Consider the following 134,179-nt stretch of genomic DNA (forward strand, 5'->3'; position numbering starts at 1 on the left):
CCTTTCACCCCCGGAGTGACCAGAGTTCCACAATCAATCCACAGCAACAACAGCTGTCAGCCTCCAGACACAGACACCTTTTCCACTATAAACAGGATAACTCAGCACACATAGATGTTAGGGACAAATACACGCATGTTTGGTCTCGTTTGAATAGGCATGAGACGAGGAGTATTATACTCTCAGATTTAAGGCAGTATAGCTTTTCCTAAGAGAAATACAGAAACTTCGGCTCAACCCACCAAACTGAGAGAGATTCTCTCATGGTAGAACAAGGGAATTACAACCACCCCCTAAAGTGATCTGATTGGCTGGGGACTTGAGAACCAAGGTCAGCAATGCCCCTAAAATTAACCATTGACCGAAATTAGTCAGTCTTCAGAAACATGCCATCACCTGGTCTGGATACTTAAGGAAGGGCTTCAGAAGTAGTCGGGGAGTCACTCTGTAATCAGAGCTCCCGCAGAGAACTGGGTGAAAGTCTATCTGTAGTCAGATACTTTCCACAGAACTTTGTTCACTCTCAGCTGAGGAATGTGAATACATGATATGAAGACAACTGGATCACAACTGGATCACGGGGGAATCATAAGCAGGGAAGAACACACAGGCAAACAGCAGCAGCAACATTAAAGGCAGGACTGAGAAGCACATTTATACAAGGCTAAGCAGGGAGCAAACTAGAGGCACCTGAAATGAGTAACACAAGGGCAGGAAGGAGAGGTAAAACAAACGCGGAACAGGCATGGCACGTTATACCACACTAGGGAGGAAACGGGAGGTTCAGGAGGGCAGGGTGTGGCAGGGATCCGTTTCAAAATTTAATTTTGGCTTGTACAAACCTTGGTAAAAGCTGCAAAAGATCGATCAACCACTTTCTGAGCTATTGTCTTAACAAACAAAGCATCTGTTGGGGTGGCGGTGTCTGGGGAATACCATGTGTAATACACCTTGTGAAGATTTATATGTAAAACAAAATATTTTTTGATTCTATCACACATATAGAAATTATCCATCCATCCATTTTCCAAACCGCTTATCCTATTGGGTCGCGGGGGGTCCGGAGCCTATCCCAGAATCAATGGGCACGAGGCAGGGAACAACCCAGGATGGGGGGCCAGCCCATCGCAGGGCACACTCACACACCATCCACTCACACACACACACCTACGGGCAATTCAGCAACTCCAATTAGCCCCAGCATGTTTTTGGACTGTGGGGGGAAACCGGAGTACCCAGAGGAAACCCCACAACGACATGGGGAGAACATGCAAACTCCACACACATGTGACCCAGGCGGAGACACGAACCCGGGTCCCAGAGGTGTGAGGCGACAGTGCTAACCACTGCACCACCATGCCGCCCCTTATAGAAATTATTCTAGGTTTAAATAGTAATTTAGCTGAGTAACTAGGCTGAAATTCTAGATAGTTGCAATTTTAAGAATTATTACTATTATTCACAGCTTTTAAGCATGCAGTTGGATGACGGATGGATGGATATTCAGCCACCAGAAATGCCAATTGTTGTTAAGAGGATCAAAGTCTGCAAAGTAGTATGCAGGGTTTAAGGCCAAAACACAGCATACTCTCCGACAGAAAGCATAAAGTTCACTGGGGGAATTTCTGTGGCCACTGCCTGAACAGCATGTGTGGAGAATGTTTATGAGGGTCGAGCCATGCAGAGCTGCTGGCCCTGGCATGTAATGATGAATCACAAATCAGTTAAAAATCGGTGCAAATGCATGAAGATTTAAACCGGCTGATGTGGAAAATGAATCACTATTGTAGGAGTACTTCACAGTACTTTAACAGAAAAACTGGTGTAATATTACATTTGATTTCACAATGTGAGTTTGACGTCAGATGTCACTGCGTATCACGTCGACATCGTACGTCAGTTTTTGGTTTTGAGCGAACGCGAGATGATGAATGAATTTGAAACTGAGGACGGCACAGTGGTTAGTGCTGGCTTCGGTCCAGGGCCCTTTCTGTGTGGAGTTCGCATGCTCTCCCCGTTTTCGCCGGGGACTCCAGGTTCCTCCCACGGTCCAAAAGCATGCAGGATAGGTTGACTGGTGAGTCTAAATTGGCCCTGTAGTTGTGTGAGTGTGTGCGACCTGCGGTGTGTAGGTGACTGCCTGGGCTTGGTTCCTGTCTGCGCCCCTTGTTCCCGGGATAGGTTCCGGTCTCCCCCGCGATCCCAGTTGGGATTAAGTGGTTTCAGAAAATGGATGGATGGACGCACCGCCCGATCTTCAATTGGCGGTGTGGCAGCATATTAGCTTTCCGGTAATCACAAACGAGGAGGAAACAGCGAGAAAAGCACAGACAAGACATAAACTGCATGCAAACATTGTAATAGACTGATAACATACACAAACAGGTCCACTGGCACCACCGTGAGCTGAGTGAAGATTATTAAAAGGGCAAAGCACGCTAAAAAGCTGCACATGCAAACCTTAGCTTATTTATTTGATTTTTTTTTTTTTATTTACTTATTTTGATTTGGGATTTTTTTCAACAGTATTTTATTCAAATTCAGTTGCACTGTTCACAACAGTGTCAACAGTTCAGAAAGATAAATATAAGAATATTTTTGAATATATTTGTCTGCAGCTCATTCTGCAAAAAATGAGAAAATTGTATCGTGAACTCAGAATCGTGAATCGTATCAAATGGTGAGTTGAATGTATCGTTACATCCCTAGTTCTTACAGTAGTACTATGGTATGGTGGAGCCACATGACAGGAAGGCAGTACATTGCGAAGTCTGTTAAGAACATCATTCGCACTGAACTGCCCTCCATTGACCAGCTGTACTTTAACTGCCACAGTAACAAGGTTCAGTCTATAATCCAGGACTCTGACCACCATCCACAAACACTGACTAGCAGATTCATGAACAGCTTCATTCGCCAAACAATTCAAACCTGCAGCTTTTGCATCCCCTGTAACAGTCATTTCCACGGCAGCTGCACTGTACAGCTGTTACTGCACTTTATCCACCACTGACCACGTATCATCCAGTTTTGTCCTGCTTTGTATCGCACTGTTTCTGCACCATGTTGTCTTGTACTCCCTTGTGTTGTTATGCACCATCTGTGTTGTTCTGAGCAGTGCCATGATGCAATATTACAAAAAGATCTTGAGGAAATGCAGAGTTCTGGAGGAGATTCTCACAGATCATGGCATGTGTTTATACTGAAGAAACTGTACAAATTGCTAGACATAAAACACAGGACTGGCAACTGTGGTACGTTTTAACACCTTGATAAAAAACTTAAAATCCATAGTAAGTAGGACAACCTCATAGAACCTTTACTAGTCATTGTTCAGAAGATTAACACGGATTAAAAACCATTACTATGAAAGCACGCTAATCAGTTAAGTTGATTATGTGGAGAGAGAGAAAAAAAACTGTCTTTGAAAAAGATCAACCATAGAACGAAGCTGCAGCATTGACACCCCCTAGTGGTGATTTGAAGATAGTTCTGTCTGTAGCAGCTAAGCAGTAGATTTGGCGTCAGGTGCCATGACAAACTCAGTGCTGCTCGGTTTGAACGGCAGAAGCACAAAAATAAAGGGGGCATCTACTGCACGCCCCCCACCCTTGAAAATGGTACAAATTATCATGCAACAGTTTTCTTAAGTAAGTCTTTTTGGGCGTCTGCAGAAACCTCCACGATGCGATTGCCCTGATTAAGAAGTGCGCAGCGGATACAATTTGGGATGCATCGTTCATCCGATTTATTAATATATAATTATTAGTATGTCTATATTATTTTAGAAACGTTACTTGACGAATATTTTTCATTGAGATTGATTCCCCGTTTAAAATTTTGGTGACACTTCATATTTTTTAAGAGAGACAGACAATTTGACGCATGCAATTTGCAGAAATATGTTGTGCCTCTATAAAGTACACAGGCAGCATGACAAACATAAGTACTCACTGAAGCCACGACATACGCCCGGCTGGCCCCAGCGGTACCCCTAAGAAGAAGGCTTTTTTCACAACCCACGACCATCACGAGGGCAAAAAAAACTGAATAGCCTAGAATTTAGTTAATTACAAGGCACATATTTATTGGAGCAAGAGCTCTAACATAAAACTACCTTGTAATTATAAAGTATTATGGCTGTGAACAATGTACAAACAGGCACAGAAAGTAAAATACTCCAAAAATGCAAAGAACCTAAATATTTTTGTTTCCACCGATTCACTCTTGATGTGTTAGGAGTCACAGTTCAGTAGCCTATTCTTCAGTATCTGCATTTAAGACCACCAACTGCTCTTTCTCCTCCTTCGCTCGTCGGCTCAGAGTATTGGACTTGGTAAGTAATGTTGCCCTTTTGGTTCCAGCAGCACTCTCTGCTTCCTCTGCCATGTGCTCAGCATCCTTTTGTAAACTCTCACATACACTTTCCAGTGAGACTCTCTTCCTCTTGAGTTCCTCAAGTTTTCTTTTTTGCTTTTCGCTCATCTTTCACCTTTGGTCAGAGGCGCTTTGGTTGCTCCCCCACACACTCTGACATGGTCGCATATAAGCCTCTGTGCAACAACTGTTTCCTCTGATAAGTTGCAGGTCTCCACCTCTATTCGTTCCACTTCGGCTTGCCCATAGGACAGCAGCAGCAAGTTCTTGCAGAACATCCAGAGGTCAGGATAAGGCCCACTAACTTTTTGATGTAAAAAGACATCAACTTTGGATGGTGCTGAAGGAATGAAGGATATAAAATCCAAGCCTTTTGCCTCATTGTGCAGGTGATTATCAGACTGCTGGGATATTGCATCACCTGTAATTACATTAATTACAGTAGATTAGATGCAGATCAACAATGTCAATACACAGAATCACATGTAGAATAGGAAAGTGATTTATAACCCAATTTTCCTATGATACCATAAATGTGCAATCATTTTAATTTAATCTTGAGATATCTCTAGGCTCATCAAAGAAAATATAACTGGGCTGATGCTTCTTTTCAAACACCAAGAGTCGGTCTTCTAAATACTGCTAAAATCTACGTGTTAACACTATTCAGTTCAGGGACGGATTATGGGTTGTGTGGGCCCCTGGGTAAAACGTTCGCGAGGCCCCCCCCCACCACCACCACCTGCACCACCACCACAACCACCACAAGTCAAGGGCCCTTGGCAGCCAAACACCCTCCCTATAGGGTCAGGGGACCTTGTAGGCAGAGGATCAAAGAATGTAGGCCCTCTAAAATAGACAAACGAAAATACATTGCTGATAAGCGTTGCAAATTGTTTTGGGCTTGGGGCCCACGGGCCCCCTGCACCCCAAGGGCCCCTGGGCAGCGGCCCCGCTAACCCGGTTTGTAATCCGTCCCTGATTCAGTTAGATGTGAAAAAAGAAAAGCATAATTTAAAAATAATATTCTGAACTATCCTATTCTTATCCTATGATTTACCAGCAGATATCCTGCCTGCCAACCGATTCTCCTGCGCAAACTTCTGCATGAGATTTCTCCTTTTCTGCTGGCAGTTATCTGGCTGGTGTGCATTTTGTTTGGGTCCAAGCACGTCATCTCATGTACAATCGAGTACTTCAGAGGGCATTTATCCAAGGCCTTTTTGCACATTTTTGAGAGCACAATCTGGCAATTTTTTTTAATCTGAAGGACACCAAGGTCACTTCCACTGCCTTTGGCTCCTGACTGTCTCTGACAAAAAGATGGTTTGTCAAATTTCCAGAATCTTTCTGCACACTCAGCCCAAGGTTAACACTACCTCAGCTGTACATATCAAACCAGCTCAAACTCCATGTTATTCACATATTTTTTACTTCACAATTGTTTGATACATTTGTATGTAAAGATACCAGTGAATTCACAGAAGTCCCACCTTGATGACAGCCATTCCTATATCCACCTCCTTTGGACTGAGCCAGAGTTTTTGCCTGTACAACAGCTGTACATGTTGCTACACAACACTTAAACATTCTATTTCCTCAATGAACTATTTTTTTTGCAGCAAAAGCCATGAAGCAGCAATAAAATCTTTAAAATATGCTTACCAATAAATATGGTTCTCCCATTTAAACACATGTAAAGATAAACCATGGATATTTAAAAATCATGGGTTCGTTAATGAGTTTAAATGTTATTGAATGGCTTACCTTAAACTTCTCCAGTAAGTCTTCAGCGGTGGAGTGGCTCATGTACTGTGATCCCAGAACCAGGACTGCACTCGAGAGCCATTCTCATAATTCACCCAATACCTGACATGCACATCCAGTTGTTTTCTTTTGATGGTCCTGTTCATACTTACGTCAAACATGACAACGAAGCTCCCTTTTAATATATGGAGCGAGTCCAAATCGCGCAAGAAAAGCGGTTTTATCTTTACCACAAGTGACCCTGCGAGTCAGGGAACATCACCCTGGAGACGGTGTGAATGTCATCATTGGACGTATAGGAGTGATGTCAGCAAACCGTTTGCAAAGCCCATAGCACTTCTGCTTTCAGTGTGGGTTGAGGAGGATGTACTGAAGGCATTATTTGTCATGGGATCCGGAGACACTGCCAAAACGGGTGTAGGCCTATCTTTAGAGGTTGTACTTATCTCCACTGAATAAACATAAATCTGGGCTTATTCTATACTGAACAAAAATATAAACGCAACACTCTTGTTTCTGCTCCCATTTTTCATGAGATGGACTTAAAGACCTACAATTCATTCCAGATACACAATATTACCATTTCTCTCAAACATTTCTCACAAATCAGTCTAAATGTGTGATAGTGAGCACTTCTGCTTTGCTGAGATAATCCATCCCACCTCACAGGTGTGCCACATCAAGATGCTGATCTGACATCATGGGTAGTGCACAGGTGTACCTTATACTGCCCACAATAAAAGGCCACCCTGGAATGTGCAGTTTTTTGCTTTATTGGGGGTCTGGGGACTCAGAACCGGTCAGTATCTGGTGTGACCACCATTTGCCTCATGCAATGCAACACATCTTCTTCGCATAGAGTTTATCAGATTGTCAATTGTGGCCTGTGGAATGTTGGTCCACTCCTCTTCAATGGCTGTGCGAAGTTGTTGGATATTAGTGGGAACTGGTACACGCTGTCGTATACGCCGGTCAAGCACATCCCAAACAAGAGCAGCTGACCTGAGAAATAAGAAATAAGCTAAGCTGGAAACCTGGACCCTCCGACCAAGAATGCGTGAAGTACCCTCAGAAGGTCTACTAGAAGATGTACGTAGAAGACTACTACAGATCAGCTGATCTACACCACAGCAACAGTGATCCTTGAGCTGGAGCCGGACCGTCTTTGAAGACTCCGTAAATCTCCGTATAATAATATATATCTACGGGAACGAGAAAGGAGAAAGCAGAGAACAAGAACAAGATTTGTAAATGTAAGATTTGAAGGACCCCCGGCATGAAAAATAGAATAGTTCTCGTCATTAGTGAACATGTGTCTCGTCATTGTGTATCATGGACAGTAAGAGGGGGATCAATAGAGTGTTGTTATTATAACGTCTAAAAAGTCTGTCGATAAATCAATAAGAAAATAAATGAAGTCGTTTTCGCGAACACGCGAACAGGGGCCGGACCGACTGTAGGGGGCGTGGCCAGAGACAGCCATAGCTGTCAAGTCTCCCGTTTTGGCCGGGAAACTACCGTATTTTACTTCTCTTTCCCGCCGTCCTCCCGTATTAGTATTTTCCCGTAAATCTCCCTTATATTATATAGTTGCTGGATAGTGTAGTGGTAAGATCGCCGCCTTTCACACGGGAGACCGGGGTTCGAATCCCGGTTGTGGCCAAAAATATATTTTATATATTTTATATATTTATATTTATATTTATATTATATTTTATATAATTTATATTATTTTATATTTCCTGTCTTAAAATGTAAGGGATACTGGAGCCTGGTTGCCAGCTGACCAAAGTTGGTAACCTTGGTATTGTGTGTAGGAGATTCGGTATAACTATAATTTCGTTCTCCATTTGCATGCCCGAAGTGTCTTTAAGTGTTATGTAGTTTTGCCTGAAACGCAAAAATAAAACAAAGCAATTAAAGCCGATCAGTGGCTCAAATTGTGCTGTAGCGATTGAAGAACTTTTGTCGGAAGTTGGATTCGAACCCACGCCTTACTTGGGAGAACAGAATACCAGAATAGAGTAGGTTAAGCCCAGCCTTGGCTTCCAAGCTGACGTTTTTCTACATATGTGCTTGTGTATCATGGACAGTAAGAGGGGGCAGGCAAGGAGAGAATTTCTCTCTTTGGGGATCAATAGAGTGTTGTTATTATAACGTCTAAAAAGTATGATGGTCTGTCGATAAATCAATAAGAAAATAAATGAAGTCGTTTTCGCGAACACGCTGGAAAAGCCAGGGGCCGGACCGACTGTAGGGGGCGTGGCCAGAGACAGCCTGCTGACCATAGCTGTCAAGTCTCCCGTTTTGGCCGGGAAACTACCGTATTTTACTTCTCTTTCCCGCCGTCCTCCCGTATTATTTTCCCGTAAATCTCCCTTATAATAAATATATATATATTATATTATATAGTTGCTGGATAGTGTAGTGGTAAGATCGCCGCCTTTCACACGGGAGACCGGGGTTCGAATCCCGGTTGTGGCCAGAAACAACTGCTATCACAACTAGAGATTGATGAGGTACAACACGATTGCTACGACAAGGGGGAGCCCGGACGACAGGTCAGGGGGGAGATATCATCATCCCCACATTCCGAGATTGGGTACCAAGCCCCATATATATTAGTAGGCTGAATACAAGAGCAGCTGACCTGAGAAATAAGAAATAAGCTAAGCTGGAAACCTGGACCCTCCGACCAAGAATGCGTGAAGTACCCTCAGAAGGTCTACTAGAAGATGTACGTAGAAGACTACTACAGATCAGCAACAGTGATCCTGGAGCCGGACCGTCTTTGAAGACTCCGTAAATCTCCGTATAATAATATATATCTACGGGAACGAGAAAGGAGAAAGATAAAAATAATTATGAAATTAATAGAGAAAAATTAATAAATTAATAAAGAGAAAAATAGAATAGTTCTCGTCATTAGTGAACATGTGTCTCGTCATTGTGTATCATGGACAGTAATCAATAGAGTGTTGTTATTATAACGTTATATTATTATATCTGTCGATAAATCAATAAGAAAATAAATGAAGTCGTTTTCGCGAACACGCGAACAGGGGCCGGACCGACTGTAGGGGGCGTGGCCAGAGACAGCCATAGCTGTCAAGTCTCCCGTTTTGGCCGGGAAACTACCGTATTTTACTTCTCTTTCCCGCCGTCCTCCCGTATTAGTATTTTCCCGTAAATCTCCCTTATATTATATAGTTGCTGGATAGTGTAGTGGTAAGATCGCCGCCTTTCACACGGGAGACCGGGGTTCGAATCCCGGTTGTGGCCAAAAATATATTTTATATATTTTATATATTTATATTTATATTTATATTATATTTTATATAATTTATATTATTTTATATTTCCTGTCTTAAAATGTAAGGGATACTGGAGCCTGGTTGCGGTGGTGGGATGGCTCACGGCGGGTGCCGGAAAATTTCCTTTATTTTCAAATCCAAACCTTGACAGGTATGCTGCTGTTCCAAATCATGGGTGCATGTTACAAGTGCGGAACATATTTTAACTTAGTACTAACTTAGCATCATATTTGATCTGATTCGACTGAATATCCCAGGTTTCCATCTCTCATGCATCTGGTGTGACGGGAACGAGAAAGGAGAAAGCAGAGAACAAGAACAAGATTTGTAAATGGGACCCCCGGCATGAAAAATAGAATAGTTCTCGTCATTAGTGAACATGTGTCTCGTCATTGTGTATCATGGACAGTAAGAGGGGGATCAATAGAGTGTTGTTATTATAACGTCTAAAAAGTCTGTCGATAAATCAATAAGAAAATAAATGAAGTCGTTTTCGCGAACACGCGAACAGGGGCCGGACCGACTGTAGGGGGCGTGGCCAGAGACAGCCATAGCTGTCAAGTCTCCCGTTTTGGCCGGGAAACTACCGTATTTTACTTCTCTTTCCCGCCGTCCTCCCGTATTAGTATTTTCCCGTAAATCTCCCTTATATTATATAGTTGCTGGATAGTGTAGTGGTAAGATCGCCGCCTTTCACACGGGAGACCGGGGTTCGAATCCCGGTTGTGGCCAAAAATATATTTTATATATTTTATATATTTATATTTATATTTATATTATATTTTATATAATTTATATTATTTTATATTTCCTGTCTTAAAATGTAAGGGATACTGGAGCCTGGTTGCGGTGGTGGGATGGCTCACGGCGGGTGCCGGAAAATTTCCTTTATTTTCAAATCCAAACCTTGACAGGTATGCTGCTGTTCCAAATCATGGGTGCATGTTACAAGTGCGGAACATATTTTAACTTAGTACTAACTTAGCATCATATTTGATCTGATTCGACTGAATATCCCAGGTTTCCATCTCTCATGCATCTGGTGTGACGGGAACGAGAAAGGAGAAAGCAGAGAACAAGAACAAGATTTGTAAATGGGACCCCCGGCATGAAAAATAGAATAGTTCTCGTCATTAGTGAACATGTGTCTCGTCATTGTGTATCATGGACAGTAAGAGGGGGATCAATAGAGTGTTGTTATTATAACGTCTAAAAAGTCTGTCGATAAATCAATAAGAAAATAAATGAAGTCGTTTTCGCGAACACGCGAACAGGGGCCGGACCGACTGTAGGGGGCGTGGCCAGAGACAGCCATAGCTGTCAAGTCTCCCGTTTTGGCCGGGAAACTACCGTATTTTACTTCTCTTTCCCGCCGTCCTCCCGTATTAGTATTTTCCCGTAAATCTCCCTTATATTATATAGTTGCTGGATAGTGTAGTGGTAAGATCGCCGCCTTTCACACGGGAGACCGGGGTTCGAATCCCGGTTGTGGCCAAAAATATATTTTATATATTTTATATATTTATATTTATATTATATTTTATATAATTTATATTATTTTATATTTCCTGTCTTAAAATGTAAGGGATACTGGAGCCTGGTTGCCAGCTGACCAAAGTTGGTAACCTTGGTATTGTGTGTAGGAGATTCGGTATAACTATAATTTCGTTCTCCATTTGCATGCCCGAAGTGTCTTTAAGTGTTATGTAGTTTTGCCTGAAACGCAAAAATAAAACAAAGCAATTAAAGCCGATCAGTGGCTCAAATTGTGCTGTAGCGATTGAAGAACTTTTGTCGGAAGTTGGATTCGAACCCACGCCTTACTTGGGAGAACAGAATACCAGAATAGAGTAGGTTAAGTCCAGCCTTGGCTTCCAAGCTGACGTTTTTCTACATATGTGCTTGTGTATCATGGACAGTAAGAGGGGGCAGGCAAGGAGAGAATTTCTCTCTTTGGGGATCAATAGAGTGTTGTTATTATAACGTCTAAAAAGTATGATGGTCTGTCGATAAATCAATAAGAAAATAAATGAAGTCGTTTTCGCGAACACGCCGAATTATAACTATAATTTCGTTCTCCATTTACATGCCCGTAGTGTCTTTAACCGGCTGCACAAACTGGATCCGCCTCCATTACGACACAACTTTGCCCTTATTGGCTTAAGAATTTAGTCACATACATGACGTATATCTGCTATTTCTCCCGAGAAGCAGGTAAAGCAGTGGTAACTGCTTTGTAGTTAATTTACCTGGTAAAATTAAGTTTAAATAAATGATATAAATACTGTAATAGTACTCGTGAGCTTTGTTTATTTGTTATTAGTTATTGTAATGTTGCGCTGCTTTATTTGTTTAATCGTCTAGTCTGTGGAGACATTCAAGTTAATCAAATAAGAATTGCACTGTACACTGTACATGACCATAAAAACTTTGTATCCTTGAAATAAATGTTTTTGATCTTTTCCTTGGCAGTTATCTTTTTACACAGGGCCTCTATGTACACGATAGTTTTTTTTTTCACGACTAACAGTATGGATCAGGAGTTGGTTATTGTAAAAGAAGTAATGTGCATGCAGGTGATATTTGTATAGATTTATCCACACCCTTGTAGCAGTGCTGCCATTGCAGTCAGATCTCGCAAACTAGGAGTATTAGTTGTCTTTATTTCTCTTTATTTCTTGACGCCAACCCTCTCCATTAATCCGGGCTTGGGACTGGCACCTACCTGAGCTGGCTTGCTCCCTTAAGTGGCTGGGTTAGGCTAAACTATATATATATATTTACCAAGACTACAATAAAACATCTCGAAATGTGTAGTCTAGCAAAACGCAGTTTAAAGAAGGTAGCCTACCTGGCGAAATTGCAAACAAATTAAGGGCGTTAGGCAGCCTTTAGATTCTACCCATCATGCACTGCAGTTTTTTGCTAATTCCTCAAATGGAAAACTGTCCATCCATCCATCCATTTTCCAAACCGCTTATCCTACTGGATCGCGGGGGGTCTGGAGCCTATCCCGGAAGCAATGGGCACGAGACAGGGAACAACTCAGGATGGCGGGCCAGCCCATCGCAGGGCACACTCACACACTATTCACTCACGCATACACTCCTATGGGCAATTTAGCAACTCCAATTAGCCTCAGCATGTTTTTGGACTGTGGGGGAAACCAGAGTACCCGGAGGAAACCCCACGATGACATGGGTAGAACATGCAAACTCCACACACATGTGACCCAGGTGGAGACTCGAACCCGGGCCCTAGAGGTGTGAGGCAACAGTGCTAACCACTGCACCACCATGCTGCCCCCTAAATGGAAAACCATTAAATACAAAAGGAAAACAAAAGTGCTGTAAGACTGTATACTTATGTGTATGTTAGTAAAGGCTGTAGCTGACACAACGGACCCCACTAATTAGAAAGGGGTAATTGTACACATGTGGCATCCAGTATGTTCTTCTATAACAGTTTTTAAAAAAAAAAAAAAACTCACATTACACAAATTGGCACTATCAAAACGAGGATTATGGGGAAAATGGGGACTGTGATGGAGATTACATACACGTAGGCATGGTATTTAGTTTTTTTTAATCTGGTCACCTTCCAGAGTAATTGTAAACTAAAACCATCTTCACCCTATTTGATTCTTTATAAATGGACAATCAGTCGTGCAGTAAATGGGGGTATAGAGAGACACAGAGCTTGTCTAACAAGAAACCCTGGGAAGCTAACATTAATAGGGTGGGTATGGATAGCAAAACCATTGATACAGATTACAGATTTATATCTCACCTGAACCCTGGCGGGCTCCGTGCCAATAGGGGTTGGGATTAGGGTTAGTTAACTTAAGTAGTAATATTGATGTGTATATTCTCCTATTCTCCAGTCAGTGAATCGTGAAACGTAATGTTAATATGTTTCTATACCTATATGTTCTGCTTAAAAACCCATAAAGGCAAGCACAGTGTTTAGACATTCTGTTACTTAGACTAGTAAACACTAAGATCCTTCAGCTTTCAATTAACCTGACACAACAGTCTAAACAACAAATGTGTGCCATGTCATTTGTCATCTTTACATCTTGTATCCTTTATATGGTAATTGGATTTTCAAGGTGGAATTGCAGGTCGATCATTTTAAGGATCTAGATGTAAACCTCCCTGGTGTTGCTTTAATATTTTTTTTGCACAATTTGCTTCACACACTTCCTCCAGCAGAGAAGCTTACAATACTACACCCCACCAAATGACTGGATGATGCCTTTTTATTTAAGGTCTGGCTGTGAGCCTCGATTACCGATACACTATCTTCAGGCTCCTGCCGGGATCAGTCAGTATGGTGGACCTTTGGAGGAATGGGTACAAAACCATCAGGAAAGTTTGCAGGTGCTTCAAGAGTATGTGAAGGCTTAGTTGGAGGAACAAGCCACACCACGAAATCGGAAACACAATGAGTTGGTTAATGATTAGGGGTTTGATGAAGGTCAGCTGGTGTGTTTGCGGAACCATGTTCGAGGTAAAATACAGGATCATTGGGATGCCTGTTTGTATATGGTAGTTCGGTGTCCCCAAGATCAGGGTGCAGTTTACTCTGCAACTCCAATGGAGGGGGACGGGGTTGTCCGTCAAGTTCACCGAACAGAGTTGCGTCCAGTACCACAGGGGGTTGTTATGTCAGGGGAAGATGTTCTGGTAATGTCTCCTGAGTCTGGGTTGCCCACAGGGGCAACAGAAATGGAATCGGATGAGGACTCTGTGGTTTTACGGGGACAGGGCTGGTGGGAGGGGTCGCAATAGAGCATCCACAAGTAGGCCTCGTATAATGGAGGAGGTTATGTCCCCCCCGAGGTGTAGAGACCAGTTAAACGTTCGGTGAGGTCCACCACTGGTCATCATACCAACCCTTATAAGTTACCACGGTCAGTGAATGATCGTTCGGTTGGGGAGGAAGACCAGTGGTTTGGGGATAGAATTCTTAGCTGTGATCGTTGGGTCATCAATTTCATTTTGGGGGATGGATTGTAGCCAGGCAATTATAGGCAGGTATAGGAACTGCAGTTCGGACTGGAGGCATAGCCGGGGCGAGATGGCTGTGCATGTTCCGATGGTAGGGCATATTGGCAAAGGAGCAGGCACGGGAAAGACAGGCAGGGTCCTGATAGATTTGGTGGAGCATCGGCGGGCATATTGAATTTGCAGTGTAGCAGCCTTTCTGTTTGCTTGTTTCAGGGGTGAACAATCTTATCCGCAAAGGGCCGGTGTGTATGCAGGTTTTCGCTGCAACTCCCTAATTAGATTTCTAATTAGAGGACTGATTAGCTGAAGAGTCCTCATACCTGGTTTTGAAGAGCTGACCTAAAGGTTACCCCAAAAACCTGTTTTTTTTTTGTTTGAATGGGGCAGTGAGTCATGGGGTAAACTACTGTTCTTTAGGGGTTTTCAAGGTGGAATTACGGGTCGATAATTTTAAGGATCAGGTTGTAAACCTCCCTGGTGTTGCTTTAATATGTTTTATCTGAGGTTGTATCGTGTATTATCAAGCCAGCCGGCTTAGTGGCCTCGGGAGCGGGGTTTAGTGGGAGCAGCTGGCTAGTTTTATTTTCTTTTTTGTTTGTGTCTTTTTCTTTGTTGTATGTATATTTTGGGTTCATTATTAGGCAGGCTGGGCCTTTTGGCACCTGTAGTCTGGGTGCTGGATTGCCCATAGGGGTCTTTTTTATTGCTGTGATTTGCTGTGTCATTCACTAGTGTGATTTGTGCTGGATGTGTTTTTAAGGTTGTGCTGTGGCGTGTACCTGAGCAAACTTTGGGCAACCTGTTCTCTTGTTGGCTTTATTGACAAAGGGTGGATTAGTCTAATTACGGCCTGCTACAAATAGCTGCATATAACGTATAAAAAAAATCACCTTATGGGTGCTCCGTAGGGTAGCAAGATCTTGAGTTTTTTTTACAGTACTCGGGTACGTTTTAAAATTTTCGACCAATCAGCAAACATTATTCTGACAGCATAGCTGGGAAACCAATGAAAAGTGAGTGCAACGTTCTAGAACTTGACTTCGGGTTGACGCTCCCTATAAAAGAGCTGGGTACTGCTTCAAGGCGTTCAGTTGGCGCTACCTCCTGATAGAGTAGCACTGTACGGCTCTTGTTCCGTAAAACAACATCAAAAGGATGAAAAAAAAAACAATATTTAAAGAAGACGAAAAAAATCAATTTTTAAAGAAGACGAAAAAAACATCGTCTAAAAAAATAAGCCAAAAAAATAATATCCGAAGAAGGAAAAACATGCAAAGTAAAAAAAAACAAACAAAAATAAAAAACAATATCCAAAGAAGAAGGAAAAAAACATCCAAAGGGAGAAAAGAAGAACTGAAGGGCCAACGAGGTAGGAGGAAATACAAATTTCGTTTCAGCACCGTTGGAGTGCCAAGCCGTGAAAAGCATTTGGCCAGAAGACAAGGTAAGTGTTGTATCTGTTATTTTAAAACAGCGCTTTTCAAAATGCTGCTTTATAATCGTTTGAGATCGTTAGCCAGTGTGACAGCTGAAGGCTTTTTGAGTTTACCAACATAAAGTTTTATTTCTGTATTAGGACATTGTCAGGAACAATGATGTGTTCATCGCTATGATGTGGTCAAAAAGCGATGCATTGAATCTTAGAAACATTTGTGATTTTTCAAACGATGCTTTTCCTTTTATTTAATCAGTAAAATTTCCATCGGTTTTATATAGTGCCCCTTGAAATATGTCTTTAGCTCATTTTCCGGGCATTTTACTAGAATGCATCCTGAGAAATACACAAGCTCTGCTGCATTTCCGTGCCTCGATGTTTAGTGCCGAGTATAATTGTTGCAGTTGCCTTTTATATATTCCATGAGACCTGTTGGTACCAAGAGAAGTGTGAGACTGTCAGGGTGAATTTATCATACAATCGCACGCATAAATACCTGAGGGTTGCCAGTCCTTTTGCGTTGTTACAGGAGGACTAGAGCTGACGAGTGTGTTTCTACACACTATCAAGGGCATTGTAGTACAGTTTTCTCAGGTGGGAGAATGCTGCCGATCTCCTATTTGACAATACAGCCCTTGATATATTAGAATATTACAGAACTAGAAGCCTTTTGCAAGGAAGAATGTGAGAAAATCCCAAGTACAAGAACTGAAAGCCTTTCAGCTGGCTATAAGAAGCGCTTGTAAGCTGTGATATCTGGCAGAGGAGGTGTTACTAAGTACTGATTACGTAGGGTGCCCAAACTTTTGCAGAGTGCCATAATAATGTTTTTATTTTGTAATTTTGTTCAATTTATGGCATAAAAAGTAACTATTCATCAATGTTTGCTGAAAATATTGTGTATTTTTCCCCCAGTTCCTAAAGAGACTGTATTAACTGATATTGTTGCTTTTGTAATTGAAAAGATGTTATTTGTCAAGGGGTGCCAAACCTTTGCATAAGACTGTACACAGTGTGTGTATGTGTTTATGTGAGTGTGTGTCTGTGTGTGTGTGTGTATATATATATATGTGTGTGTGTGTATATATTTCTGTATATGCATGTGTATATATATATTTATATATAGTTCACACACATTCAAACTTATTTGAATACACATTCAAAATTATTTTTATTATTATTATTTTCGTTTTTTTTTTTTTTTTGTGTTTTAAAATTTTTTATTTTTGCAATGGAAATAAAAATAAAGCAGTCCTCCGTAGAGGAGGGGTGGTGGAGGGAATATATATATATATATACATATATATAAAATAATTGTCACACAACTGGGGTGACATGCCTATCCTGCTCACCCAATTTTAGTGCACTTTAGTTATGCATAATGACCTTCTAGTCTCGATACACCCATATATATATATGTATATATATATATAGTTTTTTTTGTTTTTTTTTTTGCAATAGACAATAAAAATAACGCAGTTCTCCATAAAGGAGGGATGGTGGATGGAATATATATATACATATATATAAAATAATTGTCACACAACCTGGGTGACATGCCTTGCCTGCTCACCCAGTTTTAGTGCACCTTAGTTATTCATAATGACCATCTAGTCTCGATACACCCATAAATATATATGTATATATATATAGTTTTTTTTGTTTTTTTTTTGCAATAGACAATAAAAATAACGCAGTTCTCCATAAAGGAGGGATGGTGGATGGAATATATATATACATATATATAAAATAATTGTCACACAACCTGGGTGACATGCCTTGCCTGCTCACCCAATTTTAGTGCACCTTAGTTATCCATACTGACCATCTAGTCTCGATACACCCATATATATATATATATATATATGTACATATATATAGTTTTTTTATTAGCAATAGAAAAGAAAAATAACGCAGTTCTCCGTAAAGGAGGGATGGTGGATGGAATATATACATACATATATATAAAATAATTGTCACACAACCTGGGTGACATGCCTTGCCTGCTCACCCAATTTTAGTGCAACTTAGTTATCCATAATGACCAACTAGTCTCGATACACCCATAAATATATATGTATATATATATATATATATATATATAGTTTTTTTATTTTTTTCGTAATGGACAATAAAAATAACGCAGTTCTCCGTAAAGGAGGGATGGTGGATGGAATATATATATACATATATACATTTATATAAAATAATTGTCACACAACCTGGGTGACATGCCTTGCCTGCTCACCCAGTTTTAGTGCACCTTAGTTATCCATACTGACCATCTAGTCTCGATACACCCATAAATATATATACTGAACAAAAATATAAACGCAACACTCTTGTTTCTGCTCCCATTTTTCATGAGATGGACTTAAAGACCTACAATTCATTCCAGATACACAATATTACCATTTCTCTCAAACATTTCTCACAAATCAGTCTAAATGTGTGATAGTGAGCACTTCTGCTTTGCTGAGATAATCCATCCCACCTCACAGGTGTGCCACATCAAGATGCTGATCTGACATCATGGGTAGTGCACAGGTGTACCTTATACTGCCCACAATAAAAGGCCACCCTGGAATGTGCAGTTTTTTGCTTTATTGGGGGTCTGGGGACTCAGAACCGGTCAGTATCTGGTGTGACCACCATTTGCCTCATACAATGCAACACATCTTCTTCGCATAGAGTTTATCAGATTGTCAATTGTGGCCTGTGGAATGTTGGTCCACTCCTCTTCAATGGCTGTGCGAAGTTGTTGGATATTAGTGGGAACTGGTACACGCTGTCGTATACGCCGGTCAAGCACATCCCAAACATGCTCAACGGGTGATATGTCCGGTGAGTATGCTGGCCATGCAAGAACTGGGACATTTTCAGCTTCCAAGAACTGTGTACAGATCCTTGCAACATGGGGCCGTGCATCATCTGTCTGAGTGGCTGGTCTCAGACGATCTTGGAGGTGAACCTGCTGGATGTGGAGGTCCTGGGCTGGTGTGGTTACACGTGGTCTGCGGTTGTGAGGCCGGTTGGATGTACTGCCATATTCTCTGAAACGCCTTTGGAGACGGCTTATGGTTGAGAAATGAACATTCAATGCACGAGCAACAGATCTGGTTGACATTCCTGCTGTCAGCATGCCAATTGCACGCTCCCTCAATGCTTGTGGCATCTGTGGCATTTTGCTGTGAGACAAAACTGCACATTCCAGGGTGGCCTTTTATTGTGGGCAGTATAAGGTACACCTGTGCACTACCCATGATGTCAGATCAGCATCTTGATGTGGCACACCTGTGAGGTGGGATGGATTATCTCAGCAAAGCAGAAGTGCTCACTATCACACATTTAGACTGATTTGTGAGAAATGTTTGAGAGAAATGGTAATATTGTGTATCTGGAATGAATTGTAGATCTTTAAGTCCATCTCATGAAAAATGGGAGCAAAAACAAAAGTGTTGCGTTTATATTTTTGTTCAGTGTATGTATATGTATACATATAGTTTTTTTTGTGTTTGTGAAAACGGGTCTTTAATCGGGGAAACGGAGCGGGTAGAGCAGGACGGAACGCAGGCATTGACAAACTACAATGACGGACAGGGCAAACAGGTAAGACCAGGACTTAAAATAGGTCATGACTAATCAAAGTAATCGGGCAAAGCAGGAGACGATCAGGGAAGCACACGTGGGTAATCAGGGGGCGTGGCACACACGAGGAGCGGACAAGCCGGGCATATATGTATATCTATATAAAACCTCATTAATGAGGGACAGGGAACAGAACGGACAGACAGAACTGGCACAGGGGAAGGAGCCAGGACAAGACTTGACATAAGACAGGAAAGGCAGAGAAACAGATCAGAAAGGGGGACACGGAGGGAACAGGCAGGACAAAAGGACCGGGAGTGAACGAAGGGAACATCGGGGAAAGAGGAGCAGAAGCCAGAGGGACGAGGGACAAAGAGAGGAGGGACAGAGACAGGAGGAACAAAGCGAGGGGGAGCAGAGGCAGGAGGGACAAAGACGGGAGGCCAGGGAGAGAAGGAGGGGGAACCAAGAGGAGCCCGAGGGAGACCCAGCGGGCGACGGGAGGCAGCCGGAAGGGCTGCAGGCGGCCGGGAGGCCGGAGCCGGAGGGGCCGAGGAGACGGGGTGAGGGACAGACGCAGGGACGAAGGAGGGAGTCGGAGGGGAGACCAGGGAAGGGGACGAAGGAGCTGGAAGGGACCCTGGCGAGGGCAAGGAGAGAGGGGGAGCCGCAGCAGACGGCGACGTCCTCCGACACGCCAGAGCGGGAGGACCAGCAGGCGAATGAGGAGCCGCCGTCGGGGGGCCCGCAGGCAACCGATAAGACGCCGGAGGAGGGACCGAGGCAGGGCGACGAGGCCGCGGAGGGGGACCCGCAGACGACAGCCGACCCGGAGGGCCAGGACCCGCAGGTGCCGACCAAGCCCTAGCGCCGGCGAGGGAGGGCGAGCCAGGGGGCTGGGCGGGTGGGACCCCAGCCGTGCGTCTGTGTCCTCTCCCCTTATGGGACACAGACATAAGGACCTGCGGCCGGGGTCGGGCTCGTCGGGGTGAGGGTACCAGAGTCACAGGGGGAGAAGGGACTGGAGTGGGGCCAGGGACTGGAGCTGCAGGCTGCAGAGGGGGCGCCTGCCCGGGAGCTGCAGGCAGGGAAAGCGCCTCGGACGTGGGCGCGGTAGCTGCAGGCAGCGGAGACGGCTGCTCGGGCTCTGGGGCCGCAGGGGGCACTTATTTTATTATATAAAATAAGTGTCACACAACCGGGGTGACATGCCTTGCCTGCTTGTGGGATGAGGAAGACTCAGGGACTGGAAATGGGATTAAAACTGAAGATGTGCTCATTCCTTTGTGTATTTACAAATTTTCCTTCCGTCAGACATGAGGAGTTTGCTGCTATATTTGGCACTAATAGAGATTCTGATGCTGCTATTTTTATTGTCTATTAGTTTGTTATTATTTACAAGTTCTGTTGTGTTTTTGCATTTTTCTCTTCTGGTTAATTAACTGCTGTCTGTTTGCTGTGAAGTATGAGTGTGGTGAGTAAGACTCAGGGACTGGAAGTGGGATTACAACTAAAGATAACATGCTTATTCCTTTTTGTATTGTTTACAAATTTCCTTCCGTCAAACATGAGGAGTTTGCTGCTATATTGTGCACTAACAGAGATTCTGATGCTGCTATTTTTATTGTTTATAAATGTGTTATTGTTTCCAAGTTGAGTATTCAATAAATGCTAAATTGAGAAATTTTGTGTATCGTTTGTTATTATTAGTGTGATATTTTACCATGCAAATAGAGGGGAAAACGTCCAATTATCGGCCAAAAAAAATCAGCAGCATATATCGGCCATCGCCTGACCCTTGACTTGAAAAACCCATATCGGTCGACCTCTAGTAACAGTACATTCTGTCCAATTCATCCATCGAGTTAAGTCACACACCCACTTGAGGGGGCACTCCGGCAGACGTGAGGATGGGGATGTTCTTTCCGCTATAACATCCACTGCAGAAGTACATCTCGCTCCTGTTCACAGGGCTTACTTCAATGATGAAGCAGGGCTGGTTGTCTGGACAAGAAGTTGTCCTGCTGCTGGGTCTCGGTGCCGTTTTTCCACCTAAGCTTGAAGGTGGAAATGTGTTCCAACTTGGTCCCTGGGACTGCAGCATAGCCAAACATCGCGAGCAGCGTCGGCCACACCCACCACCAGAACCATCACACCGTCCTATACACATAAAGAAGAACTAAAACATAGAGTGTTGTGACAATCTATGCGTTAATGTTTGGCAGCATAGGTGATTCATTAAAATTATACCGAAGAATGGAAAATGTGATATTTAGAATATTTTTTGCCATTTAGTAGCTAATTTAAGCACTTACCCAATGCCTCAATTTGTTTTAGGTCAGTAATGTCTGAGCCAAAAGAATGAATGTATGAATTTAATACAATTCACCCACTCCCACCCACACACACAAATCTGAAATTCAATTTAAGACACTTCTTAAACATTAGTGCATTAACAAAAAAGGAAAATCTTAAGAGATTCAGTAGGATTTTCTATGTTAGACTTAAGCTAATAGTTCAATAGTTTTTACATATTTCAATATACCAATTTGACTTTAATGTTGAAACAGATGCTAAAACATGGAATAATTTCATAACTAGAGAAACATGTTATTCACAAACACTAGCAAAGGTAGCTTATAGTTAAGCTTACTTAAGTCAGCAAGTCAGGCTACAGTGTGTAAGAATAGTCGTAAACGATAATTTGTCTCAGTCTTACATGACAGAATAAGTAAACAGAAAATATAAAATGGCTGAAACAGCGTCATTAACGCCAGCTACAGTAGAGGCGCAGAAAAGGTGTCATGACTGAAGTATTCCCAAACTCTGGAAGACCGTATGCGAGCCTTTTTTGCCGCGTGTTTCTCCAGAGGCTCCGGAGCTCCGCTGGTTGAGACAGCCATGTTGGTTCATGTGCAGGGGGACGAGCGGCAAATTTCTTTTTTGCAGGGTGGTAGGTGATGTCTCATTAATATTTATGAGAGAAGTGCTACATGATTGGCCAGTGCATGCCTTACAAAATGGTGCGGCACTGCATCCAAGCCTGCGGCACTCAGAGTCACAAATACAGTGGAAACCATTTGTAGTAATTACGTCTGTCTGGCTGATTTCCAACTAATTGATATTTGTATATTTATTACATGAATATAAGGTAATATAAGGTAATAGAAGAGGTATTTAATGGTTTTCCATCTGAGGAATTTGCAAAAAACTGCAGTGCATGATGGGTCGGACCTAAAGGCTGCCTTAACGTCCTCATCTGTATGACGACATACATCAAGACTAGGAAGGTGCATAATGTTCATGTCTGGTTGCGTTTGTTGGTCCAGAAAGTAATTCAATTTCGCCATGTAGGTTACGTTCTTAAAAACTGCTTGGATATAGCCCGATTATATGCTGTGGGCCTTTTAATTTCTTTGTTTACCAGGTAGGCTACCTTCTTTAAACTGCGTTTTGTTAGACTACATATTTAGGGAGGTCTTTATAAATTTATAGTAGTCTTCATAAATATGTGCATAGTTTAGCCTAACCCAGCCACTTAAGGGAGAAAGCCAGCTCAACTAGGTGTCGGTCCCAAGCCCGGATTAATGGGGAGGGTTGGCGTCAAGAAATAAAGAGACTGTATCTTCACTGCATGACTGATGTCAAAATGTGTGAAATATGTGGTTGTATTAATAAATGCATTAAAGTAGGTTAATGATTCTGTGCTGTCTAAATTGTATAGAAAATTTCTACGTATAGCCAAACAAATCTCCTCCTGTTTGAAAAGGCATAGAAAAAGCAATTTAGCCACTAAAACTTTACAGTTTTTGTGAGGGACAGTCGAATTCTCTCGTTTCTCTCGTCAAGTTTTTTTGTGATCCTGCACCTACACTTTGCCGGCCCCAGGAGGATGGGCTCCCCCTTTGAGTTTGGTCCCTCCCAAGGTTTCTTCCTTCTTGGGAGTTTTTCCATCCTATCGGCGCCTATGGCTTACTCACTGGGGGCTTTGGGTGGGCATGATATAAAGCAAAGCATTTTCCCTCCCAGTTTCCTCCTCTGGTCCACATTGCAGGACCATCAGCCATCAGAAACAGTCAGACGGTCTCCTTCAGCTTCTTTAGTGTCCTTGGAAGCCAAGGCAGTTTTAGGTCTGAGAAGAGGTTTATCAGAAGGACACATATTACGTCGTTTGTCCTGAAATGTAACATGGGGAGGAAAAGTTAAGCGGTTTAGTCAGATTGGAGTCGTTTATTCAGCAGTGGCAGCGCCAGTGACTTAATGCTACAGGTGCTATAGGGGAGTGAGATTATTTAGACCGGGTGCTTTAGCTTTTCAGCTTATGTAGATGGTGTATAGAAGCACACAGCACGATAAGCTACAGCATGGATAAAATAGGATAAAATATGAAATTCTAACGTCTAGCTCACAGAGCCTCTATGTGTACTTTGAAGAAAAAATACACTACAAGTATGCTGTAAAAACCGCAAAAATGTCTTACACAATATACAGATTTTACAGATAGTTAAAGAAAAAATGAAACCAATATTTTGGGGGTGCTGTGGGGGTACTATGGTCATTGGAGGAGGAGCTAGAGCCCCCCCCCCCCAAGCTTTTCCTTGGTGCTGCCACTGTTGTTCAGATTAAAAGTAACATTGTCATTAATAAACAGTACTCTGATCAAATTTTTGCATGTACAAACACAATCAAAGTTTAACCACATGTTTAGACACAATTCACACACCTGTTACATTTCCATAATGCTAAGACTCTCTACACTTACTTCATCCACTTTCTTGTTTGGTACACAGTCATTTGATGGATGTGTAAGATCATTACCAGACCGTCTGCTGCAAACTCTACAGTTAATGAATGGCTGCAAAAACACACAGACACACAAAAACAGTATTTAAAGAGTGGTGGGCAATAAATACAGTGAGAGAAGGTGTAGTAAAGATATATCTAATGATTTAAGGCAGAGCTGCTGGAGTGCAGGGTTTAATGACACAGAACAATTTTAGAGGAAAGAGCTTCCAAAGCAGGGTCACCATAAGGCTATATTATACAAAGCAAGTTCATCTAAAAGTATGAACAACAAATCCCGTTTAACTGAACACTGCTCTGTATTAAAATACTGTCCTCCGATCAAGCTAAGTGGTCCTGTAGTTCACTATTTAAAGAGGTAAATTTAAAGGGTAATTCACACTGCACATCTACCCTGCTCTGACCAGGTTTAATTACTGGCTTTCTAATTAAAACAAGAGTTAAGTCCTGCCCTTTCACCACAAAACACCACACTGCCATTTAAGGCTGATTTCAACAATGAGTTTTAGTTAACCTGGCTCGATTGAGTTAACTCTGGGTATGTAAAACCCGCTTTGTAGTACAGCCCACAGGTCTTTAAATAAGGCCAGCTAGGGTTCATAGCTCGAAGCATAATCTACAGGTCACCCCTCAGATGATTAGCATTTGCTTCTGCCTGGTAATCCAGCCTTTAAGCCTGTAAACCTACTAAAATTTGAGAATAAGGTGAAGGAACTGGCTCTTTGAGGCCACCTATGTATTTGTTACTTTATTGTTGGCTAACTTTCCCCCGCAGGGCATCAAAAAAGTTAACATGAACCTAAATTAATTTGCTAACTGATATGTCCAATGCTCACAGTCACAGTGACTCTTTACTTACCCTCTTGTCCATGAAAATACAGTCAGCCCGATGGTCTGTTGCAGTTGACTTTGGACATTTTGTTGCTCTCAAGAGAATCTCAATGTCAATGTATTCACTGCTGATCTAAATCACATAAACACGTTATATACAAAATTGCCTACAACTGTTTTAAAGGCAATATAACAAACAATAATCACCCAAAAAATGGCAAACTGTCACAGACTTGACTGCAGCAGATTCAGAGAGAAACTGTGAGAAGGTAAAATTGACCAGGGCTGAGATATACAACCATCACTTTCATTGTGAAGAGACATTAAGCATCATATGCATTGAAATTAAAACATCAAAATCAATGTGATACTCATTAGTTCAGCTTGCAGATGATGAAAGTTTCACACTTTTGTAAACACTTTCTCAGCAGTTACCTTCGGACGGCCCTGGATGTTATAGAAATTCATGTGCTGACGGGTTCCTTGATGAGCATTTTCGACTGCGAGTTTAATGGCCGTCTTGTGAGTGCAGGGAGACTGTGGTAATCTTGCTGGGCCTCTGTGGAGATAAGCAGAGCTCCATAAGCCAAAACCAGAAGCAGCAGGCGGGTCATCTTCCTCTCAGCTTTGAAGGGAGAAGCAGGACTGAGGACACTGATCTGTGGTCCCCTTATCCAGCACGTCCAGGGGCGTGTCCTTCACTCGAAACAAACAGACCTTTGAACAACATTGGAAAACTCTTCAGGATGAATTGAGGCAGGTGGTCAAGTGGGTTTATTGTTATTTCAGCAATATACACAGTACACAGTGAAAGGAAACATTGTTCCTCCTGGACCACGGTGCAACACAAAGAAGAAAAACAGAAACAACACAAGATGACACAAGTGCGGGCAAGATAGAACTATACAGAGTGAAAGGAGCACAAACAGAGGGAGAAAGTGCAAGATAAACACAAGAGCAACAATACAATACTACAGGACAAGACAGCGCAGTCAAGAACACAGAGTGCAGCCAGAGCTAACCTGAATAGGGGCATCAAGGTTGCCAGGCAGGCAGAGAAACAGAAAATAGAGGTCTACTTCACATACAACAACCCACAGTGGGTGTGGCAGGGAATACAACACATTACAAACTTCAAAGGCAACAACACCGTCACTGTTAACAGCAACGCCCTTTTAGCAAAGGAGCTAAACAGCTTCTTTGCTCGTCTGGAGGAACACAGAGCAGACATAGCCACACTGCCCCCTCCCCCAATCTCCAGCACTCACAGACTCCCTCTGCAGGAACACCACGCGAGAAGGCACATTGCATCTCTAGGTGTGTGGAGTTTAAGACAAGGCAAGTGATGCTACGATAATATAATTCCTTGGTAAGACCCCACCTAGAATATTGTGTGCGGGTTTGGTTACCATACCTTAAGAAGGACATTGCTGCCTTGGAAAAGGTGCAACGTAGGGCAACGAGAATGATTCCTGGTCTTAGAGGAATGTCTAATGAGGAGAGGTTAGCTGAGCTGAATCTGTTTAGCCTCGAGCAAAGGAGACTAAGGGGGGACATAATCCAGGTGTTTAAGATTCTAACAGGTCTGGATGCTGTTCAGCCAAATGGCTATTTCAATGTTAGTTTAAATACCAGAACTCGTGGCCATAAGTGGAAATTAGCTGGAGAACATTTTAAAACGAATTTGATGAAGCATTTCTGTACACAGCGTGTAGTTAGAGTATGGAATAGTCTTCCTGTTATTGTAACACAAGCTAAAACCCTGGGTTCTTTTAAATCAGAGCTAGATAAGATTTTTGAGCTATTAGCTAAGTTCTCCTCAAAGGAGCTTGATGGGCCGAATGGCCTCCTCTCATTTGTAAATCTCTTTGGTTCTTATGAGTCAGCTTACAGAGATGAGGTCCAGAAACTGATAGGTTGGAGTTCAGCAAACAATTTGGCACTAAACAGCACAAAGACAAAGGAATCACTGACTTCAGGAAGGATGGAGGCGACACTGGCCTGCCTAGATGGATGGATGGATGTTTTTATTGACATTGTAAGTACAATGAGATTTAGTTTGGAACGCGCCAGCAGCTACACAGTATATTTACAATTATATAGATTGTGAGGCATAAAATAAGGTGTGAGTAATATAACATAACGACATAATATAAGTAATCATTAATTAATCATTACAGATGGTATGAGGTGTGAACCGCTAGGCTGCTATGGCATGTTTGGTATCAAACCGATGGAAAATCACTCCAGTTTCCAAATCTGGTCAGTGGTTACCACGAAAGTGAATATATCAAAAGTTACACCAGCCTAACGAAAATCATCAATACAAGGGAAATCACTCTGGTCATAAATCTCAAAAGGACTGATACAGACCCCCTTCCGAAAGCCCGCCAAATGGATGGTCAGCCATTGGTCCAGGAGTCGAATTCCTGGTCACTCCTATTCACGAACTTTACACTATAAAACCTGGCACCTCAGAACAAAGCCAGGAGAGGAGAAACAGAAGGGAGGAGAAAACAAAAGACCATCAGCACGAAGAGAGGCAGAGAACATCAGCCCAAGAGAAGAGAAGCCCACAAGAAGCCCTCCTGAAGCCTATCAGTGAAGACCCAGCTGGACAGAGAACTGCAACCAAGCCCAAGCTTCACCAGGAGAGGGAATCAGAGGGGCTCCACTCCAACAACCGCTGCAAACACCGCGCCTCCCTGAGTGCCATCACCCATCAGCTCATCAGCCTCCGCAACCAACTGCCAAGACCCCCCCCCCCCCCCACTCTGCAACCAAGTAAACAAACTTCCTTTCATTTATAACAACCTAAACTCCTATTCACCTGCTATATTACTTTAGGACAGTATTTCCACAAATTGCTTGCTTTGCAGAACAGTATTTTCCCTTTTAAGGTTACTCATTTTAAATCTGGTCATTGCATTTTCATGATTACATTGTTTGTGTCCACTCCGTTATTTCGTGTTTATTGTTTGTTAGGTGTAATGTCTGTCTTATGTTAGTTATAGGAATAAATGCATGTCTTTTACACAACTTCAGCCTCCGTTCATTGAGTGCTCACAAGAATCCCTGCCTGTGCGATCTACGCTCTGAAACCTCAAATTCGCCTGAAATATCGCGAGACTCTCTCTCATTGGCCGTGAGGGGAGCTTCGCTACCGATCGTTTACATTACCTGGTGACGCAGCTCGTTGGACAAGCCTTCTATTCTAACCCAGGTTATTACGTGATACTGGTTATTAATGAGTTCCATTTAAGTCACACATTAACAGACTCACGGTGTTTCGCAATTGAGTTTGAGCCGACCATTCAGCATAAAAATTGGTTAATAATCACAAGGCACAAGGTTTAAACTTATTCTGAGCACACAATTTAAACTTTTTATGACCGAACGTGCAGTGAAGAAGCGCTACTGTCAACTGGTTGCAAAAGTCGCACTCATGGCAATCTGAAGGCATTTAAGCGGGATCATATGGGCTTATTATAGTTATTTTTATTTCTATTATTAGTAGTTATATTATTTTGTTTTATTTTCGGTGATTTCATTGTAGTTCTTTCGTATTAAACTGCAGTAAACTTTAACCCTATGTCTGACGAGATTCTCAGATGTAGCGCTTTGTTTCCAGGTTCAATTCGGACGAGTGTCTCCGTTTCTATATATCCTGGGAGAGATCTCTCTATTAGCGAACGGGAATACTTGTTATGAGGTTCTAACCTAAATTATGTTGCGCTTGGACATAAGACCGATAGCTTAGTTACCTATCAGGATCATACTCGTATGTGTGTGCCTGCTTTAGACAAAGCAAGTTTAACACAACTTTGCGCTGTGAGCCAAGTGTGTGTCATTTAGAAATTGGGAGTCTCCTGTGCTTGAGACCCGCCGTGGTTAAGCACCATTTGCGACGAGATATAGTGCACTCACAATTTAAATCTGTCGCCGTAACGCGTGCGCTGTCTCGCTTCAGTAATTGTTTTAAGGGGTTTTATACTGTGCAAGGCACAGAAGAAGGCCACAAGCAGCATGCGCATGCATTAAATGTGTGTGTCACTCATCTAGCGTCGGCAACCGCCTAGCTATATCTTTGGTTACCTCTAGTGGTCAGGCATAGAACTACCACTCCATTTCGAAATTGCGCCTCTAGTGGCCAGGCATAGAACTACCACTCAATTTCGATATTGCGCCTCTAGTGGCCAGGCATAGAACTACCACTCCATTTTGATATTGCGCCCCCGGTGGTCAGGCATAGAACTACCACTCCATTTCGATATTGCGCCCCCGGTGGTCAGGCATAGAACTACCACTCCAGTTCGAAATTGCGCCTCTAGTGGTCAGGCATAGAACTACCACTCCATTTCGAAATCGCGCTTCTAGTGGTCAGGCATAGAACTACCACTCCATTTCGATATTGCGCCCCCGGTGGTCAGGCATAGAACTACCACTCCATTTCGAAATTGGGCTTCTAGTGGTCAGGCATAGAACTACCACTCAATTTTGAAATTGCGCTTCTAGTGGCAAGCCATAGAAGTACTACTCCATTTCGAAATCGCGCCTCTAGTGGTCAGGCATAGAACTACCACTCCATTTCGATATTGCGCCCCCGGTGGTCAGGCATAGAACTACCACTTCATTTCGAAATTGCGCTTCTAGTGGTCAGGCATAGAACTACCACTCAATTTTGAAATTGCGCTTCTAGTGACAAGCCATAGAACTACTACTCCATTTCGAAATCGCGCCTCTAGTGGTCAGGCATAGAACTACTATTCCATTTCGAAATCGTGCCTCTAGTGGTCAGGCATAGAACTACCACTCCATTTCGAAATTGCGCCTCTAGTGGCCCGGCATAGAACTACCACTCAATTTCGATATTGCGCCTCTAGTGGCCAGGCATAGAACTACCACTCCATTTTGATATTGCGCCCCCGGTGGTCAGGCATAGAACTACCACTCCATTTCGATATTGCGCCCCCGGTGGTCAGGCATAGAACTACCACTCCAGTTCGAAATTGCGCCTCTAGTGGTCAGGCATAGAACTACCACTCCATTTCGAAATCGCGCCTCTAGTGGTCAGGCATAGAACTACCACTCCATTTCGATATTGCGCCCCCGGTGGTCAGGCATAGAACTACCACTCCATTTCGAAATTGGGCTTCTAGTGGTCAGGCATAGAACTACCACTCAATTTTGAAATTGCGCTTCTAGTGGCAAGCCATAGAAGTACTACTCCATTTCGAAATCGCGCCTCTAGTGGTCAGGCATAGAACTACCACTCCATTTCGATATTGCGCCCCCGGTGGTCAGGCATAGAACTACCACTCCATTTCGAAATTGCGCTTCTAGTGGTCAGGCATAGAACTACCACTCAATTTTGAAATTGCGCTTCTAGTGACAAGCCATAGAACTACTACTCCATTTCGAAATCGCGCCTCTAGTGGTCAGGCATAGAACTACTATTCCATTTCGAAATCGTGCCTCTAGTGGTCAGGCATAGAACTACCACTCCATTTCGAAATTGCGCCCCCGGTGGTCAGGCATAGAACTACCACTCCATTTCGATATTGCGCCCCCGGTGGTCAGGCATAGAAGTACCACTCCATTTCGATATTGCGCCCCCGGTGGTCAGGCATAGAACTACCACTCCAGTTCGAAATTGCGCCTCCAGTGGTCAGGCATAGAACTACCACTCCATTTCAAAATCGCGCCTCCAGTGGTCAGGCATAGAACTACAACTCCATTTCGATATTGCGCCCCCGGTGGTCAGGCATAGAACTACCACTCCATTTCGAAATTGCGCTTCTAGTGGTCAGGCATAGAACTACCACTCAATTTTGAAATTGCGCTTCTAGTGGCAAGCCATAGCAGTGCCACTCCATTGAAATTGCACCTCTAGTGGTCTGCCATAGTAGGTTAACAACATCTGAGTTGGGTCTCTGGTGGTCAACTGCGGTGATACAACACGCATAATTGGACACACAGGTTCTTGCCTGAAAGCAGGAATCAACTTCACAGACTAAATCAGTTTGATCACAATACATTAACATCCAATTAGGTTATTGTTGCATAACTAATTGATGTTTACAATTGAATAAGAAACACAATTCATTTGGTTTGATTCCCGTTTAACCTTTTTGATTTATTTTAGGTTTTATTTCACCTTATGCTTTCATTCATTCCATCTCCCCCAACAAGGGGACTTGCATAGAAGTTCAACCACTATTAACAACAGTAAACCAGTTACGTACACAATCCCATCAGGAAGTCGTTTGGATGTGATCAGTTGAGCCCTTCGGGTGCTGGGTGCTTACCATTCGCTCTCTGTTGGTTGAGCTTGTCTGTGGCTCTGCTGTCACTGCTTGTGATCGTACAGTTTGTCAGAACCGAAGGGGAGTTCTCAGCAATTGGATGCCCAAAAGCGTGTCAGCCCGGCTACACCCACTGACTCATTACGGGCAAGGCTGACAGGTACCTCAGGCGGTCATTACAACTTTTGAGCAGGACTTCGTTTAGGGTGAGTTCTGAGAACGGCCCTAGCTTGGACTCTCACTAGGGTGGGTGATACCTGAAGGCAATTTTGCCAGCCGATAAGCTACACCTGGGTTGTCTCAGTTGTGCATACAGAATACGCCCTTCCAAGTTAACATTGCTGGGGATCGGGGGAGTGGAAGCCGGACTCAGGCTTGCTTGGCTGGGAGAATGATTCCTGGTCTTAGAGGAATGTTTAATGAGGAGAGGTTAGCTGAGCTGAATCTGTTTAGCCTCGAGCAAAGGAGACTAAGGGGGGACATAATCCAGGTGTTAAATCTGGTCATTGCATTACATTTTTTTTGTATCCACTCCTTTATTTCGTGTTTATTGTTTGTTAGGTGTAATGTCTGTCTTATGTTAGTTATATCCATCCATCCATTTTCCAAACTGCTTATCCTACTGGGTCGCGGGTGGTCCGGAACCTATCCCGGAATGTGGAATGGGCACGAGGCAGGGAACAATCCAGGATGGGGGGCAGCCCATCACAGGGCACACTCACACACAAATCGTGATTATATTATTGCACTATACTGTATAAATAAAAAGTAAACTTAATACCAGTTGTGGTAATAAAGTGCACAGAGAGTAAGAGAGAGTAGGGTTTCACATAAACGTATGTTCATTAGCATTTAGTATTCTGATGGCTTTGGGGTTAGAAGCTCTTATTAAATCTGGTTGTTCTGCAATGCATACTGCGGTAACGTTTACCAGAGGGCAGAAGTTCAAACATCTCATGTGCTAGGTGCGTGGGATCTTTTTTAAATATAATTATGCATATGTAGAACTAGGGATATGATCCTGTTAAGTATGATAGTTCTGTCTCATTATTGCAGGATCGACATCCATAGTAACTGTGGTGATCTATCCATTTGTGTGCATGTCTGTGTGTGTGTGTGCGAGCGGGTATACCTATCCTACCCCATAGCGTGATAAATACCTGTTTTTTTTTTCCCTTATGGGGACCACGAAACTGAAAACCAGGAAAACTCTATTTTATAAAAATCTGTGACTGCTGTGGAAAAACTAAAAATGCAAAACCTCTTTTATTTTGCTTGGTTACTTATGGTTATGGTTAGGGCAGGGTGGGGGTTAAGATTGTCATAGTTAGCGTTAGCATTTATCCAATAGAAGTCAATGAGCGGGCCCCATAAGGATAGGTATACCCTATGTGTGTGCATGTGTGTGTTTGTCCCATATTGCCTGGGCTTCAGGATACCTCATAACCCGGAACTTCATCAGAAGTAGTTAGAAAATGGATGAATGGATGGATGGATGGATGGATGGATGGATGGATGGATGGACAGATCAATAAAAGTACAGAACATCCATTTTACAAAGAACCATCAACACTAAATGTATGCACTGGTCATGCTCCTGGAAATTAAACTTCTTTTCTGAAAAGCAGCATGTTCATAAATTAGCTGCTGTTATACCTTGGGGGAACAAATGCAGATGAAATTGTAAAACAAACTGCAGTGGCAAAACAGTTCTGGCTGCCTGTGCTGCCCTGCCTGCCCGCCCTCCTGCCCATTACGTCCTGCCTGTGCCACCCTCCTGCCTGCCCTCCTGCCTGTTTACGTCTTTCCTGTGTGCCCTGCTGCCAGTTATTCTGTATTTACATCCGGACTTAACTAATTGAACCATATAAACCATATAAATCAGGACTTTGTTAACGTGACTTCTGACCTGTGGAGGATGGGCTCCCCCTTTCACTCTGGTTCCTCCAAAGGTTTCTTACTATGACTGAGTTTATCCTTGCCAATGTCGCTTTCTAATTTTTCAGGCTAGATCTTGCTCACTGGGACAATTGGGCAGGGACAAAGTAAAGTGCTTTGAGACAATGTAAGGCTATGAAAATGTACTATACAAAATAAAGTGAATTGACTTGAGTAATGTGGCACAAAGCAACCCTTCTTTGCCACAGGAAATGTCTGGTGCAATTTCTTTTTTAATTGTACATGTCAATTGCATAATACCCTAAACTAATTCATTATTATTTCTATTATTATCATCATCATCAGTATTTCATTAGTATTCCATGGTATTTAGATTTTTCAGGAATCAGTGTGTGTACTGTATACTTTTTAATTTATTTGCACTATGTGTAGTGTCTCTGCAGCTGTATATACTTGCTGCATTATGCACAAGAACTTCCCTCAGGCATCAGTATAGTTAATCAAATGTAATATTTCTTGCTTGTTTATTAAGTTGTTTTAGGTATTTTGTGTGTTCCACTTAATTTAGTGTAATTAGTCCTAGTTGACTCAGGTTTAGTTAGATTTTTCCTTCTGTTGTTCCTCTGCATCATGCTACTGTCATAAAATTTCAATGTCTTACCTAACTTAAGAGTTTTGTGCATTGTGTTTTGGAGAGAAAGAAATCATTACTTTTTTTCTTTAGATTCATCCACTGATTCTATCACCTATGACACATTCCCCCTGAATATTTGTTTGTTTATTTATGTATTTGCTTTGGGGATGGAATTAACAAACAGAAATAACTGAATGAATCAGGGTAGTGAAAAACATTTATAAACTTATCATTTTGGTATTGGTACGATCCTGTTCTGGTTAGTTAGCCGAGGGAGTAAATCATCCGGAGTTTCATCTCTCAATCTCCTCCTACACCCACTCAGCATCACAGTATGGACTCCCCAATGCAACTGATCTGCACGTATTTGTACTCTGGGAGGAAATTGAAGCCCCCATAGGAAAAACTCAAAGCCTACAGACATATGCACAAAACCAGGGGACATGCTCAGTTCTGCAGGCCTGGAAGTGTGAGAGAAGGCTATTTATTGAGTTTCCCCTCTGCCCCTGGTAAAGATGAAACATGCACAAGTCATTAAACACACATATACTTACATGAAAGTCTGACTGATACTGGAGCTTCCAGTGCCCGTAAACCAGGTACTGGGGTACTCCATTTCCTTCTTGATAATTAGCGCCATTGAAAAAAAAACGGTGCCTTTCCTAATATTAACTGACTCTCAGACAAATGTACTGCTTGAAGACCCTGCCACTATTCGCATTTTCCAGCAGGAGTCACAAATCTTCATTGCATTCAGTTTATTCTCAGATGAGCTCATGCATGTTTCTATGTGCATCTTTACACTTAAACAAATACAGCTAACCTCTGTTGTTATATTCCATATATATTTGTCGTGACTGGCCTTTTTTCTCAAATGATGGATTTCTGAAACTAAAACTGACAGTATTCTAAAATATTTATATTGCCACATCATCGACACATGTTCTAATATGACATAGCATTCCCCTGGACCATAGTGCGACTTAGAGACAAGATATAACATGCCCTTCACGGTAAAACACTAGATAGGTGCAACACTTAATGTCAACGTTGTCAATGTCAATGTTGACTTAATGTCAACGTTAAATTCATGGATTCGCAAATTAAGTAACACGGTTACAGTACAAAAACGAGCAGAGCTGTGTATGGCATGACTATCTCGCGGCGGCGACAAAATATGCTTATCCTTCTAATTATTCAGAAGAAAATATATTTGCAAGCACAGCCGTTCACGGCTTCCGTACAAAAAGCTGTCACTACGCTACAGGAAGAATACACGACCAATATAGGATTTACACAAGTCTGCTTCTTTTGTTTTATTTAGTAACAACTTTCACAAAAATTGACAGCAATACTGCTAAAAGTGCAGATCTGTTGCCAAATTAAATAAACAAAGAAATTAATCATAAAAATATTCAAAGTATATACAGCCAGGGGCGCCGCTAGCAATTTTGGGCCCTATGACAAAATATGAGGTTGGGCCCCCCTATCACACCCATTCAGATCTCTGGGGGCCCCTAAAGGGCGTGGGCCCTTAGAATTGTCCCAACTTTCCCCCCCTTAGCGGCGCCCCTGTATACAGCTAACCATTTCCAATCGAAAAGTACATACAAGTCTCCAATATAAGTTATACAATGGAGCGCAGATAAAACTTTTAAATAGTAATTAACCAAACTATATAAAGAATACAAGTTTGAATACAGGTAATTTGTATAAATTTTACTGTGTTCAGACTGAAAAATCAGCACCAGCCTTACACACATTGCAGTTCTGCTTTTTTCTTCTTTTAGCATAATTACCCGTTTCACGTTCACGAGGCAGAAGATCCCTGCAAATGTGAAAATTCACAAGTAACAGGCACCATTAACCTCAAGCCATAACAGTCTGCTAGCCTGAACAATAGCAAACTCTATGTATTACCAATTATTACGCAGGTTGTCACTTTATCAAATCATGACTGTTACTAAGAAGTGGGAGTGAAACGCGTGTCACGAGATCTCGCGATATTACAACATGACGAGATTTCTCGTTGGAGCGAAAAGCCGTTTCACGAATGCGCTGCAAATGAGCTGCTGTAAATATGTCGGCATCTGACTAAATTACTATAGTAGATACCCCAGACACTTTTGAATCTTTTGTGTGTCAGCATTTCGGGTGCCCGGCGGAAAATATAAATGGCGAAAGGGAGACAGACAAAACACGAACCATCTGTAAGGACTGTAGAAAGCTAATGCCGCACACAGCGGCTAATGCTACTACTAACTACTATGCAAAGCCATTTGCAGCACCATCATAGCTCTTTATTTAAATTCACTGCACCGGTGAAGAAAACATTTTTAAAAAAATGTTATGTTTATTATTGGGTGCTTTCCACTTCATGCACCCACATACAGCGCTAGCTTAAAGCAATGCATTCTGGTCCTGATGCAATGCATCATGGTTATATTTTTTATCGCCCGTTGCATTACGTCACCATGTCACATGGTACCAAAACTCCGCGAGAGCAAGACACATCAGGCAGCACCTCTTAGCAGGCTGCACAGGCTGGATCCGCCTCCATTACGACACAACTTTGCCCTTATTGGCTTAAGATTTTAGTTACATACATGACGTTTGTATATCTGCTATTTCTCCCGAGAAGCAGGTAAAGCGGTAACTGCTTTTCAATTAATTTACTTGGTAAAATTAAATTTAAATAAATGATATGAATATTGTAATAGTACTCGTGAGCTTTGTTTGTTGTTAGTTACTGTAATGTTGCGCTGCTTTATTTGTTTAATCGTCTTGTCTGTGAAGACATTCAAGTTAATCAAATAAGAACTGCACTGTACACTGTACATGACCATAAAAACTTTGAATCCTTGAAATAAATGTTTTTGATCTTTTCCTTGGCAGTTATCTTTTTACACAGGGCCTCTATGTACACAATAGTTATTTTTTTCACGACTAACAGTATGGATCAGGAGTTGGTTATTGTAAAAGAAGTAATGTGCATGCAGGTGATATTTGTATAGATTTATATTTACCCCTAGGTGATAAGTTTGACAGTCATTTCTTTTACCGTTTGGCCTCTCGGTTGAACATAATAGTGGCGCGAGCAGCTCCACTTGGTTTTTTAAAAATACTCAGCCATGAACTTTTGGTGAACTCAGGTGAATCCCTTCCTTCAGTAGTAAACCTTGGTAGTTTCAGCCGTTTACACATTGTCTCACTAAAAGGTTGATAATATATTTGTCCTTTTACATAGTGATAAAATATACGCGATAAAAATGTGAATATTCATAGATTCAGGACTAACAAAGTAGCTAACAGAAACTCAGACTAACAAAAGGTGCAAATACATACTCAGTTGGTTCCATTGTGTTGATTACATTATAATGTTTACATTGTAATGATTATATCATGGATATTTGGCATACTTTTTATAAAATCGTAATTCTTATATTCTGCGTTATATAGTGCTAAATAATATTCCATAGATGGATGGACTTTATTAATCCCCGTGGGGAAATTGTGTTTTTTATGTCTCCCTCAACTTACTCTTTGTGGAGTAAGTTGTCCGCGAAGTGCAGCTACCTGTTGGGGCGCCCAGGGAGCTGGGGGTTAAGGGCCTTGCTCAAGGACCCACAGACGTGCTGAGGCTGGGTTAGTTTCAACTGGTGACCTCATTACAGGCACAAGGACTGACCCCTGCCCCCCAACTGTGTATGAGTAGCATTTATGCTGTTTCTTGAGTGTGAGCTAGTACATAAACCAGCTAGTGCTCACCATTGCAAAAATACTCTAGCTTTCTGTCATACACATTTTTTTATTTTCTTACATTGTCCGTTTTTGTTCATAGTCTGTAATATTCTGAATAACGACAATGTAGAGGAAAAACAGATTAAATTCTCCTTGTTTGTAATTTCCCCATGTAATCCACTGCCTTGTGGTAAGAGGTGCAAAAGTCAGACGCGTTGAATGATGAGGATACGATATTGAGTTTAGTTCTTGAGAGGATTTATTCATATGATATTTTAACACACAGTACTTTGAACTGGTTTGTTTGGCGCAAAAGGGCCGATATGCAGACACCATCACACATGGCAAATACGGTCAATGACTGTTTCACTTTGCACCTTCAGCCCTGAGCCGCGTAATCTCAGCACCTTTAATAACAACCATTGCTGCCTCCTACAGGTGGGAATACACTTAGACAATAGTAAATATCACTAAGGCAGGCAAGTACCTCTCGTTTCAAGTGTTGCAATACTATATAACATTATATTATAAACAATAAATACGAATAAATAAAAACATTAAACAAATAAACATAATCAATAATATTCATGAATAATTATGCTTAATATACAAATAAAAGAATAGCTCCTGCAGATGATTTCAGATAACTACTGGAACAATGAGTTCTGGAGGGGAGCAAGCTCTGTTACATGCTATAGAAATGTTGATCTGATTCCTTTCATTATCAGATTGTTACCACTGTTAAAAACCACAGATATTGTATTCTGATTGTATGCATTTCCTTATTAGGGCATGTCAGTTACTTCTGTTAAAAAATCCGTTTATTCTGACGTCGTAAATTTCCTGATCAGAGTTTACCCTCTTTAAAGTGATGGAGGTCCACTTGTGCGAAAGATACATCGATATGCATATGAGATTTCGTTTGTGCCAAAAATATGTAAATAGCACACAGTCCATGTCGACTGAGCATGTGACAAAGAATTTTTCTGTGACAATTCTATTTTGTCAATGAGTTTGTCTGTGGAGCCCCTGAAGGGACCTAATGGTGTCCGCTAATTAGATACCCAGAAATAAACTGTGTGGCTCCTGCCCAAGCATTGCTGCCCAAACAGCAGCTTCCTCCTTATGCCACCGAGGGAGGAGTAGCCAGTGGTTCCCCTGCCCCTTCCCCTCTCCCCCCTGCAGACGAGGATCATAACCATTCAGCACCCGACTCTACCTCCTTCTCGGTGAAGAAGTGCCGTGGCGAAACACTCAGGCAGCAGGACGAGGTAGCAGAAATTCTTGCCCCTATGTTGGTATGTCCAAATCCTCAAGGGGGAGATAAGGTTTGCTCATCTGACACTGTAGATGAAGGAGTTGAACATAAGAACATAAGAACTATACAAACGAGACGAGGCCATTCGGCCCATCAAGCTCGCTTGGGGAGAACTAAACTAATAGCTCAGAGTCGTTAAAATCTTATCTAGCTCTGATTTAAAGGAACCCAAGGATTCAGCTTGCACTACATTATCAGGAAGACTATTCCATACTCTACACGCTGCGTAAAGAAGTGCTTCCTTAAATCCAGCTTGAAATGTTCTCCCGCTAATTTCCACCTATGGCCACGAGTTCGTGTATTTAAACTAATGCTGAAGTAACTATTTGGTTGAACAGCATCCAAACCTGTTAGAATCTTATATACCTGGATCATGTCCCCCCTCAATCTCCTTTGCTTGAGACTGAACAGATTTAGCTCAAGTAACCGTTCCTCGTATGACATTCCTCTAAGACCAGGAATCATTTTTGTGGCCCTACGCTGCACCTTTTCTAAGGCCACAATGTCCTTTTTAAGATATGGTGACCAAACCTGCACACAATATTCTAGGTGAGGTCTCACCAAGGAATTGTATAATCTTAGCATTACCTCCCTTGACTTAAACTCCACACACCTGGAGATATACCCCAACATCCTATTGGCCTTTTTTATTGCTTCCCCACACTGGCGAGAATGGGACATGGAAGCATCAACATACACACCAAGGTCTTTCTCATGATCAGCTACCTTTATTTCAGTGACACCCATGAAATACCTGTACTTTATATTTCTGCTCCCTAGATGGAGTACCTTATATTTATCGACGTTAAATTTCATCTGCCAGGTATCGGCCCAGTCACTAATTAAATCAAGATCCCGCTGTAGCTGCTGAGCCACTAATTCAGTATCTGCTACACCACCCACCTTGGTGTCATCTGCAAATTTCACCAGTTTACTGTATATATTGGTATCCATATCATTTATGTAAATTAGGAACAATAGTGGTCCTAAAATCGAACCCTGCGGTACCCCACTATGAACGCAAGCCCACTGTGAGTTGAAGGACATTGCCAGTGACCTGCTGGACCCCAGGCAGAACAGGCCTCACCATGCGACAGCCCTTCAGAGACTGGTCCTCCTGCGCATGGACTGGGGCATGATGCATCAGTTTAAACAGGAGCCTGGTAAATCCTGCGAGTGCTACACCAAGCGACTGATGGCAGCATTCTCCAACTACAGTGGGATGGACTCCACAACGGACCGAGAGTGTATGTGATGTAAAATACACTAAGATAGGTAAAAACTCTTTTGTGGACTAAGTAAAACAAACATTTTATGTTCTAGTTTTCTTAAAACTACTGAAACAAATAATTGGCTACACTGCAGTTCCGCTGTTTTGTTTGGCACCCCTGCATGTCGTGCATTGTGTGGAAAAAACCTGAAGGCTGAGGAATGTTACGTAACACAGCTAGAATGTAAAAACTCTCTCTGGTGTAATTCACTGCATAAAACCAATGGTGTTAAGTGTGATGTCTTCTTCATAACACTCCCTGATGTTTGTGTCCGTGACCATGAGATAGGGTGGGCTGCTTTTCTTCCTTCCTTTGACTAGTATTCCTCCTAAATTGTTCATCTGTATTTGCTGCATTGGTACTTGATGTGCGTGTGCCTTGTGTCACGATCGCCATTTAACGGGAGCGGCGGACGGGCAGGAAACAGGCAAGGCAGGCAGGATACGGGGATTTATTAGGAACACGGGGTGCAGGAAACATCTCACGCAGACGGACTTCAATGACGGACACTGAACTCTAGTAAGACATGAACTCAAATAGACAGGACTGATTGAAAATAATCGGACACAGCTGGGTACGATCAGGGAAGCACACGTGGATAATCAGGGGGCGTGGCACACACGGTGGTCAGACTGTCCGGGACCTCCTCGGGGACTAGGGCAGGAAAGTCTGGAGCTGGGTCAGGGACAGGAGTGGGGCCAGGAACAAGAGCCCCAGGGGGCACAGTCATTTGAGGCGGAGGGAGCGCCTCGGGCGTGGGCTCTGGGGCCGCAGGGGGCAGCGGAGGCGGCTGCTCAGGAGCTACGGGCAAAGCAGGCGGCGGCTGCTCGGGCTCTGGGGCCGCAGGGGGCAGCGGAGGCGGCTGCTCGGGCTGCGCAGGAGCTATGGGCGACGAAGGCAACTGCTCAGACGCTGTAGCAGGAACCCAGGACTTTATGCTCAGCCCACTGCTGTTAACTCCGATGACTCACAACTGAGCAGCAATGCACATTTCGAATTCCATCATCAACATCAGGCAGATGACAAGACTGTTGTGGGTCTCATCAATAAAAACGGTGACTCAGCATACAAAGAGGAAGTGTGATGACTATCGGACTGCTGCAGAGCCAACAACCTGTCTCTGAATGTTGACCAAAGAGATGGTTGTTGACGTTAGAAGAACACAAAACACAGAGTGACCACTCTCTGCTGCACATCGATGGCTCATCTGTGGAGATCGTAGAGAGTACCAGATTCCTTGTTGTCCATCTGGCGGAGAATCTCACCAGGTCCTTCAACATCAGCTCCATAGTAAGGAAAGCACAGCAGCACCTCTACTCTCCACGGAAGCTCAGAAAAGCCCATCTCCCATTCTCACACTCTATTGGGGAACTGTTGAAAGCACCCTGAGCAGCTGCATCACGGTCTGCTTTGAGAACTGTGTCGCCTCAGATCACAAGTCCCTACAACAGATAGTGATGACAGGTGAGAAAATCATTGGGAGTATCGTGTTAGAGAAATATGTACTTTTTTTATCATCATTTTGCTAGACGCTTAGAAACAACACCCTGCCGCAGCTTGATCTTAATTGAGCAATAACACGTCTCAAGAACTGTCGCTTGAATATTTCCACCCCATATATGGTGACAAACAATGTTCAATGTCAGTTGCATATCCTGTTTGTGTACCTCAATAAAAGACACTGCGAGGGGAGTTACTCTTTCGAAGTTGGCTGAGTTCGACTGAGAGGCTGACACCTCGAGGTCAGGACCGGGCTTCCCTTTGTAAGGAAAAGTGGTAAAAATGTCCCAAGGTTCTTGGTTGATCATTTGAATGCAGACAATGTTAGGAATTTATGATCATGGGGGAAGCCAGGGAGAGAATGGGGGTTCCAGTTGGCACCACTATGGTGATAAGGATAAGATAAGGTGATAAGAATTGAATTACAATGATCATAAAAGTCTCCACCCTGTCCTGTCCCGTCCCTGTCTCAGGATCCTCACACTCCAGGGGGTCACTCTTTATATGTAAATTCACTCACAACACCTACACACAACACCTTGGTGGGGAGGGCCTTTTTGGGTATAAAGGGGGGTGAAGAACTGTCTTCAATTTGTATCTGAGCTGCCTTTCAGTACCCGGTGTGTCTCTACACTGTATTACATTGTATTATTTTTGCTGTTCAATAAACCATCATTTTGCTGAAACTGCGGAGACTCTGCAAGTGGATTCCCTACACCTTGCAGCAAGTAAAACGTCATCACAGCTGTCTGCGTTGTTCTGTGTTCAGAGACTGGTTTGTTTCCAGCGCATCTTCAGAAGAAGATAACCCTAACATATCTCTCCCCTCCATCACAGATATTCACACCACACACTGCATCCGCAAAGCCACCACCATTGTGGATGACCCCACCCACCCCTCACATTATCGTTTCACCCTCCTGCCTTCTGGAAATAGGTCCCGGAGCATTCGGGCCTTTACAGCCAGACTCAAACAGCTTTATCCCCCATGCCGTCAGACTACTGAACTCTCAGGGACTAATCTGATACCACACACACATACACTCATTAACACACTTTATTATTTAACTACTATTTTTTATCTTATTGTCGCCATGTTTACAGTTACTTTTATTTATTTTTATTGCTACCTCATTGGACAACCAAACTGCGCCTTCTCAGTACTGGGTTTACTGTGCTGTTTGTGCTCGTTGGTGTCAGTTGTCCTCTCTTTTTGCACTGTCCTGCAATGTTTGCACAGTTTTTGCTCATTATGCACCATACAGTATGTTGCTAGGTTGGTATGTGTTAGTCTTCTGTTAATTTAAGTAGCACCTTGGTCCGAGGGAAACAGTTTCTTTTGTAACTGTACTATACTCAACTGTGTAAAGTTAAAAATAACATTAAAGACCTACTTGACTTTTACTGAACAGGTGCTAAAGTGAAATTACTTGCTTCTGGGAAAGAACTCCAGCTGAAATTCTGTACAACAATTATGGGAGACATATGGGAAGGACGCGGTGTCAGACCTGCCCCAGTGGGACGAATGTGGTTTTCCTAGTAACAGCAGCTTCAGTCCCAATCAGATAAGCCAGATGCGTCTGAAATTAGAGGAACGGGATCAGACTGGTTGCTCAGGGACTAATGTGGTAGAACTAAAACAGAGACAAATTGGACGGTGTTTCAATTGTGGGAAAATGAGACAAAGCAGGCAGAGGAGATGCGGGTGGCAAAGAAGCATGAGATAAGGAATGCAGAGAATGTGGATGAGGGTGAGACTCCTGTGAAAACTGTGTATTGAAAATTAGGGCCATAGTATTGTCATCCATCCTGTCAGGGTATGGAAATACACTGAGGGTAAATGGCCTAATGCAGGAAGTGTCTTAATCCTATAACATCCAGCTGATTCAGGCTGTGGGGGACAGTGTAGTACTGCACTCTTCTGGCTGGGACCTTGAATAAATGAATGAATGTTACATTTATACAGCCCTTTTCTAAGATACACAAAGAGCTTTACAGAAGCACTGGGGAGCCACTTCAACCCAAACGTGAGGCAGCAGGAGAGGGGGCCCAGGCAGAGAGAACAGCCAACAAGACGGGTGCTTCCACAGACAGGACGGGGGCCCCGGCAGACCAACGCTGACGACTCCTGGGACCAAGTCAACAGAGCAGCTGTCGTCATTGTGACTCACCCTCATACATCCATCCATTGTCTAAACCGCTTATGCTACTGGGTCGCGGGGGGTCCAGAGCCTATCCTGGCAGGATCTGTGCACGAGGCAGGGAACAACCCAGGACGGGGGGGCAGCTCATTGCAAGGCACATTCACACACCATTCACACACACATGCACTCCTACGGCCAATTTAGCAAGAGAGAACATGCAAACTCCCCACACATGTGACCCAGGCGGAGACTCGAACCTGAGTCCCAGTGGTGGGAGGTAACAGTGCTAATCACTGCACCACCAAGCAGCCCCACCCTCATACATGATTTCTGATTCTTGATTTTAATCCCCTTTTCTGTTTTTGGCAACATATAAAGTGCTGTGAATGTCACTGTCAGATTGTCATATCATCCTCCAGTTGTCCCTTGTCACCCTGGATGCACATTGAGTGTTTGCTAAATATTTTATCTTGTAGTGTTCCTGATTTTTTCCTGTGTTTTAATTTGCAATTCTCAAATTTCATGACTGGCATCCGTGGGGACGATTAATTAAACCTGTTAACTCTGCACTTCAATTTCAAACTGTTGGTAACATGTGTACATATTTTTGTCTGATCTTTTCACCACCAGGTGGCGATATAGCAACTCCAGAGTTATTGATGGCTAGAACAAAAAAAACACAGTAACACAGAGGTGTAGCTAAAAATTCTGGGCCCCTGACAGAATGTCACCTTGCGCCCTCTGTCGAATTTTACATTCTGTGAAAGAGATTTGTTGAGCCATCTTCCAATGTAATCCAATCCAGCTCTTTATTTGAAAAGCACTTTAAACAACCTTATGGACCAAAGTGCTGCACAAAGGAATAAATAAAAACATTCACACACTTAAAAACGAAGTAAAAGAAATTTAATAAAAACCAAAACATTCAATGTGAGTAAAAGGCCATTAATAAAAATTTAAAAAAATCAATTAATTAATAAAGAAAAGGCTAAGATTAAAATAAGATTTACTATTAAAATTAACATCTCACAATGTGTCAAAGGTGAAGGAGAAGAGATTAGAAGAGATTTAAAAACGGACAGAGGGGATTCCTCTCTAATGTGAAAAGGCAAGTCATTCCACATTTTAGGAGCTGCGACTGCAAAGGCTCGATCCCCTCTAAGCTCACGCTGAGTCTTAGGAACCGTCAGGAACAGCTGATCAGCTGACCTGAGAGAGCGGGTGGGGGTGTAAGGGTGAAGCAGCTCACAGAGGTCAGATGGAGCAAGACCACTGAGGGCTTTAAAAGCAAATAACAGAATTTTAAAATGAATCCTAAAATGTACGGGCAGCCAGTGGAGTGAGGCTAAAATGGGGGAGACATGCTCATATTTCCATGTGCGGCAGCATTTTGAACCTTCTGGAGGTGAACAATAGTGGAGCCTCTAACCCCAACATAGAGGGCGTTACAGTGGTCCAAACTAGTAGTGACAAAAGAGTGGATTACTGTCTCAAAGTGCTGCCTAGAAAGAATTGGCTTTATTTTGGCCAACTGCCTCAATTGTAAAAAGCTTGACTTGACAACTAACCTTATCTGAGTGTCAAACTTAAGGTTGGTGTCGACTTTATGTGTGTGATGTGTGATGACTGGTTTACAATATTGTTCCAAGGAACCTAAAATTACAGTGGAGGTCAGAGGAGTGGAGTTACCAAAAACCAACACTTCTGTCCATTACCTCCCCACTTCCTTGTTAGTTACAATATTTGTTCTGCATTACTGTACTGCTTTGGAGCCTTTTGATATTAAGGTGAATAACACAGGTGAAAAATTAAGGTGAAAAAAGAGACAGATGCATTGACAGCAGTCGTGGCCACACTTTGGACTGGGAGTGTAAGAGCAAAGGAAACTGAATCCACTATGTTCTGTCCTGTAAATTTTTATTAAACACCACATGACACACATACGAGTCCTGTTTTAACTTTCAGGGCTGATGGTCTGCAGCCTGGCTTGTGTTCTACAGTGCAGCGCAGGTGCAGTCACTGTGCTGAGCCCGGCGTTATATTAATGACGCAGCCTTTCACACTGACCAGTGAGAAATAACCTTGAAAATGACTGTGCTCTTTGTGGTTCTCCTTTTTTCTTACCACCAAGCAAGAGACTAAACATATTTTCTACTTATCAGTTATCAGAAATCAGAAATGTCATGCAGTAATCAGAGGTTAGACAGCAAGAATGACTTTTGTATTTTTATCTTTTGTCAATCTTTTATCCAGCGACTACTAATTCTCATCGGGGTCTGGAGAGGGTGGGACCTGTCCCAGGAAGCACAGAGCACAGGCCTGCATGGGATGCCATTCCACACAAGCAAAAACAATTAAGATGGTCAGATTTGCCTCACTGTGTGATTTTGACTGAAAGATGAACTAAGCACAGTCTTGTGTGTATAAAAATGCGTAGATTCATTTAACTTTAACAATGAGATTCAGCAACATGACCTTATAGTGTTAATGATCGGTATCTTACTGGTATTAACTGAATTATGCAAAATTCTACATTATTCTATATTATTGCACCCAAATTGTTCATACTGACTAAATGTAATTACTGACATCCTGGACATACTGCTTTTTAGGTTTGAATTTAAAATGTTAGTAGACAAATTCATGCTGTCAATAACATCTCACTTGCTCACCCACTTTTAGATAAAAATACCCTTTGTGGTTTTTCTAGTGAAGCAGTGGGCCTGAGCTGAGGACCTGATGGTTGTGTGGTTTTCGCTCACTGAGAAGAGAGACACAAACACCCTGCTCTCAGTCGGTCAGTCTTCCTGTAAAATGCAGAGGTGAGACTGCTAGTGGAAAATTACTGACTGCAGCGTCAACAACACATATAAACAGCAGCACAAACAAAATGTTCCACAAATGCAGGACATCTGTATGCTTACAGCACACATCAGACACGCTGACCCTCAGCACTGAGCTCCTCCAGGCTCTGTGCTCTCCCTCTTCTCTTCAATTTCTACACAAATCACTGCTGCTCCAGTGAAGATCCTGAATTTTGCAGGTGATACTACTGTGTTTGCCATCATAACTGAAGGTGATGAGTCTGCCTACAGACTGGAAGTCGTACAGCTGACCATCCAGTTCTGAACTCACATTATCCCAAATGTCCACATGCTTAGACTCCTCTCATCATCAGGGAGGAGCGTCCCTTGGCACTGTAGAGTAGATGGATGAGAGCAGGCTGATAACAAGGCTGTCATCAATTTTATGTGACACCTCTCACCCCCCCAGCAGACTATGGAGGCCCGTAAGGGCAGCTCCTTCAGTAAGAGACTCAGACACCCGGCGTGTGACAGAACGGTACCGCAGGTCATTGGGCCCCACAGCAGTCAGGCTTTATAATCTGCACTCTGCTCATTGAACTTTTCCCCTGTTCACTGTCTTCTGATACAGTTTCTATCTGCTGCTGATCTGCAATATTGTTCCTCCTTATTCACTGATGTGCAGTGTTGCATTGAGCCAGTGCATTATGCCCTGTGTGGCAGCTTCCTTTGGGAGGCTAATATCTGGCACATGAGCAATAATGTTACATGCAATAGGATTGTGTATAAGTTAAGGATTGTGTATAAGTTAATTTTAATATTCCTATAATATTCCTCTGTATGTAATATATTCTTATTTTTTGTTTCTATTATTACCCTATATTTATATATACATCCATTTCTTTTACATTCATAATGATGTTGTTTGTTGTTTTGTGCCCCACTGCTCTTGTAACAAGCCTCAGTCTTGACTCTCCCTTTTAAGGTCTTGGCCTTAAATCACACTCGATATAGGTGGTGTCGTCCCCATCACCCTGACCAGGATACATGCTGTAAGATTAATGGATGGTGTTTATCTGTGTGATGAAAAAGAATGTGAATAAAACAAAAATGTACCATTATAAATGGGAGCCCTAGGATGTGTGGTGGTTAGAGATGTGGACTGATGAGAATTTTGCTTTTCTAAAGTTCTGTTGTGAAAACTGTACATTCCGTTCCATGTACAGTAGTGATATGTAGCAATCATGTGCTCCAGTCAAATGTCCAGCTGCATGAATAATAATGGTGGCTTGTTTGGATAAAATAACTTAGGCTGAATACTTGAAAGCGTGACCTGGGTGAGGTAGAGAGGAAACAGGGTCTTACAAGAAGCAGATATTGTTCTGTCTGTGTGGTTTTTACTCTTTGCAAAGTGAGTCCAGCACAGTGCAGTCAGTGGGTCAGTCTTCCTGAGCTGCATCTAACCAGTGGAAACATCTGCAGCACTGCAGAGAAGCACTCAGCAGACAAACAAACCCAAACAGCTTACAGCTGTATGTCACTTTTGGACAGAGGTGGACAAAGTACACAACTTCACTACTTGAGTTAAGTATAGATACTCCTCGTCAAATAATACTCAAAGTTTTTCAGTTAATTTTTTACTTCAGTTAAAGTACTGGAGTATTTGCATCTAAAAATACTTAAGTATTCAAAAGTACATTATGTTTTAAATGCAAGACATTTTTCAGAACCTAATGACTCCTGAACACCCCACTGAATACACTGACTGGCTTGTACATCTTGTAGAATAAAAAGCTTGTGGAATATGATACAATGACTATAGAAACACAACTGACATAACAAAAGTACAGCCATTGTCATTTTCATCTTATTTAACACCCCCCACCCCACTCACACAAAAGAGCATGGTAGTGTTCTTACAGAGCCGTAGCAGTGTGTGTGTGTGCATGTGTGCATGTGTGTTTGTGTGTGTGTGTGTCTATGTGTGTGTGTGTTTGTGTGTCTGTGTATGTTTGTGTGTGTGTCTATGTGTGTGTATGTTTGTGAGCCAAGTAACAAGACAGGGAGCAAGAAACAAAACTCCTCTTTCTTAATTATCCACATCGTTATTAACGACACAGGTATATATACAGGTACATATACAGGTACATGTATATACTCAAAAATACATCCAGAACACACAATTAAATGAAAAACGTAATTTAAGAACACTTGAAATTTTCATTCAGTTTCTTTCATCTGTTTAATATAATCGATCAGTCCCTGTGCGTTTGCCCCAAACCATTCAGCATGGTACACAAGGGAGACAAGTAAGCATGTGTGACATCAAAGAACTGATTGCAGCAACTCAGCCTTTCCACAACATTAAAGCCGCTTATTCCCCCCCATGCCATGAAGAAATAATCTCTGTGGCTCCCCTCTCCCCCTCCCTCAGCCCCCAGTCTGGCTTGAACATTTGCACTTCCAGTAAAAATGCGCCCCAAACACACTGACACCAAACTCAGCACCGGTGCTCCGTAAAATCCCGTGATTCAGTCTCAGAAGCACTGGCTCCCCTGCCCTCCTCTGAACATTATTAAAGCTACACCCTGAACACTCTGTGTGACTGACATGAATGAGAAGCATCTTTATTCATAATCTCTGTAGCGGAGGTCAGAATACAGAGTGTCATTATTCCCGTCTTTCTTCTGTCTCCTGGGTTTTGGCTTCTTAAGGTTCAGGGCAGCGTAATTCAGTGTGTCCTCGTCATGGCACTGTGGAGACAAAGATGGCAGAATTGGATGGATCAAATCGGTTTGCTATTACCTATTTTCACAAATAGCACTTAAAATGCTGATCCCAGGATGGAAATCAGTCTGAGGTTCATTTGTTTTACTGACGATTTGTAATTTGAAATATTTATTACATACTTGCTTGCGTGACCATTCCACTTTTGATATATCACTGTTCTTTTCATCTGTTTAAAATATATAACACATCAATATATTATTTAATTTCGCACGGTATCATACCGTGGTCAGATAACATTCCGAATTTTCAAGCAATCAACATCCTTTTTGTCTCAAAAATGAAAGTAAAAATGACTTCTGTCAATTTAAGTGTGCATGTTTGGATACGTGTCATTTGTTCTCATATATCATATATAATAAAATTGCTATAAAGGAGATCTTGGTAATAAAAGTTATTGATATGCAACTTATTGCAACATGTATATTTCAATAGATTTTGCAAAATATGAAAGATATAATACAAAAATGTAAATCTTACAGTACAAAAAGGTTTATATAAATAAGGTGAGATTTAATAATGGATTTTAAAACTGTATTACCTGCAAGAGTGGTTTTAATATGAAAATGTTATCTATCATAAAACAATTTTATATTTCTATAATTTGTTAAAATCTACATTTTGTCCTTCTGAGTGCATAAAGCCGGGCAGCGTACCTGCACAGTGTGTACAGGTCAGTTTACATCTTATACAAATGAGAGCAACGTTCAGAATAATGCTGCAAGATAAAACTATCAGCAAGCCAGAGTGAAGAGGATCCAGCAGTTTCTGAAAGCCTGTAACAAAGAGATAGATTTCAGCATAATGATATAGAGACACATTTCCCATTTGCTTACATTACATTAGTTAAAGATCAAATCGATAACACATTACAGCAGTTGTTTTGTAAATAGTCCATTTTTAACATGAACTTCTAGTATTTTGCATTTTAACAATTTATATTAATATTTGAAATAATTATTAAATTAGGCTCCGGACCCCCCGCGACCCAATAGGATAAGCGGTTTGGAAAATGGATGGATGGATGGATATTAATATTTGAAATAATTATTAAATTAGGCTCCGGACCCCCCGCGACCCAATAGGATAAGCGGTTTGGAAAATGGATGGATGGATGGATAATTATTAAATTAACATCTGTGTAATTTAATTTAAGCACTTAAATTAGAAAATTCATTACATTAAAAAAAGAAATAAATGTCTTAATAGCAGAATAAGCTAAATAAAACTTTGAAGCAGATATACTCTCCACACTGGGTGCTACCATCTATATCCAGCTGTGTGCCGTTCCCAAACAGCATCTCCCCACACTGGGTGTTACCATCTATATCCAGCTATGTGCCGTTCCCAAACAGCATCTCCCCACACATGGCCACAGCGCAGTAGTAAGTCCCAGCATCGGAGAGGCTGAGGTTCCCCTTGGGGAGGCTGTAGACGCAGCTCCGTGTAGGAGATCCAGCCTCAGGGCTCTTCTCACACTCATCACTGCTGTTTCCATGGCTGTAAATGACTCCAGGAAGGGATTCTCCTGATCCATGTCTGAACCAGTAAACACTGTGTTCTCCTGCACAGCTCCCAGTCTCTATCGTACACTGCAGGCTCACAGAGTCTCCTGGCTGCAATGTGTCAGACACAGGCTGCTGTACCACAGTCCTGCTGTTGGAGTCTTTACCTGAAAAGCAAAATAGTCATGATGACAGCCCTTTGAGAATAACAATGGAAAATACAGATCCTCAAAAATTGTTCTTACAGATTTTTGGGAACTGAATCGATGTTCTTCTAGCCATCCAAGAAATCAGTAACTTCTTGGAGAACAGCTGACATTCTTCTCTCTTTTTATTGTATTACTGCTTATTAGTATATATCAGGTAACACTATACATTAACTGCACCTACATAATACCTAAATAAAAATTATATGATAATAACAAACATTATAATCATATAATGTCTTGTATTAATGTATGAAGGTAGATGAATATAATTAATTTCAATTCAAAGAAATGAAGTGTGTAAAGTGTACTTTATATTTTCATGATTTTCGTGACTTTACATTTGGTTTATGTTGCCCCTTTTCCACAGGAAGGTATTTATTGTTTTTGCATATTTAGCTCTTGATGTGTTTTGGTATTTTTGAGCATTTTGCTGTAGTACCTGCATAATTTAATTCAAGAGCCGAAGAGCTGTTTGCCCATTACTAGTTTGTCTATCTTTTAACATTAAAGAAAAAGTATACATAGTAAAAGGAATTACTTGGTTTCGTAGTTCCTCCTATTTATTTTCTTATGCACACAAAAGTAAGTTTTTCCGTTCAACCATAGCACTACAGCGAAAAGCAAAACGTCATGGCAAATACAATTATGCTTTATTCCAATACACATTGCTAATTTTTCATTATTATTACATTTATTCAGCATAATATCTTCAAAGGTTTCATGATTTAATTTGCAATCTTCTGGCCTGAAATCTTTTCCTGCTACACTGAAGACTCTCTCAGCGTGTGCAGAGAAAGCTGCAGCCAAAGGGTTGGCATCCTCTGATAAACATGGTTGGTTCAGGTATCGGTGACATTATGTGAACCTTTCATGGCAGGAATAGGGACTAGTTTGACTTTTGATGCAGGAAAAGTGTTTGGGACGTTTCTTAGGTTAGAAACTGCCGTCACTGCAGCCAACACTGACTTTTAAGGAGAGACACTCAGCTCTTCCTATGAGCAGATCCACCATGGTGCACAAAATGACAGTATAATTATTATTTTAGGTGACACTTCAAATGTTGCATTATTTCATTCTTTACAAAACGACATTTTTATAACAATGATGTATAACAATGTTAATGTGTTTATGTATAATTCATATTTAAATTAAAGTTCATATTTTAGTTAAAAGCTACACCTACAGTACGTATATGAACTTGAATTTGAATCCAAACCCTTTTTCGTTCTTCTTCTTTAAATTCAAATATAAATTTCAATGCCACAACCTGTTTTCAACCACAATTCAAATGTAATTCAGATTAACAAAATGAACTGAAATTCAAGTTCATATATGTATTCAAAATCCTGAATTTTAGGATACGTATTTGAGAATTTCATTCTCAAATCAGTTCTGAATGGTGCACATCCCTAGTTCATATGTTAAATCATGCATTTTTTTTTTCAGAGTGAATACACACTGACTGCTCAGATAAATAACGTCAAAAATAATTTTCTTTTGTTGCTTAAGATTTTTGCACAGTCCTATACTGTATATAACAACTCAAACATTTTTTTATGTTATTTGTTTTAAAGAGGCTGCAATGTGTAACATTAACATCTGTATAAAGAGAAGGTTAGGCTTTTGGCTGACAGCAAGCAAAATGCAACAAATTGTATAATAATAATAATAATAATAATAATGAATGATTTTTGTTTGATGTTTAGAAAAACATTTATGGAACAAAGCAGACAATAAGGTATCTTTGCTAATTTTATATTGACAAACAACTAAACTGTCAAAATTATTTTGCAGGGAATAATCTTACTGACATTATAATAAAGCAAATATGAAAATAGTTGGAATCTCATTTACCTGTGATTATGACAAAGGTTCCATTCCCGAAGGTGACCTCATGAAGAAACACAGCAGCACAATAATACACTGCAGAATCTGACGGCTCCACGTTAGAAATAGTGAGGTTAAAACTCCCCTCTGCATTCAGTAAGGAGTAACGTTTTATGCTTTTATATTCCTTGTAAAATTCACCAGGTACGTAGAGAAGTGCTTTCGCCATGGGCTGGGGCTTCCGACCAACAGCTTGCTTAAACAAAGTAACAAAAGTTGTTTCTCCTTGACAGAAGCATGTCAGGGTCACACTGTCTCCAAGCTGAACCCTCATCAGGTGACTGGGCTGAACAACATCTGTAGTCAGTGCAGTGTCTGCAAAAACAGAAAAACAAAAAAAATCATAATCAAATAAGACATATAATAGTAATCTAAATAACTATTAACTATGATGCAGATTAAATGGCCAAATTCCACTGATCACATCATACAGATAAATGAAAATATTAAAATCCCAAAATAATTTATATTATAGGGCCTTACTAATGAAAATGAGAAGACCAAAGAGTCTGAACATTTTTGTGCTTCCACTGTTTAGAATAAACTGCTCTGCTGCTAAGTGAGAGATCATGGTCGTGGTCGGGATGAAAGGGCAGGAAACAGAGAGGAAACAGAGAGACACACATCAGGCTGATCTGATTGGCTGTTCACATGGGAACTTAAGTAACAGTGAAAAAGCATTTTAATGTGCACTTACATGACGTTTATTAATTTACTCCTTAACATCCAGTTAAAATGAGAACAATTAGATAAACAGGAGCAGATACTGAGCATATAAAGTTCTTTGTACAGAGTGCTGAGATACTGTGGGAGAGCATTTGCTAATCATCTCTCTCAGACAAGCTCAGCACAGTATGAGTCTGTTATCTATCTGATATTAGACAGTCTCTCATACAGTAATAATAATTGATACTTTATTGGTCCCTGTGGAGAAATTGTCTTAACTTCTCTCTCAACTTGCTCTCTTTTTTTTAGAGTAAACAGAGTAAGTTGTCTGCGAAGGGCAGCCACCCATAGTGATGCCCAGTGAGCTGGGGGTTAAGGGCCTCGCTCAAGGACGCAGAGATGTGCTGTGGCTGGGTTTGAACCAGCGACCATCTTATTACAAGCACACAGGCATTAGATCTTCTAATCACACTTAAAAGGCAGATTAAATGTTCTTTCCACCATGCAAACAGAATGTAAATTGTAGCTTTACTGCTTAGATTTACATTCACACATTTGCATTTAAAACAAGCATTTTAAGTGATGTACATGAGAGTAAATGGTGAATCAGTTTATTTGCCACTCTACACATTACATTGGCGCCCATTATAAGTAACTGTACAGTGACATTGCAGTTCCTCAGTTGCTTTGATGCATTTCTGGAATCACCCTTAACATCTGCAAAACTGTAAGTGCATTTCCCAAAACAATTCGTGCAAACAGCACCACACAGATGGACTGTCTACAAAAAAAGTCATAGAGGCCACCAGCAGCCCGAATACCACACCGTAAGGCCGTATGTTAGGATGCTCTCTATGGCAGAGCGGTAGGAGGCCACCAGCAGCCCGCATACCAGACCGTAAGGCAGCATGTTAGGATGCTCTCTATGGCAGAGCAGTTGAAGGTCCCGATCAAGAAATCCGACAAGTTTCCCCAATAAGCCAGTAACCCCGCTTCATAGAACAGGCCACAGGACTGGTTTTGGTGAGATAGTCCGAGTAGTAGGTAGAAATCAGGATGGAGACTGAGTGTGGGTCTAACAGGTGAGCAGATGTAGGACAGAATGTAGAGCCCTCTGGTGGAGTGCCTGTGCATGACTGAATGTATGGTTTGGGTCTGATGGTCTGAATAGTTGGTAGAAATAGGCACCTTCCTACCTGATGTGGTAGGTCTAGATAAGGGGTCACCAACATGGTGCCCCAAGGATGCCCCCAATGACCACATGAGTTGCCCGTGGACCTGTTCTATAAAATAGCACAACTCACCAGCGAACATCATCTAAAATTTTATTTTGTCCTGTTTCTAATCTATCACATTTGCATTTATATAGATTTGAAATTGAATATAAAAAAGCATTTAAAACATGTTTATCATGCATGAAGTTTAGACATGTTTAGGAGGGCGTTTAAAACTGATATCAAACTTCGTATGGCTCAGTACCCGTGAAGTAGCTCTCCGTTTTAAAAAGGTTGGTGACCCCTGGTCTAGATCTTGCAAGTTTGTTTGTACTGGCTGTGTGAACATACTGTAGCACTGTTAAGAATATGCAACACAGCCTGAGTTGGGGATCTGCTGTATGCATCAGTAATATAATGCTTTGTCCTTTTCTAGGCTGTTCATTAAGACATAAAGCCTGAAAGTTTTCTGAATGGCATTAATGAAATTGAGCACTGCCCCCACCTGCTGGCCAATTTATTAAAACATTGAAATCGCTGTCTGCACAGGCTGACGTGTCATTTAAGTCTGATAATTTTCTATGAGTCAAACGGCAAGAAAATGACAAGAAGTTAAAAACATGGAGTTAGATGAAGGAGAAAAGATTACAAATTTGAAGATTATGAAATCAGGACATGTCAGCTAAGTCAGCCAAGGTGGGTCTTAAACATATGGACGGAAGTATGAGCGCTAAACTTAAACGGGTTCACTTGTAACCGCTGCCACCAAATTTCGTTAAATTGCTGGGGAGGTCCAGATACATGAGACAGGAATAGAAGGATTATTCTTTATTAATATACAGACGAGGGTTACAACCCTCCCTAGGGCAATAGAAGGGGATACCTGCCACGGGACATTCTAAAACGCTTAATGTGAAAATGCGTAACGCAACTTAATGTATTAAAACAGTCACCACAAATCACCAAATTTCTCGCGAATGTATCTGGCCATAAAGACTTACCTGACAAGAAATCAAAACCGAAATGCTAGGAATATGGACTTTAAGCCTTTTCTTTATGGGCGTCAATGGAGGGGAAAACGCTTGACGTAAGATGAAGTCCATATTCCTAGCATTTCGGTTTTGATTTCTTCCCTGGCATGGGTGACGGGTACACCACGTTCCCAAAGCCACGTTAGCCTCGAGCGAACTGCCCGGAGAAACCGCTCACACCAGCGCTGCAACCCGATCTCCTCCCCTTTTAAACACACATTTCTATGGCGTTAAATTAGTGCCAAAAGTCGTGCGCATAAAAACAGAAAATCCATGCTCTCTACGCGCTCGCGATTGCACAGCACTCACTCACTCGCTCGCCGTTAAATTAGGGCCAAAAGTCGAACCACGCGCGTGCGTGTGCTCGAGTGCTGAAAACCCATCCCCTCTACGCGCTCGCGTCTGCACAGCACTCGCTCGCTCGAATTTCCCGCTTCGTCTTACCGTATATAAAAGAATGGGCCAATGTACGGTAAATTGCATTGTGAATAAAATTTCTTAATACAACATCACAAAGCCAATTTAATAAATTCAAATCCTGGGAAGAACGCTCCTCAGATATTAGTTCTCGGGTTAGTGTTAGCAGACTATAGGCGAAACCACCTTAAGTGCTATCTGTTAATGTTTATTAAATTAGCATTAAAATGGAGAGGTTTATAATATCTTTTGTCCTTGTAGCTGCTAAATACACTCATTATTAAAGCCATAAAGTTGTCTGCCTACTACATTGGAATCTCCACTGAGTAAGTGTTTTTGATGGATTTTATTTAACTTTATTATACTCTGGTCCTTAGATCTAATGTCATACTTCTTCACTTATATTGTTTGTGAAAAGGTTTACCACGGTCAAACAGAGCAGCCACTACATCATCATACATGAACAAGCACCTCACAAAACAAAAACATTTCATTTTCATAATTAAAACTTTTGAATGGTAGGCCTAGTGTGTGGATCAGAGACAAGATCTTGACACCTCATTAACTATAATTTGTTCTGTGAACAGCTCAGATACCACCTTCTCGAAAGTCTTCTGCATAAAATAGAAATAGGATTCAGCGCGACTCCACTAAATTTGGATTACCTGGAGTTCCTTTGTCATCAGGAGCTGTATCTTCTGCAGGCCCTGTCTAATCACATTGAAGTACCTCCTGCTATCACCCTGGCTTTGCAAGAGCTCTTTGACCTTGTGAGGGCACATCTGGAACGTCCAGCCCCATGTGTCACACAGGAAGTCGCTGCCACCAATAGACGACCCAAGATTTTGATTGAAGAACAATGTTTGAAAGAAATGCTCCATACTCAACTTCCTGTGCCTTGCATAGCCACACTGATGGGTGTTTCAAGAAGAACAATCTTAAGAAGAATAAAAGAGTATGAGCTCTGTGTTAGGGAACTTGACAATTTGGTTTCTTCTGTCAAGAATGATCTACCAAATGCAGGCTACAGGATAGTCAATGCAGGCTGCAGTCAATGGGCTACAGGGTTCGGTGGAGAAGAGTTGCAGCCTCCATGCATAGGGTTGATTCCATGCGCATCATATAAAGGTTGTCAAGTCTTGGCTGTGTTGTACGCAGAATGTACCAGGGCCTTTGTCTCTAGTACACGTGGACACAAACCACAAGTTGATCCGGTTTGTATTACCAGCAAATTTATTTGGAGTAAACCCTGGGTGGATTGGTGTGAGGTGGTGGTGGGGCTTTGGAGAAGATTTCCTGCCGATCAACACTAGCAACTTATATCTATCTGTCATGGAGGTCTCGGGACTCACAGATATTCAGAGACATGTGGATAGTTTACCAGTGGTTTTCAGCAGGAAATAGTTATTACTACAAATTGTCACCCCCCCCCCCCGCCCCCCACAGAAACTGGATCTGGCTATAGTGGGAAAATCTTTTTTTTTTTTTATTTGTGAGAACTTGAAAGCAAAACAAAACTTGGAAAAAATATATGCTCATTCACCAATTTTCTAATCTGGGGTCTAAAGTGGTCAGGCTTGCAAGTGTATTTGGTTATTTGTCTATCCTAGCCTGTTGCAGTGTATATTTCCTGTATATTTTGCATGTAAAAAATGTTGTTTGTTATGTCAGTGCTTAATATTATCATGTAGTCTTCATGAACTTTCTTCATCTTGGCCAGGGACTGCATTTGAAAAGTAGCCACTTGACTAAAATTGGCACATTTTCAGAAATGCCAGCAACAATACTGATAATGAACACCCCTCTAACTGACTCTCAGTTGGTTTAGAAAAAAGACTTTTAAGAGAAAAGAAAGCCTTCCTTTGGTTTTGCATTTTTCTCTTTTTTGTTGGCTGTGCACAATATATTAGAAGAATACCTTACAATTATATTAGTTAAGAAATAACAGATTGCGTATATACAATATTAAGGTGATAACAACAACCCTCACTGTCTCTAGGTGCTGCTTCAGACAGGGCATTCTGCAGCAGGGACACCACCCGTCGTGCAGCATCCAGCAAATCTCCCTATCACAACAGCCCACATAACAGAATAACATTAGTGTATGATTCAGTAGGGCTAGTCCAGGTCTGGAAAGTAGTTGGGCCAGATTTTTAAACCAAGAAATTTAGCTGGGCCAGACATTTTCAGCGGCCCAGTAAGCAACAGGTAATGGCATTTTAAACAAACACAAATCAAGGTACATTATTTTAAAAAACTACAACTGAACAGAATCTGAGAGCAATATTTTTTTTCACTTCTGAAATGAGAAAAATATTTTGGTCGTATCTGACCTAGACGCATCCCAAAGAAAAAAAATGCCTATTAGATGGTAAACAGACATAAAGAAAAAGGGAAAAATCGTCTATAATCATCATCCGCTTATACTGTGGTGATCCATTTCACCCACACAGGCATGATCACCATTAGCGGTTTCCACATTATTGTCGAGGTGACTATTCACTTTACCTCTGCTTTCTCCGACATCTTCCTGATTCTGCCGCCAACAAGGGGCTCATAGGGTGGAGACTGAGGGTGTTAAACAGACCAATCTTTTGTCACTGAATGCAACAAATAATGTATTTATCTGTCAAAAGTCCAGCACCAGGAAAAGCAACAGAGTGACAGTAGAAACTGTAATAATAATGGAAGTGCGCCGCCCTACAGGGAAGGAGGAGTGATGGGAGTCCCGGTGGTGGCTAAGCGCGCGTGGGGAGAGGCGTCGTACTGTGAGGCTTCATGAACTTCCGATGGGGCAGTGCTGTCATACAGCGGGGAGCCTGAGAGGGGCACTGTGGCCGGGTGCGAGAGCCCTGGGTAATGAGTTGTAGAGCTGCGCAGTGTCACGATCGGGTACAAGCAGGCAGGCGATCGTGCGGGCAAGGCGTGCAAGGAGCAAGCGGACAGGCAAAAACGGGAGTTTAATTAGGAAGCGCGGACGGGGAAACATCTCACGCATACAAACATCAATGACAGACACTGGACTCAGGTAAGACACGGACTGAAATACACAGGACTGAGCAAATTAACTAGATACAGCTGGGTACAAATCGGGAGAAAACACGTGGGTAATCAGGGGGCGTGGCACACAGGAGGAGCGGACGAGCCGGGCATGACACGCAGGAACTGAGAGCCCAAGCTGTTGGACATTCCACTGGACTAGGAGACTGGGGTGAGTGAGGAGGAGCTCATTGACCACAAACTGGGATACTGGCTGTGTGTGAGCAATGGGGTGGAGATTAAGGAAAGACGTTAAATCAGCATGCAGTGTTGCCTGGAAACAACAACAAATATACTAGTGTCACTGTACTAAAACAATATCAAAATAATGCCTATTTTTTATTCATTTTACTTGTAGAGTGCAAAGTACAAAGGAAAACAAAGAGTAACTATGGCGAAATAAATCAAAGCATGTCCCAGAATGATGGGCCTGAATGGATCAGGACAGAAGAAGGCGAAAGTCCTGTTAACGAGGTGAGACGATGCAGACACAGGCCAGGATGTGGGTATAGGCGAGAACAAGAGGGAAGACGGGGGCCCGAGACTCAGCATGGGGACAGGTGGGGGAGGGGAGGCACGGGCTCACCTGGAGCTGCTCCCGGAGGTGCCGCTATGACTCATGGGTAACATGCCGGAATGGGACGGCACCTGTAGGCTGGACCAGTTGTCATGGGAGGGCAACATGGACAGACAGGTAGACGAGCTGTCTGAATAAGCAGCTGCAAGTATAAAACAATAAATGAAGCAGGTATGTGGTGGGCAGTGTTACAGCGTCCTTAATATGGTCAATACAGAAAAGGCATGTTATCATGTTATGTATATACTGCCTCCAGTTACTTAATGCCTAACTTTAATACATTGATTGATTTGTTCACTGCTGCAGCCTGTGTCAACTTTCCTTTCAGACAGATGTAAAGTCCATTCTGTTTTTGTTCTGTGTAGTTTTTTTTGAACAGCATATGGCTGAATTCTGTTAAACCTCAGACTGAAGAAAATTGTGTTAATTGAAAAGCAAATATCAAAAACTCAGTCTGCAGGAATGTTTTTCTAAATATTTCTGTGGACTTTTGGAAATTTCACGAAATTCCATTGCTCCATTACATAAACACTGAGTGAGATTTCATTCCCATTACTGCAACGTATGAAGAGGATTATGACTTATTACTTTAGGTTATCGGACTGAGTGAGTTTTGGAAATTTGCTCTTCGATAACTGAAGCAGTGCTGTGAATGCAGAGGTTATATGCGTCGCATATCAACAGAACTGTATGTTTATGTCTTGTCTTAATTATTTTGATTAAATGTCTAACTATTCCCAATATGTGTGAACATACTTGGCCAAATAAAGCTGATTCTGATTCAGTCAGAGGGTAATCGTCGGTGTGCTGTACTATCGTGGTGACCCACACAGAGAGCTTAGGACCATGATTTCAGTGTGTGCTTGTGTGAGGGGACAGGCAGGGCGGCGGCTCACTGGGTGATGCACTCCTGTGGGTATAGGGGCTGGGATAGGGGGCGGAGCAGTTACTCCTCAAGGAGGAGTAACAGTCACAGCCGTCGGGGGAGGAGAGGGAGAGGGTGCTCCCAAACTGGGGGTGTGGGTTTGATGAAGAGCAGAGAGACCCTGAGCCTGGGATGAACCAGCTGCCTACTGAAACGAAAGCGGATAAAGACAGAAACTAGAACCTCAAACTAAACAACACAAACAACAATATCAAGTTATATTCAATCATTAAACCGTTATATATTTAATCTAAACAATAGTAATAAATATCGTTCCGATTCAAAATATCATTTACGGGTGAATCTTATGACTTGCATTGGGAAACAGGAAACGGGCCAAGCTGCAGGGCCAGTTCAAAGGCATAGTGCGAGGCGCCCAGAAAGGGGGCGAGGTCTGGGCGGAGTCAGCTAAAGAAGAAAAAGGCCTGACCTTTTTCTGGATGCTGTGGACTGTGTTTGTGTGTGAGCTGCAGCTGCATGTTCCTTACATTTTTTTTATTAACACCAGCACCGTGAGGTTTGGCCTGGACTGGGTCCTGTCCTGCATGGTTGAAGACATGTTGACTGATGGTCAGCCCGTGTTCTGTTGGATCCCACAGAAAGGAAATGGGAATCCCGTTTGGATCGGATGCTGACAGTTGAAAAAAAACTCATGTCTGCGTGTTATGAAAGAATATCAATAAATGTTTCCGAAAGGGGATGACTCATTTGGTAATTATTTACGGCTTATGTTATGGCTGAGAAATTTACAGTCTTTACTAAAGTCTGACTTCTTTCGAGTCACCTTTAATATAGATTGGACACTCTCTATGCTATGTACAATACTTATATAGATGGTACATGTTTACTTGCTTGCACAGATGGTTGATTAGGTAATTAGTGTAAGTGTGTGTGTGTGTGTGTGTGTGTCCAATCGCATGTATGTCCAAGGTCCATAGTAAGTAATATACACTGATCAAGAGATGCCTGAAAGTGGATGAAAGAGGACATTAGTGGGTGTATCACTTAGTGTAACGGGTGCAGGAAAATGAGCAGGACTGCAAGCCATATAATGACCCACTGTCCTTATCTAGCTCTTAATACAGTATGCATACAGTGATGTATCTACAATGGACAGCTACTATAAGCAGATAGCACAGTACAGGTGCTTAATCTGTATGCTATTTCCATCCATCCATTGTCCAAACCGCTTATCCTACTGGGTCACAGGGGGTCCGGAGTCTATCCCGGAATCAATGGGCACGAGGCAGGGAAGAACCCAGGATGGGGGGCCAGCCCATCACAGCTCACACTCACACACCATTCACTCACACATGCACACCTACGGTAAATTTAGCTACTCCAATTAGCCTCAGCATGTTTTTGGACTGTGGGGGGAAACCGGAGGAAACTAGCAGCTTTGTGTGGTAATTGTTTGTATTAAAAATACATTGGATCAAGTCAAATTATTTTTATGAAGAATTAACATCTAAAAGCTGCTAGTAGACCGTGGGAAAATAATTTTTCTATTTTCTTGCTGCCATCTCGTGGCCAAAAGTAGGTATTGCAATTTCCATCATATGTAAGAGGGCCTGCCCATCAGAGTAATGTACATCCTGTGACATGTATTGACTATCAAGACAAACTGAAACACGGTGTATTAGGCTGTCAATGAGTACTGGACTAGGGTGAAAAACTGCCTGATAATCTACCTATTAACTAGAAGAGTACAAACTGGAGACGGATCCCCTAATACAGAGGGATTAACGTCTGTGCCACATCCAGAACCATTCAGTGTAGGAGTCTGGTGGTTCTACTGGATACTGACAAGTACCCAGCCCCTTTGTTCCCTCTGATAATCATCAGTCCTCCTCTGAATGCCTTCACCACTCTATTCCTGAATAGGTACACATTTAAATATGCTAGCAAGATCAAGGTATTGGGATAACTGTTAGGTTCGCTGTTCAGAGAGTTGCAGTGAAAACCATCATACACAGTGGCCCTTTCTGGATAAGATTACCTCCCTCTGATCTAACAGGTCAAGATCAAAGCAAGGTGCATTGCAATGTCTGACACCCAGCACACTACAGCATATAAAATACAGGTATCCATCGCCTTCCGCATTTGGAACCAGGACCACTTGTTGCAAGTCAATTTGGGCGTATCTCAAGTTATACGAGAGAGGCAAGACATTAAGGACAGTATACACAGTACTGAAATAATAATGTACATATTAAACCACAGCACTTAATAAACAGATACTGCACTTACATTTCACAAAAAAAAAATAAAGCACAGATTGCACTAAGAAATCAAAAGATGCATGTGCTAGCAAACAGTGGGAGCTGAGGAAGAAGCAGTGGTGAAATACTTTATTGTACAGTACAGTAAGTTTCTTTTTATAGAATGAAATAGCATACAGGGGGCGGCATGGTGGTGCAGTGGTTAGCACTGTTGCCTCACACCTCTGGGACCCGGGTTCGAGTCTCTGCCTGGGTCACATGGGTGTGGAGTTTGCATGTTCTCCCCGTGTCGTCGTGGGGTTTCCTCCGGGTACTCCGGTTTCCCCCCACAGTCCAAAAACATGCTGAGGCTAATTGGAGTTGCTGAATTGCCCGTAGGTGTGCATGTGTGAGTGAATGGTGTGTGAGTGTGAGCTGTGATGGGCTGGCCCCCCATCCTGGGTTCTTCCCTGCCTCGTGCCCATTGATTCCGGGATAGACTCCGGACCCCCTGTGACCCAGTAGGATAAGCGGTTTGGACAATGGATGGATGGATGGATGCTGAGGCTAACTGGAGTTACTAAATTGCCCGTAGGTATGCATGTATGAGTGAATAGTGTGTGAGTGTGCCCTGTGATGGGCTGGCTCCCCATCCTGGGTTGTTCCCTGCCTCGTGCCCATTGCTTCCGGGATAGGCTCCAGACCCCCCACGACCCAGTAGGATAAGCGGTTTGGACAATGGATGGATGGATGGAAATAGCATACAGATCTTATAAGCACCTGTACTGTGCTATCTGCTCATAGTAGCTGTCCATTGTAGATACATCACTGTATGCATACTGTATTAAGAGCTAGACAAGGGTCATTATATGGCTTGCAGTCCTGCTCATTTTCCTGCACGCGTTACACTAAGTGATGCACCCACTAATGTCCTCTTTTATCCACTTTCGGGCATCTCTTGATCAGTGTATATTATTTACTATGGACCTTGGACATACATGCGATTGAACACACACACACACTTACACTAATTACCTAATCATCCATCTGTGCAAGCAGGTAAACATTTACCATCTATGTAAGTATTGCACATTGCATAGAGAGTGTCCAATCTATATTAAAGGTGACTCAAAAGAAGTCAGACTTCAGTAAAGACTGTAAATTGGCAGCCATAACATAAGCCGTAAATAATTACCAAATGAGTCATCCCCTTTCGGAAACATTTATTGATATTCTTTCATAACACACAGACATGAGTTTTTTTTCAACTGTCAGCATCCTTCTCGATTGTCAGAAGCTCTGCGCTAGAGGGAGGTTTACTGGTCTTATACTCTTCTGGCACCTTGTGTGATTCCTGACTTGGGACATCAGTTTGGCTCCTTCTGTATGTGGTTTACATTGTATTTGTTCTTTAAAGTTGCCCCTTCAGAATTAGACAGTGTAACCAGCTTGCCACATATTGCCTGGATGACATAAGGTCCGGTAAAATCCGGTTCCGTTCTTCCTCCTTTCCGTCCCCGCTTCCTCATGTTGAACAGAAGCGCCTCATCTCCAACATGATAAACTGTGTTTTGGTACCTCTTTTGTATTCGTTTACCACATGCCTGCTTCTGTTTTTCCTGTTACTAGGAGATGTTTTCAGCTGTTGTTGCTTATTGTCTCAACTACTTTATTTTTTTCATCAAAAAACGTGCCGTAGCTTTTCTCATCGGGAAGAATAATTGTGGAAAGCTGAAGTGGAAAAACATTCATAGCAAATTATTATTATTCACAGATCATTATAAAGAGTCATTTTCTAAAAGCATTAAGAACAATGTAATTTGCTGTTTCAAGATATGTTTTTAAATAACTACTTGTCAGTCATAAGAAACTCTTCAACACACATGATCCGATCTTGCCACAAATCATTTTTAATCTCACTTTTGTTGCCAGCAGTTCAGACATTAATGGCTGTGTGTTGAGTTATTTTGAGGGGACATCAAATTTACACCATTATACAAGCTGTACACTGATTACTTTACATTCTATCAGAGTTTCATATCTTTAACGTTGTCCCTTGAAAAGATATAATAAAATATTTACAAAAATGTGTGGGGTGTACTCACTTTTGTGAGATACTGTATATTAAGGGATTGATTGTCAATAATATCAGTAATTCCTGATGTAATGTTAAAAGAATAGAGCCTGTCTCACACAGTTCTAAAACAACCTCAAAAACAGACTTACCATTTTATGTCATCATTCGTTTTCTCATCCAGGCCATTGGTTTGGGGATGATATGCAGCAGTGATCAACGGCAGAACAGGGGCTCTGAACGCAGTATGGATTAAAAAGGAATTAACCATCTCTCTCAATATAAAATTAGGATCATTTATTCTCTACAGAGGCCCCCATAGAATAGTGCATCCATCCCCTCACTCATGTTTAGACAGACGTAAGGCAACAGGCCAATGACATTCAGAACAGCAACAACATCAACAATTGTACAGCTAGTTTTAAAATTTAATAAAAAAGACAAACCAATTAGGTAATATTAATGAAATTATTAAAATGTGCAGATTAATAGTCAGAAATAATTTGCGATTTTAAGAGCGGAAAGGATACATTAAAACTCAATTACATTTATCCCTTAATAATAAAAAAAAGGTTTTTGAATTTTACATCATGATAAATGAGAACTATATGTGATTACTAATTACTGTTGACTAATTTCCTGTCTGGACGTTTCCCTCCTCATTGTTAAAAGTCATTATATGTCTGGGTGCCAGTCAGTGGAAGCACACAGACATGTTGGCCAGCTGTCATATTCATTCAGCACCAGCCCATCAAGTAGAGAATTCAGCACCACGGACAGTGACCTGTGTTACAATGACATCAGGTCATTGGCTCTAAATATTTTTCTAGAAATAACTAAATGGCTCTATTGTAGAAATTTCCAGCCAGAGTCTTGTGGTGCGTTCGTTTTTCTCTCGGAACTTGGAAATTCCAAATTGGGTGACATCACATCCAACAATCTCCCGTTCAAGCTAGCACAACTCGGAACAAACATGGCTGCCTCCATGAATACGCTGCTGTGTTGTTGCTTTATATTTTAGCAGTTATGGAGTAAGATTATTATTTCAGACAAATAAACAAGAAACAGGAACTAGTCAAACCACATTAAAAGCTTTATAAAGTATTTTAGTACATTCATAGCGATATTCTTTTTTCGAGAGGCAAACAAACTACAAACAAACCAAAAACACTAACAAGTCTGGTAAAAATCTGATATTGCATGTTAGGATACTGTTTACGGTCACAATATGGTATTCTCTAAATCGAACACGTGCAATTACATTAATAATTACTAATAATTATAAATAATAATAATAATAAATGGGCGGTATGGTCGTGCACTGGTTAGCACTGTTGCCTCACACCTCTGGGACCCAGGTTCAAATCTCCGCCTGGGTCACATGTGTGTGGAGTTTGCATGTTCTCCCCATGTCGTCGTGGGGTTTCCTCCGGGTACTCCGGTTCCCCCCCACAGTCCAAAAACATGCTGAGGCTAATTGGACTTGCTAAATTGCCCGTAGGAATGCATGTGAGAGTGCATGGTGTGTGTGAGTGTGCCCTGCGATGGGCTGGCCCCCCATCCTGGGTTGTTCCCAGCCTCGTGCCCATTGCTTCCGGGATAGGCTCCGGACCCCCCGTGACCCAGTAGGATAAGCAGTTTGGAAAATGGATGGATGGGATAATAATAAATTTAACAAAATAAACATTTTTAAGGATTTGTAAAATAGAATTAATGTTGAGTGTGTAAGCCGCCATGTTGAAATTACGTCACAGGGGCAACTCGGACAAGAAGATTCTGTCAGACATTAACGTCATAAAAGAGGCGTTTCTAATGGGAAGTGATGTTTTTCGTGACGTTTTTGTCCGAGTTGGAGTGAAATAATCAAACGCAGCATGTGTTCCTATTTGAAGAGAATATTCTATTTTTATTCTAAGGAACTACAGAAAATCAGCTCTGCATGTGATCTCCCCTTTACTGCTCGAGCAGGGCACACGCACATCAACAAGTGTCAAGGCAGCAAGTGCATGCAAACAACTTCTCAGGACGGTTACAGTATAGGACCTTCAGAAAGAGCCAGACTGCGGCGTCATTCAGAGATTCCATTGTCTAAGGCTTGCACTAAAACATTACAGCATATTTAAACAAAGTAGCATGGCACCTGTGTCAGAATCCCTCCCTGCCTTGTTCTGTTCTCTCTTTGTTGTCCCCATTTAGCCAGCACATGTCACTGGCCATCCTGACTCCTCTTTTGATTGTGGGTTTTAAGGATATCAGTGGGTCTGTGTTTTCATAATTGTCCCCCAGGCCACCATGCTGCTCAGCCCTTGATTCCAACTACAGTTGCAATCAGGTGGTTCTCAATCTACTAGGACTGTATAACAGGATTGGCCACCTGTTCTACCTTTACTCGTTCAGCCGCATTCATGAGTCTGGCCTATAGGTTATTCAAATTTTGTCCTGCCAAATTTACCGGACAGGAGGTGGACACTGCAAATGAATGTGTGAATACTCCAATACCTACATCTTTACAAGTTACCTGAAGTGGTTTGGTAAATGATTGTGAGGTTGGAAGTCCTTCTTGATGTCTGTTTGCAGCTCATCCACCAGCAACTGCACGAGTTGTCGCTCCCAGAGGGAATCCCACTCTCGGTCCGCTGGAGGGTCCATCTCACTGTAGCTGGAGTATGTTTCCATCAGTCACTTGGCGTGGGGCTCACAGAATTTACCAGGCTCCTGTTTAATCTGACGCACCTTAGTCCAGTCCATGCATCTGGGGAACTTCTCTGAAAATCTCTGGCAGATTCTTTGCAGCTATACTTGATATTGGGTACTTGCCGCAACTAAGTAATGGGTTGTTGAATCAAAGTCCCGTTCCATGTCAAAAATAACCCCATTTTAGGGTTTTGTTAAACAACTGGTCTAATTTGGATGCAGAGGTTCTGCACGGAAGGCCCAGTCTCTGAAGGGTTGTGGCATAGCGAGGCCTGTTCTGCCTGGAATCCGGCAGGTCACTGGCAACATCCCCCAACTCCTTCATCTATAAGGTCGGGAAACCAGAACGTTTACTCCCCCTTATGGATAAGGACATACCAACGTTGGGGCAACTCCTGCTGCCTGAGTCTTCAACCAAGTCCAAAACAAAAGTATACAATGTTAGGAAGGGTAATTCAATGGTATGAGACTGAAACTAGAAACTGTAAATCGGATGGAGTTAAATAGCAATACTGTGGAAGAGGCATGGGAATTTTTTAAAAGCACATTGTTGCAAGTGCAAAAGAACTTCATACCCGTTTCCAGAAAAACTAAATCTAGGAAACTGCAACCAAGCTGGTGTCATGACCTGCTTGTACGATCCTCGTGTGTGCCACGCCCCCTCATTAACCATGTGTGCTGCCCCGATTGTAACCAGCTGTTTTCTGTCAGTTTGAGTAGTCCTGTGTATTTAGTCCACATTCAAGTCTGTTTCCCCAGTCCTGTCATTGAAATCTCTCGCTGTTGGTACCTGTTTTCATCAATAAACCCTCATTCCCGACTCTCCGTTTCCCGGATCCTTGATTCCTCGCTTCCTGCCTGTTCGTCCAGCACGCGATGTCACAGGTGGTTTACTACGAAAATTAAGAATAAAGTCAGGAGCAAAAGGGCTTTCTTCCACAAATGGAAATTAACTAATGATTTCAAAATAAAGCAGGAGTATCTAAGTCTACAGGTTTAGTTAATAACAGTTATAAGGATGACGTTAAAAGTTTCTTCCAATATTTTAACTCCGAAAGAGCTCTAAAAGCTGAAAATCACTCATTTGCAGGATAGTAAGGGCCTTATAATTGAAAATGAAATTGATATAAATGAGTTTAATGATTATTTTACAATGGCTGTTCACAGTAGAATAGCTTACCACCATTTAGTACAAATACAACGATGTCTATGACCAATATATGTATAACTGAGGCTGATGTGGTACAAAGCCTAGCTAAGCTCAAAATAAATAAATCGCAAGGCCCTGATGGCATCTTATCTATAGTTTTAAAAGAGATGAGGGGTATTATTAGCCAACCTTTAACTTTACTATTCCAGAAATCATTATCTGCTGGTGTGGTATCTTCTGATTGATGTTAGATCATGTCTCATGTCCAGAGAGGCTACAACAGGATCTGGATTTAATTAGCGACTGGGCTCATACGTGGCAGATGAAATTTAACATAGATAAATATAAGGTAATCCATGCAGGGAGCAGAAATATAGTAAATATAGTAAAGTACAGATATTTTATGGGTTCCACTGAAATAAAGGTAGCTGATTACGAGAAAGATCTCGGTGTGTATGTTGATACTTCCATGTCCCACTCTTGCCAGTGTGGGGAAGCATTAAAAAAAGGCAAAAGGATGTTGGATTAAACTCCACACACCTAGAGATGTAAGTCAAGAGAAGTGATGCTACGATTATATAATTCCTTGGTAAGATCCCACCTAGAATACTGTGTGCAGGTTTGGTCACCATACCTTCAGAAGGACATTGCTGCCTTGGAAAAGGTGCAACGTAGGATGACTAGAATGATTCCTGCACTTAGAGGAATGTCTTATGAGGAGAGGTTCGCTGAGCTGAATCTGTTTAGCCTCAAGCAAAGGAGACTATGGGGGGACATGATCCAGGTATATAAGATTCTAACAGGTCGGGATGCTGTTCAGCCAAATGACCATTTCAATATTAATTTAAAATACTAGAACTCGTGGCCATAGTGGAAATTAGCTGGAGAACATTTAAAAATGAATCTGAGGAAGCACTTCAATTCAATTCAATTTTATTTATATAGCGCTTTTAACGACATGCATTGTCACAAAGCACTTTACATTTAACCGGCCAGAACCCCACCAAGCAAGCCTGAGGCGACAGTGGCAAGGAAACTCCCTCTAGCAGGAAGAAACCTTGAGTGGAACCTAGACTCAGAAGGGGACCCCATCCTCCTCTGGGCGACCAAGGAGCATGAAACTGCATTTACATTGACATTCATTAGAGTTCATATAGTTATAAAGTCCCAGTTGGTTTCATGTAGTTATATCCAGGAGTCCAGGTGCGGGTTCACACGGTGTAGTCGGCTCGGTATCAGCTCGAAAAAGAGAAGATGGAGAAGAGTTATTGCCCTACACCTAACCGGCAGGACTAAAGCAACTATGACAGCCTGCCTAAAAGAGTGACCTGGAAGGAAGCACAGGCATGAGGGTTTACAGAGGTTTTGGCGTCAAGCCACCTCCCATCCACAGCTTAAGTGATCGGCGAGAGTGGCAGGACGACAGCACCAATCCCCCCTTTCCCCTTCAATCTCAAATAACTATGAACCTCCAGATTTCCCATTCACCTTAGAAAAGAAGATTTAACTATCCAAAAGACTGGCGAAAGAGGTACATCTTAAGCCTTGACTTAAAAGCAGAGATTGTGTCTGAGTTCCGAACACTAATAGGAAGTTTATTCCATAGCTGTGGTGCTTTATGAGCAAATGCTCTTCCCCCAAAGGTAATGTTCTTTATTCTGGGTACGGATAGAATACCTCCATCTCGTCATCTAAGTGTATGATTCGGAACGCAAATGAGGTCACTCACATACTGCGGTGCAAGACCATTTACAGCTTTATAGGTTAAGAGCAGTGTTTTGTAGTCAACACGAAATCTAACTGGCAGCCAGTGCAGTGAAGATAAAATTGGGGTAATATGATTATATGTTTTAGTTTAACTATTGCTAGTAGCGGTTCAATCAATGCTGGGAGCATCGCTGAATAATTTTGATGGAACAGGGTCTAGCATACAAGTAGATGAATTTGAAGATAAAATTAAGTACATCAGTTCTGACTGGTTAACCAATATTCAATATTCAAAATGTTCTGTTTAATTGAGCATATTTTTGGTCAAAAAGTTTCATAAAGTCGTCACTGGAAAATAACCAGTGGTCTGGTTATTAGTCAGCTTGGACACCATAGTAAATAGGAATCTAGGATTATTTTTGTTTATTTCAATTAGTTCTGATAGATACTAGATGATTTGGCGGCACTAAGAGCCTTTTTGTAGCTACCCATAGCCTCTTTCCATGCTAGTTCGAACACCACTAGTTTAGTATGATGCCACTTACATTCTGTAAGGACATAAAACTTATAGGTCCTGCAGGCCCCAACTCTGATCAGCCTGCATCAGTCTATTTCAGAGCTCCGCTGGCCCAGGCAAGACTGGACTCAACTCGTCAAACCACCCCTTTTAAGGAAGGCAAAGGCCTGCCGGCTCCTGAGAGACTGGATAGGAATAACTGGAGCAGCACAGAAAAAGCAAGACCTTTCACCCCCGGAGTGACCAGAGTTCCACAATCAATCCACAGCAACAACAGCTGTCAGCCTCCAGACACAGACACCTTTTCCACTATAAACAGGATAACTCAGCACACATAGATGTTAGGGACAAATACACGCATGTTTGGTCTCGTTTGAATAGGCATGAGACGAGGAGTATTATACTCTCAGATTTAAGGCAGTATAGCTTTTCCTAAGAGAAATACAGAAACTTCGGCTCAACCCACCAAACTGAGAGAGATTCTCTCATGGTAGAACAAGGGAATTACAACCACCCCCTAAAGTGATCTGATTGGCTGGGGACTTGAGAACCAAGGTCAGCAATGCCCCTAAAATTAACCATTGACCGAAATTAGTCAGTCTTCAGAAACATGCCATCACCTGGTCTGGATACTTAAGGAAGGGCTTCAGAAGTAGTCGGGGAGTCACTCTGTAATCAGAGCTCCCGCAGAGAACTGGGTGAAAGTCTATCTGTAGTCAGATACTTTCCACAGAACTTTGTTCACTCTCAGCTGAGGAATGTGAATACATGATATGAAGACAACTGGATCACAACTGGATCACGGGGGAATCATAAGCAGGGAAGAACACACAGGCAAACAGCAGCAGCAACATTAAAGGCAGGACTGAGAAGCACATTTATACAAGGCTAAGCAGGGAGCAAACTAGAGGCACCTGAAATGAGTAACACAAGGGCAGGAAGGAGAGGTAAAACAAACGCGGAACAGGCATGGCACGTTATACCACACTAGGGAGGAAACGGGAGGTTCAGGAGGGCAGGGTGTGGCAGGGATCCGTTTCAAAATTTAATTTTGGCTTGTACAAACCTTGGTAAAAGCTGCAAAAGATCGATCAACCACTTTCTGAGCTATTGTCTTAACAAACAAAGCATCTGTTGGGGTGGCGGTGTCTGGGGAATACCATGTGTAATACACCTTGTGAAGATTTATATGTAAAACAAAATATTTTTTGATTCTATCACACATATAGAAATTATCCATCCATCCATTTTCCAAACCGCTTATCCTATTGGGTCGCGGGGGGTCCGGAGCCTATCCCAGAATCAATGGGCACGAGGCAGGGAACAACCCAGGATGGGGGGCCAGCCCATCGCAGGGCACACTCACACACCATCCACTCACACACACACACCTACGGGCAATTCAGCAACTCCAATTAGCCCCAGCATGTTTTTGGACTGTGGGGGGAAACCGGAGTACCCAGAGGAAACCCCACAACGACATGGGGAGAACATGCAAACTCCACACACATGTGACCCAGGCGGAGACACGAACCCGGGTCCCAGAGGTGTGAGGCGACAGTGCTAACCACTGCACCACCATGCCGCCCCTTATAGAAATTATTCTAGGTTTAAATAGTAATTTAGCTGAGTAACTAGGCTGAAATTCTAGATAGTTGCAATTTTAAGAATTATTACTATTATTCACAGCTTTTAAGCATGCAGTTGGATGACGGATGGATGGATATTCAGCCACCAGAAATGCCAATTGTTGTTAAGAGGATCAAAGTCTGCAAAGTAGTATGCAGGGTTTAAGGCCAGAACACAGCATACTCTCCGACAGAAAGCATAAAGTTCACTGGGGGAATTTCTGTGGCCACTGCCTGAACAGCATGTGTGGAGAATGTTTATGAGGGTCGAGCCATGCAGAGCTGCTGGCCCTGGCATGTAATGATGAATCACAAATCAGTTAAAAATCGGTGCAAATGCATGAAGATTTAAACCGGCTGATGTGGAAAATGAATCACTATTGTAGGAGTACTTCACAGTACTTTAACAGAAAAACTGGTGTAATATTACATTTGATTTCACAATGTGAGTTTGACGTCAGATGTCACTGCGTATCACGTCGACATCGTACGTCAGTTTTTGGTTTTGAGCGAACGCGAGATGATGAATGAATTTGAAACTGAGGACGGCACAGTGGTTAGTGCTGGCTTCGGTCCAGGGCCCTTTCTGTGTGGAGTTCGCATGCTCTCCCCGTTTTCGCCGGGGACTCCAGGTTCCTCCCACGGTCCAAAAGCATGCAGGATAGGTTGACTGGTGAGTCTAAATTGGCCCTGTAGTTGTGTGAGTGTGTGCGACCTGCGGTGTGTAGGTGACTGCCTGGGCTTGGTTCCTGTCTGCGCCCCTTGTTCCCGGGATAGGCTCCGGTCTCCCCCGCGATCCCAGTTGGGATTAAGTGGTTTCAGAAAATGGATGGATGGACGCACCGCCCGATCTTCAATTGGCGGTGTGGCAGCATATTAGCTTTCCGGTAATCACAAACGAGGAGGAAACAGCGAGAAAAGCACAGACAAGACATAAACTGCATGCAAACATTGTAATAGACTGATAACATACACAAACAGGTCCACTGGCACCACCGTGAGCTGAGTGAAGATTATTAAAAGGGCAAAGCACGCTAAAAAGCTGCACATGCAAACCTTAGCTTATTTATTTGATTTATTTTTTTTTATTTACTTATTTTGATTTGGGATTTTTTTCAACAGTATTTTATTCAAATTCAGTTGCACTGTTCACAACAGTGTCAACAGTTCAGAAAGATAAATATAAGAATATTTTTGAATATATTTGTCTGCAGCTCATTCTGCAAAAAATGAGAAAATTGTATCGTGAACTCAGAATCGTGAATCGTATCAAATGGTGAGTTGAATGTATCGTTACATCCCTAGTTCTTACAGTAGTACTATGGTATGGTGGAGCCACATGACAGGAAGGCAGTACATTGCGAAGTCTGTTAAGAACATCATTCGCACTGAACTGCCCTCCATTGACCAGCTGTACTTTAACTGCCACAGTAACAAGGTTCAGTCTATAATCCAGGACTCTGACCACCATCCACAAACACTGACTAGCAGATTCATGAACAGCTTCATTCGCCAAACAATTCAAACCTGCAGCTTTTGCATCCCCTGTAACAGTCATTTCCACGGCAGCTGCACTGTACAGCTGTTACTGCACTTTATCCACCACTGACCACGTATCATCCAGTTTTGTCCTGCTTTGTATCGCACTGTTTCTGCACCATGTTGTCTTGTACTCCCTTGTGTTGTTATGCACCATCTGTGTTGTTCTGAGCAGTGCCATGATGCAATATTACAAAAAGATCTTGAGGAAATGCAGAGTTCTGGAGGAGATTCTCACAGATCATGGCATGTGTTTATACTGAAGAAACTGTACAAATTGCTAGACATAAAACACAGGACTGGCAACTGTGGTACGTTTTAACACCTTGATAAAAAACTTAAAATCCATAGTAAGTAGGACAACCTCATAGAACCTTTACTAGTCATTGTTCAGAAGATTAACACGGATTAAAAACCATTACTATGAAAGCACGCTAATCAGTTAAGTTGATTATGTGGAGAGAGAGAAAAAAAACTGTCTTTGAAAAAGATCAACCATAGAACGAAGCTGCAGCATTGACACCCCCTAGTGGTGATTTGAAGATAGTTCTGTCTGTAGCAGCTAAGCAGTAGATTTGGCGTCAGGTGCCATGACAAACTCAGTGCTGCTCGGTTTGAACGGCAGAAGCACAAAAATAAAGGGGGCATCTACTGCACGCCCCCCACCCTTGAAAATGGTACAAATTATCATGCAACAGTTTTCTTAAGTAAGTCTTTTTGGGCGTCTGCAGAAACCTCCACGATGCGATTGCCCTGATTAAGAAGTGCGCAGCGGATACAATTTGGGATGCATCGTTCATCCGATTTATTAATATATAATTATTAGTATGTCTATATTATTTTAGAAACGTTACTTGACGAATATTTTTCATTGAGATTGATTCCCCGTTTAAAATTTTGGTGACACTTCATATTTTTTAAGAGAGACAGACAATTTGACGCATGCAATTTGCAGAAATATGTTGTGCCGCTATAAAGTACACAGGCAGCATGACAAACATAAGTACTCACTGAAGCCACGACATACGCCCGGCTGGCCCCAGCGGTACCCCTAAGAAGAAGGCTTTTTTCACAACCCACGACCATCACGAGGGCAAAAAAAACTGAATAGCCTAGAATTTAGTTAATTACAAGGCACATATTTATTGGAGCAAGAGCTCTAACATAAAACTACCTTGTAATTATAAAGTATTATGGCTGTGAACAATGTACAAACAGGCACAGAAAGTAAAATACTCCAAAAATGCAAAGAACCTAAATATTTTTGTTTCCACCGATTCACTCTTGATGTGTTAGGAGTCACAGTTCAGTAGCCTATTCTTCAGTATCTGCATTTAAGACCACCAACTGCTCTTTCTCCTCCTTCGCTCGTCGGCTCAGAGTATTGGACTTGGTAAGTAATGTTGCCCTTTTGGTTCCAGCAGCACTCTCTGCTTCCTCTGCCATGTGCTCAGCATCCTTTTGTAAACTCTCACATACACTTTCCAGTGAGACTCTCTTCCTCTTGAGTTCCTCGTTTTCTTTTTTGCTTTTCGCTCATCTTTCACCTTTGGTCAGAGGCGCTTTGGTTGCTCCCCCACACACTCTGACATGGTCGCATATAAGCCTCTGTGCAACAACTGTTTCCTCTGATAAGTTGCAGGTCTCCACCTCTATTCGTTCCACTTCGGCTTGCCCATAGGACAGCAGCAGCAAGTTCTTGCAGAACATCCAGAGGTCAGGATAAGGCCCACTAACTTTTTGATGTAAAAAGACATCAACTTTGGATGGTGCTGAAGGAATGAAGGATATAAAATCCAAGCCTTTTGCCTCATTGTGCAGGTGATTATCAGACTGCTGGGATATTGCATCACCTGTAATTACATTAATTACAGTAGATTAGATGCAGATCAACAATGTCAATACACAGAATCACATGTAGAATAGGAAAGTGATTTATAACCCAATTTTCCTATGATACCATAAATGTGCAATCATTTTAATTTAATCTTGAGATATCTCTAGGCTCATCAAAGAAAATATAACTGGGCTGATGCTTCTTTTCAAACACCAAGAGTCGGTCTTCTAAATACTGCTAAAATCTACGTGTTAACACTATTCAGTTCAGGGACGGATTATGGGTTGTGTGGGCCCCTGGGTAAAACGTTCGCGAGGCCCCCCCCCACCACCACCACCTGCACCACCACCACAACCACCACAAGTCAAGGGCCCTTGGCAGCCAAACACCCTCCCTATAGGGTCAGGGGACCTTGTAGGCAGAGGATCAAAGAATGTAGGCCCTCTAAAATAGACAAACGAAAATACATTGCTGATAAGCGTTGCAAATTGTTTTGGGCTTGGGGCCCACGGGCCCCCTGCACCCCAAGGGCCCCTGGGCAGCGGCCCCGCTAACCCGGTTTGTAATCCGTCCCTGATTCAGTTAGATGTGAAAAAAGAAAAGCATAATTTAAAAATAATATTCTGAACTATCCTATTCTTATCCTATGATTTACCAGCAGATATCCTGCCTGCCAACCGATTCTCCTGCGCAAACTTCTGCATGAGATTTCTCCTTTTCTGCTGGCAGTTATCTGGCTGGTGTGCATTTTGTTTGGGTCCAAGCACGTCATCTCATGTACAATCGAGTACTTCAGAGGGCATTTATCCAAGGCCTTTTTGCACATTTTTGAGAGCACAATCTGGCAATTTTTTTTAATCTGAAGGACACCAAGGTCACTTCCACTGCCTTTGGCTCCTGACTGTCTCTGACAAAAAGATGGTTTGTCAAATTTCCAGAATCTTTCTGCACACTCAGCCCAAGGTTAACACTACCTCAGCTGTACATATCAAACCAGCTCAAACTCCATGTTATTCACATATTTTTTACTTCACAATTGTTTGATACATTTGTATGTAAAGATACCAGTGAATTCACAGAAGTCCCACCTTGATGACAGCCATTCCTATATCCACCTCCTTTGGACTGAGCCAGAGTTTTTGCCTGTACAACAGCTGTACATGTTGCTACACAACACTTAAACATTCTATTTCCTCAATGAACTATTTTTTTTGCAGCAAAAGCCATGAAGCAGCAATAAAATCTTTAAAATATGCTTACCAATAAATATGGTTCTCCCATTTAAACACATGTAAAGATAAACCATGGATATTTAAAAATCATGGGTTCGTTAATGAGTTTAAATGTTATTGAATGGCTTACCTTAAACTTCTCCAGTAAGTCTTCAGCGGTGGAGTGGCTCATGTACTGTGATCCCAGAACCAGGACTGCACTCGAGAGCCATTCTCATAATTCACCCAATACCTGACATGCACATCCAGTTGTTTTCTTTTGATGGTCCTGTTCATACTTACGTCAAACATGACAACGAAGCTCCCTTTTAATATATGGAGCGAGTCCAAATCGCGCAAGAAAAGCGGTTTTATCTTTACCACAAGTGACCCTGCGAGTCAGGGAACATCACCCTGGAGACGGTGTGAATGTCATCATTGGACGTATAGGAGTGATGTCAGCAAACCGTTTGCAAAGCCCATAGCACTTCTGCTTTCAGTGTGGGTTGAGGAGGATGTACTGAAGGCATTATTTGTCATGGGATCCGGAGACACTGCCAAAACGGGTGTAGGCCTATCTTTAGAGGTTGTACTTATCTCCACTGAATAAACATAAATCTGGGCTTATTCTATACTGAACAAAAATATAAACGCAACACTCTTGTTTCTGCTCCCATTTTTCATGAGATGGACTTAAAGACCTACAATTCATTCCAGATACACAATATTACCATTTCTCTCAAACATTTCTCACAAATCAGTCTAAATGTGTGATAGTGAGCACTTCTGCTTTGCTGAGATAATCCATCCCACCTCACAGGTGTGCCACATCAAGATGCTGATCTGACATCATGGGTAGTGCACAGGTGTACCTTATACTGCCCACAATAAAAGGCCACCCTGGAATGTGCAGTTTTTTGCTTTATTGGGGGTCTGGGGACTCAGAACCGGTCAGTATCTGGTGTGACCACCATTTGCCTCATGCAATGCAACACATCTTCTTCGCATAGAGTTTATCAGATTGTCAATTGTGGCCTGTGGAATGTTGGTCCACTCCTCTTCAATGGCTGTGCGAAGTTGTTGGATATTAGTGGGAACTGGTACACGCTGTCGTATACGCCGGTCAAGCACATCCCAAACAAGAGCAGCTGACCTGAGAAATAAGAAATAAGCTAAGCTGGAAACCTGGACCCTCCGACCAAGAATGCGTGAAGTACCCTCAGAAGGTCTACTAGAAGATGTACGTAGAAGACTACTACAGATCAGCTGATCTACACCACAGCAACAGTGATCCTTGAGCTGGAGCCGGACCGTCTTTGAAGACTCCGTAAATCTCCGTATAATAATATATATCTACGGGAACGAGAAAGGAGAAAGCAGAGAACAAGAACAAGATTTGTAAATGTAAGATTTGAAGGACCCCCGGCATGAAAAATAGAATAGTTCTCGTCATTAGTGAACATGTGTCTCGTCATTGTGTATCATGGACAGTAAGAGGGGGATCAATAGAGTGTTGTTATTATAACGTCTAAAAAGTCTGTCGATAAATCAATAAGAAAATAAATGAAGTCGTTTTCGCGAACACGCGAACAGGGGCCGGACCGACTGTAGGGGGCGTGGCCAGAGACAGCCTGCTGACCATAGCTGTCAAGTCTCCCGTTTTGGCCGGGAAACTACCGTATTTTACTTCTCTTTCCCGCCGTCCTCCCGTATTAGTATTTTCCCGTAAATCTCCCTTATATTATATAGTTGCTGGATAGTGTAGTGGTAAGATCGCCGCCTTTCACACGGGAGACCGGGGTTCGAATCCCGGTTGTGGCCAAAAATATATTTTATATATTTTATATATTTATATTTATATTTATATTATATTTTATATAATTTATATTATTTTATATTTCCTGTCTTAAAATGTAAGGGATACTGGAGCCTGGTTGCCAGCTGACCAAAGTTGGTAACCTTGGTATTGTGTGTAGGAGATTCGCTATAACTATAATTTCGTTCTCCATTTACATGCCCGTAGTGTCTTTAAGTGTTATGTAGTTTTGCCTGAAACGCAAAAATAAAACAAAGCAATTAAAGCCGATCAGTGGCTCAAATTGTGCTGTAGCGATTGAAGAACTTTTGTCGGAAGTTGGATTCGAACTTGGGATGCCTTACTTGGGAGAACAGAATACCAGAATAGAGTAGGTTAAGTCCAGCCTTGGCTTCCAAGCTGACGTTTTTCTACATATGTGCTTGTGTATCATGGACAGTAAGAGGGGGCAGGCAAGGAGAGAATTTCTCTCTTTGGGGATCAATAGAGTGTTGTTATTATAACGTCTAAAAAGTATGATGGTCTGTCGATAAATCAATAAGAAAATAAATGAAGTCGTTTTCGCGAACACGCCGAATTATAACTATAATTTCGTTCTCCATTTACATGCCCGTAGTGTCTTTAACCGGCTGCACAAACTGGATCCGCCTCCATTACGACACAACTTTGCCCTTATTGGCTTAAGAATTTAGTCACATACATGACGTATATCTGCTATTTCTCCCGAGAAGCAGGTAAAGCAGTGGTAACTGCTTTGTAGTTAATTTACCTGGTAAAATTAAGTTTAAATAAATGATATAAATACTGTAATAGTACTCGTGAGCTTTGTTTATTTGTTATTAGTTATTGTAATGTTGCGCTGCTTTATTTGTTTAATCGTCTAGTCTGTGGAGACATTCAAGTTAATCAAATAAGAATTGCACTGTACACTGTACATGACCATAAAAACTTTGTATCCTTGAAATAAATGTTTTTGATCTTTTCCTTGGCAGTTATCTTTTTACACAGGGCCTCTATGTACACGATAGTTTTTTTTTTCACGACTAACAGTATGGATCAGGAGTTGGTTATTGTAAAAGAAGTAATGTGCATGCAGGTGATATTTGTATAGATTTATCCACACCCTTGTAGCAGTGCTGCCATTGCAGTCAGATCTCGCAAACTAGGAGTATTAGTTGTCTTTATTTCTCTTTATTTCTTGACGCCAACCCTCTCCATTAATCCGGGCTTGGGACTGGCACCTACCTGAGCTGGCTTGCTCCCTTAAGTGGCTGGGTTAGGCTAAACTATATATATATATTTACCAAGACTACAATAAAACATCTCGAAATGTGTAGTCTAGCAAAACGCAGTTTAAAGAAGGTAGCCTACCTGGCGAAATTGCAAACAAATTAAGGGCGTTAGGCAGCCTTTAGATTCTACCCATCATGCACTGCAGTTTTTTGCTAATTCCTCAAATGGAAAACTGTCCATCCATCCATCCATTTTCCAAACCGCTTATCCTACTGGATCGCGGGGGGTCTGGAGCCTATCCCGGAAGCAATGGGCACGAGACAGGGAACAACTCAGGATGGCGGGCCAGCCCATCGCAGGGCACACTCACACACTATTCACTCACGCATACACTCCTATGGGCAATTTAGCAACTCCAATTAGCCTCAGCATGTTTTTGGACTGTGGGGGAAACCAGAGTACCCGGAGGAAACCCCACGATGACATGGGTAGAACATGCAAACTCCACACACATGTGACCCAGGTGGAGACTCGAACCCGGGCCCTAGAGGTGTGAGGCAACAGTGCTAACCACTGCACCACCATGCTGCCCCCTAAATGGAAAACCATTAAATACAAAAGGAAAACAAAAGTGCTGTAAGACTGTATACTTATGTGTATGTTAGTAAAGGCTGTAGCTGACACAACGGACCCCACTAATTAGAAAGGGGTAATTGTACACATGTGGCATCCAGTATGTTCTTCTATAACAGTTTTTAAAAAAAAAAAAAAACTCACATTACACAAATTGGCACTATCAAAACGAGGATTATGGGGAAAATGGGGACTGTGATGGAGATTACATACACGTAGGCATGGTATTTAGTTTTTTTTAATCTGGTCACCTTCCAGAGTAATTGTAAACTAAAACCATCTTCACCCTATTTGATTCTTTATAAATGGACAATCAGTCGTGCAGTAAATGGGGGTATAGAGAGACACAGAGCTTGTCTAACAAGAAACCCTGGGAAGCTAACATTAATAGGGTGGGTATGGATAGCAAAACCATTGATACAGATTACAGATTTATATCTCACCTGAACCCTGGCGGGCTCCGTGCCAATAGGGGTTGGGATTAGGGTTAGTTAACTTAAGTAGTAATATTGATGTGTATATTCTCCTATTCTCCAGTCAGTGAATCGTGAAACGTAATGTTAATATGTTTCTATACCTATATGTTCTGCTTAAAAACCCATAAAGGCAAGCACAGTGTTTAGACATTCTGTTACTTAGACTAGTAAACACTAAGATCCTTCAGCTTTCAATTAACCTGACACAACAGTCTAAACAACAAATGTGTGCCATGTCATTTGTCATCTTTACATCTTGTATCCTTTATATGGTAATTGGATTTTCAAGGTGGAATTGCAGGTCGATCATTTTAAGGATCTAGATGTAAACCTCCCTGGTGTTGCTTTAATATTTTTTTTGCACAATTTGCTTCACACACTTCCTCCAGCAGAGAAGCTTACAATACTACACCCCACCAAATGACTGGATGATGCCTTTTTATTTAAGGTCTGGCTGTGAGCCTCGATTACCGATACACTATCTTCAGGCTCCTGCCGGGATCAGTCAGTATGGTGGACCTTTGGAGGAATGGGTACAAAACCATCAGGAAAGTTTGCAGGTGCTTCAAGAGTATGTGAAGGCTTAGTTGGAGGAACAAGCCACACCACGAAATCGGAAACACAATGAGTTGGTTAATGATTAGGGGTTTGATGAAGGTCAGCTGGTGTGTTTGCGGAACCATGTTCGAGGTAAAATACAGGATCATTGGGATGCCTGTTTGTATATGGTAGTTCGGTGTCCCCAAGATCAGGGTGCAGTTTACTCTGCAACTCCAATGGAGGGGGACGGGGTTGTCCGTCAAGTTCACCGAACAGAGTTGCGTCCAGTACCACAGGGGGTTGTTATGTCAGGGGAAGATGTTCTGGTAATGTCTCCTGAGTCTGGGTTGCCCACAGGGGCAACAGAAATGGAATCGGATGAGGACTCTGTGGTTTTACGGGGACAGGGCTGGTGGGAGGGGTCGCAATAGAGCATCCACAAGTAGGCCTCGTATAATGGAGGAGGTTATGTCCCCCCCGAGGTGTAGAGACCAGTTAAACGTTCGGTGAGGTCCACCACTGGTCATCATACCAACCCTTATAAGTTACCACGGTCAGTGAATGATCGTTCGGTTGGGGAGGAAGACCAGTGGTTTGGGGATAGAATTCTTAGCTGTGATCGTTGGGTCATCAATTTCATTTTGGGGGATGGATTGTAGCCAGGCAATTATAGGCAGGTATAGGAACTGCAGTTCGGACTGGAGGCATAGCCGGGGCGAGATGGCTGTGCATGTTCCGATGGTAGGGCATATTGGCAAAGGAGCAGGCACGGGAAAGACAGGCAGGGTCCTGATAGATTTGGTGGAGCATCGGCGGGCATATTGAATTTGCAGTGTAGCAGCCTTTCTGTTTGCTTGTTTCAGGGGTGAACAATCTTATCCGCAAAGGGCCGGTGTGTATGCAGGTTTTCGCTGCAACTCCCTAATTAGATTTCTAATTAGAGGACTGATTAGCTGAAGAGTCCTCATACCTGGTTTTGAAGAGCTGACCTAAAGGTTACCCCAAAAACCTGTTTTTTTTTTGTTTGAATGGGGCAGTGAGTCATGGGGTAAACTACTGTTCTTTAGGGGTTTTCAAGGTGGAATTACGGGTCGATAATTTTAAGGATCAGGTTGTAAACCTCCCTGGTGTTGCTTTAATATGTTTTATCTGAGGTTGTATCGTGTATTATCAAGCCAGCCGGCTTAGTGGCCTCGGGAGCGGGGTTTAGTGGGAGCAGCTGGCTAGTTTTATTTTCTTTTTTGTTTGTGTCTTTTTCTTTGTTGTATGTATATTTTGGGTTCATTATTAGGCAGGCTGGGCCTTTTGGCACCTGTAGTCTGGGTGCTGGATTGCCCATAGGGGTCTTTTTTATTGCTGTGATTTGCTGTGTCATTCACTAGTGTGATTTGTGCTGGATGTGTTTTTAAGGTTGTGCTGTGGCGTGTACCTGAGCAAACTTTGGGCAACCTGTTCTCTTGTTGGCTTTATTGACAAAGGGTGGATTAGTCTAATTACGGCCTGCTACAAATAGCTGCATATAACGTATAAAAAAAATCACCTTATGGGTGCTCCGTAGGGTAGCAAGATCTTGAGTTTTTTTTACAGTACTCGGGTACGTTTTAAAATTTTCGACCAATCAGCAAACATTCTGACAGCATAGCTGGGAAACCAATGAAAAGTGAGTGCAACGTTCTAGAACTTGACTTCGGGTTGACGCTCCCTATAAAAGAGCTGGGTACTGCTTCAAGGCGTTCAGTTGGCGCTACCTCCTGATAGAGTAGCACTGTACGGCTCTTGTTCCGTAAAACAACATCAAAAGGATGAAAAAAAAAACAATATTTAAAGAAGACGAAAAAAATCAATTTTTAAAGAAGACGAAAAAAACATCGTCTAAAAAAATAAGCCAAAAAAATAATATCCGAAGAAGGAAAAACATGCAAAGTAAAAAAAAACAAACAAAAATAAAAAACAATATCCAAAGAAGAAGGAAAAAAACATCCAAAGGGAGAAAAGAAGAACTGAAGGGCCAACGAGGTAGGAGGAAATACAAATTTCGTTTCAGCACCGTTGGAGTGCCAAGCCGTGAAAAGCATTTGGCCAGAAGACAAGGTAAGTGTTGTATCTGTTATTTTAAAACAGCGCTTTTCAAAATGCTGCTTTATAATCGTTTGAGATCGTTAGCCAGTGTGACAGCTGAAGGCTTTTTGAGTTTACCAACATAAAGTTTTATTTCTGTATTAGGACATTGTCAGGAACAATGATGTGTTCATCGCTATGATGTGGTCAAAAAGCGATGCATTGAATCTTAGAAACATTTGTGATTTTTCAAACGATGCTTTTCCTTTTATTTAATCAGTAAAATTTCCATCGGTTTTATATAGTGCCCCTTGAAATATGTCTTTAGCTCATTTTCCGGGCATTTTACTAGAATGCATCCTGAGAAATACACAAGCTCTGCTGCATTTCCGTGCCTCGATGTTTAGTGCCGAGTATAATTGTTGCAGTTGCCTTTTATATATTCCATGAGACCTGTTGGTACCAAGAGAAGTGTGAGACTGTCAGGGTGAATTTATCATACAATCGCACGCATAAATACCTGAGGGTTGCCAGTCCTTTTGCGTTGTTACAGGAGGACTAGAGCTGACGAGTGTGTTTCTACACACTATCAAGGGCATTGTAGTACAGTTTTCTCAGGTGGGAGAATGCTGCCGATCTCCTATTTGACAATACAGCCCTTGATATATTAGAATATTACAGAACTAGAAGCCTTTTGCAAGGAAGAATGTGAGAAAATCCCAAGTACAAGAACTGAAAGCCTTTCAGCTGGCTATAAGAAGCGCTTGTAAGCTGTGATATCTGGCAGAGGAGGTGTTACTAAGTACTGATTACGTAGGGTGCCCAAACTTTTGCAGAGTGCCATAATAATGTTTTTATTTTGTAATTTTGTTCAATTTATGGCATAAAAAGTAACTATTCATCAATGTTTGCTGAAAATATTGTGTATTTTTCCCCCAGTTCCTAAAGAGACTGTATTAACTGATATTGTTGCTTTTGTAATTGAAAAGATGTTATTTGTCAAGGGGTGCCAAACCTTTGCATAAGACTGTACACAGTGTGTGTATGTGTTTATGTGAGTGTGTGTCTGTGTGTGTGTGTGTATATATATATATGTGTGTGTGTGTATATATTTCTGTATATGCATGTGTATATATATATTTATATATAGTTCACACACATTCAAACTTATTTGAATACACATTCAAAATTATTTTTATTATTATTATTTTCGTTTTTTTTTTTTTTTGTGTTTTAAAATTTTTTATTTTTGCAATGGAAATAAAAATAAAGCAGTCCTCCGTAGAGGAGGGGTGGTGGAGGGAATATATATATATATATACATATATATAAAATAATTGTCACACAACTGGGGTGACATGCCTATCCTGCTCACCCAATTTTAGTGCACTTTAGTTATGCATAATGACCTTCTAGTCTCGATACACCCATATATATATATGTATATATATATATAGTTTTTTTTGTTTTTTTTTTTGCAATAGACAATAAAAATAACGCAGTTCTCCATAAAGGAGGGATGGTGGATGGAATATATATATACATATATATAAAATAATTGTCACACAACCTGGGTGACATGCCTTGCCTGCTCACCCAGTTTTAGTGCACCTTAGTTATTCATAATGACCATCTAGTCTCGATACACCCATAAATATATATGTATATATATATAGTTTTTTTTGTTTTTTTTTTGCAATAGACAATAAAAATAACGCAGTTCTCCATAAAGGAGGGATGGTGGATGGAATATATATATACATATATATAAAATAATTGTCACACAACTTGGGTGACATGCCTTGCCTGCTCACCCAATTTTAGTGCAACTTAGTTATCCATAATGACCAACTAGTCTCGATACACCCATATATATATATATATATGTACATATATATATAGTTTTTTTATTAGCAATAGAAAAGAAAAATAACGCAGTTCTCCGTAAAGGAGGGATGGTGGATGGAATATATATATATATATATATACATTTATATAAAATAATTGTCACACAACCTGGGTGACATGCCTTGCCTGCTCACCCAATTTTAGTGCACTTTAGTTATCCATAATGACCATCTAGTCTCGATACACCCATGAATATATATGTATATATATATATATATATATATATATATATATATATATATATATATATATATATATATATATTTATATATATATATAGTTTTTCTGTTTTTTTTTTGCAATAGACAATAAAAATAACGCAGTTCTCCGTAAAGGAGGGATGGTGGATGGAATATGTATATGCATATATATAAAATAATTGTCACACAACCTGGGTGACATGCCTTGCCTGCTCACCCAATTTTAGTGCACTTTAGTTATCCATACTGATCATCTAGTCTCGACACACCCATATATATATATATATATATATATATATATATATATATATATATGTATATATATATAGATATTTTTTCTTTTTCTTGTGTTTTTTTTTCGCAATGGATATTAAAAATAAAGCAGTCCTCCGTAAAGGAGGGGTGGTGGAGGGAATATATATATACATATATATATAAAATAATTGTCACACAACCTGGGTGACATGCCTTGCCTGCTCACCCAATTTTAGTGCAACTTAGTTATCCATAATGACCAACTAGTCTCGATACACCCATATATATATATATATATATATATGTACATATATATAGTTTTTTTATTAGCAATCGAAAAGAAAAATAACGCAGTTCTCCGTAAAGGAGGGATGGTGGATGGAATATATATATATATATATATATATATATATATATATATATATATATATATATATACATTTATATAAAATAATTGTCACACAACCTGGGTGACATGCCTTGCCTGCTCACCCAATTTTAGTGCACTTTAGTTATCCATACTGACCATCTAGTCTCGACACACCCATATATATATATATATATATATATATATATATATATATATATATATATATATATGTATATATATATAGATATTTTTTCTTTTTCTTGTGTTTTTTTTTCGCAATGGATATTAAAAATAAAGCAGTCCTCCGTAAAGGAGGGATGGTGGATGGAATATATATATAAAATAATTGTCACACAACCGGGGTGACATGCCTTGCCTGCTCACCCAATTTTAGTGCACCTTAGTTATTCATAATGACCATCTAGTCTCGATACACCCATAAATATATATGTATATATATATAGTTTTTTTATTAGCAATAGAAAAGAAAAATAACGCAGTTCTCCGTAAAGGAGGGATGGTGGATGGAATATATATATATATATATACATTTATATAAAATAATTGTCACACAACCTGGGTGACATGCCTTGCCTGCTCACCCAATTTTAGTGCACTTTAGTTATCCATAATGACCATCTAGTCTCGATACACCCATGAATATATATATATATATATATATATATATATATATATATATATATATATATATATATATAGTTTTTCTGTTTTTTTTTTGCAATAGACAATAAAAATAACGCAGTTCTCCATAAAGGAGGGATGGTGGATGGAATATGTATATGCATATATATAAAATAATTGTCACACAACCTGGGTGACATGCCTTGCCTGCTCACCCAATTTTAGTGCACCTCAGTTATCCATACTGACCATCTAGTCTCGACACACCCATATATATATATATATATATATATATATATATATATATATATATATATGTATATATATATAGATATTTTTTCTTTTTCTTGTGTTTTTTTTTCGCAATGGATATTAAAAATAAAGCAGTCCTCCGTAAAGGAGGGGTGGTGGAGGGAATATATATATACATTTATATAAAATAATTGTCACACAACTGGGGTGACATGCCTTGCCTGCTCACCCAATTTTAGTGCACCTTAGTTATCCATAATGACCAACTAGTCTCGATACACCCATAAATATATATGTGTATATATATATATATATATATAGTTTTTTTGTGTTTTTTTTTGCAATAGACAATAAAAATAACGCAGTTCTCCATAAAGGAGGGATAGTGGATGGAATATATATATACATATATATAAAATAATTGTCACACAACCTGGGTGACATGCCTTGCCTGCTCACCCAATTTTAGTGCACCTTAGTTATCCATACTGACCATCTAGTCTCGATACACCCATATATATATATATATATATATATGTACATATATATAGTTTTTTTATTAGCAATAGAAAAGAAAAATAACGCAGTTCTCCGTAAAGGAGGGATGGTGGATGGAATATATACATACATATATATAAAATAATTGTCACACAACCTGGGTGACATGCCTTGCCTGCTCACCCAATTTTAGTGCAACTTAGTTATCCATAATGACCAACTAGTCTCGATACACCCATAAATATATATGTATATATATATATATATATATATATAGTTTTTTTATTTTTTTCGTAATGGACAATAAAAATAACGCAGTTCTCCGTAAAGGAGGGATGGTGGATGGAATATATATATACATATATACATTTATATAAAATAATTGTCACACAACCTGGGTGACATGCCTTGCCTGCTCACCCAGTTTTAGTGCACCTTAGTTATCCATACTGACCATCTAGTCTCGATACACCCATAAATATATATACTGAACAAAAATATAAACGCAACACTCTTGTTTCTGCTCCCATTTTTCATGAGATGGACTTAAAGACCTACAATTCATTCCAGATACACAATATTACCATTTCTCTCAAACATTTCTCACAAATCAGTCTAAATGTGTGATAGTGAGCACTTCTGCTTTGCTGAGATAATCCATCCCACCTCACAGGTGTGCCACATCAAGATGCTGATCTGACATCATGGGTAGTGCACAGGTGTACCTTATACTGCCCACAATAAAAGGCCACCCTGGAATGTGCAGTTTTTTGCTTTATTGGGGGTCTGGGGACTCAGAACCGGTCAGTATCTGGTGTGACCACCATTTGCCTCATACAATGCAACACATCTTCTTCGCATAGAGTTTATCAGATTGTCAATTGTGGCCTGTGGAATGTTGGTCCACTCCTCTTCAATGGCTGTGCGAAGTTGTTGGATATTAGTGGGAACTGGTACACGCTGTCGTATACGCCGGTCAAGCACATCCCAAACATGCTCAACGGGTGACATGTCCGGTGAGTATGCTGGCCATGCAAGAACTGGGACATTTTCAGCTTCCAAGAACTGTGTACAGATCCTTGCAACATGGGGCCGTGCATCATCTGTCTGAGTGGCTGGTCTCAGACGATCTTGGAGGTGAACCTGCTGGATGTGGAGGTCCTGGGCTGGTGTGGTTACACGTGGTCTGCGGTTGTGAGGCCGGTTGGATGTACTGCCATATTCTCTGAAACGCCTTTGGAGACGGCTTATGGTTGAGAAATGAACATTCAATGCACGAGCAACAGATCTGGTTGACATTCCTGCTGTCAGCATGCCAATTGCACGCTCCCTCAATGCTTGTGGCATCTGTGGCATTTTGCTGTGAGACAAAACTGCACATTCCAGGGTGGCCTTTTATTGTGGGCAGTATAAGGTACACCTGTGCACTACCCATGATGTCAGATCAGCATCTTGATGTGGCACACCTGTGAGGTGGGATGGATTATCTCAGCAAAGCAGAAGTGCTCACTATCACACATTTAGACTGATTTGTGAGAAATGTTTGAGAGAAATGGTAATATTGTGTATCTGGAATGAATTGTAGATCTTTAAGTCCATCTCATGAAAAATGGGAGCAAAAACAAAAGTGTTGCGTTTATATTTTTGTTCAGTGTATGTATATGTATACATATAGTTTTTTTTGTGTTTGTGAAAACGGGTCTTTAATCGGGGAAACGGAGCGGGTAGAGCAGGACGGAACGCAGGCATTGACAAACTACAATGACGGACAGGGCAAACAGGTAAGACCAGGACTTAAAATAGGTCATGACTAATCAAAGTAATCGGGCAAAGCAGGAGACGATCAGGGAAGCACACGTGGGTAATCAGGGGGCGTGGCACACACGAGGAGCGGACAAGCCGGGCATATATGTATATCTATATAAAACCTCATTAATGAGGGACAGGGAACAGAACGGACAGACAGAACTGGCACAGGGGAAGGAGCCAGGACAAGACTTGACATAAGACAGGAAAGGCAGAGAAACAGATCAGAAAGGGGGACACGGAGGGAACAGGCAGGACAAAAGGACCGGGAGTGAACGAAGGGAACATCGGGGAAAGAGGAGCAGAAGCCAGAGGGACGAGGGACAAAGAGAGGAGGGACAGAGACAGGAGGAACAAAGCGAGGGGGAGCAGAGGCAGGAGGGACAAAGACGGGAGGCCAGGGAGAGAAGGAGGGGGAACCAAGAGGAGCCCGAGGGAGACCCAGCGGGCGACGGGAGGCAGCCGGAAGGGCTGCAGGCGGCCGGGAGGCCGGAGCCGGAGGGGCCGAGGAGACGGGGTGAGGGACAGACGCAGGGACGAAGGAGGGAGTCGGAGGGGAGACCAGGGAAGGGGACGAAGGAGCTGGAAGGGACCCTGGCGAGGGCAAGGAGAGAGGGGGAGCCGCAGCAGACGGCGACGTCCTCCGACACGCCAGAGCGGGAGGACCAGCAGGCGAATGAGGAGCCGCCGTCGGGGGGCCCGCAGGCAACCGATAAGACGCCGGAGGAGGGACCGAGGCAGGGCGACGAGGCCGCGGAGGGGGACCCGCAGACGACAGCCGACCCGGAGGGCCAGGACCCGCAGGTGCCGACCAAGCCCTAGCGCCGGCGAGGGAGGGCGAGCCAGGGGGCTGGGCGGGTGGGACCCCAGCCGTGCGTCTGTGTCCTCTCCCCTTATGGGACACAGACATAAGGACCTGCGGCCGGGGTCGGGCTCGTCGGGGTGAGGGTACCAGAGTCACAGGGGGAGAAGGGACTGGAGTGGGGCCAGGGACTGGAGCTGCAGGCTGCAGAGGGGGCGCCTGCCCGGGAGCTGCAGGCAGGGAAAGCGCCTCGGACGTGGGCGCGGTAGCTGCAGGCAGCGGAGACGGCTGCTCGGGCTCTGGGGCCGCAGGGGGCACTTATTTTATTATATAAAATAAGTGTCACACAACCGGGGTGACATGCCTTGCCTGCTTGTGGGATGAGGAAGACTCAGGGACTGGAAATGGGATTAAAACTGAAGATGTGCTCATTCCTTTGTGTATTTACAAATTTTCCTTCCGTCAGACATGAGGAGTTTGCTGCTATATTTGGCACTAATAGAGATTCTGATGCTGCTATTTTTATTGTCTATTAGTTTGTTATTATTTACAAGTTCTGTTGTGTTTTTGCATTTTTCTCTTCTGGTTAATTAACTGCTGTCTGTTTGCTGTGAAGTATGAGTGTGGTGAGTAAGACTCAGGGACTGGAAGTGGGATTACAACTAAAGATAACATGCTTATTCCTTTTTGTATTGTTTACAAATTTCCTTCCGTCAAACATGAGGAGTTTGCTGCTATATTGTGCACTAACAGAGATTCTGATGCTGCTATTTTTATTGTTTATAAATGTGTTATTGTTTCCAAGTTGAGTATTCAATAAATGCTAAATTGAGAAATTTTGTGTATCGTTTGTTATTATTAGTGTGATATTTTACCATGCAAATAGAGGGGAAAACGTCCAATTATCGGCCAAAAAAAATCAGCAGCATATATCGGCCATCGCCTGACCCTTGACTTGAAAAACCCATATCGGTCGACCTCTAGTAACAGTACATTCTGTCCAATTCATCCATCGAGTTAAGTCACACACCCACTTGAGGGGGCACTCCGGCAGACGTGAGGATGGGGATGTTCTTTCCGCTATAACATCCACTGCAGAAGTACATCTCGCTCCTGTTCACAGGGCTTACTTCAATGATGAAGCAGGGCTGGTTGTCTGGACAAGAAGTTGTCCTGCTGCTGGGTCTCGGTGCCGTTTTTCCACCTAAGCTTGAAGGTGGAAATGTGTTCCAACTTGGTCCCTGGGACTGCAGCATAGCCAAACATCGCGAGCAGCGTCGGCCACACCCACCACCAGAACCATCACACCGTCCTATACACATAAAGAAGAACTAAAACATAGAGTGTTGTGACAATCTATGCGTTAATGTTTGGCAGCATAGGTGATTCATTAAAATTATACCGAAGAATGGAAAATGTGATATTTAGAATATTTTTTGCCATTTAGTAGCTAATTTAAGCACTTACCCAATGCCTCAATTTGTTTTAGGTCAGTAATGTCTGAGCCAAAAGAATGAATGTATGAATTTAATACAATTCACCCACTCCCACCCACACACAAATCTGAAATTCAATTTAAGACACTTCTTAAACATTAGTGCATTAACAAAAAAGGAAAATCTTAAGAGATTCAGTAGGATTTTCTATGTTAGACTTAAGCTAATAGTTCAATAGTTTTTACATATTTCAATATACCAATTTGACTTTAATGTTGAAACAGATGCTAAAACATGGAATAATTTCATAACTAGAGAAACATGTTATTCACAAACACTAGCAAAGGTAGCTTATAGTTAAGCTTACTTAAGTCAGCAAGTCAGGCTACAGTGTGTAAGAATAGTCGTAAACGATAATTTGTCTCAGTCTTACATGACAGAATAAGTAAACAGAAAATATAAAATGGCTGAAACAGCGTCATTAACGCCAGCTACAGTAGAGGCGCAGAAAAGGTGTCATGACTGAAGTATTCCCAAACTCTGGAAGACCGTATGCGAGCCTTTTTTGCCGCGTGTTTCTCCAGAGGCTCCGGAGCTCCGCTGGTTGAGACAGCCATGTTGGTTCATGTGCAGGGGGACGAGCGGCAAATTTCTTTTTTGCAGGGTGGTAGGTGATGTCTCATTAATATTTATGAGAGAAGTGCTACATGATTGGCCAGTGCATGCCAGTGCATGCCCAAAATGGTGCGGCACTGCATCCAAGCCTGCGGCACTCAGAGTCACAAATACAGTGGAAACCATTTGTAGTAATTACGTCTGTCTGGCTGATTTCCAACTAATTGATATTTGTATATTTATTACATGAATATAAGGTAATATAAGGTAATAGAAGAGGTATTTAATGGTTTTCCATCTGAGGAATTTGCAAAAAACTGCAGTGCATGATGGGTCGGACCTAAAGGCTGCCTTAACGTCCTCATCTGTATGACGACATACATCAAGACTAGGAAGGTGCATAATGTTCATGTCTGGTTGCGTTTGTTGGTCCAGAAAGTAATTCAATTTCGCCATGTAGGTTACGTTCTTAAAAACTGCTTGGATATAGCCCGATTATATGCTGTGGGCCTTTTAATTTCTTTGTTTACCAGGTAGGCTACCTTCTTTAAACTGCGTTTTGTTAGACTACATATTTAGGGAGGTCTTTATAAATTTATAGTAGTCTTCATAAATATGTGCATAGTTTAGCCTAACCCAGCCACTTAAGGGAGAAAGCCAGCTCAACTAGGTGTCGGTCCCAAGCCCGGATTAATGGGGAGGGTTGGCGTCAAGAAATAAAGAGACTGTATCTTCACTGCATGACTGATGTCAAAATGTGTGAAATATGTGGTTGTATTAATAAATGCATTAAAGTAGGTTAATGATTCTGTGCTGTCTAAATTGTATAGAAAATTTCTACGTATAGCCAAACAAATCTCCTCCTGTTTGAAAAGGCATAGAAAAAGCAATTTAGCCACTAAAACTTTACAGTTTTTGTGAGGGACAGTCGAATTCTCTCGTTTCTCTCGTCAAGTTTTTTTGTGATCCTGCACCTACACTTTGCCGGCCCCAGGAGGATGGGCTCCCCCTTTGAGTTTGGTCCCTCCCAAGGTTTCTTCCTTCTTGGGAGTTTTTCCATCCTATCGGCGCCTATGGCTTACTCACTGGGGGCTTTGGGTGGGCATGATATAAAGCAAAGCATTTTCCCTCCCAGTTTCCTCCTCTGGTCCACATTGCAGGACCATCAGCCATCAGAAACAGTCAGACGGTCTCCTTCAGCTTCTTTAGTGTCCTTGGAAGCCAAGGCAGTTTTAGGTCTGAGAAGAGGTTTATCAGAAGGACACATATTACGTCGTTTGTCCTGAAATGTAACATGGGGAGGAAAAGTTAAGCGGTTTAGTCAGATTGGAGTCGTTTATTCAGCAGTGGCAGCGCCAGTGACTTAATGCTACAGGTGCTATAGGGGAGTGAGATTATTTAGACCGGGTGCTTTAGCTTTTCAGCTTATGTAGATGGTGTATAGAAGCACACAGCACGATAAGCTACAGCATGGATAAAATAGGATAAAATATGAAATTCTAACGTCTAGCTCACAGAGCCTCTATGTGTACTTTGAAGAAAAAATACACTACAAGTATGCTGTAAAAACCGCAAAAATGTCTTACACAATATACAGATTTTACAGATAGTTAAAGAAAAAATGAAACCAATATTTTGGGGGTGCTGTGGGGGTACTATGGTCATTGGAGGAGGAGCTAGAGCCCCCCCCCCCCCAAGCTTTTCCTTGGTGCTGCCACTGTTGTTCAGATTAAAAGTAACATTGTCATTAATAAACAGTACTCTGATCAAATTTTTGCATGTACAAACACAATCAAAGTTTAACCACATGTTTAGACACAATTCACACACCTGTTACATTTCCATAATGCTAAGACTCTCTACACTTACTTCATCCACTTTCTTGTTTGGTACACAGTCATTTGATGGATGTGTAAGATCATTACCAGACCGTCTGCTGCAAACTCTACAGTTAATGAATGGCTGCAAAAACACACAGACACACAAAAACAGTATTTAAAGAGTGGTGGGCAATAAATACAGTGAGAGAAGGTGTAGTAAAGATATATCTAATGATTTAAGGCAGAGCTGCTGGAGTGCAGGGTTTAATGACACAGAACAATTTTAGAGGAAAGAGCTTCCAAAGCAGGGTCACCATAAGGCTATATTATACAAAGCAAGTTCATCTAAAAGTATGAACAACAAATCCCGTTTAACTGAACACTGCTCTGTATTAAAATACTGTCCTCCGATCAAGCTAAGTGGTCCTGTAGTTCACTATTTAAAGAGGTAAATTTAAAGGGTAATTCACACTGCACATCTACCCTGCTCTGACCAGGTTTAATTACTGGCTTTCTAATTAAAACAAGAGTTAAGTCCTGCCCTTTCACCACAAAACACCACACTGCCATTTAAGGCTGATTTCAACAATGAGTTTTAGTTAACCTGGCTCGATTGAGTTAACTCTGGGTATGTAAAACCCGCTTTGTAGTACAGCCCACAGGTCTTTAAATAAGGCCAGCTAGGGTTCATAGCTCGAAGCATAATCTACAGGTCACCCCTCAGATGATTAGCATTTGCTTCTGCCTGGTAATCCAGCCTTTAAGCCTGTAAACCTACTAAAATTTGAGAATAAGGTGAAGGAACTGGCTCTTTGAGGCCACCTATGTATTTGTTACTTTATTGTTGGCTAACTTTCCCCCGCAGGGCATCAAAAAAGTTAACATGAACCTAAATTAATTTGCTAACTGATATGTCCAATGCTCACAGTCACAGTGACTCTTTACTTACCCTCTTGTCCATGAAAATACAGTCAGCCCGATGGTCTGTTGCAGTTGACTTTGGACATTTTGTTGCTCTCAAGAGAATCTCAATGTCAATGTATTCACTGCTGATCTAAATCACATAAACACGTTATATACAAAATTGCCTACAACTGTTTTAAAGGCAATATAACAAACAATAATCACCCAAAAAATGGCAAACTGTCACAGACTTGACTGCAGCAGATTCAGAGAGAAACTGTGAGAAGGTAAAATTGACCAGGGCTGAGATATACAACCATCACTTTCATTGTGAAGAGACATTAAGCATCATATGCATTGAAATTAAAACATCAAAATCAATGTGATACTCATTAGTTCAGCTTGCAGATGATGAAAGTTTCACACTTTTGTAAACACTTTCTCAGCAGTTACCTTCGGACGGCCCTGGATGTTATAGAAATTCATGTGCTGACGGGTTCCTTGATGAGCATTTTCGACTGCGAGTTTAATGGCCGTCTTGTGAGTGCAGGGAGACTGTGGTAATCTTGCTGGGCCTCTGTGGAGATAAGCAGAGCTCCATAAGCCAAAACCAGAAGCAGCAGGCGGGTCATCTTCCTCTCAGCTTTGAAGGGAGAAGCAGGACTGAGGACACTGATCTGTGGTCCCCTTATCCAGCACGTCCAGGGGCGTGTCCTTCACTCGAAACAAACAGACCTTTGAACAACATTGGAAAACTCTTCAGGATGAATTGAGGCAGGTGGTCAAGTGGGTTTATTGTTATTTCAGCAATATACACAGTACACAGTGAAAGGAAACATTGTTCCTCCTGGACCACGGTGCAACACAAAGAAGAAAAACAGAAACAACACAAGATGACACAAGTGCGGGCAAGATAGAACTATACAGAGTGAAAGGAGCACAAACAGAGGGAGAAAGTGCAAGATAAACACAAGAGCAACAATACAATACTACAGGACAAGACAGCGCAGTCAAGAACACAGAGTGCAGCCAGAGCTAACCTGAATAGGGGCATCAAGGTTGCCAGGCAGGCAGAGAAACAGAAAATAGAGGTCTACTTCACATACAACAACCCACAGTGGGTGTGGCAGGGAATACAACACATTACAAACTTCAAAGGCAACAACACCGTCACTGTTAACAGCAACGCCCTTTTAGCAAAGGAGCTAAACAGCTTCTTTGCTCGTCTGGAGGAACACAGAGCAGACATAGCCACACTGCCCCCTCCCCCAATCTCCAGCACTCACAGACTCCCTCTGCAGGAACACCACGCGAGAAGGCACATTGCATCTCTAGGTGTGTGGAGTTTAAGACAAGGCAAGTGATGCTACGATAATATAATTCCTTGGTAAGACCCCACCTAGAATATTGTGTGCGGGTTTGGTTACCATACCTTAAGAAGGACATTGCTGCCTTGGAAAAGGTGCAACGTAGGGCAACGAGAATGATTCCTGGTCTTAGAGGAATGTCTAATGAGGAGAGGTTAGCTGAGCTGAATCTGTTTAGCCTCGAGCAAAGGAGACTAAGGGGGGACATAATCCAGGTGTTTAAGATTCTAACAGGTCTGGATGCTGTTCAGCCAAATGGCTATTTCAATGTTAGTTTAAATACCAGAACTCGTGGCCATAAGTGGAAATTAGCTGGAGAACATTTTAAAACGAATTTGATGAAGCATTTCTGTACACAGCGTGTAGTTAGAGTATGGAATAGTCTTCCTGTTATTGTAACACAAGCTAAAACCCTGGGTTCTTTTAAATCAGAGCTAGATAAGATTTTTGAGCTATTAGCTAAGTTCTCCTCAAAGGAGCTTGATGGGCCGAATGGCCTCCTCTCATTTGTAAATCTCTTTGGTTCTTATGAGTCAGCTTACAGAGATGAGGTCCAGAAACTGATAGGTTGGAGTTCAGCAAACAATTTGGCACTAAACAGCACAAAGACAAAGGAATCACTGACTTCAGGAAGGATGGAGGCGACACTGGCCTGCCTAGATGGATGGATGGATGTTTTTATTGACATTGTAAGTACAATGAGATTTAGTTTGGAACGCGCCAGCAGCTACACAGTATATTTACAATTATATAGATTGTGAGGCATAAAATAAGGTGTGAGTAATATAACATAACGACATAATATAAGTAATCATTAATTAATCATTACAGATGGTATGAGGTGTGAACCGCTAGGCTGCTATGGCATGTTTGGTATCAAACCGATGGAAAATCACTCCAGTTTCCAAATCTGGTCAGTGGTTACCACGAAAGTGAATATATCAAAAGTTACACCAGCCTAACGAAAATCATCAATACAAGGGAAATCACTCTGGTCATAAATCTCAAAAGGACTGATACAGACCCCCTTCCGAAAGCCCGCCAAATGGATGGTCAGCCATTGGTCCAGGAGTCGAATTCCTGGTCACTCCTATTCACGAACTTTACACTATAAAACCTGGCACCTCAGAACAAAGCCAGGAGAGGAGAAACAGAAGGGAGGAGAAAACAAAAGACCATCAGCACGAAGAGAGGCAGAGAACATCAGCCCAAGAGAAGAGAAGCCCACAAGAAGCCCTCCTGAAGCCTATCAGTGAAGACCCAGCTGGACAGAGAACTGCAACCAAGCCCAAGCTTCACCAGGAGAGGGAATCAGAGGGGCTCCACTCCAACAACCGCTGCAAACACCGCGCCTCCCTGAGTGCCATCACCCATCAGCTCATCAGCCTCCGCAACCAACTGCCAAGACCCCCCCCCCCCCACTCTGCAACCAAGTAAACAAACTTCCTTTCATTTATAACAACCTAAACTCCTATTCACCTGCTATATTACTTTAGGACAGTATTTCCACAAATTGCTTGCTTTGCAGAACAGTATTTTCCCTTTTAAGGTTACTCATTTTAAATCTGGTCATTGCATTTTCATGATTACATTGTTTGTGTCCACTCCGTTATTTCGTGTTTATTGTTTGTTAGGTGTAATGTCTGTCTTATGTTAGTTATAGGAATAAATGCATGTCTTTTACACAACTTCAGCCTCCGTTCATTGAGTGCTCACAAGAATCCCTGCCTGTGCGATCTACGCTCTGAAACCTCAAATTCGCCTGAAATATCGCGAGACTCTCTCTCATTGGCCGTGAGGGGAGCTTCGCTACCGATCGTTTACATTACCTGGTGACGCAGCTCGTTGGACAAGCCTTCTATTCTAACCCAGGTTATTACGTGATACTGGTTATTAATGAGTTCCATTTAAGTCACACATTAACAGACTCACGGTGTTTCGCAATTGAGTTTGAGCCGACCATTCAGCATAAAAATTGGTTAATAATCACAAGGCACAAGGTTTAAACTTATTCTGAGCACACAATTTAAACTTTTTATGACCGAACGTGCAGTGAAGAAGCGCTACTGTCAACTGGTTGCAAAAGTCGCACTCATGGCAATCTGAAGGCATTTAAGCGGGATCATATGGGCTTATTATAGTTATTTTTATTTCTATTATTAGTAGTTATATTATTTTGTTTTATTTTCGGTGATTTCATTGTAGTTCTTTCGTATTAAACTGCAGTAAACTTTAACCCTATGTCTGACGAGATTCTCAGATGTAGCGCTTTGTTTCCAGGTTCAATTCGGACGAGTGTCTCCGTTTCTATATATCCTGGGAGAGATCTCTCTATTAGCGAACGGGAATACTTGTTATGAGGTTCTAACCTAAATTATGTTGCGCTTGGACATAAGACCGATAGCTTAGTTACCTATCAGGATCATACTCGTATGTGTGTGCCTGCTTTAGACAAAGCAAGTTTAACACAACTTTGCGCTGTGAGCCAAGTGTGTGTCATTTAGAAATTGGGAGTCTCCTGTGCTTGAGACCCGCCGTGGTTAAGCACCATTTGCGACGAGATATAGTGCACTCACAATTTAAATCTGTCGCCGTAACGCGTGCGCCGTCTCGCTTCAGTAATTGTTTTAAGGGGTTTTATACTGTGCAAGGCACAGAAGAAGGCCACAAGCAGCATGCGCATGCATTAAATGTGTGTGTCACTCATCTAGCGTCGGCAACCGCCTAGCTATATCTTTGGTTACCTCTAGTGGTCAGGCATAGAACTACCACTCCATTTCGAAATTGCGCCTCTAGTGGCCAGGCATAGAACTACCACTCAATTTCGATATTGCGCCTCTAGTGGCCAGGCATAGAACTACCACTCCATTTTGATATTGCGCCCCCGGTGGTCAGGCATAGAACTACCACTCCATTTCGATATTGCGCCCCCGGTGGTCAGGCATAGAACTACCACTCCAGTTCGAAATTGCGCCTCTAGTGGTCAGGCATAGAACTACCACTCCATTTCGAAATCGCGCTTCTAGTGGTCAGGCATAGAACTACCACTCCATTTCGATATTGCGCCCCCGGTGGTCAGGCATAGAACTACCACTCCATTTCGAAATTGGGCTTCTAGTGGTCAGGCATAGAACTACCACTCAATTTTGAAATTGCGCTTCTAGTGGCAAGCCATAGAAGTACTACTCCATTTCGAAATCGCGCCTCTAGTGGTCAGGCATAGAACTACCACTCCATTTCGATATTGCGCCCCCGGTGGTCAGGCATAGAACTACCACTTCATTTCGAAATTGCGCTTCTAGTGGTCAGGCATAGAACTACCACTCAATTTTGAAATTGCGCTTCTAGTGACAAGCCATAGAACTACTACTCCATTTCGAAATCGCGCCTCTAGTGGTCAGGCATAGAACTACTATTCCATTTCGAAATCGTGCCTCTAGTGGTCAGGCATAGAACTACCACTCCATTTCGAAATTGCGCCTCTAGTGGCCCGGCATAGAACTACCACTCAATTTCGATATTGCGCCTCTAGTGGCCAGGCATAGAACTACCACTCCATTTTGATATTGCGCCCCCGGTGGTCAGGCATAGAACTACCACTCCATTTCGATATTGCGCCCCCGGTGGTCAGGCATAGAACTACCACTCCAGTTCGAAATTGCGCCTCTAGTGGTCAGGCATAGAACTACCACTCCATTTCGAAATCGCGCCTCTAGTGGTCAGGCATAGAACTACCACTCCATTTCGATATTGCGCCCCCGGTGGTCAGGCATAGAACTACCACTCCATTTCGAAATTGGGCTTCTAGTGGTCAGGCATAGAACTACCACTCAATTTTGAAATTGCGCTTCTAGTGGCAAGCCATAGAAGTACTACTCCATTTCGAAATCGCGCCTCTAGTGGTCAGGCATAGAACTACCACTCCATTTCGATATTGCGCCCCCGGTGGTCAGGCATAGAACTACCACTCCATTTCGAAATTGCGCTTCTAGTGGTCAGGCATAGAACTACCACTCAATTTTGAAATTGCGCTTCTAGTGACAAGCCATAGAACTACTACTCCATTTCGAAATCGCGCCTCTAGTGGTCAGGCATAGAACTACTATTCCATTTCGAAATCGTGCCTCTAGTGGTCAGGCATAGAACTACCACTCCATTTCGAAATTGCGCCCCCGGTGGTCAGGCATAGAACTACCACTCCATTTCGATATTGCGCCCCCGGTGGTCAGGCATAGAAGTACCACTCCATTTCGATATTGCGCCCCCGGTGGTCAGGCATAGAACTACCACTCCAGTTCGAAATTGCGCCTCCAGTGGTCAGGCATAGAACTACCACTCCATTTCAAAATCGCGCCTCCAGTGGTCAGGCATAGAACTACAACTCCATTTCGATATTGCGCCCCCGGTGGTCAGGCATAGAACTACCACTCCATTTCGAAATTGCGCTTCTAGTGGTCAGGCATAGAACTACCACTCAATTTTGAAATTGCGCTTCTAGTGGCAAGCCATAGCAGTGCCACTCCATTGAAATTGCACCTCTAGTGGTCTGCCATAGTAGGTTAACAACATCTGAGTTGGGTCTCTGGTGGTCAACTGCGGTGATACAACACGCATAATTGGACACACAGGTTCTTGCCTGAAAGCAGGAATCAACTTCACAGACTAAATCAGTTTGATCACAATACATTAACATCCAATTAGGTTATTGTTGCATAACTAATTGATGTTTACAATTGAATAAGAAACACAATTCATTTGGTTTGATTCCCGTTTAACCTTTTTGATTTATTTTAGGTTTTATTTCACCTTATGCTTTCATTCATTCCATCTCCCCCAACAAGGGGACTTGCATAGAAGTTCAACCACTATTAACAACAGTAAACCAGTTACGTACACAATCCCATCAGGAAGTCGTTTGGATGTGATCAGTTGAGCCCTTCGGGTGCTGGGTGCTTACCATTCGCTCTCTGTTGGTTGAGCTTGTCTGTGGCTCTGCTGTCACTGCTTGTGATCGTACAGTTTGTCAGAACCGAAGGGGAGTTCTCAGCAATTGGATGCCCAAAAGCGTGTCAGCCCGGCTACACCCACTGACTCATTACGGGCAAGGCTGACAGGTACCTCAGGCGGTCATTACAACTTTTGAGCAGGACTTCGTTTAGGGTGAGTTCTGAGAACGGCCCTAGCTTGGACTCTCACTAGGGTGGGTGATACCTGAAGGCAATTTTGCCAGCCGATAAGCTCCACCTGGGTTGTCTCAGTTGTGCATACAGAATACGCCCTTCCAAGTTAACATTGCTGGGGATCGGGGGAGTGGAAGCCGGACTCAGGCTTGCTTGGCTGGGAGAATGATTCCTGGTCTTAGAGGAATGTTTAATGAGGAGAGGTTAGCTGAGCTGAATCTGTTTAGCCTCGAGCAAAGGAGACTAAGGGGGGACATAATCCAGGTGTTAAATCTGGTCATTGCATTACATTTTTTTTGTATCCACTCCTTTATTTCGTGTTTATTGTTTGTTAGGTGTAATGTCTGTCTTATGTTAGTTATATCCATCCATCCATTTTCCAAACTGCTTATCCTACTGGGTCGCGGGTGGTCCGGAACCTATCCCGGAATGTGGAATGGGCACGAGGCAGGGAACAATCCAGGATGGGGGGCAGCCCATCACAGGGCACACTCACACACAAATCGTGATTATATTATTGCACTATACTGTATAAATAAAAAGTAAACTTAATACCAGTTGTGGTAATAAAGTGCACAGAGAGTAAGAGAGAGTAGGGTTTCACATAAACGTATGTTCATTAGCATTTAGTATTCTGATGGCTTTGGGGTTAGAAGCTCTTATTAAATCTGGTTGTTCTGCAATGCATACTGCGGTAACGTTTACCAGAGGGCAGAAGTTCAAACATCTCATGTGCTAGATGCGTGGGATCTTTTTTAAATATAATTATGCATATGTAGAACTAGGGATATGATCCTGTTAAGTATGATAGTTCTGTCTCATTATTGCAGGATCGACATCCATAGTAACTGTGGTGATCTATCCATTTGTGTGCATGTCTGTGTGTGTGTGTGCGAGCGGGTATACCTATCCTACCCCATAGCGTGATAAATACCTGTTTTTTTTTTCCCTTATGGGGACCACGAAACTGAAAACCAGGAAAACTCTATTTTATAAAAATCTGTGACTGCTGTGGAAAAACTAAAAATGCAAAACCTCTTTTATTTTGCTTGGTTACTTATGGTTATGGTTAGGGCAGGGTGGGGGTTAAGATTGTCATAGTTAGCGTTAGCATTTATCCAATAGAAGTCAATGAGCGGGCCCCATAAGGATAGGTATACCCTATGTGTGTGCATGTGTGTGTTTGTCCCATATTGCCTGGGCTTCAGGATACCTCATAACCCGGAACTTCATCAGAAGTAGTTAGAAAATGGATGAATGGATGGATGGATGGATGGATGGATGGATGGATGGACAGATCAATAAAAGTACAGAACATCCATTTTACAAAGAACCATCAACACTAAATGTATGCACTGGTCATGCTCCTGGAAATTAAACTTCTTTTCTGAAAAGCAGCATGTTCATAAATTAGCTGCTGTTATACCTTGGGGGAACAAATGCAGATGAAATTGTAAAACAAACTGCAGTGGCAAAACAGTTCTGGCTGCCTGTGCTGCCCTGCCTGCCCGCCCTCCTGCCCATTACGTCCTGCCTGTGCCACCCTCCTGCCTGCCCTCCTGCCTGTTTACGTCTTTCCTGTGTGCCCTGCTGCCAGTTATTCTGTATTTACATCCGGACTTAACTAATTGAACCATATAAACCATATAAATCAGGACTTTGTTAACGTGACTTCTGACCTGTGGAGGATGGGCTCCCCCTTTCACTCTGGTTCCTCCAAAGGTTTCTTACTATGACTGAGTTTATCCTTGCCAATGTCGCTTTCTAATTTTTCAGGCTAGATCTTGCTCACTGGGACAATTGGGCAGGGACAAAGTAAAGTGCTTTGAGACAATGTAAGGCTATGAAAATGTACTATACAAAATAAAGTGAATTGACTTGAGTAATGTGGCACAAAGCAACCCTTCTTTGCCACAGGAAATGTCTGGTGCAATTTCTTTTTTAATTGTACATGTCAATTGCATAATACCCTAAACTAATTCATTATTATTTCTATTATTATCATCATCATCAGTATTTCATTAGTATTCCATGGTATTTAGATTTTTCAGGAATCAGTGTGTGTACTGTATACTTTTTAATTTATTTGCACTATGTGTAGTGTCTCTGCAGCTGTATATACTTGCTGCATTATGCACAAGAACTTCCCTCAGGCATCAGTATAGTTAATCAAATGTAATATTTCTTGCTTGTTTATTAAGTTGTTTTAGGTATTTTGTGTGTTCCACTTAATTTAGTGTAATTAGTCCTAGTTGACTCAGGTTTAGTTAGATTTTTCCTTCTGTTGTTCCTCTGCATCATGCTACTGTCATAAAATTTCAATGTCTTACCTAACTTAAGAGTTTTGTGCATTGTGTTTTGGAGAGAAAGAAATCATTACTTTTTTTCTTTAGATTCATCCACTGATTCTATCACCTATGACACATTCCCCCTGAATATTTGTTTGTTTATTTATGTATTTGCTTGGGGGATGGAATTAACAAACAGAAATAACTGAATGAATCAGGGTAGTGAAAAACATTTATAAACTTATCATTTTGGTATTGGTACGATCCTGTTCTGGTTAGTTAGCCGAGGGAGTAAATCATCCGGAGTTTCATCTCTCAATCTCCTCCTACACCCACTCAGCATCACAGTATGGACTCCCCAATGCAACTGATCTGCACGTATTTGTACTCTGGGAGGAAATTGAAGCCCCCATAGGAAAAACTCAAAGCCTACAGACATATGCACAAAACCAGGGGACATGCTCAGTTCTGCAGGCCTGGAAGTGTGAGAGAAGGCTATTTATTGAGTTTCCCCTCTGCCCCTGGTAAAGATGAAACATGCACAAGTCATTAAACACACATATACTTACATGAAAGTCTGACTGATACTGGAGCTTCCAGTGCCCGTAAACCAGGTACTGGGGTACTCCATTTCCTTCTTGATAATTAGCGCCATTGAAAAAAAAACGGTGCCTTTCCTAATATTAACTGACTCTCAGACAAATGTACTGCTTGAAGACCCTGCCACTATTCGCATTTTCCAGCAGGAGTCACAAATCTTCATTGCATTCAGTTTATTCTCAGATGAGCTCATGCATGTTTCTATGTGCATCTTTACACTTAAACAAATACAGCTAACCTCTGTTGTTATATTCCATATATATTTGTCGTGACTGGCCTTTTTTCTCAAATGATGGATTTCTGAAACTAAAACTGACAGTATTCTAAAATATTTATATTGCCACATCATCGACACATGTTCTAATATGACATAGCATTCCCCTGGACCATAGTGCGACTTAGAGACAAGATATAACATGCCCTTCACGGTAAAACACTAGATAGGTGCAACACTTAATGTCAACGTTGTCAATGTCAATGTTGACTTAATGTCAACGTTAAATTCATGGATTCGCAAATTAAGTAACACGGTTACAGTACAAAAACGAGCAGAGCTGTGTATGGCATGACTATCTCGCGGCGGCGACAAAATATGCTTATCCTTCTAATTATTCAGAAGAAAATATATTTGCAAGCACAGCCGTTCACGGCTTCCGTACAAAAAGCTGTCACTACGCTACAGGAAGAATACACGACCAATATAGGATTTACACAAGTCTGCTTCTTTTGTTTTATTTAGTAACAACTTTCACAAAAATTGACAGCAATACTGCTAAAAGTGCAGATCTGTTGCCAAATTAAATAAACAAAGAAATTAATCATAAAAATATTCAAAGTATATACAGCCAGGGGCGCCGCTAGCAATTTTGGGCCCTATGACAAAATATGAGGTTGGGCCCCCCTATCACACCCATTCAGATCTCTGGGGGCCCCTAAAGGGCGTGGGCCCTTAGAATTGTCCCAACTTTCCCCCCCTTAGCGGCGCCCCTGTATACAGCTAACCATTTCCAATCGAAAAGTACATACAAGTCTCCAATATAAGTTATACAATGGAGCGCAGATAAAACTTTTAAATAGTAATTAACCAAACTATATAAAGAATACAAGTTTGAATACAGGTAATTTGTATAAATTTTACTGTGTTCAGACTGAAAAATCAGCACCAGCCTTACACACATTGCAGTTCTGCTTTTTTCTTCTTTTAGCATAATTACCCGTTTCACGTTCACGAGGCAGAAGATCCCTGCAAATGTGAAAATTCACAAGTAACAGGCACCATTAACCTCAAGCCATAACAGTCTGCTAGCCTGAACAATAGCAAACTCTATGTATTACCAATTATTACGCAGGTTGTCACTTTATCAAATCATGACTGTTACTAAGAAGTGGGAGTGAAACGCGTGTCACGAGATCTCGCGATATTACAACATGACGAGATTTCTCGTTGGAGCGAAAAGCCGTTTCACGAATGCGCTGCAAATGAGCTGCTGTAAATATGTCGGCATCTGACTAAATTACTATAGTAGATACCCCAGACACTTTTGAATCTTTTGTGTGTCAGCATTTCGGGTGCCCGGCGGAAAATATAAATGGCGAAAGGGAGACAGACAAAACACGAACCATCTGTAAGGACTGTAGAAAGCTAATGCCGCACACAGCGGCTAATGCTACTACTAACTACTATGCAAAGCCATTTGCAGCACCATCATAGCTCTTTATTTAAATTCACTGCACCGGTGAAGAAAACATTTTTAAAAAAATGTTATGTTTATTATTGGGTGCTTTCCACTTCATGCACCCACATACAGCGCTAGCTTAAAGCAATGCATTCTGGTCCTGACGCAATGCATCATGGTTATATTTTTTATCGCCCGTTGCATTACGTCACCATGTCACATGGTACCAAAACTCCGCGAGAGCAAGACACATCAGGCAGCACCTCTTAGCAGGCTGCACAGGCTGGATCCGCCTCCATTACGACACAACTTTGCCCTTATTGGCTTAAGATTTTAGTTACATACATGACGTTTGTATATCTGCTATTTCTCCCGAGAAGCAGGTAAAGCGGTAACTGCTTTTCAATTAATTTACTTGGTAAAATTAAATTTAAATAAATGATATGAATATTGTAATAGTACTCGTGAGCTTTGTTTGTTGTTAGTTACTGTAATGTTGCGCTGCTTTATTTGTTTAATCGTCTTGTCTGTGAAGACATTCAAGTTAATCAAATAAGAACTGCACTGTACACTGTACATGACCATAAAAACTTTGAATCCTTGAAATAAATGTTTTTGATCTTTTCCTTGGCAGTTATCTTTTTACACAGGGCCTCTATGTACACAATAGTTATTTTTTTCATGACTAACAGTATGGATCAGGAGTTGGTTATTGTAAAAGAAGTAATGTGCATGCAGGTGATATTTGTATAGATTTATATTTACCCCTAGGTGATAAGTTTGACAGTCATTTCTTTTACCGTTTGGCCTCTCGGTTGAACATAATAGTGGCGCGAGCAGCTCCACTTGGTTTTTTAAAAATACTCAGCCATGAACTTTTGGTGAACTCAGGTGAATCCCTTCCTTCAGTAGTAAACCTTGGTAGTTTCAGCCGTTTACACATTGTCTCACTAAAAGGTTGATAATATATTTGTCCTTTTACATAGTGATAAAATATACGCGATAAAAATGTGAATATTCATAGATTCAGGACTAACAAAGTAGCTAACAGAAACTCAGACTAACAAAAGGTGCAAATACATACTCAGTTGGTTCCATTGTGTTGATTACATTATAATGTTTACATTGTAATGATTATATCATGGATATTTGGCATACTTTTTATAAAATCGTAATTCTTATATTCTGCGTTATATAGTGCTAAATAATATTCCATAGATGGATGGACTTTATTAATCCCCGTGGGGAAATTGTGTTTTTTATGTCTCCCTCAACTTACTCTTTGTGGAGTAAGTTGTCCGCGAAGTGCAGCTACCTGTTGGGGCGCCCAGGGAGCTGGGGGTTAAGGGCCTTGCTCAAGGACCCACAGACGTGCTGAGGCTGGGTTAGTTTCAACTGGTGACCTCATTACAGGCACAAGGACTGACCCCTGCCCCCCAACTGTGTATGAGTAGCATTTATGCTGTTTCTTGAGTGTGAGCTAGTACATAAACCAGCTAGTGCTCACCATTGCAAAAATACTCTAGCTTTCTGTCATACACATTTTTTTATTTTCTTACATTGTCCGTTTTTGTTCATAGTCTGTAATATTCTGAATAACGACAATGTAGAGGAAAAACAGATTAAATTCTCCTTGTTTGTAATTTCCCCATGTAATCCACTGCCTTGTGGTAAGAGGTGCAAAAGTCAGACGCGTTGAATGATGAGGATACGATATTGAGTTTAGTTCTTGAGAGGATTTATTCATATGATATTTTAACACACAGTACTTTGAACTGGTTTGTTTAGCGCAAAAGGGCCGATATGCAGACACCATCACACATGGCAAATACGGTCAATGACTGTTTCACTTTGCACCTTCAGCCCTGAGCCGCGTAATCTCAGCACCTTTAATAACAACCATTGCTGCCTCCTACAGGTGGGAATACACTTAGACAATAGTAAATATCACTAAGGCAGGCAAGTACCTCTCGTTTCAAGTGTTGCAATACTATATAACATTATATTATAAACAATAAATACGAATAAATAAAAACATTAAACAAATAAACATAATCAATAATATTCATGAATAATTATGCTTAATATACAAATAAAAGAATAGCTCCTGCAGATGATTTCAGATAACTACTGGAACAATGAGTTCTGGAGGGGAGCAAGCTCTGTTACATGCTATAGAAATGTTGATCTGATTCCTTTCATTATCAGATTGTTACCACTGTTAAAAACCACAGATATTGTATTCTGATTGTATGCATTTCCTTATTAGGGCATGTCAGTTACTTCTGTTAAAAAATCCGTTTATTCTGACGTCGTAAATTTCCTGATCAGAGTTTACCCTCTTTAAAGTGATGGAGGTCCACTTGTGCGAAAGATACATCGATATGCATATGAGATTTCGTTTGTGCCAAAAATATGTAAATAGCACACAGTCCATGTCGACTGAGCATGTGACAAAGAATTTTTCTGTGACAATTCTATTTTGTCAATGAGTTTGTCTGTGGAGCCCCTGAAGGGACCTAATGGTGTCCGCTAATTAGATACCCAGAAATAAACTGTGTGGCTCCTGCCCAAGCATTGCTGCCCAAACAGCAGCTTCCTCCTTATGCCACCGAGGGAGGAGTAGCCAGTGGTTCCCCTGCCCCTTCCCCTCTCCCCCCTGCAGACGAGGATCATAACCATTCAGCACCCGACTCTACCTCCTTCTCGGTGAAGAAGTGCCGTGGCGAAACACTCAGGCAGCAGGACGAGGTAGCAGAAATTCTTGCCCCTATGTTGGTATGTCCAAATCCTCAAGGGGGAGATAAGGTTTGCTCATCTGACACTGTAGATGAAGGAGTTGAACATAAGAACATAAGAACTATACAAACGAGACGAGGCCATTCGGCCCATCAAGCTCGCTTGGGGAGAACTAAACTAATAGCTCAGAGTCGTTAAAATCTTATCTAGCTCTGATTTAAAGGAACCCAAGGATTCAGCTTGCACTACATTATCAGGAAGACTATTCCATACTCTACACGCTGCGTAAAGAAGTGCTTCCTTAAATCCAGCTTGAAATGTTCTCCCGCTAATTTCCACCTATGGCCACGAGTTCGTGTATTTAAACTAATGCTGAAGTAACTATTTGGTTGAACAGCATCCAAACCTGTTAGAATCTTATATACCTGGATCATGTCCCCCCTCAATCTCCTTTGCTTGAGACTGAACAGATTTAGCTCAAGTAACCGTTCCTCGTATGACATTCCTCTAAGACCAGGAATCATTTTTGTGGCCCTACGCTGCACCTTTTCTAAGGCCACAATGTCCTTTTTAAGATATGGTGACCAAACCTGCACACAATATTCTAGGTGAGGTCTCACCAAGGAATTGTATAATCTTAGCATTACCTCCCTTGACTTAAACTCCACACACCTGGAGATATACCCCAACATCCTATTGGCCTTTTTTATTGCTTCCCCACACTGGCGAGAATGGGACATGGAAGCATCAACATACACACCAAGGTCTTTCTCATGATCAGCTACCTTTATTTCAGTGACACCCATGAAATACCTGTACTTTATATTTCTGCTCCCTAGATGGAGTACCTTATATTTATCGACGTTAAATTTCATCTGCCAGGTATCGGCCCAGTCACTAATTAAATCAAGATCCCGCTGTAGCTGCTGAGCCACTAATTCAGTATCTGCTACACCACCCACCTTGGTGTCATCTGCAAATTTCACCAGTTTACTGTATATATTGGTATCCATATCATTTATGTAAATTAGGAACAATAGTGGTCCTAAAATCGAACCCTGCGGTACCCCACTATGAACGCAAGCCCACTGTGAGTTGAAGGACATTGCCAGTGACCTGCTGGACCCCAGGCAGAACAGGCCTCACCATGCGACAGCCCTTCAGAGACTGGTCCTCCTGCGCATGGACTGGGGCATGATGCATCAGTTTAAACAGGAGCCTGGTAAATCCTGCGAGTGCTACACCAAGCGACTGATGGCAGCATTCTCCAACTACAGTGGGATGGACTCCACAACGGACCGAGAGTGTATGTGATGTAAAATACACTAAGATAGGTAAAAACTCTTTTGTGGACTAAGTAAAACAAACATTTTATGTTCTAGTTTTCTTAAAACTACTGAAACAAATAATTGGCTACACTGCAGTTCCGCTGTTTTGTTTGGCACCCCTGCATGTCGTGCATTGTGTGGAAAAAACCTGAAGGCTGAGGAATGTTACGTAACACAGCTAGAATGTAAAAACTCTCTCTGGTGTAATTCACTGCATAAAACCAATGGTGTTAAGTGTGATGTCTTCTTCATAACACTCCCTGATGTTTGTGTCCGTGACCATGAGATAGGGTGGGCTGCTTTTCTTCCTTCCTTTGACTAGTATTCCTCCTAAATTGTTCATCTGTATTTGCTGCATTGGTACTTGATGTGCGTGTGCCTTGTGTCACGATCGCCATTTAACGGGAGCGGCGGACGGGCAGGAAACAGGCAAGGCAGGCAGGATACGGGGATTTATTAGGAACACGGGGTGCAGGAAACATCTCACGCAGACGGACTTCAATGACGGACACTGAACTCTAGTAAGACATGAACTCAAATAGACAGGACTGATTGAAAATAATCGGACACAGCTGGGTACGATCAGGGAAGCACACGTGGATAATCAGGGGGCGTGGCACACACGGTGGTCAGACTGTCCGGGACCTCCTCGGGGACTAGGGCAGGAAAGTCTGGAGCTGGGTCAGGGACAGGAGTGGGGCCAGGAACAAGAGCCCCAGGGGGCACAGTCATTTGAGGCGGAGGGAGCGCCTCGGGCGTGGGCTCTGGGGCCGCAGGGGGCAGCGGAGGCGGCTGCTCAGGAGCTACGGGCAAAGCAGGCGGCGGCTGCTCGGGCTCTGGGGCCGCAGGGGGCAGCGGAGGCGGCTGCTCGGGCTGCGCAGGAGCTATGGGCGACGAAGGCAACTGCTCAGACGCTGTAGCAGGAACCCAGGACTTTATGCTCAGCCCACTGCTGTTAACTCCGATGACTCACAACTGAGCAGCAATGCACATTTCGAATTCCATCATCAACATCAGGCAGATGACAAGACTGTTGTGGGTCTCATCAATAAAAACGGTGACTCAGCATACAAAGAGGAAGTGTGATGACTATCGGACTGCTGCAGAGCCAACAACCTGTCTCTGAATGTTGACCAAAGAGATGGTTGTTGACGTTAGAAGAACACAAAACACAGAGTGACCACTCTCTGCTGCACATCGATGGCTCATCTGTGGAGATCGTAGAGAGTACCAGATTCCTTGTTGTCCATCTGGCGGAGAATCTCACCAGGTCCTTCAACATCAGCTCCATAGTAAGGAAAGCACAGCAGCACCTCTACTCTCCACGGAAGCTCAGAAAAGCCCATCTCCCATTCTCACACTATATTGGGGAACTGTTGAAAGCACCCTGAGCAGCTGCATCACGGTCTGCTTTGAGAACTGTGTCGCCTCAGATCACAAGTCCCTACAACAGATAGTGATGACAGGTGAGAAAATCATTGGAAGTATCGTGTTAGAGAAATATGTACTTTTTTTATCATCATTTTGCTAGACGCTTAGAAACAACACCCTGCCGCAGCTTGATCTTAATTGAGCAATAACACGTCTCAAGAACTGTCGCTTGAATATTTCCACCCCATATATGGTGACAAACAATGTTCAATGTCAGTTGCATATCCTGTTTGTGTACCTCAATAAAAGACACTGCGAGGGGAGTTACTCTTTCGAAGTTGGCTGAGTTCGACTGAGAGGCTGACACCTCGAGGTCAGGACCGGGCTTCCCTTTGTAAGGAAAAGTGGTAAAAATGTCCCAAGGTTCTTGGTTGATCATTTGAATGCAGACAATGTTAGGAATTTATGATCATGGGGGAAGCCAGGGAGAGAATGGGGGTTCCAGTTGGCACCACTATGGTGATAAGGATAAGATAAGGTGATAAGAATTGAATTACAATGATCATAAAAGTCTCCACCCTGTCCTGTCCCGTCCCTGTCTCAGGATCCTCACACTCCAGGGGGTCACTCTTTATATGTAAATTCACTCACAACACCTACACACAACACCTTGGTGGGGAGGGCCTTTTTGGGTATAAAGGGGGGTGAAGAACTGTCTTCAATTTGTATCTGAGCTGCCTTTCAGTACCCGGTGTGTCTCTACACTGTATTACATTGTATTATTTTTGCTGTTCAATAAACCATCATTTTGCTGAAACTGCGGAGACTCTGCAAGTGGATTCCCTACACCTTGCAGCAAGTAAAACGTCATCACAGCTGTCTGCGTTGTTCTGTGTTCAGAGACTGGTTTGTTTCCAGCGCATCTTCAGAAGAAGATAACCCTAACATATCTCTCCCCTCCATCACAGATATTCACACCACACACTGCATCCGCAAAGCCACCACCATTGTGGATGACCCCACCCACCCCTCACATTATCGTTTCACCCTCCTGCCTTCTGGAAATAGGTCCCGGAGCATTCGGGCCTTTACAGCCAGACTCAAACAGCTTTATCCCCCATGCCGTCAGACTACTGAACTCTCAGGGACTAATCTGATACCACACACACATACACTCATTAACACACTTTATTATTTAACTACTATTTTTTATCTTATTGTCGCCATGTTTACAGTTACTTTTATTTATTTTTATTGCTACCTCATTGGACAACCAAACTGCGCCTTCTCAGTACTGGGTTTACTGTGCTGTTTGTGCTCGTTGGTGTCAGTTGTCCTCTCTTTTTGCACTGTCCTGCAATGTTTGCACAGTTTTTGCTCATTATGCACCATACAGTATGTTGCTAGGTTGGTATGTGTTAGTCTTCTGTTAATTTAAGTAGCACCTTGGTCCGAGGGAAACAGTTTCTTTTGTAACTGTACTATACTCAACTGTGTAAAGTTAAAAATAACATTAAAGACCTACTTGACTTTTACTGAACAGGTGCTAAAGTGAAATTACTTGCTTCTGGGAAAGAACTCCAGCTGAAATTCTGTACAACAATTATGGGAGACATATGGGAAGGACGCGGTGTCAGACCTGCCCCAGTGGGACGAATGTGGTTTTCCTAGTAACAGCAGCTTCAGTCCCAATCAGATAAGCCAGATGCGTCTGAAATTAGAGGAACGGGATCAGACTGGTTGCTCAGGGACTAATGTGGTAGAACTAAAACAGAGACAAATTGGACGGTGTTTCAATTGTGGGAAAATGAGACAAAGCAGGCAGAGGAGATGCGGGTGGCAAAGAAGCATGAGATAAGGAATGCAGAGAATGTGGATGAGGGTGAGACTCCTGTGAAAACTGTGTATTGAAAATTAGGGCCATAGTATTGTCATCCATCCTGTCAGGGTATGGAAATACACTGAGGGTAAATGGCCTAATGCAGGAAGTGTCTTAATCCTATAACATCCAGCTGATTCAGGCTGTGGGGGACAGTGTAGTACTGCACTCTTCTGGCTGGGACCTTGAATAAATGAATGAATGTTACATTTATACAGCCCTTTTCTAAGATACACAAAGAGCTTTACAGAAGCACTGGGGAGCCACTTCAACCCAAACGTGAGGCAGCAGGAGAGGGGGCCCAGGCAGAGAGAACAGCCAACAAGACGGGTGCTTCCACAGACAGGACGGGGGCCCCGGCAGACCAACGCTGACGACTCCTGGGACCAAGTCAACAGAGCAGCTGTCGTCATTGTGACTCACCCTCATACATCCATCCATTGTCTAAACCGCTTATGCTACTGGGTCGCGGGGGGTCCAGAGCCTATCCTGGCAGGATCTGTGCACGAGGCAGGGAACAACCCAGGACGGGGGGGCAGCTCATTGCAAGGCACATTCACACACCATTCACACACACATGCACTCCTACGGCCAATTTAGCAAGAGAGAACATGCAAACTCCCCACACATGTGACCCAGGCGGAGACTCGAACCTGAGTCCCAGTGGTGGGAGGTAACAGTGCTAATCACTGCACCACCAAGCAGCCCCACCCTCATACATGATTTCTGATTCTTGATTTTAATCCCCTTTTCTGTTTTTGGCAACATATAAAGTGCTGTGAATGTCACTGTCAGATTGTCATATCATCCTCCAGTTGTCCCTTGTCACCCTGGATGCACATTGAGTGTTTGCTAAATATTTTATCTTGTAGTGTTCCTGATTTTTTCCTGTGTTTTAATTTGCAATTCTCAAATTTCATGACTGGCATCCGTGGGGACGATTAATTAAACCTGTTAACTCTGCACTTCAATTTCAAACTGTTGGTAACATGTGTACATATTTTTGTCTGATCTTTTCACCACCAGGTGGCGATATAGCAACTCCAGAGTTATTGATGGCTAGAACAAAAAAAACACAGTAACACAGAGGTGTAGCTAAAAATTCTGGGCCCCTGACAGAATGTCACCTTGCGCCCTCTGTCGAATTTTACATTCTGTGAAAGAGATTTGTTGAGCCATCTTCCAATGTAATCCAATCCAGCTCTTTATTTGAAAAGCACTTTAAACAACCTTATGGACCAAAGTGCTGCACAAAGGAATAAATAAAAACATTCACACACTTAAAAACGAAGTAAAAGAAATTTAATAAAAACCAAAACATTCAATGTGAGTAAAAGGCCATTAATAAAAATTTAAAAAAATCAATTAATTAATAAAGAAAAGGCTAAGATTAAAATAAGATTTACTATTAAAATTAACATCTCACAATGTGTCAAAGGTGAAGGAGAAGAGATTAGAAGAGATTTAAAAACGGACAGAGGGGATTCCTCTCTAATGTGAAAAGGCAAGTCATTCCACATTTTAGGAGCTGCGACTGCAAAGGCTCGATCCCCTCTAAGCTCACGCTGAGTCTTAGGAACCGTCAGGAACAGCTGATCAGCTGACCTGAGAGAGCGGGTGGGGGTGTAAGGGTGAAGCAGCTCACAGAGGTCAGATGGAGCAAGACCACTGAGGGCTTTAAAAGCAAATAACAGAATTTTAAAATGAATCCTAAAATGTACGGGCAGCCAGTGGAGTGAGGCTAAAATGGGGGAGACATGCTCATATTTCCATGTGCGGCAGCATTTTGAACCTTCTGGAGGTGAACAATAGTGGAGCCTCTAACCCCAACATAGAGGGCGTTACAGTGGTCCAAACTAGTAGTGACAAAAGAGTGGATTACTGTCTCAAAGTGCTGCCTAGAAAGAATTGGCTTTATTTTGGCCAACTGCCTCAATTGTAAAAAGCTTGACTTGACAACTAACCTTATCTGAGTGTCAAACTTAAGGTTGGTGTCGACTTTATGTGTGTGATGTGTGATGACTGGTTTACAATATTGTTCCAAGGAACCTAAAATTACAGTGGAGGTCAGAGGAGTGGAGTTACCAAAAACCAACACTTCTGTCCATTACCTCCCCACTTCCTTGTTAGTTACAATATTTGTTCTGCATTACTGTACTGCTTTGGAGCCTTTTGATATTAAGGTGAATAACACAGGTGAAAAATTAAGGTGAAAAAAGAGACAGATGCATTGACAGCAGTCGTGGCCACACTTTGGACTGGGAGTGTAAGAGCAAAGGAAACTGAATCCACTATGTTCTGTCCTGTAAATTTTTATTAAACACCACATGACACACATACGAGTCCTGTTTTAACTTTCAGGGCTGATGGTCTGCAGCCTGGCTTGTGTTCTACAGTGCAGCGCAGGTGCAGTCACTGTGCTGAGCCCGGCGTTATATTAATGACGCAGCCTTTCACACTGACCAGTGAGAAATAACCTTGAAAATGACTGTGCTCTTTGTGGTTCTCCTTTTTTCTTACCACCAAGCAAGAGACTAAACATATTTTCTACTTATCAGTTATCAGAAATCAGAAATGTCATGCAGTAATCAGAGGTTAGACAGCAAGAATGACTTTTGTATTTTTATCTTTTGTCAATCTTTTATCCAGCGACTACTAATTCTCATCGGGGTCTGGAGAGGGTGGGACCTGTCCCAGGAAGCACAGAGCACAGGCCTGCATGGGATGCCATTCCACACAAGCAAAAACAATTAAGATGGTCAGATTTGCCTCACTGTGTGATTTTGACTGAAAGATGAACTAAGCACAGTCTTGTGTGTATAAAAATGCGTAGATTCATTTAACTTTAACAATGAGATTCAGCAACATGACCTTATAGTGTTAATGATCGGTATCTTACTGGTATTAACTGAATTATGCAAAATTCTACATTATTCTATATTATTGCACCCAAATTGTTCATACTGACTAAATGTAATTACTGACATCCTGGACATACTGCTTTTTAGGTTTGAATTTAAAATGTTAGTAGACAAATTCATGCTGTCAATAACATCTCACTTGCTCACCCACTTTTAGATAAAAATACCCTTTGTGGTTTTTCTAGTGAAGCAGTGGGCCTGAGCTGAGGACCTGATGGTTGTGTGGTTTTCGCTCACTGAGAAGAGAGACACAAACACCCTGCTCTCAGTCGGTCAGTCTTCCTGTAAAATGCAGAGGTGAGACTGCTAGTGGAAAATTACTGACTGCAGCGTCAACAACACATATAAACAGCAGCACAAACAAAATGTTCCACAAATGCAGGACATCTGTATGCTTACAGCACACATCAGACACGCTGACCCTCAGCACTGAGCTCCTCCAGGCTCTGTGCTCTCCCTCTTCTCTTCAATTTCTACACAAATCACTGCTGCTCCAGTGAAGATCCTGAATTTTGCAGGTGATACTACTGTGTTTGCCATCATAACTGAAGGTGATGAGTCTGCCTACAGACTGGAAGTCGTACAGCTGACCATCCAGTTCTGAACTCACATTATCCCAAATGTCCACATGCTTAGACTCCTCTCATCATCAGGGAGGAGCGTCCCTTGGCACTGTAGAGTAGATGGATGAGAGCAGGCTGATAACAAGGCAATAACAATCTTTTTTTATTCATTGAACTTTTCCCCTGTTCACTGTCTTCTGATACAGTTTCTATCTGCTGCTGATCTGCAATATTGTTCCTCCTTATTCACTGATGTGCAGTGTTGCATTGAGCCAGTGCATTATGCCCTGTGTGGCAGCTTCCTTTGGGAGGCTAATATCTGGCACATGAGCAATAATGTTACATGCAATAGGATTGTGTATAAGTTAAGGATTGTGTATAAGTTAATTTTAATATTCCTATAATATTCCTCTGTATGTAATATATTCTTATTTTTTGTTTCTATTATTACCCTATATTTATATATACATCCATTTCTTTTACATTCATAATGATGTTGTTTGTTGTTTTGTGCCCCACTGCTCTTGTAACAAGCCTCAGTCTTGACTCTCCCTTTTAAGGTCTTGGCCTTAAATCACACTCGATATAGGTGGTGTCGTCCCCATCACCCTGACCAGGATACATGCTGTAAGATTAATGGATGGTGTTTATCTGTGTGATGAAAAAGAATGTGAATAAAACAAAAATGTACCATTATAAATGGGAGCCCTAGGATGTGTGGTGGTTAGAGATGTGGACTGATGAGAATTTTGCTTTTCTAAAGTTCTGTTGTGAAAACTGTACATTCCGTTCCATGTACAGTAGTGATATGTAGCAATCATGTGCTCCAGTCAAATGTCCAGCTGCATGAATAATAATGGTGGCTTGTTTGGATAAAATAACTTAGGCTGAATACTTGAAAGCGTGACCTGGGTGAGGTAGAGAGGAAACAGGGTCTTACAAGAAGCAGATATTGTTCTGTCTGTGTGGTTTTTACTCTTTGCAAAGTGAGTCCAGCACAGTGCAGTCAGTGGGTCAGTCTTCCTGAGCTGCATCTAACCAGTGGAAACATCTGCAGCACTGCAGAGAAGCACTCAGCAGACAAACAAACCCAAACAGCTTACAGCTGTATGTCACTTTTGGACAGAGGTGGACAAAGTACACAACTTCACTACTTGAGTTAAGTATAGATACTCCTCGTCAAATAATACTCAAAGTTTTTCAGTTAATTTTTTACTTCAGTTAAAGTACTGGAGTATTTGCATCTAAAAATACTTAAGTATTCAAAAGTACATTATGTTTTAAATGCAAGACATTTTTCAGAACCTAATGACTCCTGAACACCCCACTGAATACACTGACTGGCTTGTACATCTTGTAGAATAAAAAGCTTGTGGAATATGATACAATGACTATAGAAACACAACTGACATAACAAAAGTACAGCCATTGTCATTTTCATCTTATTTAACACCCCCCACCCCACTCACACAAAAGAGCATGGTAGTGTTCTTACAGAGCCGTAGCAGTGTGTGTGTGTGCATGTGTGCATGTGTGTTTGTGTGTGTGTGTGTCTATGTGTGTGTGTGTTTGTGTGTCTGTGTATGTTTGTGTGTGTGTCTATGTGTGTGTATGTTTGTGAGCCAAGTAACAAGACAGGGAGCAAGAAACAAAACTCCTCTTTCTTAATTATCCACATCGTTATTAACGACACAGGTATATATACAGGTACATATACAGGTACATGTATATACTCAAAAATACATCCAGAACACACAATTAAATGAAAAACGTAATTTAAGAACACTTGAAATTTTCATTCAGTTTCTTTCATCTGTTTAATATAATCGATCAGTCCCTGTGCGTTTGCCCCAAACCATTCAGCATGGTACACAAGGGAGACAAGTAAGCATGTGTGACATCAAAGAACTGATTGCAGCAACTCAGCCTTTCCACAACATTAAAGCCGCTTATTCCCCCCCATGCCATGAAGAAATAATCTCTGTGGCTCCCCTCTCCCCCTCCCTCAGCCCCCAGTCTGGCTTGAACATTTGCACTTCCAGTAAAAATGCGCCCCAAACACACTGACACCAAACTCAGCACCGGTGCTCCGTAAAATCCCGTGATTCAGTCTCAGAAGCACTGGCTCCCCTGCCCTCCTCTGAACATTATTAAAGCTACACCCTGAACACTCTGTGTGACTGACATGAATGAGAAGCATCTTTATTCATAATCTCTGTAGCGGAGGTCAGAATACAGAGTGTCATTATTCCCGTCTTTCTTCTGTCTCCTGGGTTTTGGCTTCTTAAGGTTCAGGGCAGCGTAATTCAGTGTGTCCTCGTCATGGCACTGTGGAGACAAAGATGGCAGAATTGGATGGATCAAATCGGTTTGCTATTACCTATTTTCACAAATAGCACTTAAAATGCTGATCCCAGGATGGAAATCAGTCTGAGGTTCATTTGTTTTACTGACGATTTGTAATTTGAAATATTTATTACATACTTGCTTGCGTGACCATTCCACTTTTGATATATCACTGTTCTTTTCATCTGTTTAAAATATATAACACATCAATATATTATTTAATTTCGCACGGTATCATACCGTGGTCAGATAACATTCCGAATTTTCAAGCAATCAACATCCTTTTTGTCTCAAAAATGAAAGTAAAAATGACTTCTGTCAATTTAAGTGTGCATGTTTGGATACGTGTCATTTGTTCTCATATATCATATATAATAAAATTGCTATAAAGGAGATCTTGGTAATAAAAGTTATTGATATGCAACTTATTGCAACATGTATATTTCAATAGATTTTGCAAAATATGAAAGATATAATACAAAAATGTAAATCTTACAGTACAAAAAGGTTTATATAAATAAGGTGAGATTTAATAATGGATTTTAAAACTGTATTACCTGCAAGAGTGGTTTTAATATGAAAATGTTATCTATCATAAAACAATTTTATATTTCTATAATTTGTTAAAATCTACATTTTGTCCTTCTGAGTGCATAAAGCCGGGCAGCGTACCTGCACAGTGTGTACAGGTCAGTTTACATCTTATACAAATGAGAGCAACGTTCAGAATAATGCTGCAAGATAAAACTATCAGCAAGCCAGAGTGAAGAGGATCCAGCAGCTTCTGAAAGCCTGTAACAAAGAGATAGATTTCAGCATAATGATATAGAGACACATTTCCCATTTGCTTACATTACATTAGTTAAAGATCAAATCGATAACACATTACAGCAGTTGTTTTGTAAATAGTCCATTTTTAACATGAACTTCTAGTATTTTGCATTTTAACAATTTATATTAATATTTGAAATAATTATTAAATTAGGCTCCGGACCCCCCGCGACCCAATAGGATAAGCGGTTTGGAAAATGGATGGATGGATGGATATTAATATTTGAAATAATTATTAAATTAGGCTCCGGACCCCCCGCGACCCAATAGGATAAGCGGTTTGGAAAATGGATGGATGGATGGATAATTATTAAATTAACATCTGTGTAATTTAATTTAAGCACTTAAATTAGAAAATTCATTACATTAAAAAAAGAAATAAATGTCTTAATAGCAGAATAAGCTAAATAAAACTTTGAAGCAGATATACTCTCCACACTGGGTGCTACCATCTATATCCAGCTGTGTGCCGTTCCCAAACAGCATCTCCCCACACTGGGTGTTACCATCTATATCCAGCTATGTGCCGTTCCCAAACAGCATCTCCCCACACATGGCCACAGCGCAGTAGTAAGTCCCAGCATCGGAGAGGCTGAGGTTCCCCTTGGGGAGGCTGTAGACGCAGCTCCGTGTAGGAGATCCAGCCTCAGGGCTCTTCTCACACTCATCACTGCTGTTTCCATGGCTGTAAATGACTCCAGGAAGGGATTCTCCTGATCCATGTCTGAACCAGTAAACACTGTGTTCTCCTGCACAGCTCCCAGTCTCTATCGTACACTGCAGGCTCACAGAGTCTCCTGGCTGCAATGTGTCAGACACAGGCTGCTGTACCACAGTCCTGCTGTTGGAGTCTTTACCTGAAAAGCAAAATAGTCATGATGACAGCCCTTTGAGAATAACAATGGAAAATACAGATCCTCAAAAATTGTTCTTACAGATTTTTGGGAACTGAATCGATGTTCTTCTAGCCATCCAAGAAATCAGTAACTTCTTGGAGAACAGCTGACATTCTTCTCTCTTTTTATTGTATTACTGCTTATTAGTATATATCAGGTAACACTATACATTAACTGCACCTACATAATACCTAAATAAAAATTATATGATAATAACAAACATTATAATCATATAATGTCTTGTATTAATGTATGAAGGTAGATGAATATAATTAATTTCAATTCAAAGAAATGAAGTGTGTAAAGTGTACTTTATATTTTCATGATTTTCGTGACTTTACATTTGGTTTATGTTGCCCCTTTTCCACAGGAAGGTATTTATTGTTTTTGCATATTTAGCTCTTGATGTGTTTTGGTATTTTTGAGCATTTTGCTGTAGTACCTGCATAATTTAATTCAAGAGCCGAAGAGCTGTTTGCCCATTACTAGTTTGTCTATCTTTTAACATTAAAGAAAAAGTATACATAGTAAAAGGAATTACTTGGTTTCGTAGTTCCTCCTATTTATTTTCTTATGCACACAAAAGTAAGTTTTTCCGTTCAACCATAGCACTACAGCGAAAAGCAAAACGTCATGGCAAATACAATTATGCTTTATTCCAATACACATTGCTAATTTTTCATTATTATTACATTTATTCAGCATAATATCTTCAAAGGTTTCATGATTTAATTTGCAATCTTCTGGCCTGAAATCTTTTCCTGCTACACTGAAGACTCTCTCAGCGTGTGCAGAGAAAGCTGCAGCCAAAGGGTTGGCATCCTCTGATAAACATGGTTGGTTCAGGTATCGGTGACATTATGTGAACCTTTCATGGCAGGAATAGGGACTAGTTTGACTTTTGATGCAGGAAAAGTGTTTGGGACGTTTCTTAGGTTAGAAACTGCCGTCACTGCAGCCAACACTGACTTTTAAGGAGAGACACTCAGCTCTTCCTATGAGCAGATCCACCATGGTGCACAAAATGACAGTATAATTATTATTTTAGGTGACACTTCAAATGTTGCATTATTTCATTCTTTACAAAACGACATTTTTATAACAATGATGTATAACAATGTTAATGTGTTTATGTATAATTCATATTTAAATTAAAGTTCATATTTTAGTTAAAAGCTACACCTACAGTACGTATATGAACTTGAATTTGAATCCAAACCCTTTTTCGTTCTTCTTCTTTAAATTCAAATATAAATTTCAATGCCACAACCTGTTTTCAACCACAATTCAAATGTAATTCAGATTAACAAAATGAACTGAAATTCAAGTTCATATATGTATTCAAAATCCTGAATTTTAGGATACGTATTTGAGAATTTCATTCTCAAATCAGTTCTGAATGGTGCACATCCCTAGTTCATATGTTAAATCATGCATTTTTTTTTTCAGAGTGAATACACACTGACTGCTCAGATAAATAACGTCAAAAATAATTTTCTTTTGTTGCTTAAGATTTTTGCACAGTCCTATACTGTATATAACAACTCAAACATTTTTTTATGTTATTTGTTTTAAAGAGGCTGCAATGTGTAACATTAACATCTGTATAAAGAGAAGGTTAGGCTTTTGGCTGACAGCAAGCAAAATGCAACAAATTGTATAATAATAATAATAATAATAATAATGAATGATTTTTGTTTGATGTTTAGAAAAACATTTATGGAACAAAGCAGACAATAAGGTATCTTTGCTAATTTTATATTGACAAACAACTAAACTGTCAAAATTATTTTGCAGGGAATAATCTTACTGACATTATAATAAAGCAAATATGAAAATAGTTGGAATCTCATTTACCTGTGATTATGACAAAGGTTCCATTCCCGAAGGTGACCTCATGAAGAAACACAGCAGCACAATAATACACTGCAGAATCTGACGGCTCCACGTTAGAAATAGTGAGGTTAAAACTCCCCTCTGCATTCAGTAAGGAGTAACGTTTTATGCTTTTATATTCCTTGTAAAATTCACCAGGTACGTAGAGAAGTGCTTTCGCCATGGGCTGGGGCTTCCGACCAACAGCTTGCTTAAACAAAGTAACAAAAGTTGTTTCTCCTTGACAGAAGCATGTCAGGGTCACACTGTCTCCAAGCTGAACCCTCATCAGGTGACTGGGCTGAACAACATCTGTAGTCAGTGCAGTGTCTGCAAAAACAGAAAAACAAAAAAAATCATAATCAAATAAGACATATAATAGTAATCTAAATAACTATTAACTATGATGCAGATTAAATGGCCAAATTCCACTGATCACATCATACAGATAAATGAAAATATTAAAATCCCAAAATAATTTATATTATAGGGCCTTACTAATGAAAATGAGAAGACCAAAGAGTCTGAACATTTTTGTGCTTCCACTGTTTAGAATAAACTGCTCTGCTGCTAAGTGAGAGATCATGGTCGTGGTCGGGATGAAAGGGCAGGAAACAGAGAGGAAACAGAGAGACACACATCAGGCTGATCTGATTGGCTGTTCACATGGGAACTTAAGTAACAGTGAAAAAGCATTTTAATGTGCACTTACATGACGTTTATTAATTTACTCCTTAACATCCAGTTAAAATGAGAACAATTAGATAAACAGGAGCAGATACTGAGCATATAAAGTTCTTTGTACAGAGTGCTGAGATACTGTGGGAGAGCATTTGCTAATCATCTCTCTCAGACAAGCTCAGCACAGTATGAGTCTGTTATCTATCTGATATTAGACAGTCTCTCATACAGTAATAATAATTGATACTTTATTGGTCCCTGTGGAGAAATTGTCTTAACTTCTCTCTCAACTTGCTCTCTTTTTTTTAGAGTAAACAGAGTAAGTTGTCTGCGAAGGGCAGCCACCCATAGTGATGCCCAGTGAGCTGGGGGTTAAGGGCCTCGCTCAAGGACGCAGAGATGTGCTGTGGCTGGGTTTGAACCAGCGACCATCTTATTACAAGCACACAGGCATTAGATCTTCTAATCACACTTAAAAGGCAGATTAAATGTTCTTTCCACCATGCAAACAGAATGTAAATTGTAGCTTTACTGCTTAGATTTACATTCACACATTTGCATTTAAAACAAGCATTTTAAGTGATGTACATGAGAGTAAATGGTGAATCAGTTTATTTGCCACTCTACACATTACATTGGCGCCCATTATAAGTAACTGTACAGTGACATTGCAGTTCCTCAGTTGCTTTGATGCATTTCTGGAATCACCCTTAACATCTGCAAAACTGTAAGTGCATTTCCCAAAACAATTCGTGCAAACAGCACCACACAGATGGACTGTCTACAAAAAAAGTCATAGAGGCCACCAGCAGCCCGAATACCACACCGTAAGGCCGTATGTTAGGATGCTCTCTATGGCAGAGCGGTAGGAGGCCACCAGCAGCCCGCATACCAGACCGTAAGGCAGCATGTTAGGATGCTCTCTATGGCAGAGCAGTTGAAGGTCCCGATCAAGAAATCCGACAAGTTTCCCCAATAAGCCAGTAACCCCGCTTCATAGAACAGGCCACAGGACTGGTTTTGGTGAGATAGTCCGAGTAGTAGGTAGAAATCAGGATGGAGACTGAGTGTGGGTCTAACAGGTGAGCAGATGTAGGACAGAATGTAGAGCCCTCTGGTGGAGTGCCTGTGCATGACTGAATGTATGGTTTGGGTCTGATGGTCTGAATAGTTGGTAGAAATAGGCACCTTCCTACCTGATGTGGTAGGTCTAGATAAGGGGTCACCAACATGGTGCCCCAAGGATGCCCCCAATGACCACATGAGTTGCCCGTGGACCTGTTCTATAAAATAGCACAACTCACCAGCGAACATCATCTAAAATTTTATTTTGTCCTGTTTCTAATCTATCACATTTGCATTTATATAGATTTGAAATTGAATATAAAAAAGCATTTAAAACATGTTTATCATGCATGAAGTTTAGACATGTTTAGGAGGGCGTTTAAAACTGATATCAAACTTCGTATGGCTCAGTACCCGTGAAGTAGCTCTCCGTTTTAAAAAGGTTGGTGACCCCTGGTCTAGATCTTGCAAGTTTGTTTGTACTGGCTGTGTGAACATACTGTAGCACTGTTAAGAATATGCAACACAGCCTGAGTTGGGGATCTGCTGTATGCATCAGTAATATAATGCTTTGTCCTTTTCTAGGCTGTTCATTAAGACATAAAGCCTGAAAGTTTTCTGAATGGCATTAATGAAATTGAGCACTGCCCCCACCTGCTGGCCAATTTATTAAAACATTGAAATCGCTGTCTGCACAGGCTGACGTGTCATTTAAGTCTGATAATTTTCTATGAGTCAAACGGCAAGAAAATGACAAGAAGTTAAAAACATGGAGTTAGATGAAGGAGAAAAGATTACAAATTTGAAGATTATGAAATCAGGACATGTCAGCTAAGTCAGCCAAGGTGGGTCTTAAACATATGGACGGAAGTATGAGCGCTAAACTTAAACGGGTTCACTTGTAACCGCTGCCACCAAATTTCGTTAAATTGCTGGGGAGGTCCAGATACATGAGACAGGAATAGAAGGATTATTCTTTATTAATATACAGACGAGGGTTACAACCCTCCCTAGGGCAATAGAAGGGGATACCTGCCACGGGACATTCTAAAACGCTTAATGTGAAAATGCGTAACGCAACTTAATGTATTAAAACAGTCACCACAAATCACCAAATTTCTCGCGAATGTATCTGGCCATAAAGACTTACCTGACAAGAAATCAAAACCGAAATGCTAGGAATATGGACTTTAAGCCTTTTCTTTATGGGCGTCAATGGAGGGGAAAACGCTTGACGTAAGATGAAGTCCATATTCCTAGCATTTCGGTTTTGATTTCTTCCCTGGCATGGGTGACGGGTACACCACGTTCCCAAAGCCACGTTAGCCTCGAGCGAACTGCCCGGAGAAACCGCTCACACCAGCGCTGCAACCCGATCTCCTCCCCTTTTAAACACACATTTCTATGGCGTTAAATTAGTGCCAAAAGTCGTGCGCATAAAAACAGAAAATCCATGCTCTCTACGCGCTCGCGATTGCACAGCACTCACTCACTCGCTCGCCGTTAAATTAGGGCCAAAAGTCGAACCACGCGCGTGCGTGTGCTCGAGTGCTGAAAACCCATCCCCTCTACGCGCTCGCGTCTGCACAGCACTCGCTCGCTCGAATTTCCCGCTTCGTCTTACCGTATATAAAAGAATGGGCCAATGTACGGTAAATTGCATTGTGAATAAAATTTCTTAATACAACATCACAAAGCCAATTTAATAAATTCAAATCCTGGGAAGAACGCTCCTCAGATATTAGTTCTCGGGTTAGTGTTAGCAGACTATAGGCGAAACCACCTTAAGTGCTATCTGTTAATGTTTATTAAATTAGCATTAAAATGGAGAGGTTTATAATATCTTTTGTCCTTGTAGCTGCTAAATACACTCATTATTAAAGCCATAAAGTTGTCTGCCTACTACATTGGAATCTCCACTGAGTAAGTGTTTTTGATGGATTTTATTTAACTTTATTATACTCTGGTCCTTAGATCTAATGTCATACTTCTTCACTTATATTGTTTGTGAAAAGGTTTACCACGGTCAAACAGAGCAGCCACTACATCATCATACATGAACAAGCACCTCACAAAACAAAAACATTTCATTTTCATAATTAAAACTTTTGAATGGTAGGCCTAGTGTGTGGATCAGAGACAAGATCTTGACACCTCATTAACTATAATTTGTTCTGTGAACAGCTCAGATACCACCTTCTCGAAAGTCTTCTGCATAAAATAGAAATAGGATTCAGCGCGACTCCACTAAATTTGGATTACCTGGAGTTCCTTTGTCATCAGGAGCTGTATCTTCTGCAGGCCCTGTCTAATCACATTGAAGTACCTCCTGCTATCACCCTGGCTTTGCAAGAGCTCTTTGACCTTGTGAGGGCACATCTGGAACGTCCAGCCCCATGTGTCACACAGGAAGTCGCTGCCACCAATAGACGACCCAAGATTTTGATTGAAGAACAATGTTTGAAAGAAATGCTCCATACTCAACTTCCTGTGCCTTGCATAGCCACACTGATGGGTGTTTCAAGAAGAACAATCTTAAGAAGAATAAAAGAGTATGAGCTCTGTGTTAGGGAACTTGACAATTTGGTTTCTTCTGTCAAGAATGATCTACCAAATGCAGGCTACAGGATAGTCAATGCAGGCTGCAGTCAATGGGCTACAGGGTTCGGTGGAGAAGAGTTGCAGCCTCCATGCATAGGGTTGATTCCATGCGCATCATATAAAGGTTGTCAAGTCTTGGCTGTGTTGTACGCAGAATGTACCAGGGCCTTTGTCTCTAGTACACGTGGACACAAACCACAAGTTGATCCGGTTTGTATTACCAGCAAATTTATTTGGAGTAAACCCTGGGTGGATTGGTGTGAGGTGGTGGTGGGGCTTTGGAGAAGATTTCCTGCCGATCAACACTAGCAACTTATATCTATCTGTCATGGAGGTCTCGGGACTCACAGATATTCAGAGACATGTGGATAGTTTACCAGTGGTTTTCAGCAGGAAATAGTTATTACTACAAATTGTCACCCCCCCCCCCCGCCCCCCACAGAAACTGGATCTGGCTATAGTGGGAAAATCTTTTTTTTTTTTTATTTGTGAGAACTTGAAAGCAAAACAAAACTTGGAAAAAATATATGCTCATTCACCAATTTTCTAATCTGGGGTCTAAAGTGGTCAGGCTTGCAAGTGTATTTGGTTATTTGTCTATCCTAGCCTGTTGCAGTGTATATTTCCTGTATATTTTGCATGTAAAAAATGTTGTTTGTTATGTCAGTGCTTAATATTATCATGTAGTCTTCATGAACTTTCTTCATCTTGGCCAGGGACTGCATTTGAAAAGTAGCCACTTGACTAAAATTGGCACATTTTCAGAAATGCCAGCAACAATACTGATAACGAACACCCCTCTAACTGACTCTCAGTTGGTTTAGAAAAAAGACTTTTAAGAGAAAAGAAAGCCTTCCTTTGGTTTTGCATTTTTCTCTTTTTTGTTGGCTGTGCACAATATATTAGAAGAATACCTTACAATTATATTAGTTAAGAAATAACAGATTGCGTATATACAATATTAAGGTGATAACAACAACCCTCACTGTCTCTAGGTGCTGCTTCAGACAGGGCATTCTGCAGCAGGGACACCACCCGTCGTGCAGCATCCAGCAAATCTCCCTATCACAACAGCCCACATAACAGAATAACATTAGTGTATGATTCAGTAGGGCTAGTCCAGGTCTGGAAAGTAGTTGGGCCAGATTTTTAAACCAAGAAATTTAGCTGGGCCAGACATTTTCAGCGGCCCAGTAAGCAACAGGTAATGGCATTTTAAACAAACACAAATCAAGGTACATTATTTTAAAAAACTACAACTGAACAGAATCTGAGAGCAATATTTTTTTTCACTTCTGAAATGAGAAAAATATTTTGGTCGTATCTGACCTAGACGCATCCCAAAGAAAAAAAATGCCTATTAGATGGTAAACAGACATAAAGAAAAAGGGAAAAATCGTCTATAATCATCATCCGCTTATACTGTGGTGATCCATTTCACCCACACAGGCATGATCACCATTAGCGGTTTCCACATTATTGTCGAGGTGACTATTCACTTTACCTCTGCTTTCTCCGACATCTTCCTGATTCTGCCGCCAACAAGGGGCTCATAGGGTGGAGACTGAGGGTGTTAAACAGACCAATCTTTTGTCACTGAATGCAACAAATAATGTATTTATCTGTCAAAAGTCCAGCACCAGGAAAAGCAACAGAGTGACAGTAGAAACTGTAATAATAATGGAAGTGCGCCGCCCTACAGGGAAGGAGGAGTGATGGGAGTCCCGGTGGTGGCTAAGCGCGCGTGGGGAGAGGCGTCGTACTGTGAGGCTTCATGAACTTCCGATGGGGCAGTGCTGTCATACAGCGGGGAGCCTGAGAGGGGCACTGTGGCCGGGTGCGAGAGCCCTGGGTAATGAGTTGTAGAGCTGCGCAGTGTCACGATCGGGTACAAGCAGGCAGGCGATCGTGCGGGCAAGGCGTGCAAGGAGCAAGCGGACAGGCAAAAACGGGAGTTTAATTAGGAAGCGCGGACGGGGAAACATCTCACGCATACAAACATCAATGACAGACACTGGACTCAGGTAAGACACGGACTGAAATACACAGGACTGAGCAAATTAACTAGATACAGCTGGGTACAAATCGGGAGAAAACACGTGGGTAATCAGGGGGCGTGGCACACAGGAGGAGCGGACGAGCCGGGCATGACACGCAGGAACTGAGAGCCCAAGCTGTTGGACATTCCACTGGACTAGGAGACTGGGGTGAGTGAGGAGGAGCTCATTGACCACAAACTGGGATACTGGCTGTGTGTGAGCAATGGGGTGGAGATTAAGGAAAGACGTTAAATCAGCATGCAGTGTTGCCTGGAAACAACAACAAATATACTAGTGTCACTGTACTAAAACAATATCAAAATAATGCCTATTTTTTATTCATTTTACTTGTAGAGTGCAAAGTACAAAGGAAAACAAAGAGTAACTATGGCGAAATAAATCAAAGCATGTCCCAGAATGATGGGCCTGAATGGATCAGGACAGAAGAAGGCGAAAGTCCTGTTAACGAGGTGAGACGATGCAGACACAGGCCAGGATGTGGGTATAGGCGAGAACAAGAGGGAAGACGGGGGCCCGAGACTCAGCATGGGGACAGGTGGGGGAGGGGAGGCACGGGCTCACCTGGAGCTGCTCCCGGAGGTGCCGCTATGACTCATGGGTAACATGCCGGAATGGGACGGCACCTGTAGGCTGGACCAGTTGTCATGGGAGGGCAACATGGACAGACAGGTAGACGAGCTGTCTGAATAAGCAGCTGCAAGTATAAAACAATAAATGAAGCAGGTATGTGGTGGGCAGTGTTACAGCGTCCTTAATATGGTCAATACAGAAAAGGCATGTTATCATGTTATGTATATACTGCCTCCAGTTACTTAATGCCTAACTTTAATACATTGATTGATTTGTTCACTGCTGCAGCCTGTGTCAACTTTCCTTTCAGACAGATGTAAAGTCCATTCTGTTTTTGTTCTGTGTAGTTTTTTTTGAACAGCATATGGCTGAATTCTGTTAAACCTCAGACTGAAGAAAATTGTGTTAATTGAAAAGCAAATATCAAAAACTCAGTCTGCAGGAATGTTTTTCTAAATATTTCTGTGGACTTTTGGAAATTTCACGAAATTCCATTGCTCCATTACATAAACACTGAGTGAGATTTCATTCCCATTACTGCAACGTATGAAGAGGATTATGACTTATTACTTTAGGTTATCGGACTGAGTGAGTTTTGGAAATTTGCTCTTCGATAACTGAAGCAGTGCTGTGAATGCAGAGGTTATATGCGTCGCATATCAACAGAACTGTATGTTTATGTCTTGTCTTAATTATTTTGATTAAATGTCTAACTATTCCCAATATGTGTGAACATACTTGGCCAAATAAAGCTGATTCTGATTCAGTCAGAGGGTAATCGTCGGTGTGCTGTACTATCGTGGTGACCCACACAGAGAGCTTAGGACCATGATTTCAGTGTGTGCTTGTGTGAGGGGACAGGCAGGGCGGCGGCTCACTGGGTGATGCACTCCTGTGGGTATAGGGGCTGGGATAGGGGGCGGAGCAGTTACTCCTCAAGGAGGAGTAACAGTCACAGCCGTGGGGGGAGGAGAGGGAGAGGGTGCTCCCAAACTGGGGGTGTGGGTTTGATGAAGAGCAGAGAGACCCTGAGCCTGGGATGAACCAGCTGCCTACTGAAACGAAAGCGGATAAAGACAGAAACTAGAACCTCAAACTAAACAACACAAACAACAATATCAAGTTATATTCAATCATTAAACCGTTATATATTTAATCTAAACAATAGTAATAAATATCGTTCCGATTCAAAATATCATTTACGGGTGAATCTTATGACTTGCATTGGGAAACAGGAAACGGGCCAAGCTGCAGGGCCAGTTCAAAGGCATAGTGCGAGGCGCCCAGAAAGGGGGCGAGGTCTGGGCGGAGTCAGCTAAAGAAGAAAAAGGCCTGACCTTTTTCTGGATGCTGTGGACTGTGTTTGTGTGTGAGCTGCAGCTGCATGTTCCTTACATTTTTTTTATTAACACCAGCACCGTGAGGTTTGGCCTGGACTGGGTCCTGTCCTGCATGGTTGAAGACATGTTGACTGATGGTCAGCCCGTGTTCTGTTGGATCCCACAGAAAGGAAATGGGAATCCCGTTTGGATCGGATGCTGACAGTTGAAAAAAAACTCATGTCTGTGTGTTATGAAAGAATATCAATAAATGTTTCCGAAAGGGGATGACTCATTTGGTAATTATTTACGGCTTATGTTATGGCTGAGAAATTTACAGTCTTTACTAAAGTCTGACTTCTTTCGAGTCACCTTTAATATAGATTGGACACTCTCTATGCTATGTACAATACTTATATAGATGGTACATGTTTACTTGCTTGCACAGATGGTTGATTAGGTAATTAGTGTAAGTGTGTGTGTGTGTGTGTGTGTGTCCAATCGCATGTATGTCCAAGGTCCATAGTAAGTAATATACACTGATCAAGAGATGCCTGAAAGTGGATGAAAGAGGACATTAGTGGGTGTATCACTTAGTGTAACGGGTGCAGGAAAATGAGCAGGACTGCAAGCCATATAATGACCCACTGTCCTTATCTAGCTCTTAATACAGTATGCATACAGTGATGTATCTACAATGGACAGCTACTATAAGCAGATAGCACAGTACAGGTGCTTAATCTGTATGCTATTTCCATCCATCCATTGTCCAAACCGCTTATCCTACTGGGTCACAGGGGGTCCGGAGTCTATCCCGGAATCAATGGGCACGAGGCAGGGAAGAACCCAGGATGGGGGGCCAGCCCATCACAGCTCACACTCACACACCATTCACTCACACATGCACACCTACGGTAAATTTAGCTACTCCAATTAGCCTCAGCATGTTTTTGGACTGTGGGGGGAAACCGGAGGAAACTAGCAGCTTTGTGTGGTAATTGTTTGTATTAAAAATACATTGGATCAAGTCAAATTATTTTTATGAAGAATTAACATCTAAAAGCTGCTAGTAGACCGTGGGAAAATAATTTTTCTATTTTCTTGCTGCCATCTCGTGGCCAAAAGTAGGTATTGCAATTTCCATCATATGTAAGAGGGCCTGCCCATCAGAGTAATGTACATCCTGTGACATGTATTGACTATCAAGACAAACTGAAACACGGTGTATTAGGCTGTCAATGAGTACTGGACTAGGGTGAAAAACTGCCTGATAATCTACCTATTAACTAGAAGAGTACAAACTGGAGACGGATCCCCTAATACAGAGGGATTAACGTCTGTGCCACATCCAGAACCATTCAGTGTAGGAGTCTGGTGGTTCTACTGGATACTGACAAGTACCCAGCCCCTTTGTTCCCTCTGATAATCATCAGTCCTCCTCTGAATGCCTTCACCACTCTATTCCTGAATAGGTACACATTTAAATATGCTAGCAAGATCAAGGTATTGGGATAACTGTTAGGTTCGCTGTTCAGAGAGTTGCAGTGAAAACCATCATACACAGTGGCCCTTTCTGGATAAGATTACCTCCCTCTGATCTAACAGGTCAAGATCAAAGCAAGGTGCATTGCAATGTCTGACACCCAGCACACTACAGCATATAAAATACAGGTATCCATCGCCTTCCGCATTTGGAACCAGGACCACTTGTTGCAAGTCAATTTGGGCGTATCTCAAGTTATACGAGAGAGGCAAGACATTAAGGACAGTATACACAGTACTGAAATAATAATGTACATATTAAACCACAGCACTTAATAAACAGATACTGCACTTACATTTCACAAAAAAAAAATAAAGCACAGATTGCACTAAGAAATCAAAAGATGCATGTGCTAGCAAACAGTGGGAGCTGAGGAAGAAGCAGTGGTGAAATACTTTATTGTACAGTACAGTAAGTTTCTTTTTATAGAATGAAATAGCATACAGGGGGCGGCATGGTGGTGCAGTGGTTAGCACTGTTGCCTCACACCTCTGGGACCCGGGTTCGAGTCTCTGCCTGGGTCACATGGGTGTGGAGTTTGCATGTTCTCCCCGTGTCGTCGTGGGGTTTCCTCCGGGTACTCCGGTTTCCCCCCACAGTCCAAAAACATGCTGAGGCTAATTGGAGTTGCTGAATTGCCCGTAGGTGTGCATGTGTGA

At 41.9% G+C, this 134,179-nt stretch overlaps 1 long non-coding RNA gene across 2 annotated transcripts; it reads right to left on the reverse strand.

Annotated features, from left to right (window-relative positions):
* Window positions 1-49,670: 49,670 nt before the first annotated feature.
* LOC125728313 (uncharacterized) lies at window positions 49,671-121,441 on the reverse strand. 2 transcript variants are annotated; one of them, XR_007389022.1, is made up of 3 exons: window positions 121,417-121,441; window positions 50,187-50,306; window positions 49,671-49,699 (listed from the first exon to the last, which is right to left on the reverse strand). It is a non-coding gene; the product is annotated as an uncharacterized LOC125728313 (long non-coding RNA). The 2 variants fall into 2 exon arrangements; XR_007389021.1 differs by lacking the exon at window positions 121,417-121,441 and adding an exon at window positions 50,852-50,876.
* Between the last annotated feature and the right edge of the window lie 12,738 nt (window positions 121,442-134,179).

The sequence above is a fragment of the Brienomyrus brachyistius genome, unplaced genomic scaffold (genome assembly GCF_023856365.1).
Source record: "Brienomyrus brachyistius isolate T26 unplaced genomic scaffold, BBRACH_0.4 scaffold229, whole genome shotgun sequence".
NCBI lineage: Eukaryota > Metazoa > Chordata > Actinopteri > Osteoglossiformes > Mormyridae > Brienomyrus > Brienomyrus brachyistius.